Genomic DNA, 108,900 nt, shown 5'->3' with positions numbered 1-108,900 from the left:
AATAGGGGGCCCGTGGTTGGGGGCCCTGTGCGGGAGCACACCCCGCACCCCCCACCACACGCTACTGATGGTTGTTGAAAAGATAGATTAGAATATTCTCGTGCCTTTAGAATTTAGTGATAGATCCATACACATTGGTGAGAAAGGTATAATCACCCGCCGAGGTACCCTATCACAATAACATAATAACATCAGTCCTTATACCAATGAAGCCGAACAATTCTGACTAGTGTGATACAAGTAAAACAACACATTGTCGCAGTAGAAGATTTCACAAGCAACTTCGAAAATGGAGATCATGAAGATATCCACTCCATCAACACAGTAAGACATCCAAATATATGGAATGTAGAGATTTTTTTGTTAATGAAGTTGATGGAACTTTACACATAGCATTTGAAGAATACTTCTGTACCTTAGCAGAATTTAAAACGAACTACAAATCTTTGTTGTATGATAACTAGGAAAAAAGACAACCATCAGATCTTTTGATCTAGTTATTAAAAGAGGTGTTCGAAATCCTCACTTTTTTTAGTTAAAAGAAAAATGACTCACAACCTTACAATGAATAACGTTGCCATAATGCAATATGGAGGAGATAGAGTAGGCGAAGAGGTATTATATATGGCTAAGAAACTTGGTTAATTCTGAAGAATAAACAGGTAAATAACTTTATTTATTTTATTTACTTTATTGTGTTCATTTATTTTATTGTTGTTATATTAACTAATGTTTTAAATTTTTGTAGACACTTTTCACGTAAAGAAAATTGTGGAAGATCTATTTGAAGGCACCATGAGGAGGTTAAGCATTTTATAGATAGTTTTAAGTAAGTAACTATGAACTTAAAATTTAAAGTGTCAAAGTATAAGTTTTATTATAGTTTCATTGTACAATAAATTAATAATAATAATTAAATAATAAACTTTATTAAACTTTATCTCTATACAAATACAGATAGTTTATTAATTAATTATTACCAAAGTAAAATTTTAATAAAGTTTATACTTTTGTTAAGATATGTTTTTATCAATATTAATATAAATTTTTATCATGATAAAATTTTGTTTTTATTAAGATTAATTTTTTAAAAAAATTGAGATAAATCTTTAGTAAGATTAAATTTTGTTGGAATTAGGAGAATATATTTTATACTTCTATATATCTTATATATATCTATATATTATAATTCTGTAATTAGATTAGAAATATCTCTTATCTTATTTGCTTTAATTCTCTAACTATATTTATCTTGTAATTTAGTTATAAATGATTGTACATACAAGAGAAATAATATGAGAAATTATGAATTCAATTTGGTATCAGAGCAAAATCAATTGATTCATACCTCAGTTCTCACAATTCTCGTGTCGTTCCGACATTCTTCTTGTTTTTTTTTCTTCAATCCAACAATGTCTTTGGCATAGTGGATCTTCAAATCTAGTAGAAGAAAGTTACTATTTTTTCTGTGAATCTTTATAATCAATCAGTATTTTCGACTACATTCATCGATGTTGGGATATGAAGAAAAGTTTTGTAGATCGAGGTCTCTTACATCATAATTCTTCCGCTGACATGTGTATTGCGTCAAGGGTTTGTTCAAATCGACTTGGAAGATAGATGTCTAACCTTCATCTATTATTTTCTCTATTTCTCTCTCCAAATATCAAAAGAAAAGGATTTTTTTTTTCTTTTTCGTCACCAGCTATAACTTTCACTCAAGAGAATCCACAGATTCAAAGCTCGAAATTCTTGGTATTTCTATTATTCATTCTTTTGTGTATGAGTTCAGTATTGCAGTAATATTTCAAATATTTTTTCTCGTGTTTGGACTTGGAAGATAGATGTCTTGTGATTCTCATGGTAGTTTTGTTGCTCAATTAGATTATGTCGAACTTCAATCCCAAATTGATAAGTTACAATTGTGTTCGGGCATAACACATACTTCTATGCCAATGGATACTACTACGGTTGGTAACTATGTTGCTCTTCATGGTAAGTCAGACCACTATACTTGGATTTTGGATTCAGGAGCCAATAATCATATAACTGGCAAGTTATCTACTCTTACTTCAGAGGTTATTCCCGTTAATCAGACGGTTAGTATTGCTGATGGAACCGCCATGCCTATTAGTAGTCAAGGAAATGCTCGTTTATCTTCCAATATTACCTTAAATTCAGTCTATTACGTCCCAAAATTTGCTTATAACCTTTTATCTGTAAGCCGTCTTGCTAAAACACTAAATTGCGCAGTTATTTTTTTTTTACTTAACTGTTGTATTTTACAGCATCTAATTTCGAGGAAGATTTTTGGTAAAGGATATGAGCGTGATGGACTCTATTATTTTGGTGAGCCCTTGACTCCTAGGATTTCTCCAATCTAGTCTGCAAGCTTCTGTTTTACCTGGTTCGAATTCGTCTCTTTGCTCTCTAAAATCTTTAGATCTGTGGCATGCACGTTAAGGGCATGCAAACTTTCAATATCTGTGTTGTTTATTTCCTTCCCTTCATAAAGCTTGCAAAGACTTTAAGTTTAGCTGCGTAGTTTGCGAATTATCAAAACATACTCGTACCACGTATATCCCTCGCATGCTTCATGCACCTAGGGCTTTTTATCTCATCCATTCTAATGTGTGGGGTCCTTCTCCTGTGTCAGCTATTTCCAAACATCGTTACTATGTCACATTTATTGACGATTACACTCATTGCACATGGGTTTATTTGATGAAAACAAAGTCTGAAGTCTTCACCCATTTTACTAATTTTCTTTAATTGATAAAAACTCAATTTAATACAGTAGTTTGCAACATTAGATCTGATAACGGTGGGGAATACCTAACTAATGAGTTTCGCTCTGAATTTAACAAAAAAGGTATTCTTCAACAACTTACATGCCCTTACACTCCTGAGCCGAATGGTGTAGCAGAAAGAAAAAACCGTCATATTATGTCTGTAGTACGTTGCCTTCTACGTGGTATGAGTGTCCCTAAGTATTTCTGGCATCTGGCAGTCCTCACAGCAGTTTATCTTATAAATCGAACACCAAGTAGAGTATTTCCCATCTTACCTCGTGTTTTTGGATGTACGTGTTTCGTTCAGAATCGCAACCCTACCCGTACAAAACTTGATGACAAGGCTATTAAGTGTGTTTTCTTAGGATATTCCTCAATGTCTAAAGGATATAGGTGTTATGATCCCCTCACAAATCGTTTCTATCATTCTATGGATGTAACATTTCTAGAACAGATTCCCTTTTTCACCGATACTCCTTCCTTGTCAGATCCTGTTAAGGAGACTTTCGTAGAGGACAATACTTTTCTTCCACGTCCAGTTACTATCCTTGATTCAAATGAATTGTCCTCTTTTCCTTCATCTAGTCAAATGGTGCCTCTTTCTCCTATTGTTAATCCATCACAGGTTTGCTCGCGTCTTTCGCGCTCTAGCGATCCTTTGCCAGCTTCTTCCCCCCAATCAGGTAATTCTTTATCTCCTTCAGTTTCTGAACCTCCTCCACCCAGATATCCTACCCGGGAGCGACGTATGCCCTCTCGGTATCTGCTTACATGCAACACTAATCATCCTATTTCTCAGTATCTGTCCTATCAGGGTATTTTAGATCAATATCACTCTTTTCTCAGTCAGGTTGATTCAGTTTCTATTCCTCGCTCTGTCCATGAGGCTCTTAAAAATCCTAAGTGGGTGGATGTTATGCTAGCTGAAATGAATGCCCTTCAACATAATCAGACATGGGAGTTGGTTAGTTTACCTACTGGAGAGAAAACAGTGGGATGTAAGTGGGTTTTCAGTGTGAAATATTTAAGTGATGGTACCATTGACAGATATAAAGCTCGTCTTGTCGCGAAAGGATTCACTCAGGTACCAGGAAAGGACTTTAATGCTACATTTGTCCCCGTTGTTAAGCTAACCACAATCCGTTTGTTGGTATCTCTTGTTGCTTCTAATTCATGGCCCCTTTATCAACTTGATGTCAAAAACGCATTTCTTAATGGCGAAAAGTTTGTCGCCTTCGCAAATCCCTATATGATCTTAAGCAATCTCCTAGAGCATAGTTTAGTCGTTTTAGTGATGTGGTCAAATCTTTGGGATTTTCGCAGTGTCACTCAGATCACACATGTTTTATTCGTCGTTTTCAGGGTCATTGTATTATCCTCTCAGTTTATGTTGATGACATAATCATTACCGGAGATGGCCCATCTAGCATCGTTCAAGTAAAAGAAGCTCTCGGGAACTCGTTTGATATGACGGATTTGGGTCTTCTTCGGTATTTTCTTGACATCGAGGTTGCTCGATCTTCTCGGGGAATATCTTTATCTCAACGGAAGTACACCATCGATCTCCTTAAGGATACAGAAATGCTTGGGTGTAGGCCTGCATCTACGCCTATGGACCCAAACCTTAAACTAACTACAGAGTCTGGGGAATTATTACCCGATCCGTCACGGTACCAGCGATTAGTGGGTCGCCTCATTTACTTGACAAATACACGACCTGATCTCACATATGCAGTGAGTGTTGTAAGTCAATTCATGCACGCACCACGTACCGCTCATATGGATGCCGCTTACCATATTCTTCGGTACCTAAAGACTTGTCCTGGTCTTGGTTTATTTTATGCCACAGGAGCACAGTCAGGCCTCTCTAGTTTTACTGATGCTGATTATGCAGGATCAAAAGGTGATAGGAGATTAACCTCTGGTATATGTGTGTTTCGTGGTAATCATCTTTTAGCTTGGAAAAGTAAGAAGCAAGCAGTGGTGTCAAGATCTTCTGCAGAATCTGAGTATCGTGCCTGATGGGCCTAGAAAGTTTCCTAAATAGGTCTACACCCGCAAGTGCACGGGTGTCAAGTTGTAAAATTCCGGTAAGACCGGTTCGTTCCTCAGAGACTAAGTCAAATTTCAATTCTAATCTTAAAACTATTATGTCTTCAAAATAGTGGTTTGATTGGTAATATTATTTTTTTTCAAATAATAAAAAGATAAATAACAATTAAAAATTAAATAATACTAAAGTTGATATTCAGATAAAGGGAACTTATGAGAAGAGGGAATCTAGGGTTTCAGGATCCACTTTAGCAAATATGACTTCTAACTTATGCAATTCAAATCTTCTTATTATATAACTCAAGGAAGAATAACCAACCTCGGATGATTTTGACTTTTCAGAACACTTACTTTAAAACTTTCAATTTTGATACGTAAAATCACGGGTACTCTAACTATTAGATATCAAACGTAAGCATGAAACATTAAAGACCTAATGTCTAAATATGATCCATCAAACATAAGTATAACTAATGAAAGGGGTTATCGTGAAATATACGCGAAGAAATCCAAGTATTTAAGTACTTAAAAGAGATTAAGTCAGAAAATCATACAAAACTAAAGCTTAACCTTAACCCTAAATCGGGAAAGTTAGTTACTCATGATAGATGAGAGTATTATAATGATTAAAGAGAAGGAAAAGAATAACATTAAAGAAAGGAAAAGAATCGGAGAAGAAAACACCTTTTTTTTCACTTTTATTCCTTCTGCGCAGCCAAACAGACCCTTAAGGAGAATTATTTTCTCGTCTTCCCGGAAACCATTTCCTGGTGAGAAAATAATTTTCTTTCTCTGGTTTTTCTCTTTCTTTACTGTTTTCTCTTTCTTTCTCTTTCTAAGCTTCCTTTTTCTCTCTCTATAACAAACTATTAACACTCTCTTTTTCTTTATAACCGAAACAGTGAAGGAGGAAGAAGATAAAGAAATTTTAATGGAGTTTATAAAATCAATTCAATCTCTTTCTCTCTCTACAATTCAGTGGCTTTCTCTCTCTCTAACTCTTTCAATATAACCCTCTCTCTCTCACTAAGATAGGAATAAAGAAGAAGAAAAAGAAAAGAATCAAGAAACTCTTTCACTCACCTTCTCTCTCTCTTCTAGCTCTCGGTTTTCTTTCTCTCTCCCTAAAAATGTCTCTGTTTCAGCCGTGAGAGATGAGATGTTAATGGTCGTCCCAGCCGAGTGCTCCTCCTTCCTGTTTTCTTCTCTCTTTTTAAAGAGAAATTAATATCTCTTTCTCTCACTAAATCACAACCGAGTCTTCCTTCCATCTCTGTTGATTATTTCCTTCCCCATTTCGGTTTCTATCTCTCTTACTATTTTCGATTTTCTCTCTGTTTTAGAAACAAAAGAGAATATATCTTCTCTTTCACTGTTGGAGATCGAGAGGAAAATGGAAAGAAGTGACTTCCCAAAAATTGGAAATTGCCCAATCGGTTAAAGCTTGGCTGGTTGATACGGTATTTCGCGGATAGCTGAGAAGAGATGGAGCTCACGATCGGGATGAAGCCACGTGCACGGAAAGATTGTAGTATGTTATCATGTCTCGCGCTACATGAAATCAAAGTGAAGAGCAGATCCCGAATATAACCAGAGAGCCCACCAGAGTTCCCGCCAGAGTACCGAAGTTTCACATTAACGTTTAGATGCTTGCCATGTGTCACCTGTTGACTTGGAGTGTGGGTTTTGAGCCAAATTTTGACTTGCTCCTATTTTCGCATCCGGACTCCGATTCCACTTCCGCTTTCGCCGATGGACTCGTCTTGGACTCTACTTTCACATGAGCACTAATATTGACCAGAATACCCTTGTCATTAAAATGACAAAAATGCCCCTCAAGTATGTCTTTATCACAATGTTTTCGCATTGAACTCCGTAAATGAGACCTGAGAAAGAAAATCAAACAAATAATCAGAGTAACCGCTCGAACTAGACTAACTAACTCGAGTTAAGAGATTCAAATGAGACTGTTACATGTCTCATCAGTGCCATGGCTCAAGGCACATGTGAGATCATTTGGCTTCGTTCCATTTTAACTGAATTAGGCTTTTCGGAAATGGAGTCTTCTACACTATTTTGTGATAATAAGTCTGCCATCATGTTATCTTCAGACTCAGTCCTTTATGAAAGAACAAAGCATATAGAAGTAGATATTCACTTCATTCGAGAGAAAGTTTACTCAGGTGTCATCAAACCAATTTTTGTCTCGTCCTCTAATCAAACTGCTGATATGTTTACTAAACCTGTTGGTCCATCATTACTGCAGTCATCACTTGTCAAGCTCGGGCTCGTCAACATCTTCGCCCCAGCTTGAGGGGGAGTGTTGGAATTAGGAGAATATATTTTATATTTCTATATATCTTATATATATATATATATATTATAATTCTGTAATTAGATTAGAAATACTCCATCTCTTATCTTATTTGCTTTAATTCTCTAACTATATTTATCTTGTAATTTAGTTATAAATGATTGTACATACAAGAGAAATAATATGAGAAATTATGAATTCAATTAATTTATAAAACATTACAAATTGATAATTTATAAAGTTACTAGACATAACCCGTCCGGCACAGAGCTTAATCACTGAGTAGGAAGTGTTAATTCTTCACGAAACAAGAAAGGTGATACTCTCAAGTTCTCCTTCTTCAATCTGTTTATAACGATTGGTCATCTCCTTGCTTCTTTCCAATCATCTTCTGATGGCTTTATTTCCAATCGTTCTTACCGTTCTCCTCAACATCTTCAGAGAATAACTTTATTTCCTGTAAAAAAAACCAAAGATCAATAACTTAAATCATTACATATGATCCTTCAAGACTTCATCCCAAGAACAGGTCTATTGTAAGATTTAAGGTTCCTAAACTAGAATACGTTTATGACCAGTGAAAAACAGACAAGTATTTTTAATTTTTCCCTATAAATATGTGGGAAAAAAAATCTCCTCTCTTCCGACTGAAATTTAACTCCTTTTTCTTTTACCTTTATCACCGGTTTAGATAAATTTGGACCCCACTTGGTCATAAGAGGAAGGTGAAAGTTCTTATAAAAAGAGAGGTTATGGTTGTAAAGGAAGATCCAGATAATCTGAATGTTCAAAGGATAAATTATGAAGAACTTAATGAACAACTGATGCAAGCACATATCGCGTGGGCCCACGTCCACGCGTGCCCACGGCCTAGTCGGTCAGATTAGCTAGGTTTAGGAAGTTTTTATTTTATGGAAGATTCATAATGAATCTTAGTTTAGGAAGTTACATTAATTTAGTGTTTCTATTATTTAGGAAAGACCAGTTTGTGTCTATCTGGGAAAGTCTAGTAATCTATAAAAGGGAGTCCAGTCTTGTTTATTCTTCACATATTGAAGAGGAAAACCATTGAAGTTAATCAAGTTTTAGTTTATTTATCGTTTTCTTTACAGTTCTTCGTTTATTTTATTGTTCTTATTTTAATTCCGCTGCGTCCACATCAAGTGGTATCAGAGCCATCAAAATTCTGGAAATTTTTTTTCTCACAAAAAAATAAAAATAATAATAATACACTAAAATATCGATGGATACATCTCCTCTTGAATGTTGGAAAAATTTTCCACGTTTATGTTGGGATCCAATTAGAGATACAATTCAATTTTATATGGATCGGAAGGATGAAAGAAAAATTCATCAAGTTTCTAAAATTCCACTCTTCGAAGGTCAATTCCATATAAATTTCTGGATTCAACGCATGGAAGATTGGTTCAAAAATCAAGAAGTTCATGACAAAGATAAGGTTTTTTTTGGTTGAACAACATATGTCAGAAAGAATCGACGAAGATTTCAATGCAATGCAATGGAGACTCATTGACCAAGGTAAACAATTCATAGATAATTGGATTATATTGAAAAGCATCCTCAGGTATGATTTTCTTCCTCTCGATGAATATTTTTCATATACGGAAACAAAGATTGAATCAAGTAGACAGTTCTCCAATGTTACTCCGGTCACCGTAATTGATAATATTGAAGGAGAAGTTATTGACACAAACAGAAAAATTCGATCGACGACGAAGAAAGAAGAATGAGGTAGTTTTCCTTCATTAGACCTACACCCTAGTTGTGATAGGAAGCATCCATGTTTAGCCGAACTATTTGATCCATATGCGATTCGGGGAGAAGACATCCTCGTTTCGAATCATAAAATTTTTCCACACCAATTATGTCCCACATCACCTCTTTCACCATCACCTCCATCTTATTACTATCAAATACCAGAAACACCACCACCACCACCGCCGTACTATTATTATTCACAACCTCTTATACCATCTTCGGCACCTCCACCACCACAATCCACCGTCCAACAGTCGACTCCCACTATTATACCACTCGCAACCACCCTCACCAATCCACTCGGTTACTCCCACCAAGGTTCTTACGTAGAACCCCATCCAACCATCACACCCCATGCAACCCATGCACCACCTTTCATCCATTCTATCTCCAACCCTTGTCACACTACACAACCACTCACAACCACCTTCATCAACCCAACTGGTTACTACCACCACGGACCTCACGTGGAAACCCAAGCACTCCATGCAACCAAAACAACCCATACAACCCTACCACCCCATGCAACCCATGCACCTCCTTTCGGCAATCAAATACCCAACCCCATTACACCACCTCCATTACCTCGTCTCACATCATCCGACTACCCACACCACTGCTCGGTTTCGACCGATCCATACCTTGAGCCGTCCACCTTCGTTTACACGAGCCTACCACCATTCTACCACACACCGGTACCACCCTTTCAACAACCACCCTCCACCATCACACCCACCTCGTTTGAACAATTGTCGAATCCCATAATCGGCCGCCCTACCTCAACACCCCATCAATATACAACCGATCATCAACCTACTACTGAAACCCTAACACAAAACCCATGCCCAACAGTTAGAACCACACAAATCTTATCCCACTACAACCATCAACGTCCACCCGAGAGCCCACTACACCAAATCCACAAACCACATTCTACCCCACAACACCATCGACCACCCGAGAGCCCACTACACCAAACCGTTCCTTTCTCGTCTTACCCACTGCCCACGAACACTCTACCCTTCCCAACAAGGGACACCAACCACCACACCCGTCAATTAGAAACCTTCCCCTTCCCTCGAACCCAAGAAACCGAACCAACCACCAATACCCATTACCACCAATCTGAGAGTCACCTTTTGTCAAGAACTCGAGAAGCCGATGAATTTGATGATATGATGAAGGAGATTTATTTAGAAAACGATATTGTCTAGGGCTTATTACAAACTATGTTATAGAAATCCTTAGCGAACACAAAATCGACCCTAAGCTTCCATACACAGATTTGTCAAATTTGGTTCGTCCACAGTATGATGTATTTACTCGGAGCTTTCATAAGTTGACATATTATGATAGAATTATATTTTATAAACTTCATGAAGATGAACATGGGAAGGAAGATTTTGGGTGTCATATCAACACTACACGTTTCAACCTCGATAAACTAATTGAAGTTGGTTATGCTTCTACTTTGGCTCTTGACGAAGAATTTTGAAAATTAGCTACAATTACTCTTACTTCAGATTTGCTCGTATTACACATCACTTTCTTGCAAATTATTAAATGGTTACGTCTACCGTGGGAAGATGGCGAGATGATTGTTTTTAATTCCCTAAAGTTAATATTGAGAGCATCAGTGACATATGATATTGGAATTGAAGTTGGCGATTTCTGGCAAATTGGTATCCTTTAGATTCAATGCAACATTCGTTCAAAGTTGGAATTACGGATCGCCATGACAAGGTTACTCGCATACGGGTGCATCAAATTCTTTTTTTTTCGAAACGGTTCGGGACGAACCATCTGGGGAGCGGGGAGCTGATGCAGGCGCATATCGCGTGGGCCCACGTCCACGCGTGCCCACGGCCTAGTCGGTCAGATTAGCTAGGTTTAGGAAGTTTTTATTTTATGGAAGATTCATAATGAATCTTAGTTTAGGAAGTTACATTAATTTAGTGTTTCTATTATTTAGGAAAGACCAGTTTGTGTCTATCTGGGAAAGTCTAGTAATCTATAAAAGGGAGTCCAGTCTTGTTTATTCTTCACATATTGAAGAGAAAAACCATTGAAGTTAATCGAGTTTTAGTTTATTTATCGTTTTCTTTACAGTTCTTCGTTTATTTTATTGTTCTTATTTTAATTCCGCTGCGTCTACATCAACAACACCTTGAAGCTTGAGAAGAGATGATTTCTATCTTTCCCTATCTCTACATATCTTTAGCATTTTTGTTCAATAAGAACATATTTCTCATAAATTTTGTGAACAATCTCTCTATAATCTGAATGTTTAAATGATAGATTATGAAGAACTTTATGTTTCTCTAAATCAAGTATTTTCCAAGTGTTTGATTCATATGACAGCAAAAGGAAAAAAATGATCTCAAGTGACCTTTTTTCCAACATTTCTCCAAAAAAAGGGACTTTTTACCCACCTACCATCAGAGAAACTTTTTCTCATAAAGTATCTTGTCCGGGTACGACATGATGGTTCCTCTTTATATATATATATATATATATATATATATATATATATATATCTATTAAATAAAACAAAAGGAAAAATGTTGACGGGGACAAACACCTTTTATTAATAAAGGATATTGTGTGGAAGTCCTCCATTATTTATAATATGGTCCATTTCTATATCAAAGATCGAGATTGGAAACTATTTGACCCTTTTCTATTTCCAAGCCTTTAGATCTATATACCCTAGATTTAAACCAATGGTAGTTTATTAAATGGGAGGTAATCTGTTAAAATTACTAACCCTAACGTTTATTCCTCACGTCTTCTTTCTCCTCTTCCTCTCCCCAAAACTCTAACACTTACCTTCCCAATCTTTATCAGAAATTCCCATTGTTAGAAACTTACCATTTTGTTTTTTATAGTAAAGTGAAACGTGCAGAAGATTTAATGGAAGTTGGGAAGGGAGATGAATGTACATCAATAAGTGATCCAAGAACTTATGTTTGTCAACTTGCATTAAAGGGAATGCCAGAAGAGATTTATGATAGAGCACGAGATTTGATTATGGTGGACGCTCCGACTGGATATCATGAAGACGCGCCAAGGTTGTGAAAGATAGGGTTAGGAAACAAGAAGGAAGGTTAAGGACTTCAGACATGTCAGAATTTCAAGCCACAGAGAGAAGTTACGAAAACCTTTTGGCCTATAAAGCAGGCTTTAAATACTACATGGTTTTTTTCCTACGAATTGGTTCTCTTCTTCTTCTTTCACATTATGTTTTTTTGGTGTTTCTTTTGTTCCTTTTCTTTTATTCATTTATTACACTTCTATAATTGTCTTTTCTCTAATCCTTTCATGAATATCCTCATTCGGCTAATTCAAACTTCTTGAACTGATATTTCGCCCTCCACCAATATACACAATGGGGATTTCAGATTGTTATACAGGTGAAGCTATTGGAAAGAAATATGTGATTTCAAAAGCTTATGTGGTCTCACATAGTCTGTTCTGCTGATATAATCTCACATGCTCCATGGATATTATCTCTTAACCTCAACTTTGTACTGGTATTTTGTCCCACCCTCGTTGTATTTCTTGGTGTTTTGTTTGTCGATCTTTACTTCATCTTTTTGTAGATTTTACGACTGATTATGTTTGTTGTTTAACCTTACTGAAGTTGTTCAAGTGAAAGAGTTCCATTTTACATATCCATTTTACATATCTAAGCTAGAAATTCTTAGTTAATGGTTTCTTAGTTTCGTTTGATGGAGGAATGGTAAAAAATTGAGTTCTAGAAATGCTGAGTAGTCGTTCAAATTTTCCGACCACCGTCAAAGGTAAGTTCGTTTGATTTTTTAATGTTCATATAATCATATTTACGCAACTGTGTAGATTATGGTGCAGATGTATCAGATTTTCTCATGCTTTCAAAAGGTTAAGGCATAGCTCATGCTCTTTATACAAAGGTGTGGCATACTTGTGTTGGTCCTTTGGAGAATTAGGTTTGAGTTAAAATTTCTTTCATTCTTAAATCCTACCCCTTTTAGAGATGATTTTTGCAAGTCCAGTTTTGGTACGAACTTTTTTAAATGTGTTCATGTAATTCTATCTGATGTTAAATCAAATCTAATTCTCCATCGATCACGATCCAAGTTGATTTGTCACCAAATCAAGTTAGCGACGGACATGTGATATTCTATGTAAGATTGTGTGTGGGTTTTCCTCCTAGTGGGGAAACCTAGTTGGGTTTGATTTAAGAAACAAACCTGGGTCCAAGTCGAGTTTCTTTGGGTCGTACTTAGGTCGGTGGAATTAAGGTTCATGGGGGTCTATAAATACTACCTTAACCTAATTTAGAAGTGTGTGTGAAGTACCAAAGAAGAAACACAATTAGAAACTCACAAGAGAAGAAGGGAGATAGAGTTTGCCGAGAAGAGCGGTGGCCGAGTATTTTCAACAAGCACAGTCTTCGTTGTTCGGAAAATCCGACGGTGAGATCTTCTCCGATTAAGCTGAAATTTGCAGAGGTATTCCTCACTTGTTCATCTAGTGTTTGTACGGTGTGATTGGTATCTGGTGGTCGGAGTCCTAGTGAATTTAGGGTCGTTTTAGACTGCATAATTCTGAGTTGTTTTATTCTTTCTTGTGAGGGTTTCTCTGTGTTTCTTCGTGTTTGAGATTGATTCCTTTTGGAGTCTGAGTCTCGGGTGGACGTAGTCTGTAACTACTTTGCTTATTATAGTTGATTTGGTTGGACTACTAATCCCGTGGTTTTTACTTCTCATATTGAGGAGGTTTTCTACATTAAAAATCGTTGTCTTATTTACTTCCAGTTCTTCGTTTATTGCTACCACTATTCTTCTATATTATCCTCGTAACTAATACAAAAGGGAAAACTTATACTTTCGCTGCGTCGACTCGACCCGTTTTTCCCAACATGTGGTGTTATCAACTTTGAATAAAAAAGTATAAATTTGTTACATGGTAGCATTTCCTTGAATGTTCTTTTAGTGTTCTAAGTGATTAAGTTGATGTTATTGGTTATTTTGTGATGACTATCTCTCTGCCTCGATATATATTGCGTGATTTTAATATTATTGAATTTATTTGCGGTCGTTGAGCATTATAGCAGTAGTTGATGTGAAAATCTACATAATAAAAATGGAAGTATTTGGCTTGTACCAATCTGGTAATCTAAGCAGGGTAGTCTTCAGTTTTTTGTCAAGAATCGGGAAAATTCATGTTTTGATCTTTTTTTTTTTTTTTTTTTTTTTTTTTGTTAAGGTGTTCAGATAAAATTAATAAATCAGTGTATTATTACAGTACATAGCAATAATTCATGTTTTGATCTTGAACCACATGTTTGTGTCCTATTTTTGTGTGCTCGAGGTGAATTATCCTAAAATCTTGACTCCTATATATAGAAAATGCCCAATGAGTTCAAAACCAAACTACTGATGTATGGGTTAGAACTAAGAAGTATATCATGACTCTACTATCACGAGTATTCTAAAGATTTCAAGTTGGATAGGGCAAAGAAATTATAAATTTTGTAAGTCTTTTTTTGTTGAAGATTGTACTTTTAAGTTATGTTATATTAAAAGAAAATCTCATTAAGTTCAAAACCAAACTATGATATTTGAGTTCGAACTCATAAGTTTATCATGAATATTCTGAAGACTTTAAGTTGGGTAGGCCAAATAAAGTGTTACACAAAAATAATTAGTTTGTATGCTTGAAATTTGATATTAGGTAGATAGATTTCTCAAAGGAAAGACTGGACTTCTATTACCTTCCTGACAAACATCAGAATTTGATTTCACATCTGAAAATGATGATTTTCTTTCCCACGAGAGATACTTGGTTTTTCCATCCGAACGTTTTCTCACGTATCAAACAGACCCTTAAAGTAGTCTCAACTAAGACAGAGACAATTATGTCTAGATAGGGTAGCAGCTCGTGAGAGCGAGAGGAAAGAGTGAAAAAAAAAACGGAATACACGATTTTCAAATACAACAAGGAAAATCAGTTTTCTACCACGAAAAAATCAGTTTCGCGCCATTTTTGTCTAACCAAACACCTAAATCTTTAACGATAAGGGTTAGGGTGTCAGGAAATGTAACTAGGCATAAGATAAATGTTGCGTAGTCCGAAAAAGAGACAAATGTTGTTTAACCCGAAGAAGAAAAGACGAATTACGAAGATGATGTGGTCGCTCCCATTCGACAAGCAACCATGGGTGGATCTACCATGGGGCTATCCCTGGCTGCAACCAGGGATAAAATTTGTAAAAGTCTCTTAGGTTGTAGGACATCAACTAAGGCAGCGAGGGATGGAATTTATAAAAATCTCATAGGGTATAGACATCAATTGAGGGATAGCTTAGTGGTAAGGTTTTTGCCCCACACACATGAGGTTCATGCTTCAAATCCGTGTCAAACCACTATATTTTGTTATGTTTCTTCTTCTCAATACTTAGAGTGCACTCATTCATTCTCTTGGACCATATATGCGCTCATAATTTCAACTTCTTCATAATGACATGTGTCTTTCTACTTTATATATGTAACATTTTGAAGATTTTTCTTTAAATTTTGGATTTTTTTTTTGAGGTTTTCTCTTTGAATATAATTACTCATACATATTTACAGTCGTAAGATTTACTAAGATCTATCAATACTAATAAAAAGTTGTAGTAAATTCCTTAGAGAGATGTGTGGAGATCAATCTTTCAACAAAAGTTCCAGCTTTCTAAAATTATTGACTGGCCTTTGAAGAAAAACATTAAGGTACATGTTCATTGATTAACTTAGCAAACTGATTGTAAGTACATTAAAAATTGTGTCTTCTAAACAATTGTTGTATAGAACAAATTTTTCTTTTCTACTATTTGTTTTATAGAAATTTCAGGCTAGCCAGGTGTGATTTGAAATTTTGGCTCCGTCCTTGCAAGCAACCCACTCAACGGGAGTTACCATATTAGCATCGACCTTTGGTTAGCTCTTTTTTCACACTAAATAGTATTATAGACAATTCTATCAGACTGTTATGAAGTAGTTAAACTTATTGTAAAATTTAATGAAGTACGTGAAGATCATTGTAAATTAATGCAACGCCAAATGAATATTGTGTGGTTCAACTCTTTGATTCTTTTTTAGTAATAGGTACCTTCCTTGTAAAATTGACAAAGGAAAATGAATGGGGGATTCCCTCAAACATACTCCCAAGTGTACTCCCCCTCACAAGACAAGGTCATTTTGGTCTTTTCAATCTGACAAAACTATGAAAAGACCAAAATGGCCTTGTCATTGTGAGGGGGAGTACACCTGAGAGTATGCCCAGGGAGTCCCCGTATCACCATTGTTTGACAAAAAGTCCTTTACCAACTCCTCCATATGAAGTTTTATGGGCATTATAACAATTTACATAGGCGCAATTCAGCCAAGTAACCTTCTCCAAATCTTGACTTTAGTTAAAAGCAATGACATGTTTCTTTGTCCAAACTCTAAAATTTTGATGTTTTCCTTGGTTGTTTCGATATAACTACATACTTCCTATTACAAAAACAGTTTATTCTTTCATTTCCTTCTTTTAGTTGGAAGTGGACAAATTCAATAAGAAGCTTACTTCGAACAACTTAATAAGAATCTTAAAGTATAGTTATGACGTAGAAAATAGTTCAAATTCCAAAAAGTATCTCATGCTTTAATAAATTTAAGTTTTTATCCTATAACGAAAAGCAAAACTTAATAGTTATTTCTAGGGATTATCAATGCACACTTGGAAAAAAAAAAGCCAAAAAAAAAAGCAATAGAATCCAAGTTAATATCACAATTAACTGCATACTTTTGTTCTCCTTCATTGTTCTTCTTTTGAACCTAATACAATATATATTCTTCATCACTTTTGGACCAAAGTCAGTAGGAGTGAGCAGCCAAGATAATGGTTGCTTATGAAAGACAGCTAAGTCTTCAGACCAATAAAAAAAGGGGCACAAAATATAAAGAGAGATTTTTTTTTTTGTTGAACTGATATAAAGAGAGATTTGTAGCTTATTTGGAAGTTGTTGCCAATTTTAGACCATCTTATATAGGAAGTGAAATTTACTAATTCACAACATGGAGCAAAGCTGAAATCAATTGTGTACTTTAACAAATTTATCCAGTCGTAAACTTCAACGGTTACCTCAGCGAAAGTTAAATAATGGTTCAGCTAAAAGTCAATCATGGCAAAATGAAATTAGAATGATGGACAGATTAGGTTAGAAAAACATTGACCCTTACTCATATATTAATCTAACCCTAACTCTTATTTATCTAACCCTAATTATTTGTCAACTTTAAGATGTTAGAGTAGTTTAGCCTACTAGAAAGAGAGACCCTTCTAGCCCGTAGGTCGTTTTCAAGTCCAAAGAGAACTTGTTATACAATGACAGACATAGACAATGATTTTCCGTCAAATTGACATATAGTGTGGAAAAACACCACTCACACTTTAAGTTATGAGCTGTTTACCAATCATATTTCCTTAACCCTAAGATTATATATTTGGATGGGGTCGAATATTTGGTTATCAAGATACATTCACATATAGCAATCATCATCTCTCACCCACCCCATCTTTTCCTAATGAATACGACTAGACGAATTTTCCACATTCAACTCTTAATTAAGTTGTATGCGATTGATTTTTTTTTGTGAACGATAATATTTTCCTAATGAACATAGTTTGACGTGAATTATTACTTTGGATTGTGTTGAGTGAGCGCTATGTGTAGGGCGAGTGTTTAATGATGGTTCTCTTTATTGGATTGTGTTGAGTGAGCGCTATGTGTAGGGCGAGTGTTTAATGATGGTTCTCTTTATCGAAAATATCGTTTATTAAAATTAATAAAAAAATTATGCAGGTTTTGCCTTGGTATATTAATTTCAATTGTTTAATCACCATACACTTCTCAAAATTTTGGTGCCCTTTGTCAGAACAGTGTGTTGCAATTTAGTGGAACTTACTTAGTCGTACCTACTTAGTCTCTGTTGATTTAGTCTACCATTAATTTAGGATTTGAAGTAGTCTTAAAGTCTGTTATGAGTCATAGTAGTTGAGCTATTTTAGGAGAAAGTTTTGCCATAAAACTAGTATAAGTATGGGAAATCGATGGAAATTAAGTGTATCAAGTTCTGTAGTTTGTTCTTTACCTTGTTGGTTAATAAAATAAATCTTTCTCTATCTCTTGTCTTCTCTATTTGATAAGATATAGTTGCAGTAATTTGTTACATGGTACCAGAGCTAGGTTGCTTACAAGGTGTTTGATTGTTTTACTGAGTCAAGTTAGACTATCATTTGGTATTGAATTGTTATTCACAAGATGAATGGTGGAAATGGTTCCTCTCAAGCTGCAGTTGACAAGCTTGTTGGCAGTAACTACAACTATTGGAGGTTGTGTATGGAAGCATATTTACAAGGACAAGACTTGTGGGAACTTATATCTGGTGCTGATTCGGTAATCCCAGAAGATACTCCACAAAATGCAGATATACGGCGAAAATGGAAGATTAAGTGCGGGAAAGCTTTATTTGCTTTGAGAACGTCGATTAGCAAGGAATGTATTGAACATATTCGTGATGCGGATTCCCCAAAACAAGTGTGGGATACACTTGAACGATTATTCACTCAAAAGAACACGATGCGGCTGCAATTTTTGGAGAATGAACTAGCTGGAATGACTCAAGGTAACCTTTCTATTTCAGAGTACTTTTTAAAACTAAAAAATCTGTGTTATGAAATCTCAGAACTCGATAAAGAGGAACCCATTAGTGATGCACGTCTGCGTCGTTATCTGATTCGTGGTCTGCAAAAAGAGTATATGCCATTTATTTCCTCAGTACAAGGATGGGTAAATCAACCCTCGATTATTGAGCTGGAAAATTTACTCACAAATCAAGAGGCTTTGATGAATCAAATGTCTAACAAACCTCAAGCACAGCCTCAAATGGATGATATTCTCTACACAAGAGACCAAAGGAAAAACAATTATCTCTCGAAGAACAGTTCATATGATGGAAGATTAATCAGAAGTGAAGAGGAAGGCAGCAGTAGAACTTGTTATAGATGTGGAAAAGTGGGTCATTTTAAGCGTGATTGTCGGGTAAAAGTATTTTGTTCTAGATGTGGCAAACCTGGCCACATAAAGAAAAATTGTCGGACACAACTTGACCATGTGGAAGCAAATTTAGTTAATGAACCAAAAGTCGATGATGAGCCAGAATGGGAACAATGTTTTTCCATTGAAACTATTGGGGTTGACAATGTAGATTCAATTATACAACCTACCCATACAAAAGCAGATGCTGATTTTATTGATTACAAGAATGAGTGGATCTTTGATTCGGGTTGTTCACATCATACGACTGGACATGATACCTTACTCTCAGATGTTCGTCCGCATGTAGGGAAACGAGTTATTGTAACTGCTGATAATTCATTACATCCTGTAATGAAAGAAGGGAATGTAAATCTAAATGCTGATAGAAATAGTTTGAATGATGAAGGGGTTGCTCTTAAGAATGTATACCATGTTCCTGGTTTAAAGAAGAACCTTGCTTCGGTCTCTCAGATCACCGATTCAGGTAATTATGTCTTGTTTGGTCCCAATGATGTAAAGATTCTGCAAAATTGCACATTCGTTGATGCAGATGTTCTTTTTACTGGAAAAAGGAAGAACTCTTTATATGTTTTATCTGCCAATGAAGCTTATATTCGAAAGACAAGTGAGGGGACCAGTCCTTCAATTTGGCATGCTCGATTAGGCCACATTGGCTATCAGTTGCTGCAACAGATTTCCATAAAGAATCTACTTGACGGTGTTCCTCTCTTTAATGATATTAATACGAATATAATATGTGCTGGTTGTCAATACGGAAAATCCCATCGACTTCCCTTTACAAAATCGATGAATCGTGCTTCTACCTTACTTCAGTTAGTGCATTCAGATCTGAAAGGTCCTACAAAAACACCAAGTTATCGAGGTTTTCAGTATGTGATGGTCCTAGTAGATGACTTTTCTCACTTCACTTGGGTTTATTTTCTAAAACACAAAAGTGAAGCCCTTTCTCAATTTATCCAGTTTAAGATGCAAGTGGAGAAAGAATTTGGGAAGAAAATCAAGTGTTTGCGAACTGACAATGGAGGTGAATACATGTCAGCTGATTTCTTTAAATATTGTGAGTCACAAGGAATTCAACGACAAATGACATGTCCGGATACACCACAGCAAAATGGTGTGGCAGAACGAAAACTAGCCCATCTCACTGCAGTTTGTCTATCTTGGCTGCACGAGAAGAACCTTCCGAGGGAACTATGGGCAGAAGCCATTCAATGTGGATGTTATGTTATCAACAGGCTGCCCTCATGGCCAGGTAAGAAATCATCTCCATTTGAAATAGTTTATGATACTAAGCCAAATGTAACTAATCTTCGAGTGTTTGGTTCAGTATGTTATGTTCATATACATAAAAGTAATCGAACTAAACTTGATCCAAAGGCTCGAAAGTGTATTTTTGTTGGATATGATCTTCGTCGAAAGGGTTGGCGATGTATGGACCCTAATACAAAACAGTCTATTACATCTCGTGATGTGGTCTTCGACGAGGTATCAACATATTATTCTGCTGCTCAAATGGAGAGTACTACGACCAATCTTGAGTCTTTTTCCAGCAATACCAATTCTGGAGAATGGGGGAGGACGAATTCGTTATTTGAAGCACCAATTCAGCAAGAAGTCACACCCGTTCGAAGATCAGCAAGGCAGCCAAGGCAACCTTATTATTTATCTGATTACGAGGTTCAACTAAATTATTCATCTACAACATCTTGTTTTCTGATGGGGTTAATATGTGAAGATGAACCCAATTGTTATAGAGAAGCTCAGGGAATAACTGAATGGGAAGCTGCTATGAATGAAGAAATTGAAGCACTACATAAAAATGATACATGGGAATTAGTACCTAAACCAAAAGATATTAAGTTAGTAACTTGTAAGTGGGTCTATAAGTTGAAGAAGAAGGCAGATGGAACAGTTGAGAGACACAAAGCACGTCTGGTTGCACGTGGGTTCTCACAACAATATGGATTGGATTATGAAGAAACATTCAGCCCCGTTGCGAAGATGGTTACGATTCGAACTATTATCTCAATGGCAGCAAGTAAAAATTGGAATATGTGGCAGCTCGATGTAAAGAATGCATTCTTGTACGGTGAGTTGGATCGGGAAATATTTATGGAACAACCTCAGGGATTTGTCTCACATGAGCATCCTAATCATGTGTGTCGACTCAAGAAAGCATTGTATGGCCTCAAGCAAGCTCCACGGGCCTGGTATGGTAAAATTGCACAATACCTCTCTTTTTGTGGTTTTAATTCATCGAGTTCAGATCCAAGTTTATTTGTCAAGACTAAGGCCTCCATGTACACCGTTCTTCTTCTTTATGTCGATGATATGATTATTACCGGCAACAACGAAGATGAAATTTCACTTCTACGTGATGATTTATCCATCCGGTTTGAAATGAAGAACCTAGGAGAGGTTCATTCTTTTCTTGGTTTAGAAATTGCTAAAACAGATGATGGATACTTCATTTCTCAACAATCATACGCTACAAGTTTGTTAGATCGTTTTGGCATGGCAGATTCAACACCAATAACCACACCAATGGAACCCCAACTTAAGTTACATAAGATTGAAGGAAAACCACTAGAAGATGCTACAAAATATCGCCAACTTGTAGGCAGTCTGTTTTATCTAACCATTACGAGACCCGACTTAGCATATTTTGTTGGAGTTGTATCTCAATTCATGGAAAAACCTGGTGTTGGTCATCTAATAGTAGCAAAACGGATTCTTCGGTATGTGAAAAGCACACTGCAGCTTGGTCTTTTCTATAAATCAAAGGTATGTTTCTCTTTATGTGGTTACACAGATGCTGATTGGGCTGGAGATGTTATAGACCGTCGCTCAACCACAGGGTATTGTTTTAATACGGGTTCTGCAGTAGTTTCTTGGTGTAGTAAGAAGCAACAAACAGTATCTCTCTCAAGTACTGAAGCTGAATATGTAGCAGCCACCATGGCAACACAAGAATGTATCTGGCTTAAGCGTTTACTTAAAGATATCGGAGTTAATTTTGATTATCAAGTTCCTATCAGTTGTGACAATGAAAGTGCAATCAAATTAGCAGGTAACCCAGTATTTCATGCTCGCACAAAACACATAGAGATTCATCATCACTTTGTTCGAGAAAAGGTGTTAAATCAATAGATCGTATTGCAGAAAATTGATACAGATAATCAAGTTGCTGATATATTTACCAAAGCTCTTCCACGAGTTAAGTTTGAAACTTTTCGTAATGCTCTTGGTATTAGTCATCGTAAGTTTCCACTAAGGGGGAGTGTTGCAATTTAGTGGAACTTACTTAGTCGTACCTACTTAGTCTCTGTTGATTTAGTCTACCATTAATTTAGGATTTGAAGTAGTCTTAAAGTCTGTTATGAGTCATAGTAGTTGAGCTATTTTAGGAGAAAGTTTTGCCACTAATAAAACTAGTATAAGTATGGGAAATCGATGGAAATTAAGTGTATCAAGTTCTGTAGTTTGTTCTTTACCTTGTTGGTTAATAAAATAAATCTTTCTCTATCTCTTATCTTCTCTATTTGATAAGATATAGTTGCAGTAATTTGTTACACAGTGAGGAAAAGATAGAGAGAGATATAGGGGGAGGGGGGGGACACATGGAGAGGGAAGAGTAAGGAAAATGAGCGTAGAGGTAGAGAAAAACATGGTGATCGTAGTGGTGTTGAAGATGAAAAAAATAACTTTTGGGCCTTCAAAAAAATTGCTCTCTATAATTTTCAGAGCACCGCCGTAAAAAAGAAGAAGGAAAGAAATTAAGAAAAAATAAAAGATTAGAGAATGATTAATTGAGAACTTCTGGGAAGGAAATCGAAACAACATTTTGGACAATGTATGGGGTTGAATTAAGGAGTTAGTTATATATGAGGACTGGAAAATAACCCTACCTTGCATTGGCATGTAGCGTCCTCAGCTCTTCAATAAGAAGAGGAGATTTATGTTGCCCTATTTGTTTTCTAATTTTATTTGGTGGGGCAAGCATAGGAGACATAGATTGACATATCTAACTTCAATTATACATGGAAGTGTAGTTTAGGTGAAGCCATATGGACTCAATGGGCATGGCCCATTCATTATTTGGAATGAGAATTATGAATTTTGTACTTTTAAGTTATCTTATATATACTAAATGCACAACGAGTTCAAAACCAAAATATGATGTTTGGGTTAGAACTAAGAAGTATATCATGAGTATTCTAAAGATTTTAAATGGGGTAAGGCAAAGAAATTATGAATTTTGTACTTTTAAGTTATGTTATATTAAAACAAAATCACAGTAAGTTCAAAATCAAACTATGATATTTGAGTTCCAACTCATAAGTATATCATATTCTAAAGATTTTAAGTTGGGTAGGCCAAAGAAATTGTTATACTAAAAGAGTTACTTTTTATAATCAATTGAAAGGGGAAAAAAGCACATATGAAACTAATTTGTATGCTTGAAATTTTGAAAAAATTAGGCTCATTGGGCCACGTGGTAGTATTTTAAAACATCTAGAATCAAACTTGCGTAAAATTTGATATTACGTATATGATTTCTCAAGAGAAAGATTAGACATCTATTACATTATTTTGTTCATGCTTCTTTTTTGTATTGCATTAAGCGCATTCTTTATAACCCATTATTGAAGGTGTTTATTATTACTCAGTACAAATTTGAATCATATAATTCTACAACATATAATCATGTATAATTCGTACAAATTCATATTTTAAAAAGTTATTTTAAACTTAGTGATCTCTCTTTTAGGATTTCAACAGCCAAATGATTAAAATATACACAAATATAAGCTTAATCTAGTCTTATTAATTCTTATTATCTTTTGAAAAAAAATTAAATTGTAAGTCAATAATATAATATGGTTGGGCATATCCATCTATGCCGTACAATCTGTTTCTCCAAACCCAACCCTACGATTTGCTACATCAAATTCTACCCATAGATTTTGCTGATGAAAATTCCCAATTATATTACTCGAAACCCCAAGCAAATCTGACCGTCCGATGCTCAAACACCCAACCCCACCACCAATATCAGTTAAAACTCTCTCCTTTTTAACCACAATTTCAACCCCTTTATCGAACTCCAAAACTAAATCTCCTATCAACCGTCCGGTTTCAATCACATCACCGTTAAAACATAAATCCAACGCTCCTTGATAAACGAAATCTTTCTTCACCTTAGTGGGTCCCACCAATCTCAAAACTTCGTCCCTCACCTTATCGCAAGCTTCTTTCACCAGAAAAGTATACTCCGTCCCGGAATCTATCATTGTCTGACCGGCTCCACCGCGGTCTGGCCGGAAAACCGCAGGTGGAATATTCAACTTTTTCCCGCCAATTCTAATCCCTTGCATTACAACTGTATAAGCTGCCGGGTCAAAATTAGGCATTCGTTGACTTTCACCTTGACCATAAATCAAAAGATCGACTTACTTAAATCCACTTGAATTAGGGTTGTGGCCGAGATAAAACGTCCCCGTCGACTTCGCCGGATTCCGACGAAGAGGAACGCAATAAGAAAATTTCGAAATATTAGTCTGGGAAGTAAATGAAAGCCTACCAAGATTCATTCCCAAAATACCTTGAGAATCTTTAGTTTCACGTGTACAACCAAGAGTTAAAGGAGGGGTAATTTGGGAATTAGAGAAACTGATTTTTTCACTAACGAGATTACCTTCAGCTAAAGTACCATCAGCATAAAAGTAAGAGTAATGGCAGAGACGATTTTCATCACAAGAAGTTGGAATTGTGAAATCAGGGATTCTAGGTTTGCAAATTGGATGAGTACATGGGAGTAGAGAGAAAGAAGAAGATAGAGAAGGATCAAAAGAAGAAGAATAAACAGGGGTTTTTTTTGGCGGGAGTTTTTTATCACATTTAACCCATGATAATTGACTACCAGTATCAAGAACCATTTCTTGAGATTGTGGTGGAGTTCCAATTGGAAGTGAAATTATTAAAGCCATTGTATATCTAAAAGATGATTTAAATGCCAATGAGTTTATTCTGAGTTTTGGGTTTGATTTTCTGTTCTGTTTGAGAGAAGAAGAGAGAGAATTTGAAAGGAGTGGGAGAGATGAAGGGGAATGAGATTTAGAGAGAGAAAGAGGGAAAGAGAGAGAGAAATTTGAACCATTTTTGAATAAAGGGGTGAGATTTTGTGAAGGTTTAAGAGGGTTTTGAGATGATGGGTAGAACAGAGAAGAAAGAAGAAGAAAGAAAAACAGAGAGTAATCCATGATGAGAGAGAAAGGGTTTTAGAGAGAGAATCAGAGAGAGAGAGAGAGAGAGAGTTGTTGAGAGAGGAATTTTAGTTTGTACTGAAGGTGGGGAAGAAGAAGAGAGTAAGTACTACTAATTGTCTTTAAAGGTTTTGGAAAGAAATGAAATGGACGGAAAGTTAATGAACAAATAACTCCAAAGAAAGAAAACGCGTCATTCAATTGGGAGGAATTGACAGGACTGATTATATTCGGAGTAAAGTTATAAAGTCAAGCAAGATTTTTCTATTGCCAAGCAAAGTAAACTACAATAAAAACGTTTAACAGTTTCAAAATATCGTTTTTTTAAATAACGTTGATGGTACGCCGTACGCCTGACCACTCTTCCGACTGAATTTCGGCTAACGTGGTCGAGCCAGATTTAGAGAGAGAAAGTGAAAAGTTCTCTCTCTAAATCTGGATCGACCGGGATTCAACAGGGATAGTGGTCGGGCATACTATCATTTTCGTTTTTAAATGTTGTTTTATGATTGACACACATTGTTTGTAAGTATGTGTTTGTTTATGGCCACTCTCAAAAAGTCATGTTGGAGCTTTCCTCAAACAATTGTGGTTGGTGTTGGGCGATTAGGGTTGATATTTGAAGACAATAAGACATAATTATCGTTAATTACATTTATTTTGTTATAAGGATCAACTAAATATGTAGAAATAAGTTACAAAATAGTAAAGATAATTAACATACAAAATGATTTTGACGATATATTATGCTATATAAGGAGAGTTTCTATATGAATTAGCCAACAATATTATAGTTTTTTTTTAAAATAGTTGAAATAAGTTAGAAATAGTAAGAATGTTTGGAAGGTGCAATAAACTTTTTTTTTTTTTTGATAAAATGAATAGTTTAACTTATTTAGTATTTTAAATTTAGATTTTAGAGGTATGTTTTTTGTGGTGTTTAACTCTCAATCTAGAATTAAGTTTATTTAGATATTGTTTCCCGAAATCTTAATTTCATTTAGAAGTTGAATAAAAAATGAACACTTCTACAATTTCACTAACAATGATTTATAGAAATCTAAGAAATTAAGAAGTTGATTGGGGATTTAAATAATAGTTTGAAGTTAAAGTTGTGTAAACAATTGTGTAAGAAACTAAAAAATGTAAGATTCTATCACTAATTTATTTAATTAGAAGCAGAAATGTCATCTTTTGTTCATCTTTTGCTTTGTTGATTAACAAAAGACAATAATTGAGTTATGAATTTTATTTCATCTTTAGAGATGGTTTACAATAATCAACAAAGAGTGTTCACCAAACACTTTCTTGACTCGTGTAACAGATCGTGCGGTGGAGAGCCACTGTCAACTATATAATCTTGACCTAAAAGATACTCAATATGGGACCCAAAGAGTTGGTGGCCTTACAACCAGGTGGGTCCTTAATTCTCATTTAGTTAAGTTAGGCTAATTTATTTAATTTATGCATGAGAACGGCTTTTACTACAGACATGTAAATAATCTAGGGGAAAAGGAATTTTTGGTGGTTCTTTTCTTTCCTTGTTTTCAGACTTCTTTAGTCAATTTTATGGGCAGTTATAAAAACTTTCTTGTCGTTTTTTTGGCTTTTGGTATAGGAAGAGCAAGATTTAGTAAAGGAAGTACGTTAGAAATATCAATCTATCCATTTGCTCTTCTTTTACCAAATTTGTTTAAGGAGGGTGTTATAAGGATCATTTAATAAATACTGCTAAAATATAAGGACTCTGATCAAAATTAATAATAAATCTAATATTCTATTCATTTGCAGTTTCCTCTCACATAAACAACCCAACCCTAATATCGTCACTACCAGGGCCGGTCCTAACATTTTGGTGGCCCGAAGCGAGAACCGAAAAATGTGGCTCCTATACTATACGCGAATCATAATTATATGAGAAAAAATTATAAGTACTTACATATTTTTATTATATTTATATTCAAAAAAAGATATTGATAATTACATTCACTGAAATTTCGCTCTTCTTACATTTTTAGATGCAAAATCACTAATAATTGTCGAGTAGTCGAGATTTTCAGTCATTTGTCTCTCAATTGACAAGATAGCTAACCCATTTAATCTTTCTTGTGACATAGTAGATCGAATATAAGACTTGATCAACTTCAACTTTGAGAAACTTCTTTCGGCAGATGCAACGGTGACGGGTATAGTTAACAAAATCCTATATGCAATCCATGCATTAGGGTAGAAGCCTTCCATTTCTTTCAAAAAATTTAACACTTCCATTGGTTTTTTGACCTCTATTGGTACAAGACGCTTCAACACTTTCAACTCAGAGAACAAGTCAAGTCCATCTATATCATATGACTCTTTAAACTTTAGAAAAGTTTCAAGGGAAGCACATGAATCTCTCAAATCACCATCATCTATAGAGTTTAGCTTATTCAAATCAAACAAAAATCCAAATGTTTTTTTGTAATTCTGAAATTGTTCGAATCTACTTTTAAATGAAGATATGGCATGATCCAATATGTATATGAAGTAATTTATTCTAAATGATTCTTCAGCTGATAGTGATGCATCTTCATTTACATTTTCGTCGAACTGTTTTCTTCTACGAATTATACGCTTTTCTCGAAATATAGCTTCAACTCCCATCTTAATTGCAATCTCTTTAGCTTCAATCACGGCTTCTGCAAATCCCACATCTCTATAACTTTCAAGATAACGAATGAGTCCTTCCAATTTATCTAATGCAATATTAATATCTATATCTTCGATTTGAAGTGCTTTGCTAACAGAATTTACCGCAAACAAAATATTGTACCAAATAATCATACTAAGTAAGAACTCAAAATTCTCTAAGTCTTGTGTTATCATGTTTTCAGCATCATGAATCGTTTTTGAATCATCACTTGTTTCAACCAATTTTTGTAAAGCTTCTCGTATTTGTGGAGCTTGATACCGTATTGCTTAACACTTTCAACCCGACTTTCCCATCGAGTTTGTGAAAGAGATTTCAGTGTGATACCATCAAAACCATGCACATTCTCTTTTAAGATTTGCCAACGCTTTGTTGAAGATGAAAATAATACATAAATACTTTGCACCGCTCCAAAGAAAGAAATTCCTCTGGAGCACGAGTTAGCCATATCACAAAGTAAGAGATTAAGACTATGATAACCACAAGGCGTGTAGAATGCTCTTGGATTTATTTCAAGCAATCTTTTCTGTACACCTTTATGTTTACCTTTCATATTAGACCCGTTGTCATATCCTTGTCCTCTAACATTATTAATATTCAAATGAAGATTATTTAGTTCATTCTTAAGGACATTGAAAAGACCAAGTCCAGATGTATCTTCTACCTTTAAGAACCCAAGAAAAAATTCTTCCACTTTTATGGGAGTTGTTGCAACATTTACACATCTTATTACTAACGATATTTGTTCCTCATGACTTGTATCGGGAGTGCAATCAAGAATTACTGAGTAGTACTTGGCATCTTGAATTCTTTTAACAATCATGTTCTTAGTCTCGGAAGCCAACATCAATATCAATTCGTTTTGGATCTTGTGACTAAGATAATGACAATGAATTTCGCCATTTTTAATACGTTCAAGATGCAATTTTAGTACTTCATCAAACTCCGCAACCCATTCAATAATGCCCAAAAAGTTTCCATTATTTTCTTCACCAATCTTCTCACTAGTCCCACGAAAGGCTAAACTTCTTCTAGCAAGAGTTCTCACAAGACCAACTATCCTTTTCAATACTTTTTTTCCAATGTTCCTTCTCTTTGTTAAGTTGTTCTTGTATATGTTTGTCAATAGTTTCAACTCTTCGTAATCGAACATCCAATTCATGCCATTTACTCGAAGCTTCATAATGGTCTTTACTACATTCATGACTTTTAAGCCTTCCGGTAAGATTTCTCCAATCTTGAAATCCTTCAAATGCTAATTGACTAGTATTTCCACAAGAGAACAACTTACAACAAAAACAATATACTTTATTTTTCGAAATTGAATATACTAGCCATGTCCTATCATACTTATCACCATTTATAGTAGAACGAGTATAATATGCAGGAGAGAAACGTCTACCATATTCATCCAATGGAAAATCGAAACTAATAATTCTTGTCGGACCTTTTTGTACCAAAAAGTCTCTTAAATTTTGGTCAATGACATCCCAATGTCCCGGATCAAAAATATTATTAGGTCCGTGTTCCTCACTAATAAGACCTTCATTTATATTATCATTTAAGGGTTGACTTGTATTATCTCTCTCAATATCATCTACACTATCCCCATTCATATTATCATTTGTGGTACCGTGACTACCTTGTTCCGCAATTTCATCGTTTATGTCTCTATTGTGTCTAATAAATCTATCGAGAGCACCGACTTGGGATTGAACTAATTCTTCTTCTCTTCTCTTCTTTTTTCTCTTTTCAGACCCGCATAGGTGCTTTCGAACTTTGTTAGGAGGCATAACTAAATCTCCAACTATCTCTAAAAATCAATCAAAAAATTTAATCACATGATAATTGCAAACATAATAAGAACAATAGCCAATATGTGAATCGATTAGAAAAGCTAGCTAGGTTTTGGTAAAAATCTTGTAATACTAATAAGTAATGATTTAGAAATCTAAAAGACTAAAACTAAGAGATACCACACATGACAAACCCTAGAAATTTAATAATACTAAATTACTAATGATGAAGAAATCTATAATACTTATAAAATCAATAATAGACTAATAGTTATATAGATTAGTTAGATGATTAGAGAAAGATAAGTAGTCAATAAGTCAAACAACCTATTATAATATAATGATAGAGTAAAAATTTAGTTACCTAGTTATTTAATGAGTTAGTTATTTAGTTAGAACTTAGAGAGAGAGAGAGAGTAAAAATTACCTTGATTAGTTGCCTTAAATCCTTAATGTCTTGACCCTTTTTGTCTTGTTGAGTTAAAAAATTGGATTATGAGTGCTAAGTGCCAAAGTTGGAAGTGGGAATGTGGGGTTGAAATGGAAAAGGTGAAGTGGAGCTACTGTTGGCCGTTGGGAGTTGAAGGGGATGGTGGTGGGTTGTGTTAATTGAGATGGGCACTTAAAGGCTAGGGTTTATGTTTTAAAGAATGTGAGCTTTTAAAGAATGTGGGCTTGAGTTGTGTTTTAAATGGGGCCCATTAGTTGTTTTAAAAAATTTGGAGGCCCTCACATTCTATCACACATTTTATAAAATCTGGGGGGGCTTTTAAAATTTTGTATTGAAATGTGGCCCTTGTTATTGGGTGGCCCAAAGCAGGCCCTGGTCACTACTATCAACATCACCATTAGTATTAAAATCTTGCAAAGTTTATCATCACTATAGTTTTAGTTTCAAGCTTTTAGTGATGCCTCAAGATCTCATGGATTAGGAACCACCACTAATGAAGGAGGCAGCCTACATCAAGAAAGAAGAGTCCTTTGACTTAAACGAAGGCATTGACTTAAACGAGTATATCGACTTAAACGAAGATATCGACTTAAACAAAGACACATGCATATAATGAAGATAATATGTTTCGGGTAAAAAAATCATTTTCTTATCTTCCTCTATATTGAACAAACATTTTAGGGTTTTAGGTCGTTTTTATTTCGTAAAAGATTTTTGGTTGGATCGACCGAAAAAGACAACAAATTTCAATCGGGATGGCTGAAAAAGACAACAAATTTCAACCGGGATGGCTGAAAAAGACAACAAATTTCGGCCGGGTCCGCTGAAAAAAAAACAACAAATTTCGACCGAAGAGGCTGAAATTGTTATGTTTTTTCATCCGCTCTGGACGAAATTTGTTAAAACTTTCAGTTACTCTGGATGAAAATTTTCACTATCATCCATGAATTTTTATTTATGCTAAGCGAAATTTCTTTTACGAATCTTCAAAAATTACTTTAATCAGTGTTAAAACCTAAAAATCCATGGAGAAATCAAGTAATAACAAGAATTACAAACCCATCTATAGAGATGAGTGTTGTGTTAGTCATCTAGGGGTAGGTTTCCATTTTATCTCTCTCTCTCTTTGATCGAAACAAACAGATTTAGGGGTTTTTTTGTCTCTTTTGGTTGAACAAATTTTAAGGGTGTTTATCTCTCTTCTCTCCCTTTGATCGACAAACAAGTTTTTAGTCGAACATGATTTTTCTATTTTCTCTATCTTTTGGTCGAAAATAGCTTGAGGAGAGGGACCAAAGTTTAAGGTTCAGATACTTTAAAAAATAGTGTTTATCTCTCCCTATTCTAAAATGAATGCTCTCCCTGTCTAATGCACTGTCTTTGCTAAAAATTGTTCTTCCTATACCAAAGACCCATTTTTTTTTCCCTGAAATACCTTTATCAAAATAGTCATTATATTAGTGAAACAAAGTTACGTGTGTTTTTTCAAACGTTTACTTGAAAATATTATGATGTTTGGTTGTGTGAAAAACTGAATCAAACTGGTATTTACGATTTTTTTTTGTTGAACTGTAAACTTCATATTAAGAAATTAAAACGTTATTACAATACATACTAAATAAAAGGTAAGGTACATTATGCCAAGTCTTCGATCTGTTTTTTTTTCTTGCCCATTTTGCTAGCTTATCTGCTGGGGAGTTGAATTTCCTGTTCGTGTATATGAATTGCACCTTTTCCAGCCTGTTTTTGACTTCGTGAATTCTTTGTATGTGAATTTTGGATGGCCATTGTACTCCATATCTGCTATTTTTTACGATTTTTTTAAGTCAAGCATAAAATAATGCACTAAAAGCTGCCTATAGTATATTTCTTTGACAACAAATGATTCATTTGTGTGCATTATTTTTATTTCTAATTATCTCTCTCGTTTTCTATTGATCCAACATGTGAGTCCTCCGCCCTTCTTTAATTGTTTGACGCAATATTTCTACCGTATTTGGAGAGTTTAGCCTAATAACCATGTTGTATTTGTAATTCTCTTTTTGATTCTTTTCTGCTTGACTCTCCCGTTTTTGACTAGATTCTCGCATAGCCCCCTAATTTATGTTAAATATCTTCACTTTTTTTTTTCATCTCATTAGCTAAGTCTAAAAGTCAACAATTCACTTTCAAAATTACTCCTCTTTTATTTATTTTTTGTATTGTTTTACTCATTTTTTCTTATCTCCCTTCGGCATCTTCTACAACTTGTTGTTGAAAGGTGACCACATCCTCTCTCCCTCCCTCCTTTCCTCCCTCCCACACGACAAAGGATTCGCCTCTCTCTCATACAACAGAGGGGAAGCGAACCCCTTTGTCAGACTTTTTGTCTTGATCAACAACTTTTAGATCAAGACGAGTGTCTGGTAAAACCAAACAAAGTTCGTATGATTTTACTAGAGAAAGATTCAAAGGGGATCTTCCCCTTCCCTTCACCGAACGGAGATAGAATAGATATATAAAAGAGATATACAGGAGAGAGAGAGAGAGAGAGGGTGAAGATGAATCGGTGAAAAAAAAAGAATTTAAAGAAGGGTATAGTGGGACAGTGAAATTTGACTTTCTAGTCGATACGTTGTAAATCAAATTAAAAGGATGTTTATCTTCATACTTAACATAAACTAGGGAGTCCAACTGAAAAATATTCACAAATTAGGGGGCCAAACAAAAAGTACACCACGTTTTTTTTTTCTAAACGAGACACTCTACGTGTCTGTCGATTGAAGCAAATTAAATAGGAGACTTTTTCTTTAAATACTCCAGCATCTTAATGATTTTTTAGTTTCTTTCTCCTGGTCTAAAGTTTTTCAAATTTTAGAGATATACTTGTAGAAAATTAGTGATGCAGAAACCTCTTCTTCACGAGGCATCTAATTCTACTTGGTTATATTATGAAGAAAATTACAAAAAAGTGGACAGACAAAGTTGGCTAAATTAGATTCACAAGAGAGTCACGGATAAAGAGTTGTTACAGATAATACCTTTTCATCACAAGGATTACTTGCTAGTAAGTAATACATCAATTCACACTTCTTTTATGATAAATAAGCCTTTTTTACAAGTAATTAATTCTTTTTGGACTGTTTTGAGCTCTTCTTTAATTGATTCTAAAGCCACACGTCCATCTATGATGTCTACTTATATTTCTATCATTTATTAATTTCTTACTCTTCATATTCATTATTATCTTTTTATTTATATGATTTTATTAACTTATCATCATCAACAAGGAAATGATCATCTCTCACTTATAAAACAAACCCACTATGTTATATACTATCCAAATTGATTAGGTGACATAAAGTATATTTAAGAGGCTCGTCAAGTCTGCTAGGGCTCAATCTTTATCAAACAATGAGATAGACTACCAAAGTTAAGTGATATTGAGGTAGCGGTTTTTTAACATATATAATATGTTGGAACTGTTATGATGTCACTGTTACATTAAAAATAATAGTAACATAATCGTAATGTGCAGGGACGGATCCAGGATTTTCACTTAGGGGGTGCGGATTTATATACCTAAATAATTTTTTTTTTTTTGCAAACACAATAATTAATAAAATACTTATATTCATTAATTATATTGATACATCAACGATTACAAACGCAATTGACCTCTACGAGAGTTCATATTTTGAAATGTTCGCATAATCGACTCATTGTCAATTTCACTAAAAATTTCTTTTTCAATAAAGACTACTAAACTATCATTTAGCCACGCATCACTCATCTTGTTTCTTAAGCGTGTTTTAACTAGCTTCATAGCTGAAAAAGCTCTTTCAACAGAGGCAGTTGCAACCGGCAGAGTCAGTGCTAAAGTGATAAGCAAATAAACTAGATGATATGCTTTATCCCTCTTAGTTTCCACCAATGTTCTGGCAAGAGCTCCAATTCCATCTAAATTTGAGAAACCATCATTGTGCCTCATATCGTAAATGTAATTATCAAGCTGAGAACTTAGTAGCATAGTGTCAAGACTACTGAAATCTGACGGATAAAATTCAGCAAGACGCATCAACTTACTTTTGTCGAAAAGAGCAAAATCTCTAGATGGACTCAAACATGCCATACAACGGAGCAACTCCGTATTCTTCTCAGTGAAACGAGCATTTAATTCTTGAAGTTGCATATCAATAACGGTATTGAAAATCTCCACTTGATAGTGATACAAGTTTGTAATTTGTTGTGCATTCCTTCTGCTTCTCCCTTGAACTATGTACGAACCATTAAGATCAACAACTTCAATATTATGTTTTTCACAAAAAGTACAAACATTCCAGACCAACGATGACCACTCATGGTCTCGTACATATTGGATTCTAGATTTTGATGACTCAACGAAATCCATTGCAGTCACAATATCTTGGTCTTTTCTTTGTAGTACTTGTGACAATTCATTTGTTATTCCCAACAAAAGCTTCATCAAATGTAAACAAAATACGAACTCAAAAGTTTGCATCTTGAATAACAAATCTATTGCTTCCCTTTTTTGATCCGCTCCAACAGAATGTGTAGCAATAACTTCAAGGACGTCCATCACAGAACTGAACATGAAAGGTTCTAACAAAGATGCCAAACTGTTATAGTGGGAACCCCAACGAGTAGCTCCAGATCGCCTAAGACTTGTTTCTTGATTTAAACCTTGTCCAGTTATAAGGTCTCCGAGTTCATTTGCTTCTATTTTTTTTGTTTTTTGTATAATGTTAAGCATACTTTGTCGCTTGCACGATCCTCCAATAACATTAATCATTTGCCCGACTAAATGGAAAAGTAAGTTCATACTCACATGATTATTCGCTAGTGATGCCAATTTTAAACTTTTAGCGCAAGTATCTGTCACATGCTCAACCCCTAAAAACCTCTCAATAACACGCCCTTCGATGTTCACATAACGAATCACAATAGCCATTTGCTCCTTTATAGAAATATCTCGTGCTTCATCAATCAAAATAGAGAAGGGAGCATCACCGAGATCACTAATAATCCACTTAATAGTTTCATATGCACATGAATAAGCAATATCTTTTTGAATATTAGGAGCAACCAATTTCAAATTTCCAGCAGCATTATCAAATGTAACTGCATCAATTTCTGGACAATTTCGAGCAAGAAGCTTTAGTAGTTTAATGAAATTACCTGGATTTTGTGAAGTTTCAGATTCATCATTTCCGCGAAACGCCAATCCTTGTTCCAATAGATACCGAGCAACCTCTATGGTAGCGTTTAAATGGGTGCGGTATGCCACTTGAGTTTGCTCGGAATGTCTATCTAATGCCGTTGTGATATGTTGTTGTTGATTCATCAAATTTATACAACTAATCCGAGCATTATAATGTTGACTATTCATATTTCCAACATGTTTCATTAACCGGTCAGGTTTTCTCCAACTATTCCAACCTCCATTAACAAAAGTATCCCGACCAGTTTTACCTTTTTCAGAAACTTACCAATGTCGGAGTTGATTCCGGTGTTGGAGTCGGCCCCGGTGTTGGAATAGAAAATAACGTTGGAGTCGAGTCAGGAACTTCCGGTGTTGAACTTGATGAACCCGAAGAAAATTTTCTTTTAAAATACCTTTCCATAATTACTAGTTGAACTTGAATACTTGATTAGATGAATATTAAGAAGAAGTAGTAGTAGAGGAGAAGTGATTTTGGTGTGGTTTGAGATGAAGAAATGAGATATATATATAGAGGTAGAAAATTGTGTAGTTGGATAGTTGGATAGATGAATTGAAGTTTATAGAGGTTTAGGGTAGATGAATTGAATTTTATAGGATTAATGATAGATGATTTGAAGTTTATAGGATTTAGATTTTAGGATAAATGAGTTGAAGTTTGTAGGATTTATGGTTAGAGTTAAAGTTTGTAGGGATTTAGGGTAGATGAATTGAAGTTTATAGAGTTTAAGGGTAGATAAATTGAAGTTTGTAGGAGTTTAGGGTAGATGAATTGAAGTTTGTAGGGATTTATGGTAGATGAATTGAAGTTTTAGAGTTTAGGGTAGATAAATTGAAGTTTGTAGAGTGTAGGGTAGATGAATTGAAGTTTGTAGGGGTTTAAGATATTTGAATTGATTTTATATAGGTTAGTAGTTAAATTGATTATATTTTAAAAAAATAAAACTAAATTGGGGGGCAGCTAGGTTCGAACCCATGTCACACTAGTTCAAAACGCTAAGGGGCTTGCCATCTATACCATCAGGCCATTCTCCAACTCTGTTAGAACAATGCACGGCCATTTACATATACTTAAAAGCATAGGCACTTCAGAAATAAAACTTAAAATGTAGGTACTGGGTTTCAAACTCACAACCTTCACGTCAAGGGCACTTAAATCCCGTAATTTAACCATTACGCCAAAGTCTTCTTCATGTCATCTAAACATATCGTTATATACATATTCACATATACCTACATCTATATAAAAAAAATTTACTACTACTACTACTATTTTTTTTCGGGAGGATCCAGGGGGTGCGGCCGCACCCCCTCGCACCCCCATGGATCCGCCCCTGGTAATGTGTCGCAAAACGTAGTTAATAATGTGATAAGAGTTACAACAACTCCACGACAAGAAAGAAATGTATACTGTTACGACGTCTTTTCTATGGTCACCCAACTAAAAAACCCTAAAAGATAAACCATCTAGGTGGAGTAGATACAATTATATGAAAGTCGCCTTCAACATAAGTAAGTCTTTAATTTAAAAGATGGTTTATACTTTATAACATCAACATCATCCAATTTAATATAAGTTCATATATAATTGCTTAGTAGTACTCACTGCCAAATCCATTATATGTAAGCTATTTGGACCAGAAGTTTGATTTGGTCATGCATATATACTATTTATTTATGATATATAATGACCACAATTATATGCTCCTTTATGCAATACTAGGGTATATCCCGTGCCCTAGGGCACGGAGTTCAATCAAATGTTACGAAATTTATTGTTATATTTTATTGTGAGAGAGAGAATTTTATTAGTTATTACTTTTTGTATTATTTTTTTTTGTTTCTTTTCTCTTAATTAGTTATTATTTTAAATAGGTAACTTTATCTCTACGAAGGAATATATTTTTAAATAGGTTACTTTATCCCTAGGGCACGGATACTATACTTGTATCAAACAAATATTACGATATTTATTATTATATTTCATTGAGAGAGAGAGATTTTTATTAGTTATTATTATTTTTTATTATTTTTTATTTCTTTTCTCTTAAATTAATTATTATTTTCTTGAGAGAGAGAGATTTTAATTTCTTCTTTTAATCCTTGAAATTTATTTTGTTTCTTTTTTTTTTTTAAATTAGTTATTTTATTTCTAAGAAGGAAAAGATTATTGTTTTTTAAATAGGTAACTTTATCTCTACGAAGGACTATATTTTAAATTTTGAGAAGGATTCTAGACAATATACATAATTAAATAAGGATGTTTGTCCCAGTCATCGTTTTCCCTTCTGTTTTATATAATAGATTATTCCATTGAATAGAGACGATGTTGATTCTTATCTTAGACCAAATAGGTAGACTACAGTTTATTTTTATTTTTCATTTTAAAAAATATACTTAAGTGATGGAAGTTGAATAATGTTAATCGAGTTGGTCTATGAGTTTCAATTGATTAGTTGATTAATCTATCTCTTTAGTAGTATTTGAAATATAAATATACTTTCTGTTACTATCCATTTGACAAATTATTGCATAAATTAAAATTGTTTTCATTTTTAATCTATTATATTATATTATGAGGCATTAGCTTCCTTGAAGAACATATGTACATTTTCATTTTGTGATTAGACAATAAAAAAAAACACTAGTTGTATAATAAGTTGTTGTAATGAGTACTTACCAAAGACAATAAAACATCAAACGGAATTACTTATTAGTTCAAATCTAGAATATGATTGCAGGTCTTAAATGATGAGTCTTATTCAAAGTTGTCTTTTTTGGGCTATTTCGATTCATAAGTTTTGACTAGAATAATCTTGTGTCTAATTTAAATCAAACTCACAACAAGTCTGAATTAGGGAACTACTTGACTAAAATTTATGCCACTTCAAAAGTATAAAGAAGGTTTTTAGATTCGAGCCCTGGGTTAATTTTCATAAAGGGAATATTTGTTCAGATGAGAAAATACTATCAAAAAATATGAAAATAATTTATTTTTCCACCACTTTTCGGTGAAGTGGTTGGAAAATTGTTCCGAAATTGGGGGATCCGAAGTTCTATTTTTGGTGCAAGTGGAAAGATAATAGTAATGATCAACTTTCTTTCTCTGAAGGCAAAGTTTAGGGGAGCTACGAGGAGAGGGGGACCTCAAGGGCTGTGGGTGGCCAATAAAACTCCCCAAGATGTAATTGTCCTCAATACTTGAAGGGTAGTTCTAAGCAGGGGTCTTGCTCCAGTAGCACATCTAGGCCCGAATCTTTAGTGGTCCAAAGCTAATTTATAACTTGATAATGCAAATACCTTCTATCACTAATGTTACGTTTGGCACGCGAAAATAACGTGGAAAAATAATGTGATTCATGGACATCACAATCTTGGTTGTTCTCCGACTCTCAAGTTTGAGACTAAATTCTCGCATAACTCCCTAATTTATACTAAATATCTTCACTTTTTTTCAACTCATTAACTAAAAGTCAACATTTCACTCTCAAAATTACTCCTCTTTTATTTATTTTTTGTTCATTTCATCATTTATTGATATTGTCTTATTGAGGTAAAAATGATGGCCTATAGTTTGTGTGAGATGAGGATAATTTTAAGATAATAATGAACATATTTCATCGGTATGATATATTTAAGACAATTTATGTATGATTGTCTTATGCTCAATGAAGGGAAGTGTGAGGGGCAAAACTAGTTTTACAACTGATACACCATTAGAGAGACAACATAAAAAAACAATATTTTTATCGAGGCACACACATTACCTGTAGGCACTTCATCTTCTTCCTCGATCTCGTCTGCGACCAACCTTCTTTCCCAAATTTCGCTGGACAACCACCGTTAGGTTCACCACCACCACCTTCTTACCCAAATGTCTGTAACACTCTCTCTCTAACAGAAATCCTACATACTCTTTAAACATCTGATCTATCTCTCTAACACCTACATACATCACCTTTCTTCATTATAGATTTCGAGCAACCCTTCACCACTTGGTCAAAATTCTTTATCCTTCATAGCAGAATCCTTTCGAGGGTATTTGTCTTCAATAATGATATAAAAACCGAATAAAGTTTTGAAATCTAGGGTATTTTTTGTTAAAAAATTCGATAAGTCTAGGAAGCCTGTCATTTGGGTACTCCCTATGACCCGTCCGACTCAAATGGACTAAAAGACAAAGACCAAATCACTTTCTCTCTCTAAAATTTTCCTTGTCTTTTAGCCCATGTGAGTTGGACGGGTCATAGGGAGGCCCCAAATGACGGACTCCCTAGACTTATTGTAAAAGATTATGGGAATTTGTTAGGAATATTTTTAGGGTTTTGTGATTGTTTAGTATTTGTTACAATCTCTGTCAGGGTATCTGTAACAATTTGTTTTAGGGTTTTGCGACTTGTTAGAACTTATAATTTTGGTTCCTACCAGGAGCGGAGGTATGTAGGGGTGGGATTTACACCCGACTGCCCACCACCCGTTATGGGCACCCAGAGTCCGAAATGGCCCGTGGGTGCCCATGCCCGACATGGGCAAATCCCACCCCACACGGCGAAAAAGGGTGGTGGGTTCGGGTGGAAAGGCTCACCCGCAGTTCCGCCCATGTCCGAGGCCGCTAAGTTCACCGTCAGGGGCCCAAACTTATAATGGTAAATATTGTGCATTAAACAACCCATTATCAAGTCTACAAAAGTTCCCTGTCATTAGTATATGGGCCTGACTTGGAAGCACCTTCCATTAACTTGCCCCTTGCTATGTAAGTTCTAAGGGTTTGGCTATAAAGTTAAACTAGATATCATCAAAATTAATACATTAAAATTTTCGTTGATATGTAATGGCATTTACCCGACACCCGACTAACCCGAACCCGGCTTGCCGAGTCTCTGAATGGTCATGGACGGGCTTTGATTATTGCCAATGTGAAAGTTATCCGCCAATTTACCCGGCTGCCGTAATAGCCAAAGGCCTAATCTACCCGACCCGCCCGAGCCCGAGCTTAAGCTACCTATGGGTGACTATGGGCGCCCGATTCCCCCTGAATATTGTGAGGTATATGAAGTCTCCGTAATTTTGTCAAGAGAGTAGGGGTAGTTTAGGCTTTTAGCATGGTGATATTTTTTTTTTTGTTTCTGGTTTGGGACGGGAAGGAGAATGGGGAAGTTGTCCCAAATCGACAGCAAGCAAGGAGGAGCCGGGAGTTGTAGGGTATCTGAGTTCACTTTCTCTTCAGGATTTTAGGGAGGGTTTATCTAATTATCTTCAATCGAAGACAGCAAGAAACCTAACTTCTGAGCAACTAGGGGTTTTTGATTTTATCTTAAATCTTCATTTTTCAAGGATTTGGTTAGTAACTTTCTCATGTTTGATGTTTCTAAAGTCTTTCTGACTCATAGAGGTTAATGATCCTTATTCCATGTTATAGATATAATTTTGCTTCCCCTTTAATGAAACTCATAGTGTAATGGAGATGATTTAGGATTTCAGGTTGTAGTCTTGTAGACCAACTGTTTGATGAAATTCCTCTTACTTTCTTATAAGTTATAAATCATAGATAAGTATAAATTTAGTTTACTAGTTGATGTCTAAATAATTGTCCATCGACATTGTTTATTGATTCATATTTAGCTTATTTGATTGATTCATAGTTAGCTTACATAAATGTGTTATGCATCGTTAAGAATGTATTGTTATCGCTAGAAATTGCTTTTAAATAACACTTTTACATGTATTACACGCATTATAGGCAGAAACCTACTTATAGTGACTTTCGTTAAAACTTCTGACTACCGTGAGGTTAAAGCGTAGTCCTGTATAAGTTAAAACCCTAGCTGGCTCCGCCCCTGGTTCCTAGTTCCTACCACTGAAATTTACTCATTACCAGTAAGACTGAAGTTTAATATTTCTTTTTAATTGAGTGACTATAAGACTGAAATTTAGTTCCTTTTTAATAGTGTGAGACTATAAGACATGTAGTTATTAAATCAAACAGTCAGGCCTGATTTCAGTATCATCCTCGATTGTTGTAGTGTAAGTCTAAGTAGTACGACTCGGACTCGGACTCGGCTCGGCCAAGGGCCGAGTCCGAGTCATGGTCCGAGTCAGCCGAGTCACTCGGCCGAGTCAGCCGAGTCACTCTAAGCCCTTATGAAATTTTTAGTAGTATATATGTATATAAAACAGTAACATGATAATACTTAATCTAATCAAGTTCGAACTTAAAAATCAAATTACTAGTAGTGTTAGGAACAAGTAGAACTAAATAATCACTCCGGTAGACTCGTACTCTAATACTAATAACTAATAGACTTATCTTCTTAAATATTCTTCCTAATTAGATATTAACTAGGAATATTATATAAAAAAAACACCCATAGGCATACAAATCAGACTGCAATAATGAAAGAAAAATTATCTCAGCCGAGTTAGCCGAGTCAGCCGAGTCGACCAAGTCTGACCGAGTCAGCCCGAGTCACTCGGGCTAACCCTAGACTCGGGAACTCGGTGGAACTCGGCTCGGGTTACTGCCGAGTCCGAGCCGAGTCCCGAGTCACTCGGCTGACTCGGCCGAGTCGGACTGCATAGGTGTAAGTTATTGAATTTCTCCTCCTTTTGAACTCCAACCCTAATCGTTCTCTTCCTTACTTCTTCTCTCAATTGAAGGGTTCTTACTTCTTACAAATACACTCATGGAGCCTCCATCCCCTGCTCAGTTTACAGAAGAATCAAAGACTATCTTTGCCGAAGGTATATCCCTAGTTCTTTCCAGATGGGCATCTCTTCAGATGGCAATTCAAAACGAATGGGGTGGTCGAAATTCTCTTCAGAAATCTCACCAGTTAGCTTCTGATATCTTCTCTTGGTTTTTCCAAACCAAAGGTATTAAGATCACACTCTCCCTCTCAACCATTTTTTGGGTAGCTAGAATAATTAGGGGTTTTCAATTCTAGGGTTTTGTTGTAGATTATTATGCATACTTTTAGGGCAAACAAATACTCTTTATTGATCTTACAATTTAGGGTTGTGGGTGGGATTGATTGGCAGATTTTTATATTGATGATTTGGAGGATTTGCTGTTTGAAAACATGAGAGTCTTGTTTAATGTAGAGCTTGATGATGGTAGTGAAGAAGAGGTATGCATATGATTGTATGCTATTGGATTAACTTGAAATTTTAATTGCCATTTGCCAGGAATATTACTTGATAGAATCATAGAGTAGGGATTTGCAAGTACTAGCCTTTCGAGCTTTTATTCATTTGTTCCTCTTAACTCCGAGTAAATTATGATGATGCGCAGTCCAACTCGGTCGAGTAAAGCCCGAGAAGATTCCTAATCTAACTCCCGGAGCCAAGGGTTCAACGTCTTCAACGATTTACTTGCTGAACTTAGCCGAGTCTGGCTGAGGTCTCAAGCCCCACTGACTCTTTGAGCCAGTAGATAACTCTTTCTTTCTTTGAAATAAGAAGTTTTACAAACTAGGGTTTTAAGTTTTAACTAAAGAAGTTTTAGAGGGAGACCTTTGTTTGCTCAGCAGAATATATACCATATATTCTATATCTTGGGAGCTTAAGGTTAGTGTATTATATCATGGGTCATGACATAATCTTGTTAAGTGTCTAGTTATGGAAGTTATATTTTGAACTTCGATATGTCATGAATCATTTTCCCAGGAGACCTTATGGTTGGTGCAATACAGGGAGGGATGATTCGGCTCACATTCACTGTAAAGATAACTGTTTGAAGAATTTGAAAGACCTAGATATTGATTTCTTAATGATTTTCTTTTTGCTTTTTTCTTGTTGTTTCAATTAGATAGCTGCTGATTTAACGACTATGTATGAAGAATGTCTTCAACAAACTTATGAGACAGTAATAAGACTAAGGGCATCAAAGACTGGGGAAGAAGCAGTCGCTCGAAGCCGACAGGTACTTAATTATCCTCATGTGTCATATATTGTTGAAACTCTATTTTTTCCTTCGCGCAAGGTTTCGTGGTTGCGAAAATCCTCTATCATCGAACTTTAGTTGTTACTTGTTAGTTACAAAATCAAATTAGAGTCCAAAGTACGTATTCGATGAACTTGTGCTGAATAATATAAGTCAATTTTACGGATTTGGGAGGCAAGTACCGTATGTTGCAGAATGAGCGTTACGGAGAAAGAAACGTATGATTATGTCCTCGGTGACGATGATTATCGGCTGTTTGTTTTGGAATTTGAAGGTTTTTCGAAAGACTTGAGGTATTTGATTTTCTCTAAGTCAGATCTAAAATCTAACTCGAGGGCCGAATAGACTTGAGTGAGATTCTAGATGTTTGTTTCTATCTGACTCATGATGTCAGACTCGTCAGAATGTCTGATTATGGGTACATTTGAATCAGACGGTTCAGTTTGGAGTTCGGACAAATGAGAGAACAGAAAACAAATACCACCTTAGTCCATGACTATGAAAAAATAGTACTAGATCTACATGTTATGCCTAGACTCTAAGGTTCTTGCCCACTTGAGATGATTTTAATACGTGTCGATTTAATTAGAATCTGAGTTTTATATTGTTATGTGCCAGTTGGTAAATGAAGATGAAACTGACGAGAGCTCAGATGAAGATAACGATGCATCAGACATGGTAATGGATGAGCAGAAAGACGTTTCTACAAACAATGAAGCTCCGTCGGTAGAGCAAGCGCCTGTAGAAGCAGATGATGGGTGGACTGTAGTACCATCAAGAAAAAATAAGGGAAACCGACGGTGATAGATTGAAACTCGTGGTTGAAACTTTGAAGACTTTTTATCTATCTCTATGGTAACTTGAACCAGTTAGTTTGGTTTCAGCTTTACTTTCGTAAGTTACTATGAATTATAAAATTTTGAGAGTTACATGTACTACAATTTTTCAATGTTATATTTTGCTTTATTCACATGATCTTTTTCTTTTCTGTATTATGTGTTTTTTTACCTTTCAGCTTGGACCAAAGGTACTACGCCACTACTCAATTTTGTATAGTGTATTTTCAAAGCGTATTTTAACCTAGATATTTTATTAGAGTTCACATAACCTCGATTGTGAGTCCCTTGTGGTAGGGAGCTTGTGCACCCGCGCAGACCGCACCCGGGAGCTTGTGCACCCGCGCAGGCCGCACCCGTCACCACTCGGCTCTCTAGGTGGGTTAGACGAGATATCCATATAAACACAGGCAGACCCCAAACACTTCAAAAATCTGAATGCATTTATTGTCTGGAAAAGAAAAAGACACATCATGATCATGCCTACAAACGTGTCCATCTTGAACTATATAGAAACCCAAATGTCAAAATGAACCACTTAACAAAAACACTATTAAAAGATCAAAAAACAACATAATCAAACATAACAATCCTGAGTCTTGCTGAATCAACTCACCTAATCATGGATCAAAATGAGTCAAATTCAATTGTTATTCACAAAGGAGGGTGTCATTGTGGGAGAGTAAGATGGGAAGCTAAAGCCCCATCAAATATTGTTGCTACAAATTGCAATTGTTCTATTTGTTCAATGAAAGGAAACATCAATTTCACTGTTCCATCGAAAGATTTCAAATTAATTGATGGTTCTGATAGTTCCATTACTACTTACACTTTTGGTACTCAAACTGCAAAACACAATTTCTGCAAAATTTGTGGAATTGCGTCGTATTATGTGCCACGATCAGATCCAGATGGAGTGGCTTTAACAGTAAAATGTATTGATTCGGGTACTTTGAATCATGTTGAGATTAAACATGTTGATGGTAGAAATTGGGAAGAAGTCTTTGGTCGTGGTTGATAAGGAAGGATAAAGAAAGCTCTTTTGATTCTCAACGAACTTTTGAGAACCTTAGATTTTTCTGAAATTTTGATTTCGTATTAACGGAGATGATTAAACTGGGTTGTTAAAAAAAGGAAGTATTCATGAACAAGTATTTCATTAATTGAACATGATCCTTCTCTATTTCATGATTAACTTCCTATATAGTTGTATTTCAAGATTGACTCAGAGTTAGCTAATAAAGTTGTATTACAAAAGAAAATTTGAACTAATAGGAAATTGAGATATTGGAGTAAACTAAAATGGTTAATTAATTTTTGTCCAAACTTTACACGTTTCAACAGGGTAAAGATAATCCCATTGTTGATCGAGAGTGCTTTTATATGTTACTTTTGTGAGACCGTGTGAAGAGGATTAAACCTTGAAGTAATCAACTCGATGAAACTCGAGGAAGATGGATGAGATGAAGCCGAGGTATAAGCTTAGCACTTCGGTGAAACCGAGTGGGATTGTTATGCTCTCGGTATAGCCGAGAGTGATCACAGCACCTCTCGGTTATAACCGAGAGTGTGAAGTGTGGTTCTCGGTAAAGGGCGAGATATGATGATGAAGAACTCGGTTGATGTCCCGAGTGTGTGTTGTAATGGTAATTGAGATGGAAACCGAGTGATGATGATGATAACCGAGAGAGAGAGATAGGTGAAAACCTTTTGTTATTAACTTACAACTTGTATATTACATTATGTATGGATCTCTTTATATAGGAAACCTAATACATAGGAGAAGTTTTAGAAATATGAAACTCTAATTAACTCTATCTAATACAACAATCCTAATCATAATAGGAAACCTAATTAACTTAGGAATCCTTATCCTAACCGTGGACCTAATCCACTCGGTTTAGCCGAGTGGAGTAGACCTTCCAACACTCCCCCTCAAGTTAGAGCGGGAATGGAAGTAACGCCTAACTTGCCAATAATGTTCTTGAACGGTTCTGCCCCAAGTGGTTTTGTGAAGATATCCGCTAACTGATTATCTGAACTGGTGAAGCGCGTGGCAATGACGTTGTCTTTAATCTTTTCACGAACGATGTGGCAATCTATCTCAATATGTTTGGTACGTTCGTGGAAGACGGGGTTATCAGCAATGTGGAGAGCGGCCCGATTGTCACAGTAAACTGTCATCAGATCGGAGTGATCAATTCCAAAGTCAAGTAATAAATACTTGAGCCATTGTAATTCACATGTAAGTATGGCTAAAGCTCGATATTCTGCTTCTGTCGAAGATTTGGCAACTGTAGGTTGTTTCTTTGATTTCCAGGAAAGAGGGCTGGACCCAATCATTGTAAAATATCCTGTAGTTGATCTACGGGTTGAAGGACAACCAGCCCAATCCGAATCACAGTATCCTGTAATGTGGAGAGAGCTGTTTGCGGATAAGAAGACTCCTTTGTCAAGTGTACCTTTCAAGTATCGTAGTACGCGATGAGCGGTGTCTAAGTGTACTTGACTGGGTGTTTGCATGAATTGACTGAGATTATTCACTGCAAAGGTGATATCCGGTCGTGTGACCGTTAAATAAAGTAGTCGCCCGATGAGGCGACGGTAAATTGACGGATCGGCCAATGGTGTCCCGTCGGTGGGAGAGAGGCGGAGTTTTTGTTCCATAGGAAACTCCGAAGGACGTGCAGCGGTTAGTCCAGAATCTTTTAGAATATCAAGTGCATACTTCCTTTGACATAGAAAAATGCCTTGTGACGAGCGAGATACCTCAATACCAAGAAAGTATTGTAGGCGTCCCAAATCTTTTAAGGAGAATGCCTTATTAAGAAATACCTTTAACTGGGAAATAGCATGGTCATTATTTCCCGTGATAATTATGTCGTCCACATAGACGAGAACGTAGATCTGAGTGGAGTGAGAACGAAAAGTAAAAAGAGAATAGTCACTTTTGGATTGAGAAAAACCACGTTCGATAAGAACGGATGAAAATTTTGAAAATCATTGACGGGAGGCCTGTTTTAGTCCATAAAGGGATTTGTGAAGGTGGCATACTTTAGACTCCCCCTGAGAGGAAAACCCGGGTGGGAGTTTCATGTAAACTTCTTCATTCAAATCGCCTTGAAGGAAAGCGTTATTGACATCCAATTGATGGAGAGTCCAGCCTTTGATGGCGGCGATGGAAAGAAGGACACGAACAGTAACTAATTTAGCAACTGGAGCAAAAGTGTCATTGTAATCCAACCCTTCTATTTGGGTGTAACCCTTAGCTACCAGGCGTGCTTTATAGCGTTCGATGGAGCCATCGGACTTGAATTTGATTTTATACATCCATTTACAACCGATGGGTTTCTTGCCAGGTGGCAAACTGGTAATCGTCCAAGTTTTGTTTTCTTCTAAGGCCGAAATTTCTTTGGCCATGGCGTCTTTCCAATGAGAGGACTTCATTGCTTGAGTGAAAGAGGTTGGTTCGGTTGTTGTCAAGACCGAAGAGAGAAATTGTTGATGGGAAGTGGAAAACGAGTTAATAGAGAAATAATTTTCAAGTGGATACTTGATGGAACTCGTATTTGAACATATGTAGTCCGCAAGATGGGCCGGTGGCCTGCGAGACCTCTTGGGGCGGCCGGAATTCTCCTCGTCGGAACCCGAAGTGGGAATGGCGTTCGGTGAGGGAGGTGACGAGGAGGTGTCGGTAGATGATGGAGCGACTGACTCTAAAGACGCCCCTGGACAGGGAAGCCCGACAGTGGAGTCTGCAGGCACCCCCGAAGTGGTGGTCTGTTGTAGACCCGAAGCAGGTCTGGCAGGGGTGTCTGGAGGCACCCCTGCGTCTGTGTTCTGTCCAGAACTGACTGGAACAGCAGCTTCGTCCGAGCTGCTGTCCGTCGGCTGGACGGTCTGTTTCGGTACGTTTGCCGGAAAGGCAAACGTACCATTGTCTTCAATGCATAGATGAGGCGGAGGACATGAAGGTGGTGGTTCCGCCGGAAGAGAAGAGGACATTGGAAATCGAGTTTCGACGAACGTTACATCTCTTGAAATAAAGATTCGTTTAGTCGAGATGTCGTATATACGGTAGCCCTTCTGTCCACTAGGGTAACCAAGAAATATTCCGGCGGAAGAACGGGCATCCATCTTTGTTTTGACCAAAGGAATTCGGGCATAACAAAGGCAACCAAACACACGAAGGTGGGAAAGATTCGGAGGAGAACCGAGTATAATTTCATGAGGAGACTTACCTTTTAGGTTGGGTGTCGGTAATTTGTTTATCAAATAAACCGCGGTTAACACACATTCTCCCCAAAAGGACAGAGGAAGATTCGCTTGAAGGCGTAAGGAACGGGCCACTTCAAGAATGTGACGATGTTTTCGTTCAACCACCCCGTTTTGTTGTGGTGTGTAAGTACAACTACGTTGATGTACAATTCCTTTATCAATGAACCAATTTTGTAAATATGAGTTCATGAATTCGGATCCATTGTCCGATCTCAATGTTTTGATTTTGCAATTAAATTGCGTGGAGACATAATCGAAAAAATTAGTTATGAATTTGCTAACATTCGATTTGGAACTCATAAGGAAAATCCAAGTACAACGTGAATAATCGTCGACAAGGGTTAAAAAATATCTACACCCGGAGGTGGATGGGACCGGAAAGGGTCCCCATACGTCCGCATGAACTAACTCAAATATATGAGAGGAAGAAGAAGTACTAAGTGGGAAAGGTAACCTAGATTGTTTAGAAAGTGGACAAATTTCGCACGGTACTTTATTAGATAAAAATTTAAAATTCAAACATGGAAGTTTAGAATTAAAAAATTGAAAACGACTAAAAGATGGATGTCCCAAGCGGGAGTGCCATAAAGAAAAAGACTCATGACTAGAACTATCTAAACTTGAAACTGAAAGGATGGGACGCTCCGTGCGAAGGAAGTAAAGGTCATCATGAAGACTACCATGCCCAATCTCCGTCCTCGTTGTTCAGTCCTGAAAAACACACAAATTGCGGTCAAAAAGGACGGTACAACGAAGTGAATTAGATATTTGAGAAATAGATATGAGATTAAATTGAAAAGATGGAATATGAAGCACATCTTGTAAATAAAATCTATTCGAAAAATAGATGGTACCAATGTGATCAACCTTGATTCGGGAACCATCCGGTAATTGAACATATAAGTCCGGTGGTGCAAGGGAATAAGAAGAAAATCTTGAGAGACTTGAACAAATATGTTTAGCGGCTCCCGAATCAATGACCCAAGGAGGATGAAAAGAAGAAGAATACTTACCCGTTAAGTTGACTAGAGGATCTTTGTTGGTGCCGTTAGAATTAGTAGATGTGGGCTGTTGGGTTCGTTCCAAAAGAGCAAGGACGTTTTGGTATTGTTCATTGGTTAATGAAGTTGCTGTAGGCACCCCCGTACCTTGATCCAAAACCGAGTTGGCCATAGGATCTTGTCGATTGCGATTTCGATTGCGTTGACCATAATTGGGTGGATAACCATGTATCTTATAGCAAGAAGTAACATCATGACCATGAATCTTGCAATTGTCACAAAAGGGTCGAGGTCTTTTTGTACGTTGCCTCTCCGAACCGTTGTAACGGTTTTGATTATATTCATTATTACCAACGGCAAGGGCAGCGTTGTTGGAGTCGTTATGCATAGGAGTAATGAGATTTTGTTGAACCTCTTCTTGTTTAATAAGGGAATGAATACGTAGGATTGATGGGAAGGGTTCAATCAACAAAATTTGACTCCGAATAGAGGAAAATCTATCGTTAAGTCCTTGGAGAAACTCCATGGCTCTATCTTGGTTAGTTCTTTCTACCAAGGAACGACCATGACCACATGTACAAGGCTCGGAGATTAACAAGGAATTGAGTTCGTCTTGAAGAGCCTTGAGATTAGTAAAGTACGTTGAAACGTCGGAATTGTCTTGTTTAAGACAAGAAATTGCTCTTTTGAGTTGAAAAAATCTTTGGAGCATTACTTTGATGGAATCGGTCATAAAGATTATGCCATATATCGGAAGCCGTCTCATCATATAAGATGGATGATCGAAGAGGTGGGTCTACCGAATTGATAAGCCAACTAGAGACGAGATCGTTACATCGTCCCCATTGTTCTAACTCATTAGGATCGGTGGGTTTGTTGATGCTTCCATCTACGAAACCTAGTTTGCCTTTTGCTCTTATGGCTTTTGACATTCCTCGAGACCATGAGGAATAATTATCACCGGTTAGAAGTGGTGTAATAAGAATAGTAGTGGGGGAATCCGAATGGTGAACTTCAAACGGTCCACTATTGATGTTATTGTGAACTTGAGAAGTCTCCGAAGTTTCGGGAGTAGTCATGATTCAAAAAAAAAAATTTAGGCTCTTATACCATGTGAAGAGGATTAAACCTTGAAGTAATCAACTCGATGAAACTCGAGGAAGATGGATGAGATGAAGCCGAGAGGTATAAGCTTAGCACTTCGGTGAAACCGAGTGGGATTGTTATGCTCTCGGTATAGCCGAGAGTGATCACAGCACCTCTCGGTTATAACCAAGAGTGTGAAGTGTGGTTCTCGGTAAAGGGCGAGATATGATGATGAAGAACTCGGTTGATGTCCCGAGTGTGTGTTGTAATGGTAATTGAGATGGAAACCGAGTGATGATGATGATAACCGAGAGAGAGAGATAGGTGAAAACCTTTTGTTATTAACTTACAACTTGTATATTACATTATGTATGGATCTCTTTATATAGGAAACCTAATACATAGGAGAAGTTTTAGAAATATGAAACTCTAATTAACTCTATATAATACAACAATCCTAATCATAATAGGAAACCTAATTAACTTAGGAATCCTTATCCTAACCGTGGACCTAATCCACTCGGTTTAGCCGAGTGGAGTAGACCTTCCAACAGACCGTTCCATGAAGGATGGGGTGGTACTGAAACTGAGAGTAGATGCATCCAATTCAGACTGATGAAATCTATTCCTACAATCATTACTTATTTGGGTATAAAATTTCAGAATGGTTTGAAGCTGAGTATTGCCGTGGGTGGTCGTTGGAATTTGGCTAGTTTCTTAGTCATTAGCAATTGGGAAATACCAACTTCTACATTGACTGAGTCTTTATTCCCTGGAAATTTTTGGATCAAAAAATAAATGTATCACCTAAATTGACTGAGTCTTTATTCCCTGGAAATTTTTGGTTATTCCCCAAAGCCGCGACAAAAAAAAAAATGCTATTGACACACTTCTCTTTACCCTTTACCGGATTTAGTAATGTCTTAATTAAGTGAGGCCTCGATCCACTATGAGAATTATATCTAATAATAACTTCATAACCACAATTTGTTAGTATACTTAATGAAGGGGAGAACGCATGAATCAATAACACAACATCCATGTTGGTCCATCAACCTATATTATAATTATAGAACTATAATTTGGAGTTTCTTTCTTTGGAAACGAACTGTAAAATCTATTTTCATAGAATAATTAAATATGTATTGCAAAAAGTTTTACTTGCTAGAGCTGATATAGTGCAAGTGGCTGGTGGTTGTACTCTGGAAAATCCTATACGAAGTTCTCATACTACAAGCAATTACACTTGAAGAGCGAAACCAAGTGTTCTGTTACCTATATAGAAAGCTCCATAGTAGGAGTCAATATAAGAGCTTGAAGAGATTCTTCCATGTGAACGAGACGTTGCGAATTTGGAAGCCGAACCACATGTGTTTGACGTTTTTACCAGATCCTCTCTGAACAACCCCAATCACATCCTTTAAACAAGCTGCTGATAGGAAGTGAAAATATGAGAATTTAAGTTGTAATTGATAAGTTATAAAACTGGGTCGCATCAATAAAAGTGTGATGTAATGTTCACAAATAAGTTATTAACACCTTCTTTTTACGGATCAATAACACAACATTCATGTTGGTGCATCTGATAGAGAAAGATATTCTCTATATTTAGAATTAGAAGTTTCTATATTTTGAAAGATATTCCATAGTTATTTAATATTAGGAGTTTCTATATTTTAGAGTTCTAAGTAATTTAGGAGTTTCTACATTTCTAAATATTGAGTCCTAGTTGATGTCTAATTAGGAGTCCTAGGAGTTTCTATATTTCTAAAGGCCGCGGCTTTGGGGAATAAAGAAAATTCTCCGGGAAATAAAGATTTTTCTTAAAACTAGTCAAATAAGATTGACTTTTTATGTTTCTTTTTATTGCTAAGGGGCTTCTAATTTTAGAAGATGCTATAAAAAAGGCTCTTCCATCTCATCACCTTTCTCTGCCACTTCATCTTCTCGAAACCTCATCATCTTCTCCGGCGAAAGTCTGCGGCCAACGACCTTCAAACATAAAAAAAAAAAGTTAAGAATTTTTTTTTCTCTCTCTCTCTAGAACAGATCTAGAGAGAGAGAGAAGGTATGTTCTCACGAACAGACCTTCAATGGAGAAACAAGATAAATGAAGAAGTACAGGTTATGCATAACTTCATGGGAAGCAATCAAACAAGTTCTGGTTTGTACTTAGTCTTTGATGGACACATGAATGTGTTAAGGGTTTGTACTAAAACTAAATATAAATCTTGCAATAAGGGTTTGTGTCAAACTGTTCTTTCTGGAAACGAACCCAAAAACCCTAATTTGATCAATGAAGGAAAATACAAAATACCCAATAATCTCAATCTTCATAGTTAATTAGTCAATCCAGCAATATGGTATTGTATAGTTGAGTAACTATTTACTTGAATTGCAGGCTAATTTGTCCAAGTAAGAACTAATAATCAGAAACCCTAAAATTCACATGACCCAAACACTAAAAATCAGAACCATATCCATAATTAATTTTAATAATCATTTGTGATCTACTTTCATAATCACAAGTAAAGAACTGAATCGAAATAAATAAAAATAAAATAGAGAGAAGAAGGGGGGAAAGAGAGTTACATTAACAATCGCAGTAATATCCCTAAGAGGAGTTCTTGGGTACCAAGAAGGCAAGACGCCATTGTTCTTAGGGCGTCCTCTGTATCCCCGACAATTACCCAAAGGATTATCATTTTCTGAAGAAGAAGAAGAAGAAGAAGCACGTAAGATTCTACCACGACCATTACTTAATCGATTAATACCATTTCCAACTCTAATCATGGCAAGATTTCTTGAAGCAGCCATAGCCATTAACCCTAATGAAGAACCACCACCAAAACCCACAACTGAATCAGTTCTTGAAGTAGTAATAGATCCGAATAAATTCCTTCCTCCGCTTACCGGACTGAATCTAGATGTATCCACAACTGATAATCTTCATTTATCTTGTTTCTCTCTTTGATGGCCTCATCATTTACCTTTGTGGTCTGTTCGTGAGAACAAACCTTCTCTCTCTAGATCTGTTCTAGAGAGAGAGAAAAAAAAATTTAGAGAGAGAGAGGAGAGAGAAAGTTGAAGAAAAATTATATTTTATGTTTGAAGGTCGCCGGCCGGAAAATTGGCCGGCGGGCGACTTTCGCCGGAGAAGATGATGAGGTGTCGAGAAGATGAAGTGGCAGAGAGAACAGATGAGATGGAGGAGAACTTTCAAAAAAATGTATTCTGTATTCCCCATAAAAATTTATTCCCCGGAGAATTTTCAAAAAAATATGGATTCCCTTGAGAATTTATTCCCCGGAGAATTTTCTTTATTCCCCAAAGCCGCCATTTCTAAATATTGAGTCCTAGTTGATGTCTAATTAGGAATCCTAGTTGGAGTCTAAATTGCCTAGTTATAGCCTATATATATGGCTGAGTTCATAGTAGTAAGATATGAATATGGATATGAATGAATATTGAAGTTATTAATAAAGTTTTATATTAGTATTACGTTTATCTTTGGCTGGCCTAGAGAAGAACTTGAAGGTTCTTATCAGCATCAACCTATATTAAAATTATAGAACCATAACCTGGAGGTTCTTTCTTTCGAAACCAACTGTAAAATCTATTTTCATCTATTTTTCACCAAGATAAAAATGTTTCACAAGAAGTTTTCCTTGTCAGAGCTAGAGCTAATATAGTGCAAGTGGTTGGTGGTTGTAGTCTAGAAGCTCCTATACGATGGTATCATACATACAAGCGAGCTCGAAGAGATTCTTCCATGTGAACATGTCTCCTCATCATTTCCTCTCTTGGTAAGAGATATTCTTTTGGCATTCTCTCGTTCTTGAAGAAGACGTCGCGAATTTGGAAGCCGAACCAATAGCTACGACGTTTTACCACAACCTCTCCTAGCAGCCCCAGTCACATCCTATAAACAAACTGCTTTTAGAATAAGAAGACATTGACAAATTTATCATATCATAAAACAAGCCTCTGACCAACCTTTCTTTTATGTGCAGCAGTTGGGATACAAACTTTTTGTGTAGGTGTTGGTTCTATGAACCCAAGTTTGTAAATCAATTTTACATGCAAAGGAAAAGAAACTGAAGCTTTGGAAATCAGATACCCATACTCTCATCCATCAATCTCTTGAGAGGTAAGAATCTTGTAGTTAAAGGCAAGAAACAATTAAAATATGTGAGAATAGGGTCATGTAGGAGAAGGACGATTTAGTAACCAATATATAATGTCTAGGTCTGTTAGAATAATATATGTAATAGTTAGGGGTTGTTTAGTAATTTGCCTTTAAAGGCCTTTTAGTCTTTTATCATTAGTATATATTTGTTAAGTTGTAACCCTAGTTTAATTGAATGAGATTTATAGCCTCCACAATGTTTCTCCTCTTCCTTCTTCTCTATGATTATTGTTACTGATTTTCACACACCACGCATTGCCATTTATGGTGTGTTGGTTGCAAGATTCTTAAGTAAGATTCCTATCAAAAGTGAGATTTGATAGGAATCAAGACCCCTTCATCTATTTGGCTACCAAGAATCATTAGACTCTTAAATCTTAAGGATTCCTAAGTCCAGAATTTTGTATTTGAAGTCAACATTTGGTTGCCCAAGTAGTTTAAAGTGTTAACATACACTCCAAAAGTCCCCGGAGGTCCCGGGTTCGATCCCGAGAATAGGTGGAATCTTTGGGTTATTGAATTTGGGATTATGAGGGTATAAATAATGTAGTTGGGCTTTAGGCCATTGTTTAGTCGGGCTTTAGGCCTGTTCTAGTTACATTTTGACATTATCGTGCTTATCACATCTTTGATGTATCAACGCCATTGTAATGACTATCGTACATCGTAGTCAATTTCCCAAAAAAAATTGTATTTGACCAACACCCTCTAAGATTTACTAGGATTTTGGATAAATAAATTTAGATTTAAAACTTCAAATACAAAAAAAATATTTCCTTCTAAAAAATAATTATTAAAAATATTTTTTTTTTTCAAAAATCGTTTTTTTTTCCAAAAACAGTTTTTGCTGAATTTTTTTTTTCCCGAAGCCCGATTTTTCCGACAATCGTTTTGTTTCCAAAATCCTTTTCCCTAAAACTATTTTTTTCTCTAAAACCTTTTTTTTGCCGAGAAATTGTTTTTTTCCTCGAAAAACATTGTTTCTTTCTCGAAAACCGTTTTTTCCAGAAAGCTTTTTTTTGCTTCATAAAGATTGTTTTCCCCGGAAAAATTTTTCCAGTAAAAATCTTCACGAAATCTCGGTTACCGAAAAAATGGATTTCGAAAAAAAAATTATTTTTTTTCAGGAAAAAGGTTTTCGGGAAAAATTATTTTTGAAAAAGAAAAAATTTGCTTACGAGAAAAATTGGGAAAACGTTTGTCGAAAAAAAAATTTGTGAAGAAAACGGAGGGTTCTCAGATGAAACGATATTTAAAAAAACGGTTTTGAAAAAACGAGTTTCGAGAACAAGGTTTCTTCAATATTTTATCTAAAGAAGCGTTTAAAAATAATACTCAAATAATAATAAATCCTAGGATTCTTATTAACGGCCAAACAAATAAAAAAAAATATACTTGGACTTATGAATCTGTGAAATCATGAATCCGCGCGATTCATGATTCCGTCATCCAAACACACCATTAATTTTGAGTTAGATGACACAAATTTAACATGGTATGACACCTAGACCCACGCGTGATAGTTTTAAAAGCCCAACGTGCTCCATGTCACCCGAAAATATAAAAAATACATGTTCGATTCGGAAAATGCGTGTGAGAATAGTCCCACATGAGAGAAAAGTGATCTAGTGTTTAAGAATATAAAGTCTAGATCATTTCCGCTCTATCGCCAATTAATTTTGAATTGTGACCATAGAATTAACAAAATACTAAAACCTTATACTTCAAGAAAAATGAAACAAAAATCAATTGAAGAAAGAGAGGGAGAGAGAGACCTCCTTGTAGTCTCCTAAAGGGGAGGCAAAAATCGTTTTCAAGAAGAGATTGCACCGTTTGCACGTATAATCGTTTTTGTATCATAAAGAAACGTATGATTTTTACGCGCGTAAAATCATTTGAAAAATTTATTATAGTTGTTTTTGACTGGTACAATTGTTTTTGTGTTGTACAAAATTATTTGTTTAGCAAGAATAGATCAGTTTCATATTGGGCATAAACACTGTTGTAATAAGCATAATTAGTTTTGGATCGAGCAATGATAGTTTATTTGCATAAACAAGGGGTAATTTCTAGAAAGGTCAAAATAATATTGAAAATTAATAAAAAAAACACAAAACATTTGAAAATTATTATTCAGGTAAAAAACTGTGCAAATACTAAAATACCCCTTTTTGTCATTTTGTATAACTAAATTCTTTTATTTTTCTTTAAACTTTAAATCGATATAACTTTTGTTTGAGATGTGGGATGAGGGGGAGGTGAGGGTGGAGGAGGTGAGGGCGGAGGAGGGGAGGCAGATGAGGAGATGTGAGATGGAGTGGATGGGTGGTGTGAGGTGGAGAGAGGACATGAGATAGAAGATGAAGGAGAATGAGAAGGTGTGGAAGGAGAAAGGTAAGGTATGGAAAGAAGTTGAGTTGTAGAGGATGGACATGGAGAAGAATGGGCGGAGGAAGGTGGTGAATTAGCAAAGGGAAAGACAAGTTCATTAAAAAAGACATGTCTATTGATGTAGGTTTTGTGAGAGATGGGATCATTACACTTGTAGCCATGATGAAAGCTGCTATAACCTAAAACCACACACGCAATGGACTTGGGAGCTAACTTATGAGGTCTATAGGGGCCTAAGTAAGGGAAACATTGACAACCAAAGACTTTAAGGAACGAGTAATCAGGGGGCTTATGGAAGAGAGTTTGAAATGGAGAAACAGAGTCAAGGGTGGGTGTGGGTAGCCTATTGATCAAATAGATAGCTGTAGAGAAAGCCTCTACCCAAAACTCTAATGGGACAGAGGCATGAAATAAGAGAGACAATCCAACCTCTGTAACATGTCTATGTTTCCTCTCAGCAAGACCATTTTGCTGAGGGGTGTGAGGGCAACAGATTCTAAGGGTAATGCCATTGGTATCTAAAAGGGATTTAAACTCTCCCGTGATCAATTCACGAGCACCATCACATTGAAACGCTCTCAAATTTACATCTCATTGGATAAAACCAAACAAATCTAGAGAAGTCATCAACAAAAATGATGTAATATCTAAACCCATCAGATGATGTAATTGGAGATGTCCCCCACACACATCACAGTGAACAAGTTGAAGAGGTAATTCTTGAGCTCCTAATGAATGGCAATCTATGAATTCTTCCAAGTTGACAAGATGTGCACACCTTTGGCTGCAAGGAAGAGAGATCAATCTGCCTTGCAGAATGAACTTGAAGAGTAGTCCTTGTTGAGGGATGTCCTAGTCGAAAATGCCAAATGTCTGGAGAGAGACTTGATTGAAAGGAGCAGTAAAAGGCTGAAGGAGATAGGTTGATGAAGGAGGTAATGGGATAGAGGTTGTCTCTGACTTTCCCCTCAAGCAGGACCTGTCCTGTGAGAAGGGACTTTACCAAGTATCCCCAAGGAAAAAAGGTCAAGGAGCAATTATTTTCGTTAGTAAATTGAGCAATGGAAAGAAGGTTTTTCTTAAGTTGAGGTACACATAAGACATGAGATAGCTTAAAAGAGTGTGTGGGAGTTTTGAGTATGGTATTACCTTGATGAGTGATTGGGACTTGGGTACCTTTGAAGGGTTTACACCCTTATACTAATGTTAATGGTGGAAATAAGACATCTAATGTCTACATTAGTATTCCCAGGATCACATGCATAAGCCCATAATAAAACTAAGCAAAACTAGAAGATGAATACCTTATTCGCTGGTTTTTCCCTCGAACCTTTCCAATTGCTTTTGAGAAGACCAAGAGCTTCAAACGTAGCTCCTCTACTTGGGACACGAGCAATCAACTTGATCTTCCACCTTGTTGTTAGCTAGCACACCAATGATGGTTGGAAGAAGAACACCTTTCTTCTTTGACTAGATAGATAGTAATGGGAATTAGCTCACTTTCTCCTCTCTACTTGATGTGGTAGAGTAAGAAAGCTTAGAGAGAAATTTCACACCTTATTCTCTGTCCTAAGAGTGTCTATATAGAACCCTAATAAGAATCCACCTCCTTTTAGGTTTCATAAAACACCCTTTAGAATAAGATTTAGGAAAATTGTAGAAAATAGCAACTATTGATATTTTCTCAATTCCCTAAGGATATGATGTCCAAACCCAGCCAAAATTGGCAGATTTAATGTTCATAACATAAGGAAACTTCCCTCCAAAAATCAGCCCAATACGATCCCTAAAAGTGCCCGAAACCCCGTTTTTGGGCTTTTTGTACTATCTTTGCCTAATTTCTTTTTAGGCCTATGAGATATACTTATGAGACACTCCCATTATTATATCTCACTCCCACTAGTCATATACTTGATCAAATTGTCACTCTTATGTGTAACCCGTTGTAGGATCCGATCGAAGTTAGCCGCGAATTACTTCGTAATTCGACGATCGTAGTTGGTCTCTAGCTTAAACTCTACGATCCCTAAATCAATCGGACTTGATGATCTTCTACATCAATTGTCCTATCCGACAAATTGTTCGCATTGTCACCTTGGTCGAAGGACATCTCCTTCAACTCATTCAGACTCCCACTTGGACTTAGAACAAGTGCAATACTCGATTTCCGTGTCAATTCCCATCTGATACGTCATGCCATTCAGACTTTCTTGATATCCGAGTACAACTGTAAAAGACAAACGATTAACTCCTAATCCGTTTGAGCGTGGCCACGTATTTTCAGTTGCTACTCATCAAGTGGCTTTGAGACACTTTGTACCTAATGTGATTAGGATGACACAATCCATTCTTGTGCTCCCACTTAACTTCATGTCTATCCTGTCCTTTTCAGTATCCGCCTTTATAACCTCCTTTTACGGCGCGACGTTTAACGGAACCAAAGTCAGACATTCCTTACATAAGATGAGTGAAGCGCTCATGTTTTTAGGAATCTCTCCAATTGTCTTTTATGAGAAGTATTTTGACGTTTCATCACGAGTGATGTACTTCTCATATCGAGGGTTATCCAGTGTATAACCTTTCACACACCCACGTAGTCGAATTGAATACTCCTATTCTATAGCCCATGAAACTGCGCTATCTCATCGACATCCCGTGCTAGTCTTCCTTAACCGTTGTTGTCCATGCAACGACCTGGACTAGAGAGATGATAATAAATATTCCAAGTTCACCTAATAAGGTTTCATTCATCAGATCACGTATCTGACAAACCTATTCGGAATGCTTTATTATCTGTGGACTGTCGTTTAAGTACTAAACCAAACTTAGACGACTGTGAAATAATTAACTTTATTTTTGATAACGAGAGTTTGTAAATTTGAGCCTCTTCCGTAAAACTCATTTTTACCCGCTCAATTTACTTGTCAAGGTCTATTCTAAATGTACCCCATGCCTTTAAACTTGTGTATGAGTCTCATACTTTCTCTTAGGTGACAGTTTAGTTTGATTACCGATGTAATCCGTTTTAAACTTTGCTAATTATCAATTAATTTGAAGATTTCTATCTTCAACCTTGATAATTTCTAGTAACCTTTACTAGAGTAAAGGCTTTTAACTCTCATGTAGTATTTGCAACAGTTCCCGGCCTAAACACTTTTAGCCTACTTTCCTTCCATGTCTGGAAGTTTGCTACGATGACTTGTTTCAACTCTTTTACTGGATCCTTTAGCCGTCTAGGATGTTTTAAGTAGTGTTTCGGTTTTCCAATCCGAATTTGGATGTCTAAATGCTAATCATGTCCAACATGATTGACTTTATGTTTTTAAACATAAGTGTCTCTCTCATGCGTGCTTGCTCATCGGTGTCTTTTCGGATTCCGGGTTTTGCAACGCTCTTTGTCATGAGTTTTTGGGTCGAAATTCTTTTAGACTTTTCGAGTCTTAGATTTTCGGTTTTGGATCTCAAGCGTCTCAGCGTACTGAGTCTTTCTAATCCTATCATCTTTCATGATCTACGCTTATAGACCTTTAGATGCCCAAAATGGCCTTTTATCCTTGTATGGGGTTCTTTTATTGAGTCAGTACGTTTACTGTTACACAACATCTTATGTCGTACTCAATCTTTTGTATGTACTCTGCATACGGATCCGGAAGGTTTGTTGTTCCCACTGGCCTTCTTGAAGTACGTGATTCAATAATTTCTTCATTCCTCAGGGATCAAAACCATTTTGATTGCCTTTATGAATCGAAGATTCTGACTCTTGCGTGCTTTTAATCCGTCGATGGATTCTTTAAGCATGCGTATGGACATAACTGGACTGGGGAAATCCAATTCGTTTTGTCTAGTTTCGAGAAACTCGAATGTTTCCATCCTTCTCAGTTTTCTATTCTAGAAAACTAATTTAGGCCTTCCGTTGACTTAAATTATCAAGCTACATATCTTGATGAGATATGGGTTCCATGATGATTTTTAGTTTCTAGCCAAAATCTAGAGTCAGTTTTCGTCTCTGCGCATGTCTTTTATCTCTTCAGAAATAACCTTTATCTTCTGAATCTTTGAGATTTTACTTTTGACCTTTTAGGACTTTTGAACACCAATTTGGGATATTCTCAACTACTTCGGGATTTCTCCTTTAGAGACACTTTCAACTACTTAGAGAGTTCTCCTGCGGATTACATTCGCTTTTGTGCGGTAGGTTTTAAGATCCAATCTCCACCTTTTCCTTTTTCCGAGGAACCGCGGTGTTACTATCTTTTAACAGTTTTGTTGCTATTGGGCGAACTTAATCGGCCTGTACAATTTTCATGATTGTTCTTCATGACTCTTCATGATTTTTCTCATGATCGAATTAATTCGACTTGTACTTTCTCCCACTTATTCTTGTAATAATTAGTACTTTTTTCCCAGAATACTAGGTATGCTAATTATTATAAGAATACTATCATGAGCAACAAACACTTTTGTTCGCTTGATCAGTTGTCGAAAAAGCTCAAATTTCTTCTAAAGAAATTGCGTCAGACTTTAGCTAAATTTTGTAATGCTTTTACAAGCTTAGCTGTTAGACGGATTTTCGGTCTATTTGTGGGAAGCTATGTCTAGACTTAATGGATTTTGGAGGATAGGGTTTGATTCGTGTTATTTCATCTTTATCCCTTTTGGACATTCCAATTTTGGATAGATTAGAATTACACCGACGATCAACCATCTTTTTCTGACTCAAGACCTTCTTTCTTGTCAGTCAATTCATTGCTTCTTTAAGCATTTTTTGTTATTTTGGACATACCGTCCTCATCCTTTTGTGATTTGGATGAACCTGTTTATGAGAGTCATAAGTCTCTTTGCAGGTTTAACCAAGTTTAGAATCTTTTGGTATGTATTGTTAAATTAGCACTTTATAACATCTCAATATAGAAATAAACTTCTTTATTGATTCTCCATAATACTTAGTACAGAGATGATGTTAAAACTAGAAAAACACTTAATCTAGATTAGTGCCTAAAGTAGACTCCGATCCCTTTCAGCATCCTTAGCAGTCTAGGCTTCTGCTCCCTCTTGGATCTTGTCTCCTTTAGCCAAATACTCAGTTCCCAGCTGCACCTGTACATTCACAATGATAGGGCATTTTAGGTATCCAATACCATATTGGGAATTTTACAGTATTTGATAAATTAATTGTTAATACCTGAACCGGAAACTATTATTCCGTTCTTCTTGTCCTCCTAGAACTTAGGGCAGTTTCTATTCCAGTGGCCCTTGCCATCACAGTAGAAACATTTGGTGTCAGAAGGAGGACCTTTGTCTTTAGGTTTGGCAATTCGTTTGCCTTTTCCTTTTAACGCAGTTTTCTTCTTCTATTTTCCACCTTTCTTGAAACCCTTGTCCTTTTGTACCATAAGTACATCTTTCTTATTCTCCACTATTGCTACATCCTTTTCGGCCGTTAGAAGCATGATATAAAGTTCCTCCAATGTCTCGTCCCATCCATTCATATTGTAGTTCATCTTAAAATGGTTGAAACCACTATGGAGGGAATGGAGGATAGTATCGGTAGCCGTTTGTTGGCTATAAGGAAAACCCAGTTTGGCCAGCTTGCCAATGAGCCTGATCATGTAACAAACATGAGGCCTTATTGGTTTTCCTTTCTCTAGGCGCATGTCCATAAGTGTTTTAGAGGTTTCAAACCTCTCCAATCTCGACTGTTTCTGGAACATTTCTCGAAGTTGTCGAATAATGGAGCAAGCATCCATGTCTAGAACTGCTCTTGAAGAGTTGGTTCCATGGTTGCTAGCACCAAGCATGTTATTGGCTCTGCCTTCTTCCGAATACTCTTTTCATTATCTTTCTCTTCTTGAGTCGAAGTAGCATCCAATATAGGAATTGGAGTTTCTAATACATTTTGCTTGCCTTCCATCCTGAGAACTATTCCCAGGTTCCTCTCCCAGTCGAGGAAGTTGTGCTCATTCAGCTTCTCCTTATCGAGAAGTGAACGAAAGTTGAAATTCTCTTTTGTCATCTTAATTCTACATAGAGAAATGGAAAAGTTTTAAAACTCGTTATCATTTTTGAAAAACATTAGTTTTCACACATAATTCAATATAAAATCGTCCCAGATTGAATAAGTGATTCCAAAACCCCAGTTCTTCGGAGTAAAACGGACTAGGGCCATGTCCTTTGACTCCGTCGTTCCAGGTGAGTGAACTTACTTCACCGATCATACCCTTATGACTCTTGGTTGATAGATTTCATTGATGAATGACTAATCTATCCTTTTCCCTCGGTCGAGTAACCAAAACTCTTTTGCTGATCTCATTGAGTAGAACCATTTAGACATGTAGGCCTCTTCTATAGACCTACCCGCATTGTCCCAAGGTAGAGGAGGTACTCTGTGAAGGCCGACCCACCTTCCTCGAACAAGGGTGCAAAGGGTGTCTTAATCTGGATAGGTACTTTACTCAAGATTACTTTTAGAGACTTTTACGCTAGTCTGACGTTTGTTATAGTGAACTATTTAGCCTAGCTAACATCCACGACATAAAGCGTAAATAAGTAAGTAAATGCGCGCGAGAAAGTAAATCAAGCAGACATGGATCCTAGTATGGTCCCTAACCTAGAAAATCTAATCTCCTTTGGTTTTCTTCTTGTTTCGCCTTTTAGTTCGTCTTAGATCGCCATCTTTGAACCTCCATTGATTTCTCCCACTCGCCTTTGGATTCCTTCCTCGAGCTTCTTCAATGGACTAATTGACCCTAAACTCTAATTACAAGACTCTAACGATTCGCAGATCGTATAAACTTGAAATTAAAATTAATTACAAAGCATACACCCATGCGTGCTTAAAACAAGAATAAGAAATAAATCTATGGCCATACTAGTTTCCCGCATTCACATCACATGCAATCATATAATATATCAAGGCTAAGAATTATATATGCATGATAATCTGGGAGATACTTTTGTCGACATCCCATGTCACATTACGGACCTTAAGTCTAAATTCGAAGAATTCGACTAATGGTGCGTTCTTGTTTTATCTTTTATGATTTCTAAAATCAACTTTAAGAAAAACTCCGTTTTGGGCTCGAGAAACCCCGAGTCAATTTCGGAAAAAAAACTTGGTTCGATTCTTAATGATTTCATAAATCAATTTAAAGAGAAACCCGTTTTGGCCTTCCGGATGGCCCGGATTAATTTTAGAATTATTTGGTTGGAATCGGAAGAAAATTTGGCAAAAACTCCCACTTGAATGATGGTCCATTTTCATGGTCCGAAAAGCCTTGAAAAAGCCCGAGACAAGTCCTAGACATGTCCCGACCCAAGTCCTAGACATGTCCCGGCCCAAGCCCACAAAAGGGCTCGGACAAGGTCAGGACATGACACGACCCATATGGCCGACATGTCCTGGCCGAGGCCTTTAGGCCTGATCTCGTCCTGGCCGGAGCCAGGATGCTAGTCCATGCACCAGACGCGTCCCAGACGCATCTGGTGTTGGACGGACCACCACTAGGTGTCTCGGACCTAGTGTCCTCTTTGATCCTAATCAACACTTATTTGTCCAAGTCACCTCCCAATTAAGCATTGATAGAGAAAGATATTCTTTATATTTAAATTAGGAGTTTCTATATTTTAGGGTTTCTAAGTAATTTAGGAATTTCTATATTTTAAAGTTTCCAAGTAATTTAGGAGTTTCTGTATTTCTATATTTCTAAACACTGAATCTTAGTTGAAGTCTAATTAGGATTCCTAGTTAGAGTCTAATTTGTCTGTTGTAGCCTATATATATGGCTGAGTTCATAGTAGTTAATATATATGAATATCAATATTGATGTTATTAATAAAGTTTTCTATTAGTATTACGTTTATCTTTGGCTGGCCTAGGGAAGAACTTAGGTTCTTATCAATTGGTATCAGAGCAGACGCTCCTATCATTCGCTTTCGCACTATTTTTATCTTCGTTAGAGAACCTTATTTTTGGTACACATTCAAAAAAAAATGGAGAAGCAATTAGGTGAATTGGCAGAGAAGATGGCTGAGATGACGGTAAATCAATCATTATTGATTGAGAAGATTGGTCGATTGGTCGACAATAGAGAGATTGTGTCTCAAAGAGGTGATCGTCTTAAAGGTGAAAAGTTATATTTTAAACGGTTTAACGGATCAGATGTGGAAGGATGGATTTTCAAGCCGAACAATATTTTGAGTTCTATGACACTGCACAGGACCGAAAGATTCAGTTTGCACTCAATTACTTGGATGGAAAAGCATTGCAATGGTGTCGTTTGGCTAAAAGAGGTATTCGTTCATGTGAAGAATTTGTCGGAGCGGTTGTTGGTCGCTTCGGGAGAACGACGTATAAAGATGCAGGGGATGCAGTAGCAAAATTACGACAAACAACGTCCTACTATGAATATCAAGAAGAGTTTGAGCGTATTTCAAACATGGTTAAGAAACCCGGGAAAGATAAAGATAAGAGAGAGAGAGAGAGAAACAACCAAAGCAAAGGAGAAGAAAGCTAGCAGAGAGAACAAAAATAATCTTAGAGAAAGACGACATTGATGCAATCCTGGTGAATATACAAAAAGAAGAATCCAACAGGAAGGAAATTCACATTGAAGAAAATGTTCCTAGACCTTTTCCTCGATCAAACTGTTCGATGAACATCAATCCCGTGAAGGAAACAAAACTGATCACATATGAAGGATATTCCAAGCAAATAACATCTAATAAGAGTATTTGTTTTGAGAAGGGAAGTTATACAATAAGAAGTGTGTCTCTGAAGTTATCTCCAAAGTACTATGGTCCATACAAAATACTAGAAAAAATCAGTCCAATATTGTATCGTTTGGAATTACTAGAGGGAACTAAAATTCATCTTGTTTTTCATGTTGCTGTTTGAAGAAGGCACTTATCCTCAATATTGCGATTGATGATGAAATACCAATTGTCAAAGATGAGGGAGACCCGGTGTTAACTATGATCGAGAACATCCTTGAGGGCAAGGATGCTGTCAAGGGAGGAGGAATGATAGAGAAAGATATTCTCTACATTTAATATTAGGATATATTTTAGAAGATATTCTATAGTTATTTAATATTAGGAGTTTCTATATTTTAGAAGATATTCTATAGTTATCTAATATTAGGAGTTTCCATATTTTAGAGTTTCTAAGTAATTTAGGAGTTTTCATATTTCTATATTTCTAAATATTAAACCCTACTTGAAGTCTAAATTCTCTAATTGTAGCCTATATATATGGCTGAGTTCATAGTAGTTAGGGATATAAATATGAATATTGAAGTTATTAATAAAGTTTTCTATTAGTATTACGTTATCTTTGGTTGGCCTAGACAAGGACTTTAAGGTTCTTATCAGAATCTTAATTAGAGTCTAATTTGTCTGGTTGTAACCTATATATATGGCTGAGTTCATAGTAGTTAAGATATATGAATATCAATATTGATGTTATTAATGAAGTTTTCTATTAGTATTACGTTTATCTTTGGCTGGCCTAGATAAGAACTTAGGTTCTTATCAAGCATCTAGAAGTTTTTATTTTGTCTCAGTCATTGATGTGATTTGTAATATAGACTAGGCATTTTTGATTGCTTTCGTTTCATTTATTTAAGTTACCTCAGTCTTATTTTCGATGATTAGCTTATATATGGTTGCCTAGTTTCACGATTCAAGTTTGATAAATGCTGTGGACGGTAGAAAATCACACAATTAATAGATCGTCGATTGGTGGGCCACTGACAACTTGGGCTTTAGACCTCGAGATGGACGAAGTTCCGGTTGGACCTGTAGACAGACAAAAACAAGTAAAACTGTGAAGTCTTGGGGACACCGGGATGGTGTCTTGCCAAGGGCACTCCGACAATCAAGTCAGCAAACTATAAAAGATAAATATTAATCGATTGAATGCTGAGGGAGTCACCGTGTTGTATCGTCGGAGGGTGGCTAGACTCGTAGAGTGGCCGGAGCTTTGACTCTACGGGATAGTTGGTCGGATTGGTCTCCTGGAGCAGGTCGAGAGGTCGTCTCGATCGGAGATTCTGGATAAGGAAGAAGTGGGATGTAACAGGGACTTCAGAAGGACTTCGAGGGCGATGGAGCTTGAAGATGTAATATCGTCGTCTAGAGTGATCCCCTAGAAGATTACCCTTCAAGTCTTCTGGAATTCGAAGGTCGATTATCGTCGTCTAGAGCACTGATCAGAAGATACTAAATGTGCGAGAGAGAGAGAGAAGAATGTTCTGTAGTTTCCTACTCGGTATTCGTTGCCTTTCGGAGTCTGAGTCTCCTTCTATTTATAGGCGAATCAGGGCCGTGCCTGAGAATTTGGGGGCCCTGTGCCAAATTTGAATACAGAGTTTTCGTACAATAAAAAACTACAAGTAGAAGTTAATGAGAGTGCAAGATAATTTATCATCTATATGAAAACTATAGATGACTCCAAATATATTTCGAAAAAAGATTTACAAGGAAAAAATTCTTTCAATTTTTTTTATATAGAAAATCTAGTCTAAAAATCGACAAACACTTGTGAACAAAAAAGAAATTGGTGTATTATATATTAAATTAAACGTTTATAACTACATATAACACAATGAAATTTCATACTCTTATAGATTGTTTGCATTTTAATGTAATATCATATTAAATATGACTAGGGTGAAAACAATTTATTCACAAAAAAAAAGTGTTATTGAGCAGAAATTAGGAGTTTGTTAATAATCATATTACCCAAAAAAAAAATGGAACTTGGAGATGACGGGAATTGAACCCGAGCCACTAACGTGAAAATGAGAATGACCTTCCAATTGATCTAAGAGATTTAACATGTCAAGTTCATGGCTCTACCCCTACCCATGTTATATTATTCAGAACTCTAAAACAAATGGGCCCTTAATGGTGGGGGGCCCAGTGCGACCGCCCTGTCCGCACTGGGCCTTGCACGGGCCTGAGGCGAATGACAGACTCGTGGAGTGTATCAGATCCGAAATGCTTGGTGTCGAGGGTGACCCCGAACCCTAAGGGAGACTCGTTCTTGGTCGTCGATCTGTCGCCTAGAGTAACTTGATCGTACGATTACGCCGTCTCGACTGTAGACCCTTCGTAGTCAGAGATGACTTCGAGATATTTGAGGTGACGTGGGGTCTTTGACTGACCTAGTCAAGTGGCACGTGGCGAGATCTTCTGAGTTGAGGTTGAATCGACAACTTGCAGGCTCGGTTGAGGGCGACCAAGGGGTGCTTGGAGCATTATTACTTTTGAAGGGTTATTGTTCTTCTAGATGGACGTTCACATGGGCTTGAGCCTTCAGACTTCTAATGTGTCGAATTCCCATTTGGAGAGTGTCCAACCAGTAGGTGAGTGGGCTGGGCCCGAGTGACATTTATTCGGAGTAGGCTAGCTCTAGGCGACATTTAGGCGAAGTAGGCCTAGTACGATTTTTGGCCACTACAATTTGTCCCCCACTCACTAAGTTAGCGAGTGGCTCACTTGGAGAGTAGAATTTTGTATTGCCGATGAGGTGTCGGTGCTTAGCGTCGTACTGGAAGTATCTTGATACTTTGAACGTTCGTGAGGCTCCATTTGAAAGATTATTTTAGTAGTCTGGAGAATAGTGTTCGAACTTATATCGATGGCTCGAAGAGAAAAACCCAGAGTGTTGCTAAACGTCTAAAAAAAACACATTTGAACTTCCACGAGGATCTTTTCATAATTATCACGGAAAAATCCTGATTGGCTCCCTCCAAATTGTCGTGCGTGGCAGTTTAGAGGGTCCTACGAATTGCCCGCGGTAGTGTGGAGGTCCAAGCTGCCGTGAGGCAGTTTGGGAACCTCTAGACTGCCTCATGGCAGTTTGGAGGGGGTTTTCCTCCAAACTACCGTGAGGGAGTTTGGAGGGAAATCCAAACTGCTTCTCGGCAATTTGGAGAGTATCCCTCCGAGCTACCGTGAGGTGGTTCGGAGGGCACCTCTAGTTTGCGTGAGGTAATTTCCGAGGGCGTGAAACCATATGACTTTTTATCGTCAGTCCTATATATCGGCAGACCAATCTTTATCTGTATTCAACTACTTACGACTCATGTGACTATTTATTTTCAAGTGTCAAATAGTTGTGCAGGATACACATACTTTTTTTCTTCGGGGTAGTACACTTGTCGAAATTCATGTTTTTGCAGTTGATAGGATTTCGGTCATGGATTTGCCCAAAATAATCTTGGTTGACTAAGTGTCGGCTGGCTCCGTAGTTGTTACGGTGGCATTAGTTGCCTAACTATTTTGAGTTTAGCTGGATTTCAGTTACCCTAAGAGACCAAACATTGTCTAGGTGAACTAAGTGTCTGCTCGCTCCATTCGAGTTGAATGGTGGCTATAGATGTCTAACCATTATGAGTTTAGCGAGATTTAGTTACCCTAGAGAGACCAAACATAGTCAAGGTTGACTAAGTGTCTGCTCGCTCCATTCGAGTGGAATGGTGGTAATTCTAAATTTTTAGACTTCATATATGTCGATCAGACCTACCGGAGCTTGTACGTGTCACACATGTAGCCTTGAAATGATCATGTCCTCCAATTATAACCTCAAATCTTTATGGAGTTCATAACAAAGTCTAGACAGACTTAGTGTCGGCTCGATCCATTTGAGTGAAGTGGAAATACTGTTAAAGCTTTAGACTTCACAAATGTCGCCTCATGTGGGTGATTGACATACCTCTTTGTTTGGTGTGGATTGTATCTAAAAAATTTCATGCTCAGAAGGTCCCCTCTGACTATAAGGAGCAAATCGTTGAGTCGATGGCAAGCTACTCGACGAGTTGAAGGTCGCTTATGAAGGGTTCAAGGCAGAGCATAACAAATGTGATGGAGACCTCGTTGAGATGGGGAACTCTGGTAGATTGTGTGTTCGAGTCAAGGTAATGGAGAATTACGAGAAAGGGCTTCGTACATAATGTGATGTTGAAAGAGAGTTGACAATCTAGAGAGTGTGGCAAAGGGCCCATGGGGCTTTTACGTTGTTTCATATTGTAGATAGGTATTGAACGCCTTCGAGGCATGTATGACTTTGGACGCCCATGGGCTTTTAATAGAAGTGTAGTGTTAAACTTCTGAACATTTGAAAGGAACGTAAGGAAATTCATGCTTTATGTTACATAGTTTGAACATGTTGAGTAAGAAAATATTACAAGCAAGTAGTTTAGAGTTGAGGTTTGTCGTCTCGTGCCTAGTCGAAAGAATTTTGAGGGTGCACTTTTTTAAGTTGACCTTTGAAGCCCCTCTGTCGTTTACTTCGTTGGACCTGGAGATACCATTCTTGAATAAGGCCATCTGGAATCGCAGACTTTTGGCACCATAGTTGACTTTTAAGAGTCAAAAGCCTTGAGGCATCATTTTTTCACGTGAAGCTCGAGGTAGCATTCTTTCTGGAAGAGAGTGCGGTCCCAAAGTCGTTGTGTTGTTTTGATGACTTCGAGGTCTCGAGCTTTCCTTCTCTTAAGGTAACACCCGAGGTGTTTATATTCCCCAGGATGTGACTATCTCGAACCTTCCTTAGATTGGGTGGAGTCTGGGAGACGTCTCGACCCGCGTAAACTACAATGTGTAGAAAGGGTTACAAAATATTAATAGAGGAAGGGAGATAAGTGGCGTCTTGTGTATTGTGTGGCTGAAATGGGGGTGCAAGAAGGTGTATAATGTGGTAGTACTCCCTGTCAGACCACTTAGAGCTCGAGTGTGAACCACGCTGCTTCGTTGAAGTGACAATAAGCTTCTAGAAATTGTTGTGTTTTCGTCGAAGTCTTATGTTCTTCGTCTGAAGTTTGGGGTTGATTGCTCTGGTCTTCTGTGTGCCTATGCAGGAAGTTCAACTTGTATTTCGATGCATCGTTTGTCCCTGTTAGGCCAGCTGAAGTTTTAGCATGAACCTTACTGCTTCGTGGAAGCGACAGTAAACTTCTAGAAAGTTTTTGTTTTTCGTTGAAGTCTTATGTTCCTCGTCTGAAGTTTAAGGTTAATAGCTCTAGTCTCCGTTTAGCTTTGAGGAAATTCGAGCTCGCATTTTAGGCACCATTCGTCCCCCCAGCCTAAGTGTAGAACATTGTTTTTCTAGACTTAGGTTGATTATTTGCCGGCTAGCTTCGGTGGATGGGTGAAGGTTGTGTTTCTCCTGTTTGTCCACGAGCTTTGACCGAGCTGCACACACAAAAGCGAAGGTCGATGGCAACACCATCGGCCCTCCGACGCACAAATTAGTAATTTTTTATCAACAAAGAATGATAGAAATAATGGGTGAAGACATTCAATACTTCCTGTTATTAGTATGGGAGTCGAGATGAACATCGTTTAACCTTGTGTAGAGTCTAGGATAGTGCAAGATTCAGGTCTGGTTCCAGCTAGGTCGTCCTCCCAAGGGGTTAGTTGATATTTTTGCCCCAGATTGTAGGTGTAAAATGTTTCGTGCCCTTTAGCCTAAAAGTTGAATCAACTTTTCCAGACTATTGTCTCTAGAGTCGATTAAAGTTGGTGGATGATGGAGGTATTTTTCAGCCATGCTTGTCCCCAGTCGGTTTGTAGTCGCTCTGCAATTAGGGAGAAAGAGGAGACCAACAGTGGAGCTATATGGCCCTCCGGTGCTACAATTAATTAGTAGGGTTTCGAGACAATGTACGCTTTTGAGATAGAGGTTTAGAAGGTTAGAGATACACCTCTGGCGAGACGTCTGGTTGTCGGGGTGAGATGCTCTAACCTGTAAAAATTCGAGCTAAAGGGTTAGTCGGTGGCTATGCCATAGCCACCGACTCTCCGATGCTTAAGTTAGTACAATATTCAAGTTGAAATTTGAACAAAAAGTTTAGAGTTTAGAAGTGATACAACTTTAGATGTGTTGCATTCCAGCTGTTTTTTCATGTCGATTCCATCTTTGGCTTGTAGTTTATATGCACCTTGCCCTAATATTCAGTTTGTTCGATGCTCAAGTTGTATTCAAGAACTCTGGTGCGAACTGGTCCATCCGGAAGTTCGACCTGGTGGATTAAGTAGGTTCCTGCGTCTCGGGCCAGAGCTCGCCTTGAAGCAGTATAGGGCTCTAAGTGTTTGCCCCCTGATCTGCGATATGTTGGCCTCAGATGATGTTCTAGAGACTGCTCATAGTTAGGGTAATGTCTATTTCGATGGTGCTTGTCTTCTTCCCAACGGATTGCTACCCAAGCTCGAGTGAGGACATCCTCCATAGTGGTGCAGTTAAACTTCGTGAGTTCTTTATAGAGTTCGTTGTCTGAAAGTAGCCTTTTTCTAAATGCATCCATTGCCGTCTCTTGGTTGCAATTCGGGATTGATACTTTCTCTCTGTTGAACCTCCCCACATAATCTCGAAGTGGTCCACCTCTCTTCTGGCTAAAGTCGGTAAAGGTCCCCTGAGAGCTTCTCTAACTTCTTACTACTAGCGAACTGTTCGAGAACGTATCTGTCAGCTGAGCAAATGAGGCGGTGGAGTTGTTCGGCAGGTTGGTGTACCATTGGAGAGCTGGACCAATGAGGCTCGATCCGAAGTTATTGCACATGCAAGCCTCTCTAATGTCCCTGGGGATGGCTGCAGTGAACATTCTCTCCTTGTAGGATGCAATATGGTCGTCTGGATCTAAGGTGCCATCATACATTCTCATACTTGGGAATGAAAATTTCTTCGGCATCTCCACTAAGGCGATGGCGTCGACGAAAGGGAAGTCTGCATAACTCTGTGGTAAACTCTTTCTAGAGGGAGTTGGGACTCCTGGAATGCCTATGATCAGAGCCTCCATCTTTGCCAATTTTAAGCCATCGCCTGCTCCAAGGGGGTTTCTGAAAAACAAGAGTTCAGATTGTCAACAGACTAAAGGGTACACTAGTAGGTAGTAAAGTAGGAGTACTAAATGAAGATGAAAAAAGAGGGGCAGTCATCGACTGCGATTGTTGATTGGTTTGAGCTGAGCTTTGGAAAGATAATAATAACGTCGTTGCCGGAGTCGTAGTATTAGTCACTGGGTTCGAAATCGAGACGCCAATGGTGCCAGACTGGACGGTTGGTTGGCTGGAGGAGTTTCCTGCTTCAGGGGTCGCCAAGGATTGCATCGGGTTGACTGGAGTTCGAAACCTAGGTCCTGTTGGATACCCCATGGCGAGTTCAGTAACTTTTTCTTGATGTAGTTGGTTTTCTGCTCGGACCAGAGCATTCTCCTCCTCCAAGACTTTAAACTTTTGGGAGTTTTCTCGCATTTGAGCTGTGAGTTCGGGGATCTGGGTCGAGACATCGTTTGGTGAGGCTACCATTCCTTCTTCCATTGATGAGGTCGTTTGAGATGTTAGTTGAAGGGGCCCCACGGTGGGCGCCAAACTGTGGACGGTAGAAAATCAAACAATTAATAGATCGTCGATTGGTGGGCCACCGACGACTTGGGCTTTAGACCTCGAGACGGATGAAGTTCCGGTTGGACTGGTAGACAGACAAAAACAAGTAAAACCGTGAAGTCTTGGGGACACCGAATGGTGTCTAGCCAAGGGCACTCCGACGTGTAGGGAATTATACCCTTATACTAGTGTTTATAGCGGATAACGACATCTAATGTTTAACACTAGTATCCCCAAGATCATCATGCAAAACTAGTAATTAACCAATAAGAAGATAGTAGATTACCTTAATCGATATTTCCCTCGAACTAGTTGTATAGATTAAAGAAGACCAAGAGCTTCAAACGTAGCTCCTCTACTTGGGACACCGAATAGTGTATTTAATCTCCCTCCTTGAAAGTTCGCTAGCACTCCAATGGTGGTTTGATAATAAGAAGACCTTCTTCTTGCTTGACTAGAAGATAGCTTGGGAATTAGCTCACTTTCTCCTCTCTACTTGATGTGGTAGAGTAAGAAAGCTTAGAGAGAAATTCCACACCTTATTCTCTGTCATAAGAGTGTTTATATAGAACCCTAATAAGAATCCACCTCCTTTTAGGTTTCCTAAAACACCCTATAGAATAAGATTTAGGGAAATAGTCGAAAATAGCAACTAGTTGATATTTTCTCAATTACCTAAGGAGATGGCGTCCAAACCCAGCCAAAATTGGCAGATTTAATTTTCATAACATAAGGAAACGTCCCTCCAAAAATCAGCCCAATCCGAGCCCTAAAAGTGCCCGAATCGGCCTAGGCCCAAAACCCTTATTTCGGTCCTTTTTGCTATCTTTTGCCCAAATTCTATTTAGGTCTGTGAGATATGTTTATGGGACATTCCCAATGTTATATCACACTCTCACTAGTCATATCATCCGATTAAATACCCATTCTTATGTGTAACCCGATGTAGGATCCGATCGAAGTTAGCCGCGAATTACTTCGTAATTCGACGATCGTAGTTGGTTTCTAGCTACACGCTACGACCCCTAAATCAATCGGACTTGATGATCTTCTTCATCAATTGTCCTAGCCGACATATTGCTCGCATTGCCATCTTGGTCGAAGGACATCTCCTTCAGACTCCCACTTGGACTTAGAACAAGTGCAATGCCTCGATTCCCGTGTCAATTTAGTATCCCATCTGATACGTCACGTCATTCAGACTTTCTTGATATCCGAGTACAACTGTAAAATATAAACGATTAACTCCTAATTCGTTTGAGCGTGGCCACACATTTTCAGTTGCTACTCATCAAGTGGTCTTGAGATACTTTGTACCTAATGTGATTTAGGATGACACAATCCATTCTTGCGCTCCCACTTAACTTCATTTCTATCTTGTCCTTCCCAGTATCCGTCTTTATAACCTCCTTTTACGGCGCGACGTTTGACGGAACCAAAGTCGGACATTCCTTTCATAAGATGAGTGGAGCACTCATGTTTTGAGGAATCTCTCCAATTGTCTTTATGAGAACTATTGACGTTCATCACTAGTGATGTACTTCTCATTTGAGGGTTATCCAGTGTATAAACCTTTTACACACCCCCGTAGTCGAATAGAATATACTATTCCTATAGCCCATGAAACTGCGCTATCCCATCGACTCTCGTGCTAGTCTTCGTGAGTCATTGTTGTCCATGCAATGACCTGGACCAGGGATTTGATAATAAATATTCCAAGTTCACTTAATAGGGTTTCATTCATCAGATCATGTATCTGACAAACCTATTCGGAATGTTTTATCATCAATGGACTATCGTTTAAACACTAAACCAAATTTAGACGACTTGTGAAATAACTCTACTATTTCTGATAACGAGAGTTGTAAATCTGAGCCTCTTCCGTAAAGCTCTTTTTACCCACTCAGTTTTACTTGTCGAGGTTTAAAATTATACCTCATGCCTTAGACTCGTGTATGACTCTCATACTTTGTCTTAGGTGATAGTTTAGTTTGACTACGGATGTAATCCGTTTAAACTTTGCTAATTATCAATTAATTTGAAGACCTTTATCTTCAACCTTGATAATTTCTAGTAACTTTTACTAGAGTTAAGGCTTTTAATTCTTTATGTAGTATTTGCAACAGTTCCCGGCTTAAAACACTTTTAGCCTACTTTCCTTCCATGTCTGGAAGTTTGCTACGATGACATGTTCAACTTTTGTACTACTTAATCCTTTAGCCTTCTAAGATGTTTCTAAGTAGTGTTTCGGTTTTCAAATCTGAATTTGGATATTCAAATGCTAATCATATTCAATATGATTGACTTTATGTATTCGAACATAAATCTCTCTCTCATGCTTGTTTGCTACATCGGTGTCTTTTCAAACTCCGATTTAGCAACGCTCATAGTCATGAGTTTTGGGTCGAAATTCTTTTAGACTTTCCGAGTCTTAGATTTTCTGTTTCGGATCTCAAGCATCTCAGCGTACTGAGTCTCTCCAATCCTATCATCCTTTTGATCTATGCTTATAGATCTTCAGATGCCCAAAATGGCATTTCATCCTTGTGTGTGGTCCTTTTATTGAGTCAGTGTATTCACTGTTACACAACATCTTATGTCGTACTCAATCTTTTGTATGTACTCTGCATACGGACCCGGAAGGTTTGTTTCTCCCACTTACCTTCTTGAAACTCGTGATTCAAGATTTTCTTCATTCCTCAGGAATCAAACTTCTTTGATTGCCTTTTTGAATCGAAGATTCTAACTCTTGCGTGCTTTTAATCCGTCGATAGATTTCTGAAGCATGCCAATGGACACAACTTGATTGGAAGAATCTTATTCTTCTTGTCTAGTTTCTGGAAACATGAATGTTTCCATCCTTCTCAGTTTTCTACTTTGGAAAACCAATTTAGGTCTTCTGTTGACTTAAATTATCAAGCTTCATGTCTTGACGAGATATGGATTCCACGATGATTTTGGCTTCTAGCCAAAATCTAGAGTCAGTTTCCGTTTCTCCGCAGGTCTTTTATCTCTTCAGAAATAACCTTTATTTTCTGAGTCTTTAAGATTTTATTTTGACCTTTCAGGGCTTTTCAACAACAATTTGGAATTTTCTCAACTACTTTGAGATATTCCTTTAGAGACACTTTCACTCGCTTTGAGATTTCTCCTGCGAATGACATTCGCTTTTGTGCGGTGGGTTTACAAGATCATATCTTTAACCTTTCCTTTTCCGAGGAGCCGCAGTTTGTTGCTCTTGGTCGAATTTAATCGTCTTGTACAAGTTTCATGATTGTTCTTCATGACCCTTCATGATTTTTCTCATGATCGAATTAAATCGACTTGTACTTTTCTCCCACTTATTCTTGTAATAATTAGTACTTTTCTCCCAGACTTCTAGGTGTGCTAATTACTATAAGAATACTATCATGAGCAACAAACACTTTGTTCTCTTGATAGCTTGTGGAAAAAGCCCATATTTCTTCTAAAGAAATTGCGTCAGACTTTAGCTAATTTTTGTAATGCTTTTACAAGCTTAGCTGTTAGACGGACTTTGGTAAGTGTGAAAACAATCGTTTCTAGAATATGTCCCAAAATATTCGGAAGACTGGCTTAAACCCATCATTGATCGAATCATGCATAGCAGTGTTCAATTACTCCCACTGATTCCACCATCCCTCAGATGTGTTCCATGGAGTGAGTTGGGAAACGGTTTCTCAACTCCTTTGATGGTTATCAAGTGTTTGACTCAAGTTTTCACCACTCCAACCTAATCGGACGGCTTATTACTAGTCTCTATGCCTTTTGAAAAAGGGCGACTTTGTCAATTAGTCCTTAAGACCCAATTGACAATGCTGAAGTTAATGAGTTTGAATCTCTTGATATGAGCCTTTATCAATGTTAATCTTTAGTTAATTTACCACTGGTTTTAAAACATCAGATGTTTCTAGAAGAACAAAATAATCATTATTAAGTTCTAAGCTAGATCAGTGTCTAAAAGAAGACTTCAATCCCTTTCAGCATCCCTAGCATTACTGCTTCTGCTCCCTCTTGGATCTTTACTTCTTTGAGTCAAGTATGTGATTCCCTTGAGCTTTACCGAGCCGCACATCCGGTTTTAAAATACCAGATGAAGGAATTTTACGATACTTGTTTTTAACTTTGTTAACAAGGATACGGAACCGGAATTCATAATTCCATTCCTTTTGTCCTCCAGGTGCTAAAGGTAGTTTCCTTTTAAATGGTCTAACCATTATTTGGAAACATTCACAGTAATGAAAAATACTCTTGATCATGTACTCGGCAACTGCTTTTCTTTGATCAAATATTTGTCTTACTTGACTGATCCTTTGCCCTTTTGAATCTCAAGAACTCTTTCTTAGATTCCTTCCATCGAATCTTAAGAACTGTTTCTTAGATTCGATGTTCCCGTGTGTTTTGCTCAGTTGTTCATAACAACCTGAGTGACTCATCTAAGGTCTTATCTATCTTTGTTCAATCGATATTGAATTGGGTGATAGATGAATTCTGTTGTCTTCCATTAGGATGACTTTCAGATTGCCATGGAGGTCTCGTGCCTCTACATTTATGACTTCTGTAGGAACTATTTCCTTAGTTTGTCTCAATGGTCGTGCTAGCATTCATTACTCTTCCAAAGATAATGTTATATGATTGCTTGCGAATGGCTTTTGACCTTATCTAGTATGAGTCAACATTGGGATCGGGTATTCTAGACGTTTTCCTTTTGAATCTGAGAATTATTCTCGGATTTATTCTTCCATTCTAGGAAGTTGATCAGCACCTCCCTTAGGTGTGATTCAATGTTGAAACCGTTTTCATGTGTCATCTTAAAACTACATAAAAGAAATGGCAAAGTTTTAAAACTCGTTATCATTTTGAAAAACTTAGTTTTCGCACATTATTCAATAAAAATCGTCCCCGATTGAATAAGTGATTCCAAGATCTCAGTTCTTCGGAGTAAAGCGGACGAAGGCCCTACCCTTTGACTCCGTCGTTCCGGGTGAGTGAACTACTTCACTGATCATACCTTATGACTCTTGGTTGATACATTTCATTAATCAATGACTAATCTATCCTTTTACCTCGAGTATCCAAGACTCTCTTGTTGATCTCGTTGAGTAGAACCATTTAGACGTGTAGGCCTCTTCTATAGACCTACCCGCATTGTCCCAAGCTAGAGGAGGTACTCTGCGAAGGCTGACCCACCTTCCTCGAACAAAGGCGCAACGAGTGTCTTAATCTGGATAGGCGATTACTCAAGATTACGTTTTGGGGACTTTTACGCTAGTCTGGCGTTTGTTATAGTGAACTATTTAGCCTAACTAACATCCACGACATGAAGCGTAAATAAGTAAGTAAATGCGCGCAAGAAAATAAACCAAGCAGACATGGATCCTAGTATGGCCCTTAACCTAGAAGATCTAATCTCCTTTGGTTTGCTTCTTGTTTCGCCTTTTGGTTCGTCTAGATCTCCATCTTTGAACCTCCATTGATTTCTCCCACTCGCCTTTGGATTCCTTCCTTGAGTTTCTTCAATGGACTCATAGACCCTAAACTCTAATTACAAGACTTTAACGATTCGCAGATCGTATAAACTTGAAATTAAAATTAATTACAAATATGCACCCATCCGTGCTTAAACAAGAATATAGAAATAAATATGGCCATACTAGTTTCCCGCATTCACATCACATGCATTCATATAATATATTAAGGCTAAGAATTATATATGCATGATTATCTTGGGAGACACTTTGTCGACATCACATGTCACATTACGAAGCTAAGTCTAAATTCGAAGAATTCGACCAACGGTGCGTTCCAGTTTTATCTTTTATGATTTCTAAAATCAACTTCAAGAAAAACTCCATTTTTGGGTTTTGAAAGTCCGGGTCTATTTTGGAAAAATATTGGTTCGATTCGTAATGATTTCATAAATCCATATAAAGAGAAATCCGTTTTTGGCCTTCTGGATGGCCCGGATTTATTTTGGAATTATTTGATTGGAATCGGAAGAAAATTTGGCAAAAACTCCCACTCGAAAGATGGTCCCTATTCGTGGTCCGAAAAGCCTCGAAAAAGCCCGGGACAAGTCCTAGACAAGTCCCAACCCAAGCCCACAAAAGGGCTCGGACAAGGTCCGGACATAGCACGGCCCATAGGGCCGACATGTCCTGGCCGAGGCCTATCAAGGCCTGGTCTCGTCCTGGCCGGAGCCAGGACGCTAGTCCATGTACCAGACGCGTCTGGTGCTGGATCGGACAAGCACTAGGTGTCTCGGACTTAGTCCGAGACACCCAGAACCTCCCAGACGCATCTCCAAGACGCGTCTGGTCGAGAGCTCTGGACGCGTCCTAGATGCGTCCAGGAAGCTACCAGTGCAGCTTCTGGTCGCGTCCTAGATGCGTCCTAGCTGCTCTGGACGCGTCTCCAAGACGCGTCCAGATGCTTCCATCACAGCTGGTGGTCGAGTCCTAGACTCGACCTGGACGCGTCTTCAAGACGCGTCCCAGCTGCTCTAGACTCGTCTCTAAGACGCGTCCAGTATCATTCTGGTCGCAGTTGCTGGACGCGTCTCCTGGACGCGTCTCAGCAGCTGCTCTGGACGCGTCCAGTGGACGCGACCAGCAGCTTCCTGGCCGGACACTAGGGTTTCCAATACCCTAGTTTCCATTTTCGTCTTTCTTTTTTTTTTTTTTTTTTTTGCAAATCTCTATTTGCTAACTTTCAAATTTTAAACTCTTTCTAAATTTTGAAATCCTTTTAGAACACTTCCAAAATTTTTCAAAACTTTTAGAAATTTTTAAAATTTCCAAACTTTGTTTTTGGGAGTTTCTTAAAACTCAAAAACAATTCTTTTAGAATACTTCTAAATTCCAAATTTTTGTTTTTGGGAGTTTCCTAAAACTCAAAAACAACTCTTTTAATCAAACAATTTTGGATCAAAATTCTAGGTATTTGAAACTTTTTCAAGAACAATTTTGAAAACCAATTCAAAATCAATGAAATTCAATGTTTTGAAATAATTTCAATCATCAATTTTGATTTTAATTTGAAAAACTAGTTGAATCACATTCATTGTAATCAAATTATGAGTTTGAAGTACTTTTAAAATACTTTATAAACTCAATCTATCAAACTATCAAGCATATCAAATATCAATTAGTTCGATTCTTAGCAAAAACTAGTTAATTGCAAGAGGCTCTGACGTCACTGTAGGGAATTATACCCTTATACTAGTGTTTATAGCGGATAACGACATCTAATGTCTAACATTAGTATCCCCAAGATCATCATGCAAAACTAGTAATTAACCAATAAGAAGATAGTAGATTACCTTAATCGCTATTTCCCTCGAACTAGTTGTATAGATTAAAGAAGACCAAGAGCTTCAAACGTAGCTCCTTTACTTGGGACACCGAGTAGTGTATTTAATCTCCCTCCTTGAAAGCTCGCTAGCACTCCAATGGTGGTTTGATAATAAGAAGACCTTCTTCTTGCTAGACTAGAAGATAGCTTGGGAATTAGCTCACTTTCTCCTCTCTACTTGATGTGGTAGAGTAAGAAAGCTTAGAGAGAAATTCCACACCTTATTCTCTGTCCTAAGAGTGTTTATATAGAACCCTAATAAGAATCCACCTCCTTTTAGGTTTCCTAAAACACCCTTTAGAATAAGATTTAGGGAAATAGTCGAAAATACCAACTAGTTGATATTTTCTCAATTCCCTAAGGAGATTACGTCCAAACCCAGCCAAAATTGGCAGATTTAATGTTCATAACATAAGGAAACGTTCCTCCAGAAATCAGCCTAATCCGAGCCCTAAAAGTGCCTGAATCGGCCTAGGCCCAAAACTCTTATTTCGGGCCTTTTTGCTATCTTTTGCCCAAATTCTATTTAGGCCTGTGAGATATGTTTATGGGACATTCCCAATGTTATATCACACTCTCACTAGTCATATCATCCGATTAAATACCCATTCTTATGTGTAACCCGATGTAGGATCCGATCGAAGTTAGCCGCGAATTCCTTCGTAATTCGACGATCGTAGTTGGTTTTTAGCTAAACGCTACGACCCCTAAATCAATCGGACTTGATGATCTTCTTCATCAATTGTTCAATTGTCCTAGCCGACATATTGCTCGCATTTCCATCTTGGTCGAAGGACATCTCCTTCAACTCCTTCACGACGGTCAAGTCAGCAAACTATAAAAGATAAATATTAATCAATTGAATGTTGAGGGTGTCACCGTGTTGTATCGTCGGAGGGTGGCTAGACTCGTAGAGTGGCCGGCGCTTCGACTCTACGAGATAGTTGGTCGGATTGATCTCTTGGAGCAGGTCGAGAGGTCGTCTCGATCGGAGATTCTGGATAAGGGAGAAGTGGGATGTAACAGGGACTTCAGAAGGACTTCGAGGGTGATGGAACTTGAAGATGTAATATCGCCGTCTAGAGTGATCCCCTAGAAGGTTACCCTTCAAGTCTTCTGGAATTCGAAGGTCGATTATCGTCGTCTGGAGCACTGATTAGAAGATACTAAATGTGCGAGAGAGAGAGAGAGAGAGAGAAGAATGTTCTGTAGTTTCCTACTCGGTATTCGATGCCTTTCGGAGTCTGAGTCTCCTTCTATTTATAGGCGAATGACAGACTCGTGGAGTGTATCAGATCCGAAATGCTTGGTGTCGAGGGTGACCCCGAACCCTAAGGGAGACTCGTTCTTGGTCGTCGATCTGTCGCCTAGAGTAACTTGATCGTACGATTACGCCGTCTCGACTGTAGACCCTTCGTAGTCAGAGATGACTTCGAGATATTTGAGGTGACGTGGGGTCTTTGACTGACCTAGTCAAGTGGCACGTGGCGAGATCTTCTGAGTTGAGGTTGAATCGACAACTTGCAGACTCGGTTGAGGGCGGCTAAGGGGTGCTTGGAGCATTATTACTTTTGAAGGGTTATTGTTCTTCTAGATGGACGCTCACATGGGCTTGAGCCTTCAGACTTCTAATGTGTCGAATTCCCATTTGGAGAGTGTCCAACCAGTAGGTGTGTGGGCTGGGCCGGAGTGACATTTATTCGGAGTAGGCTAGCTCTAGGCGACATTTAGGCGAAGTAGGCCTAGTACGATTTTTGGCCACTACAAACGCCGGGGAGTTTTCTAAGCTACCACTCTATATCTTCAATTAGTATTTGAATTGACATACTAATAGAAGTAGTACAATGGGTTTCGATTATGTTACTCGTATTTGATTTGGAGATTTCGGTGCCTATTTTTATGTATCTCTTCTCTTGAAGTTAAAAATGAGTATGAGTTTGTTATCAGAGGTCACATTGTGAAGTGATTGTTGAAGATATATTTGATTTTTTCCAACTATTTCACATAGAGGGAAAGTCCAGTGTCTTACTTCTGCAATTTTACTACTTGAACAACAAAAAACTGTAAGATAGATATTCGGCAGGTGCTTACCACTTTACTTGCATAACGTTGACGGGGTGGTTCATTTCGAAGCATATATTGAAATATGACCGTAAGGGCCCTTAAACATGGGTTGCTGTTATTTGCTTACCACTTTACTGCCATATGATGCAAGACATTCTTTATGATATCACCATCCTCAAAAAAAAAAAAATATGATAAAATACTTCTACTGAGCATGCACTAAGAACATCGATTCTTCTAGGGATGTGCTTAGTGCATGCTCAGTAGAAGTATTTTATCATATTTTTTTTTTTGGAGGATGGTGATATCATAAAGAATGTCTTGCATCATATGGCAGAGGTACATCGTTAGGATGAAGTAAACATATAAACATCCATGGAAAGGACTTGAAACATTGACAAGCGAATGACAAAAACCCTTGGCTCAAGTGGTAAGAGGTAAGTCTTCCAACTTAGAGGTCAAGGGTTCGAGGCACAAACTTACCAATTCAAAAAAAAAACGTTGACAAGGGAACCCTAAGGCCATGATAACTAACCCTCAAAGGCCATGATAACACACCCCCCCCCCCCCCCACCCCCCCCCCCCCAACTTTCAAAGTTTGGACGGGATGCACAACCAATTTGGCGACAACCCATTTGTTGAATTATTGAAAGCAATGTATCTTAATTCATTGTGTATATATCTTGTTGAATACGACATCCTATTGTGTCATATTTTTCTATTGCATGGTAAATAACCATATTATCCATCATGTATAAGTTCTGCATAACGTGAAAGTTATAACTGTAGTGCATAACATATCTCTTTGCCAAAGGAAACCCTAGACAGAAAAGAAAGAGAAAGCATGGAGGATGAGGGTTTGTGCAATCCACCGGACCCAAAAAAGCAAAACCTAGAAAAACAAACGAAGGAGGAAGATTCTGAACACGAAACGGAGGAAAAAGATAATCGGAAGCTGTATTCTCTTGATGATCTGAAGGAAATCAGGTATCGAGGATCTGTTCGGTTTTACCTATATACTTTATTTTTTTCTTGATGCAGAGATAAATTAAATTAAGAAACCCTAAAACCTAACCTATAAATATTTGGTCTCATCTTTATACGATGATGAGGCTTGTTGTTGAACTCTCTACTACTTATTTCATCATATTGTTCTTTTTCTTCAGGGAAAAGATCCATAACTATATCAGTTACTGGAAGGCCTTTCCTTATCGAAAAAGAACGGAAGAACCTTGGGACTTCAATTATAAAGAAGAGCTAAACAAATTCTTTGAGGATTATTATTATCATAACTCACTGGCCAACAGTAAAACCCAGGACATACTAGATGAATTTAAGCTCTTCAAGGTAATTAATCTCTGAACCTGTATTACGAGGTAATCGATCCATCTGTTATTGTATTAACATGTTTTTATGGTTCTTTAGGACGTGATTACTGAATTGGACGTGGACCGTCGGGCATTCATCAAATATTTGAACGAAACATATGATCCAGAATGGAGATTTTATTTGGGAAAGTTATATAAGGTAAACCTCTATCTCTACAACTTTTAACTACATCTTTGTTTGCCCTAAATTTTACATGTATGAACAGTTGGGCTTGAACAACGTGGCTAAGAAGATAGATGAGGATTTCTCGAACGGTAAACCACCTGATAGATGTTACCTCCTTGGATTTTTTGACGAAAAATCAATTCCTACTTTTGAGAAGATGGATTTGGGAGACACTAAAGATGATACTTACGAGGTAATCGAAGTATAACAAATTATTTCTAATGATTTTCCTAATTTAATTGATTGCTAGGTTTCCCGAATTATAGTGTGGGGGTGATACAAAATAACAACATCGAATTGTTCCGGAGTTTGATGATGGGTAATGTGACGGTGTTGAGAAAATGAATGGGTAATAGGGTTTTGTATTGGAACACACAAACAAATTGTGATTGGTCGAGGGGGCCAAGAAGCTCCCCCCCAAGTTCTGTGAAGCTCCTAGTTTCTACTAACTTCGAAATCAAACTCTTGACCATGGTTTCAGCCTCCTTTGGGCTTTTTCATTTTGAAGCTCCTAGTTTCTAATAACTTCGGAACCGAACTCTTGACCCATTAATCTGATAAAAAATAGTGAAGGAAAAGTTATACCGAATGACCGTAACAAAGTACAAGTATACAAATACCATTCATCTGCATAACTATGTAGAAAACCCTCCATATACAATCCAGTTGGATAATGCCAATTGCACCTCCATTTTTGGCCCATCACGTTAGATCAAAAGACCAATAGGCAGATTAGATGACACCTTGTGACCGACCGAAAAGAGAAGTGTAACATCATTTATTGACTTTTATCATGTTTATATTTATATCTGTCATTGCCTTGTGTCATGAACATCATTTAATTGCCTTATAATCTGCTTCGATTGCCATTTCTATCGTTCCATGTACTATATTTTGTACAAATTGTTTTAAATGATTTGTTACTGATGATATGAATTTGTAACTGTAGGATTTGGCTAAAACGTTAGACAAACTGTGGATGGGGCAGCGTTGTTCTACTCATTTTTTCACTGAGGAAACTAAATTGGCAGGTATTGGGATAAATGTAATAGAGCGTATGGGTAGGATTCTGAAAAAGAGGGGAGTTCACGAAGAAACAAAACTGAGTACTCTTGGTGCTTCTACTGCTGCTGCCAATACGCATGTGGGATAAATACATTAATATTTAACTTCCTGGAACTGCTCTCTCTCTCTCTTAGAGAGAGAAAGTGGAAATGGGAAGGAATGGGATTTTGATGATCTTTTTTTGCTTTGGTGTGTCTCTTCTCCATAAATTATTTCAAATTGCTTGAGTTTATGATTGCCTTCTGTTTCTTCTTAGCCATCAATATTTCAAATGGTGTCTTGATTTCCAATCTTCATCATTAAACTTTCCATCCTCTCTTGATTTCCAAACTTCACATCACTTCCCATTCTCTCTTGATTTTCCACCATGTATGTATATAGGGTGTAGATTGGGGGGATTGATATTCAAAACAGCCATCCTAATTTAGTGGGGTTCGGATTTGTTTGGGGTAGAGAGAAAGTAATTAACCTTATGAGGTTCTCTAATGGCCAGGAACAGAGGAAAATATGAAGAAGAAAGTTATCCTTCAACTTCAATTTCATCATCATCAGATCTGGGTTGAAAGAACAAGGAATCGCTAACAAAGAAGAAGGAATTGATTCGTTGAGACTTGCTGAATTAATTATGTCTTCCGATGATGACGACGGTTTTTTCTATGAAGGTGGCGGTTTTCCGGCGATGACGACGGTTTTCCGGCGACGGTTTCCGGCGACAATGACGGTTTTCCGACGAAAGCGACGGGGGTTTAAATTAGTATTTTCTTTATTTTAGTATTGTTAATATTTTGTCGGATCTTTAGGATCCTTTTGTCAGATCTTTAGGGTCTCTTTTCTCGGATCTTTAGGATCCCAATAGTGTCTGTGTCTAGTCCAATTTCTCCCCCTTTAGGAGGCATTTGCATTTACAGGTTTGTAAATAGCATGACGCATCCGACAAAGAGAAATAATTATTATTATCCTTGTATCATTGTGATTTTATCACTATTAATGGATATGTTTCCCTTGGATTCAAAAAAAAATACGCATGTGGATTGCTAGACTTAAAGAATGAATGTTACAGACTTGGTATTTTATGTGTTGACAGACTTTTTTTCTTTTGGTTGTTGAAACATGTGTTTGACATACTTGATGTTCTTTTAATTGTCTGTTTATATGAAAATGAGGCATCTAAGGGAGACTTCTGGGTCAGTCTAAATCTTCTCTTTTCTTTCACTATTTGTTTTTTTTTTTTTTTTTTGAGAAATCGACTACGATCTATGTTAGTCGTTACAAGCAATGGATTTGGTAGAAATATGTCGTTTTTTCAGATGAGGGAAACGAAAAGTAACTTACAGAAATTTTCGTGTAGATTTTCACTCGAAATATTAGGTCGTTTGATTTGGATTTCAAAAGATTCGAAATTTCACCACGAAAGCAGACCTTCGTCCTTCGTTTCTATTTTTGTGCTTTTAATCTTCTTCCTTGAGAACCCCATGAAATTACATCTACGTACGATATTTGATATGAAACTCGAGAGAGAGGTAGTCCGCGGCTAAAAACTTTGTTCAACCATAATTTATTATGGAAGTTTTATGGGCCTTTGACACTTACAGAGGTGCCTTTATAGCTTTCTTTGTTTTTAGTTATTTTCGTTCCAACTCTTCTTATACATTTGTTATTTACATTGCAATTTACACTTCAAACCTAGTAATTCTGTTATTACTGTTGTTTTCATTTTTTGCCCCATCACAACTCTTCTCAACTAAAATAAAACAATAATAATGACAATGTTCTTTTTAGGTCTCATGATGGATAAAATATATTGGTATATGCAATTCTAATATAATTCTGTCATTTTTGTGGTTTTGTAAAACTTCCACAGCGACCGAAACGTTTGCACTTTTGGGTCTGCTTTCACCGCAGGCAAACTAATTCGTTCGCATAGCCCTATTAGAGTAAGGCTATCCAACCATTCATGCCTCCTCTTTTCTTGACGATTGTAGGGATGGAAGGACCACCTGATTCTGCATAAGGCTATTCTTGGCCAGGAGATAGAATCATTTCATCAGGCCCATTTCTGCGGGTTCCTTCGGAACTGGAGTTTCATGTTCTCATGCTACGTCAAGACGTGCGACGTGCTATCCTATTCCGTAAGGAGGATCCTCTTGTTGAATAGACTCTTTACAACGTATCGTATTACTTAAAAGCAAATACGTTATAAGTAAGGGCGAGAGGAAAGAGACAACAACTGTTTACTAGCAAGCAATGATACAAGGCATTGGTACATCATTTAGATGTGATAAGCACGATAACCGTCTAAGTTAAACTTGTAAGGAAAGAGGCCTAAATCCCAACTAACATGAAAGAGGCATAAAATCCAACATATTCCTTATATTATTTATACCTTTAATAACTCAATTTCAATAATCACGGATGACACCTCCCATGGTGGATCGAACCTATGACTTACTTGTTATTGGACAATATGTCTAACGCTTTGAACCACTTTGAAAGTGATTTGGTTTGATATAAGTGTACGAATGATTATAAAATACCATGTCGAAATTAGTGTTTTAGGTCACCCCTCGCGAAGATTTGTTGTTACCTTGCTAGTATCCGATAACATATGTATATAGGGCGAGAGGCGGCGGCCCAAGAAGTAGGGCTCGAAAAAAGGGAGGAGAAAGTTCAATTTGCACAGCTTAACGGAATGGCAGATGGCTTGTCATTTGCTTTGAAAAATGCAGTGTTTCAGCTGAGCAAGTATCTACCTTATGGGCCAGTTGAGCTGGTTGTTCCTTCCCTTCTTTGAAGGGGTGAAGAAAACAGGGGCCTCTTATCTGCCTCAACCTTGGATATGCAACTAATGAGGTGCATACAGAAAATCTCTTCAAACAATTCTACTAACTTTTATTGTGTTTCTAGTAACTTCGGAACCAAACTCTTGACCCATGGTGTTAGGGTGCTTTTGGCTTTCTCATTGTGAAGCTCCCAGTTTCTAATAACTACGGAACCGAACTCTTGACCCATGAATCTGATAAAAAATAGTTAAGGAAAAGTTATACGGAATGATCGTAACAAAGTACAAGTATAGAAATACCATTCATCTGCATAACTATACAGAAAACCCTATACATTGACCAAAAGACCAATAGGCAGATTAGATGACACCTTGTGACCCACCACACCCTAAGAGAAGTGTAACTTATCAAAAGAGGGCAAATCGAGTTGCCCGATTTCTTTTTATATCTATCATTGCCTTATATCATGCACATCATTTATTGCCTTGTATGATGTTTATATTTATATTTGTCATTGTCTTGTGTCATGGACATCATTTAATTGCCTGATAATTTGCTTCGATTGCCATTTCTATCATTCCATGTACTATACTAGTAGAATGAAAAGTAGATCCACCTGATACCCTCTACATATCGCCACTCAATGTCCTCCACATTTCATCATCCTCATTCTTTTTATCAGTCAAAAGATATCCATCATCTCTTATAAAAGATCATTAGTTGAAGAAGAAAAAGAAAGAATTTCTTATAAATGATATCCCGATTTTACTCTGAGCATCTGGGGTAGACCGCGTCAACAAAGGAATATATTTAGTATTTTATTATAGAAGTTTTCATTCAGTAAATCTTATACTTGACCAATTTTCATAATATTTGTTTTTGAGTTCCAGAAACTAAAGAAATGATTTCCTCTGATTAATGTAAAGAAATGACAACAACTACATCAAATTCTGACTTCATCCTTTCATCTGATTTCATGCCTGATTTTTATGGAGAGCACTGTTAAAATTTGAGCAGCCAAATGAAGACAATATACCATGATACAAGCAAGAGATAAGTTAGCAAACGATAAAAAACTGCATAATATTTGGAAAAGTAGAACAATATGTCAACTTATAAGCTCCCCTAAAATAGCTTCACTTTCTAGCTTGGCAGTAACTATGTCATTTGACAAAGAAGTTGCATTCTTCAACATCGAAGTAACGCACTAACCTGCACATGAGTTTGTAAAATTTCAGTATATATTTTATCCATCATGAATTTGCTACAATATCGAGAAAAGAGATAAAAAAAAAAAAAAAAAGAATAGAAGTTGAACTCATATAAGTCATACAGTTTACTTGACTGGTTTAGAGAAAATAAAATTCGAATTCTCCATAATCTTTTTTATCTCTTATAAATGTCAGGTTTTTATTTATCAGTTGTCATTCTCCACAGCCGCCCACTTCACCGTAATATGAAGATTCTACGATAATTTTCTTATTTTGGGCAAGAAATTAAACATCATAAACTCATTTTGAGTCACGAATACTATCCAGAGGTTGATAAGTTGCAGAAAATATTAGTAACTTTTCTTTCTTTGTTTTGTTAGAATTTATTCAATAAATTCTCTGCCCTACAACCATATTTATTCTTCTCTTTGTCTCAGTATCCTTCTCTTTGTATTTCTTCATTGAACCAAAAAACATATTATGGAATTTATTCAATATATTGTGTCCTCCTCCCAACATATTCATTCAATAAATTATTTTCTTCGTATGTCTTACTTCCTAGACTAAGAATTTTAATAGAGAGTATTCAATTAACAGAAAACAGTAGTGATTTGAAAATGTTTTTATCAGAATTTTGGAAGTTTTTCTTCTCCAAGTATTTCTCGCTTCTTCTCGAATTTGCTTAGAGTAGTTGCCTCCATCAAAATTACCTTAGGTAGGTCGCCTGAAGTCGTACGTATTTTTCTCTCTACATCTCCGTTTAAAATTTTCTATATTTGTGTCACCTTGTATGACCTCCATTTTTTTTATCTGATGTTCTATTTGTAGTGAGGTCTTATTTGATATTTCAGATCTTGCGTTGATTGCTCAAATATAATAGTTATTTCAAGGTTTGGGGTAATCAACGTAGTTTAGAAAATCTGCGATAATAGTCATCTCAAGGTTTGACCTAATCGACGTAGTTTAGAAAAGTGTCAAGTTCTTTGTACATAAGTCGATAGAAATATAGTTAGATGCATTTGCTGATTTTTTTTTTCAATATTTAAATTAAAAAATGAGAATGTGTGTATGTTTGAGAACAATAACTATAGCGGTTCAACTTCTAACCATGTAATAGGAAATAGCAATTCAATGTTGAGGTTATCTTTTGGTGTGACAAAGAATCCTTATGGTAAGGAAACTCCTTAGAACAGCAATATCTGACATTGCTCAAATGTCTTTACAAAATCATAAATGATTCTTCTTTTCCCGAATTTGTGATGCATTAAGTGTTTTACATGGTACAGTGCCAAAGGCACGGGTGATGCCTAGTGAACTTCTAGTTATTACCAAACCTTCTGTCAGGATTTCAACAGCCAAATGATCAAAATATACACAAAAGTACGCTTAATCTAGTCTTATTAATTTTTATTATCTTTTGAAAAAATTAAATTGTAAGTCAATAATATGATATTTCTTCATAAAAAAAAAAAAAGTCAATAATATAATATGATTGGACATATCCATCTATGCCGTACAATCTGTTTCTCCAAATCCAACCCTACGATTAGCTACATCAAATTCTACCCATAGATTTTGTTGATGAAAATTCCCAATTATATTACTCGAAACCCCAAGCAAATCCGACCGTCCGATGCTCAAACACCCAACCGCACCACCAATATCAGTTAAAACTCTCTCCTTTTTAACCACAATTTCAACCCCTTTGTCAAACTCCAAAACTATATCTCCTATCAACAGTCCGATTTCAATCACATCACCATTAAAACACAAATCCAACGCTCCTTGATAAACAAAATCTTTCTTCACCTTACTAGGTCCTACCAATCTCAAAACTTCGTCCCTCACCTTATCACAAGCTTCTTTCACCAGAAAAGTATACTCCGTCCCGGAATCAATCATTGTCTGACCGGCTCCGCCGCCGTCTGGCCGGAAAACCGCGGGTGGAATATCCAACTTTTTCCCGCCAATTCTAATCCCTTGCATTACAACAGTATAAGCTGCCGGGTCAAAATTAGGCATGCGTTGACTTTCACCTTGACCATAAATCAAAAGATCGACATACTTAAATCCAATTGAATTAGGGTTGTCACCGAGATAAAATGTCCCCGTCGACGTCGCCGGATTCTTACGAAGAGGAACACAATAAGAAAATTTCGAAATATTTATTTGAGAAGTAAATGAAAGCCTACCAAGATTCATTCCCAAAATACCCTGAGAATCTTTAGTTTCACTTGTACAACCAAGAGTTAAAGGAGGGGTAATTTGGGAATTAGAAAAACTGATTTTTTCACTAACAAGATTTCCTTCAGCTAAAGTACCATCAGCATAAAAGTAAGAGTAATGGCAGAGACGATTTTCATCACAAGAAGTTGGAATTGTGAAATCAGGGATTCTAGGTTTGCAAATTGGATGAGTACAAGGGAGTAAAGTGAAAGAAGAAGATAAAGAAGGATCAAAAGAAGAAGAATAAACAGGGGTTTTTTTTGGCGGGAGTTTTTTATCACATTTAACCCATGATAATTGACTTCCAGTATCAAGAACCATTTCTTGAGATTGTGGTGGAGTTCCAATTGGAAGTGAAATTATTAAAGCCATTGTGTATCTAAAAGATGATTTAAATGCCAATGAGTTTATTCTGAGGTTTGGGTTTGATTTTCTATTCTGTTTGAGTGAATAAGAGAGAGAATTTGATAGGAGGGGGAGAGATGAAGGGGAATGAGATTTAGAGAGAGAAAGAGGGAAAGAGAGAGAGAAATTTGAACCATTTTTTAATAAAGGGGTGAGGTTTTGTGAAGGTTTAAGAGGGTTTTGAGATGATGGGTAGAACAGAGTAGAAAGAAGAAAGAAAAACAGAGAGTAACCCATGACCATGAGAGAGAAAGTATTTTAGAGAGAAAAACAGAGTTGTTGAGAGAGGATTTTAGTTTGTAGTGAAGGTGGGGAAGAAGGAAGGAGAAGAGAGTGAGTTTAAATTGTCTTTAAAGGTTTTGGAAAGAAAATAAATGGACGGAAAGTTAACTAACAAAAAACTCCAAAGAAAGAAACCGCGTCATTTAATTGGAAAGAATTGATAGGACTCAATTATATTCGGACTAAAGTGATAAAGTCTAGCAAGATTTTTTCTATTGCCAACCAAAGTAATTGAAATAAAACGTTTTATTAGTTTCAAAATATCATTTTTCTTAAATGTCGTTTTATAATTGATAACAATTGTTTGTAAGTATGTGTTTGTTTCTAGCCACTCTTAAAAAGTTATGGTTGGAGTTTTCTCAAAAAATTGTGGTTGTCCCTCTTGCATATTTTTCTTTTGAATTGTTCAGCGTGTGCCTCGAACTCTTGACTTCTAGGCGGATGATTATACCTCTTACACTCCAAGCAATTGTAGTTGGAAAAAAAAAGACAATATTATTGTTACTATTTTAATTCCATTTTGTTATTTTTTTTTTATAAGGATCAACTAAATAATAAAGATAATTAACATATAAAATGATTTTGACAATATCTATTATATAAAACAGAAGGGAAAACGATGACTGGGACAAACATCCTTATTTAATTATGCATATTGTCTAGAAGCCCTTCTCAAAATTTAAAATATAGTCCTTCGTAGAAATATAGTTACCTATTTAAAAAATATAGTTACCTATTCAAAAAACAATAATCCTTTCCTTCTTAGAAATAAAATAACTAATTTAAGTAAATCTGTTATATAAAACAGAAGGGAAAACGATGATTGGGACAAACATCCTTTTTTAATAAAGGATATTGTCTAGAAGCCCTTCAAAATTTAAAATATAGTCCTTCGTAGAAATAAAGTTACCTATTTAAAAAACAATAATCGTTTCCTTCTTAGAAATTAAAATAACTAATTTAAGAAATAAAGAAACAAAATTTAAAAAACAATAATCGTTTCAAAATTTAAAATATAGTCCTTCGTAGAAATAAAGTTACCTATTTAAAAAACAATAATCGTTTCCTTCTATCGAGACTCAATAACTAATTTAAGAAATAAAGTAACAAAATAAATTTCAAGGGTTAAAAAAAGAAATTGAAATCTCTCTCTCTCCCAATAGAATAATAACTAATTTAAGAGAAAAGAAACAAAAAAGTAATACAAAAAAAATAATAACTAATAAAAATCTCTCTCTCTCTCTCAATAAAATATAACAATAAATTTCGTAACATTTGATTGATACAAGTGTTCGTGCCGTAGGGCACGGGATATACACTAGTATTATTTAGAAGTTGTCTAGAAATGAAGATATTATTTATAAGGAGAGTTTCTATACGAATTATGCAACAATATTGTAGTTTTCTTTTTCCTTCAAAATAGTTGAAATAAGTTAGAAATAGTAAGAATATTAGGAAGGTGCAATAAAATTTTGGGAAGATATTGCAAAATTTCAAATTAGAAAAAGTTTAACATATTGAGTATTTTATATTTAGATTTTAGAGGTATGTTTTTTCATTTTTGTGATGTTTAAATCTTAATCTAGAAATAAGTTTATTTAGATATTGTTTCCCAAAATCTTAATTTTATTTAGAAAGTTGAATAAAAATTGAACACTACAAATGTTATATAATGAGAATTTCTCTATCAAACATTCACCATTATTTCATTCAATCACAAGTCTTTAAAAAATTCACTAATAATGATGTGTAGAAATCTAAGAAATTAAGAAGTTGATTGGGGATTTTAAATAATATTTTGAAGTTAGGGTTGTATAAACAATAGTGTAAGAAACTTAAAAAGATGTAAGAAACTAAAAAATGTAAGATTCTGTCACTAATTTATTTAATTACATAGCCGAAATGTCTTCTTTTGCTTTGTTGATTACCGAAAGATAATAATTAAGTTATGAATTTTATTTCTCTTTAGAGATGGTTTACAATAAGGTCAACAAAGACCCTTCACCAAACACTTTCTTGACTCGTGTAACAGATCGTACCGTGGAGAGCCACTGTCGTCTATAATCTTGACCTAAAAGATACTCAATATGGGACCCAAAGAGTTGGTAGCCTTAGAATCACGTGGGTCCCCCTAATTTCTCATTTAGTTAAGTTAAGCTAATTTATTTATGCATGGGAAGGCCTTTTTACTAAACATATGTAAGAGCATCTCCAATTACAGAGCCAATCTTAAAATCAAAAAACTCCTCCAATGCAAAACTCTATTAAGATCTTAAGAAGACGTGGCAAGTTAAGTTTTAAGAAATCTAAAAAAAAGAGTTAATTTCTATATGGCCCCCTACTTTGTGACCAGCTTCCTTTATGGCCCCCTTTTTTTCGTAAATTCAAATATGACCCCCTTTTCTTAACACCGTCAGTCAACTTTTATGGTTAATCATTTTGTTTCCATATTTATCCTTCTTATACGAATGATTTCAAAATTCAAAATTGACCCCTTTTAAATTTGGGTCAATTTCCAAGAACTTATAGCTACTTTAGAAAAAACTAGGGGGCCAAAATAGAATACATATAAAAAAAAATTAAAAACACCTCATCTCTCCCTCTCTCTCCTCCATCTCATCGCCTCTCTCCTCCACATCATGTATCTCGCCACCTCATCATCTTCTCCGATGAAGGTCGCCGGCCGGCCAAATTTTCCGGCGACCTTCAAATATTTTTTTTTTTAATCTTTCTCTAACTAATCTCTCTCTCTCCCATCTCTCTCTCTCTCATTTCTCTCTCTCTCCCATCTCTCTCTCTCTCATTTCTCTCTCTCTCATTTCTCTCTCTCATCTCTCTATATTTCCGGCGAAGGGGAGGAGCCCCTTCGCCGGAAGACCTTGAAGGTCTGGTTTCAAGGTGAAACCAGATCTCGGTCTGGTTTGAAGTCAGATCCCGGTCTGGTTTGAAACCAGACCGAGTCTGGTTATTTACCAGACCTTCAAGGTCTGGTTATTCCGGCGAAGGGGCTCCTCCCCTTCGCCGGAAATATAGAGAGATGAGAGAGAGAAATGAGAGAGAGATGGGAGAGAGAGAGAGATAAATGAGAGAGAGAGAGATAAATGAGAGAGAGAGAGAGATAAATGAGAGAGAGAGAGATGGGAGAGAGAGAGATGGGAGAGAGAGAGAGAGAGATTAGTTAGAGAAAGATTAAAAAAAAAAAAAAAATTTGAAGGTCGCCGGAAAATTTGGCCGGCCGACGACCTTCAGCGGAGAAGATGATGAGGCGGCGAGATACATGATGTGGAGGAGAGAGGCGATGAGATGGAGGAGAGAGAGGGAGAGATGAGGTGTTTTTAATTTTTTTTTATATTATTCTATTTTGGCCCCCTAGTTTTTTCTAAAGTAGCTATAAGTTCTTGTAAATTGACCCAAATTTAAAAGGGGGTCAATTTTGAATTTTGAAATCATTCTTATAAGAAGGGTAAATATGGAAACAAAAAGATTAACCATAAAAGTTGACTGACGGTGTTAAGAAAAGGGGGCCATATTTGAATTTACGAAAAAAAAGGGGCCATAAAGGAAGCTGGTCACAAAGTAGGGGGCCAAGGAATTAACTCAAAAAAAAATTTATTTTTGAGATCTCTTTTTAGTGTCTTAAGTATCTTAGTCACCAAATTTAATTTTAGAACCAATAGAAAGTCTTTATTTCTCAACTACTTTTTCCTATTAAATGTATGTGAGACATGTGTATATATTAGAGCATCTCCAATGCAACACTCAAACTCTAAATCTTAGAGTGCCACATAGGATTTTTTCGAGTTTTTTCTCTAAAATCCATCTCCAATGCAAAACTCAACATGAATCTCTAAAGTGATGTTTAAATCTCCAATGCAACACTCTATTTGGATCTCTAAGATGACGTATCAAGGGTGGAATAGAGATATCTCAAGAGGACACTCTATTTCTAGAGTGTCCTCTTGAGATATCTCTAATTATTCAACTCATCAATATTTGATTTTCAACCAATAGAAATCAAGTCTTCTATATTTTCTAAACAACTAAATTATTTATTTACAAAAATAACTACGCCACATAAGTAAATAAGGCCTCATTTGGGTACACATATAGCTTATATTATGAGCTTTTCTATAAGCCCATAAATAAAAGCGCTTTTTAAAAATCTGTCTGAGTCGTTTGGTACGCTACATAAAAAGTGTTTTTATATCTTAAAAAGCTAGGTATGACATTTGGTAAAAAAATGTAATCTTCGTATTGTTGTTATCAAACAATATGCTTATATCATTATATTAATAAAAAATTTATAAACATTAAATACTAAAATAAAATAATAGAATTTTTTTTAATTTTCATAAACACATAAAGATCAAAATTTGAACCTAATGTAGTGGTGATAGTGGTCAATGGTGGCGGAATCATGGTAGTGATGGTGGTTGTAGAATGGAGGGGGTGTTGGTGGTTAGGGGGTAAAGTTGCAACGACGGTAGTGAAATGGGGTTGGTGGAGGTGGTATAGTGTGGTGGTGGAGAGGTCGATTTGTGGCGATGGCGGTGAAGTGGTTGTGGCAGTGGTGGAGTTGCACTGAAGGTGAAGCTACGTCGGAGGTTGTGGAGTTGCGGAGGAGATGGTGAAGCGCTCGGTGATGGTGGTAGAGTGGTGACAAAGGTGGTGGAGTAGTTGTAAAAAAAATTTGATGGTTGTAAAATAGTTGTGATGGTGGTGGAGTTGCGGCGAAAGTGGTGAAGTGGTGCTGATGGAGTTGCGCCGGAGGTGGTATGGAAGTGGTGGAATGGTGCCATAGGTGGTGGGGTGATGGTCCGAGGTGGTGGTAGAGGTGGTGGGGTGGTGGGGTGGTTGTGATGGTGGTGGATGTTTATTTATGGTGACAAAAAAAAAATTATTTTATTTTGATAGCTAGCTTTTAATAAGCAGCTATAAAAAAAAACCACAAAATTATGGCTTCTGCTTTTTAGGGAAAATGGGCTTTTCTGGCTTAAAATAAGCTACAGCTTTTTTGAACCAAACGCGTACAGTTTTCAATAAGCGCTTATAATATGCTAAAAGCTGGCTTTTAGCTTTTTTAAGCGGAACCAAACGAGGCCTAAGACAAGTTTAGAGTTGTGCATTGGAGACAAACAAAAATTAAAGATCTCTATATTCGCCAACAAGGAGTGAGAATCTCAATTAAAACTTGACACACAGGATGAATAGAGATTTTTTTTGAGTTTTGCATTGGAGATGCTCTAAGTCAATTAGATTTTTTTTTAGTTTTGCATTGGGGATGCTCTAAATAATCTAGGGGAAAAGCAATTTTTTGTGGTTCTTTTCTTTCCTTGTTTTCAGACTTCGTTCGGCTAATTTTTTCATTGTTACACATCCTTTTTTTGTTAAGGACATTGTTTTTTTTTTATGAGAATGTTACGGACATTGTTACACATTTTAGTATTTTTTTTCTTTTGCATTTTTTGTAAGGGCTTTATCAAAATAGTCATTATATTTATGATTTTTTGTAACCATATTTAGGTTGGTTTTTCGGGATATTTGCTTATAAAATTTATTACGTTTGGTTCATCTGAAAAAGCCGAATCAGACTCGTTTTATGATTTATTTAAGTTGGGCACAAACTAACGCTATGTCTTTGACGTCAAATGACTCATTTGTGTGCACTAAGTTTATTTCTAATTATCTCTCTCGGTTTCCATTGATCGAACATGTAAATTTTCCAACTTCTTTAGTTGTTTCACGTAATGTTTTTAGGGTTATTTCCCTAATGGCCCCCTACTTTGTGACCAGCTTCCTGCCTAGCCCCCTACTTTACGAGAAATACCCATATGGCCCCCTTCCGTTATAACACCGTCACTCTCTCTCCTCCATCATGTTTTCTCTCTCTGCCAAGTCATGCCACATCATCTGTTACGCCACCTCATCACCTTCTCCGGCGAGAGTCGGCCGGCCAATTTCCGGCCAGTGACTTCAAACATAAAAAAAAAAAAAAAATATTTCTCTCTTCCTCTCTCTCTCTCTCTAAAAAAATTTTTTTCTTTTTTTTTCTTTCTTCTCTCTCTCTCTAGAACTCAGTTCTAGAAAGAGAGAGAGGACCTTCAACAGACTGTTGAAGGTCCGGTCGACTTTCAACAGTCTGTTGAAGGTCCCCTCTCTCTCTCTAGAACTCAGTTCTAGAGAGAGAGAAGAAAGAAAATAAAAAAAAAAAAAAAAATTTTTAGAGAGAGAGAGGAAGAGAGAATTTTTTTTTTTTTTTTTAATGTTTGAAGTCGCCGGTCGGAAATTGGCCGGCCAGCGACTCTCGCCGGAGAAGGTGATGATGTGGCGTAACAGATGATGTGGCATGACTTGGCAGAGAGAGAAAACATGATGGAGGAGAGAGAGTGACGGTGTTATAACGGAAGGGGGCCATATGGGTATTTCTCGTAAAGTAGGGGGCTAGGCAGGAAGCTGGTCACAAAGTAGGGGGCCATTAGGGAAATAACCCATGTTTTTACGATATCCAAAGAGTTTGCCCTGACAACGATGTCATATTATATTAGATTCTCTCATTATACTAGCTGTCTGGAAATAATAATAACGATGTCGTATTATTATTTTCAGTTTGACTCTCTAGTTTGTGATCAGATTCTCGTATAGCCCCCCTAATTTATACTAAACATCTTCACTTAACCTGTTCTAACTCATTAACTAGAAGTCGACACTTCACTTTCATAATTACTCCTCTTTTATTACTTTTTGTATTTTTTTATCATTTCTTTATCTTCGCTCATAATCTTCTACAACTTGTTGATGAACGGTGACCACCTCCTCCCGACTTTTCTCTCTCTCTCTCTCTACCTCTCAATTGTTTTCTGTTCTCCCTCTCTTATACGACGAAGGGAATGAGAACCCCTTTGTCAGACTTTTTGTCTTGATCAACAACTTCTAAATCGGGATGAAAGACTGATAAAACCAAACAAAATTCCTTTGATTTCACTAGACAAATTAATATTCAAAAGAGGCCATCCCCTTCCCTTCACCGAACGGAGATAAAAGAGATATAAGAGAACGAGAGAGGAAACTAGTGATGCAGAAATCTCTTCTTCACTAGGCATCTAATTCTAGCTATTTTTTTTTTGTTGAACTACTAATTCTAGCTACTTGGTTATTATGAAGAATTAATTACAAAAGAAGTAGACAGACAAAGTTGGCTAAATTAGATTTACAATAGAGTCACGGATAAAAAGTTGTTACAGATAATACCTTTATATCACAAGGATTACTTTTTTTTTTTTTTTGATGAGAGCACAAGGATTACTTGCTAGTAAGTAATACATCAATTCATACTTTCTTTTATGATAATAAGTCTCTTTTACTAGTAATTGATTTTTTTTGGACTGTTTTGAGCTCTTCTTTAATTAATTCTAAAGCCACACGTCCATCTATTAATTTCTAACTCTTCATATTCATTATTATCTTTTACTTTAATATATTGTAATATTATTTTATTTGCTAATCTTCACCAACAACAATCTCCCACTTATAAAACAAACCCACTGTATTATAGACTATCCAAATTGATTAGGTGACATAAAGAATATTTAAGAGGTTCGTCAAGTCTGCTACCTCCAATCTAAAGGCTCAATATTTATCAGACAATGTAAACTTCCAAATCTATGTAACATTGAGGTAGCCGTTCTTTTGACATAATATGTTGGAACCGCTATAACGACACTGTTATGACGTAATGCATAGCAAAATATAGTTTAGAATGTGATAATAGTTATATCTATAACAACTCCACAACAAAAAAAAATGTATTTTCTAAGCAATGAATGAACAATATATATATATATATATACTGTTACAACGTCTGTTTTTTAAACAATTTTTCTATGGTCACCTAATTAAAAGAAAAAAAACCCAAAGATAACCCTTCTAGGTGGAGTAGATACAATTATATGAAAGTCACCTTCAACATAGATCAGTCTTTAATTTAAAAGGTGTTTTTTAACATCAACATCATCCAATTTAATATAAGTTCATAATTGCTTAGTGCTTCCTGCTGAAGCCATTATGTGTAAGCTATTTGGACTAGAAGTGTGAATTGGTCATGCATATTATTTATTTATGTTATATAATGACCACAATTATATGCTGCTTTATGCAATATTCCATTGAATATAGACAATATTGATGCTTATCTTAGACCGTGTAGGTAGACTACAGTTTGTTTTTATTTTTCATTTTTAAAGATGCACGTAAGTCATTGAAGTTGGATGCTGGCAAACGAATGGGTCTATGCCGTCATAAAAAAAACCCCTTAATTGGAGCGTTAAGAGGTTTAGTCTTCCACCTTCTAAGTTTTTTGTTTTTTGATCAAAACCATATTTTCATTCATCAACATCACAAAGTACATGGTAGAATTCTTATTTCTCTCCTCTGAAAACTTCATGAGAGTTACATATATTCAAATGTAAAGTGCCTCATGAAGGAAAAAAAAATTTGACTAGACACAAACACAAAGATCCTATAAATCGAGAATTAAAGACCCTAAAGGTCGACAAAAAGACCCTATAGATCGAGAATTAAAGACCATAAAGATCAACAAAAGGAAAATTACATCAATAATACAATATATTGAAATTACTAAGAACTTTATCTTCTTAAGCGAAGATAACTCCGTCTTTCTTTTCTTTTCATCTTCATTTAAAATCAAAAGCGAACTTGTTGTATGATTTCCCTCTTTCTTTCCTTTATGTAAGACAATTTCGATTTGATGAATTGAAGAAGAAACCCATGAAGAACGAAGAACCATCATCATACTGTTTACCTCTTTTCCTCTAGGAAAAGATGAAGAAAAAACAGAAAAAAAAACTTTATTAAACTAAAAAATAAGAACTCTCCTTCAATAGAGAAGGAGATTCCGGCCTTACCGCCGGAAAACGATGATACCCTGTGAAACTCTCTTGAAATCAATGACTTATTACTCGGATCTCATTCGAAGAAACGGTTACGAGAGAGAGGAAAGAGGAGAAAAGGAAACCTAGTCCTACTTTGTTTTCCACCTTCTAGGTTACTGGTTTGAGGCAAACAGACAATACAAAAAAAAAGTTGGTTTACGAGGTTTTAGTTAATTGACTAATCTATCTCTTTAGTAGAATTGAAATGTAAATATACTTTCTGTCACTATCCATTTGGCAAATTATTGTATAAAGAAAAATTATTTTTATTTTTAATCTATCACATTAGGATGCATTAGCTTCCTTGAGGAACTTACATTTTCACTATTTGATTACACAACAAAAACACTAGTTGTATAATATGTTGTTGTAATGAGTAATTATCAAAGACAATATAGAACATGAGACCAAATTATTTTATTAGTTCAATTCAAATATGATTATGGTCTTCAATGATGAGTCTTATTCAAAGTTGTTCTCTTTTGGGCTATTTGATTCATAAACTTTGACTATAATGATCTAATGTATGATTTAAATCAAACTCACTGAATTAATGACCACTTGACTAAAATTTATGCCACTTCAAAAGTATAATGAAGGTTTCAATTCAAGCTTTGGCGGGGTTACTTTTCATAAAGAGAATATTTGTTTTCCGGCTTGATGAGAAAATACTAGTTAGTATTGTGATTTTCTTAGATTTTCTCTTAGAACATGATGATTGTCGTTCAATCAAAATATGAAAATAATTTTTATCTCCGCTATTTTTTGGTGAAGTGGTTGGAAACTTGTTACGAAAATGAGAGATCCGGAGATCTATTTTCAATGGAAGTGGAAAGATAATAGACATGATGAACTATCTCTCTCTCAAGGCAAAGTTTAGGGGAGCCATGAGGAAGGGGGCAACCTTAAGCGAAGTGGGTGGCCAATAAAACTCCCTAAGATTTTATCGTCCTTAATACTTGAAGGGAAGTTCTAAAGCAGGGGTCTTGCTCCAGTAGCACATCTAGCCCTGAATCTTTAGTGGTCCAAAGCTATCTTATAACTTTTTTTTTTTTTTTTTTTTTTTGTTGAAAGTAAACTATCTTATAACTTGATATTGCAAATACCTTCAACCACTAGTGTTATGTTTGGCACAGCGTCCGGAAATAATGTGGTTCGTAGGCATCACAATCTTGATTGTTCTTCGACCGGAAGGAATGCAGGGCAGTATCTATTCCTCCACGGATGAGATTCTCCTTAAATGGAGTAATATCAAACCCAAAAAGACTGTGGCCTTGAGATTCTCTTTTTCCAGAATGACTTGTTTTAATATTTATTGATAAAATTATCCTTAATAAATTATAATAATGACTAGTATTAAAATCGTCCTTAATATCATGTCACGACTAAAAAAAATTAAGAACATATGATTTCATCCACCACCATCACCTTTTCACCCGAATGTTTATAACTCTCTCTCTCTCTCTAACAAAAAACCTAGACATACTGTGTAAACATCTGATCGATATCTCTAACACCTGCATACAAAACCTCTCTTCATTAATAGATTTCGAGCAACCTTTCATCTTTTGGACAAAACTCAGTGTCCTTCGTAGTAGAAACCTTTTGGGGGTAATTTCTGGTTGATTTTTGATAGTTTAATTCGTTAGGCCATAGGCCATTTAATTCGTCGGGCTTTAGGCCCAGTAGTATTTTGGGTAGTTGTCGTACTTATGACATCGTCTCGATGTACTGATGTCTTGTAACGACAAATGTAAATCGTAGTCGATTTCTCAAAAAAGAAAAGAAAAAAAGAATTGAAAGTGCCCCTCTCGCATGCATTCAATAAAATTTTGGTCCGTAATTTTGGATGGTTTAAGAAATAGTCTCTCCAAATCAACCGTCCAGATTTAATCGATTAAAAGAAGGCAAAAACCCCAGCTGCCTCACATCAATTTTCCCCTAAACCCCGCTTCTTCTTTCTTCTTTCTAACCCAAACCGACAGTTAGCAAGACTGCAAGAGCAAATCTGGGGTCAATATCGCTCCTGAGAGAGTAAAGGACCTCCATTATCCCGACAGGTAACTTCTAGTTTCTCTTAGATTATTAAAGAAGCACTTGAAATTTCAGGTATGCTTCAAAATATTTGAAAACCCTAATCTATTTTGAAATTTAGGGCATTTGTCCTCAATAATGATACAGAAACCGAATAGAGTTTTGAAATCTAGGGTATTTCTGTTATAAGATTATTTTTTGGGTATTTGATACAAGGGAGAATTACACATTTCACCATGTTTTGATAATTCAATAATCATGAATGTCTATTGAATATCCTTAAACTCTCCTTTGCCTATTGATGGATGACATGTGTAATTCTCCCTTGTTACAAATAGGGTTTTGTGATTGTTTAAATCTAGGGTATTTGTTACAATTTGTTTTAGGGTTTTATGACTTGTTACAACTTATAATTTTGGTTCCTTATACCACTGAAATCTACTCATTACCAGTTACTACAAGACTGAAATTTACTTGTTCTTTACTTCTTTTTAGTAGTGTGACTGTGTGAGACCATAAGACTTGTTAGAAATTATAATTTTGGTTCCTATTACTGAAATTTCGTCATAACCCAGTAATTATAACACTAAATTAAGTTCCTATTTAATCGTGTGAGACTATAAGACTTGTAGTTATTAAATCAAACAGTCAGGCCTGATTTCAGAATTATCCTCGATTGTTGTAGTGTAAGTTATTGAATTTCTCCTCATTTTGAACTCTAACCCTAACTGTTCTCTTCCTTATTTCTTCTCTCAATTGAAGGGTTCTCACTTCTTACATAGACACTCATGGAGCCTCCATCCCCTGCTCAGTTTACAGAAGAATCAAAGACTATCTTTGCCGAAGGTATATCCCTAGTTCTTTCCAGATGGGCATCTCTTCAGATGGCAATTCAAAACGAATGGGGTGGTCGAAATTCTCTTCAGAAATCTCACCAATTAGCTTCTGATATCTTCTCTTGGTTTTTCCAAACCAAAGGTATTAAGATCACACTCTCCCTCTCAGCGGTTTTTTTTGTATAACTAGAGCACTTAGGGTTTTTCAATCTAGGGGTTTCTTGTAATTGCTTACTTGAAGCTTATTATGCATCCTTTTACGGCAAACAAATACTCTTTATTGATCTTACAATTTCGGGTTGTGGGTGTGATTGATTGGCAGACTTTTATATCGATGATTTGGAGGATTTGCTGTTTGAAAACATGAGAATCTTGTTTAATGTAGAGCTTGATGATGGCAGTGAAGAAGAGGTATGCATATGATTGTATGCTATTGGATTAACTTACTTGAAATTTTAACTATTATTTGCCGAGAATATTACTTGATAGAATAATTGAATATGGGTTTAGGCAATTAGCAATTCAGCTTCAAAATCGATGTCAATTTCTCTTTTTTGAATCTACTATAAACTCTAACCCCTTAAGGCCTTAATGTTTGGATTGTTTTCAACTGTCAATAAATCATGTTTTACAAGTATTAGCATTTAGAGAGATTGTTTTATTCGTTGGTACCTCTTAATTTGTAAATTATGATGATGTGCAGTCCAACTCGGCAGAGTAAAGCCCGAGGAGATCCCTAATCGAACTCCCGGAGCCAGGGGTTCAACGATTTACTCGCTGAACTTGGCGGAGTCTGGCTGAGGTCTTGAGCCCTTGATAACTCCCTTCTTTGAAATAAGAAGTTTTATAAACTAGGGTTTTAATTAAAGAAGTTTTAAAGGGAGACCTTTGTTTGCTCAGCAAAATATATACCATATATATTCTCTATATTGGGAGCTTAAGATTAGAATGCATTATATCCTGGGTCATGACATAATCTTGTTAAGTGTATAGCTTTGGAAGTTATGTTTTGAACTTTGATATGTCATGAATCATTTTCCCTGGACACCTTCTGGTTGGTGCAATATAGAGAGGGATAATTCGGGTCACATTCACTGTAAAGATAACTGTTTGAAGAATTTGAAAGACCTAGATGTAGATTTTTTTAATGATTTTTCTGTTCTGTTTCAATCAGATAGCTGCTGATTTGACGACTATGTATGAAGAATGTCTTCAACAAACTTATGAGACAGTACTAAGACTAAGGGCATCAAAGACTGGGGCAGAAGCAGTCGCTCGAAGCCAGCAGGTACTTAATTATCTCCATGAGTCATATATTGGTGAAACTCTATTTTTTTTCTTCGCGCAAAGTTTTCATGGTTGCAAAAATCCAAAAATCCTCTATCATTGAACTTTAGTTGTTAGTTACAAAATCGAATTAGAGTCCAATGTATATATTCGATGAACTTGTGCTGACTAATATAAATCAATTTTACGAATTTGGGAGGCAAGTATCGTCGTATGCTGCAAAATGAACATTACAGATAAAGAATAGTATGATTATGTCCTCGGTGACGACTACTGATGGTCGGCCGTTTGTTTTGGAATTTGAAGGTTTATCGATAGATTAAGGGTTTTTTATATTCTCTAAGATCTAATATCTAACTCGAGGGCCGATAGACTCGAGTGAGATTCTAGATGTTTGTTTCTATCGGACTCATGATGCCTGACTCGTCAAAATGTCTGATTATGGGTCCATTTGAATCAGATGATTCAGTTCGGACAATGAGAAAAGAGAAAACAAATACCACCTTAATCTGTGACTCTACGAAAAGATACACTAGATTTAGATGTTATGCCTAGATTCTAAGGTCCTCGCCCACTTGAGATGATTTTACATAATGTCGATTTAATTAGAATCTGAGTCTTATATTGTTATGTGTTAGTTGGTAAGTGAAGATGAAACTGATGAGAGCTCAGATGATGGTAACGATGCATCCGACATGGTAATGGATGAGCAGAAAGAAGTTTCTATAAACAACCAAGCTCCTCCGGTAGAGCAAGCGCCTGCAGAACCGGATGATGGATGGACTGTAGTACCATCAAGAAAAAATAAGGGAAACCGACGGTGATAGATTGAAACTCGTGATTGGATTTTTGAAGACTTTTTGTCTATCTCTATGGTAACTTAAACCAGTTAGTTTTGTTCAGCTTGGTTTAGGAAATTACCGTAAATTATAAAATTTTGAGAGTTATATGTACTACAATTTAATGTTATATTCTATTTTATTCACATGATCTTTTTCTTTTCTTTATTATGTGTTTTTTTACCTTTCAGCTTGGACCAAAGGTACTACCACTACTCAATTTTGTATAGTGTATTTTGAAAGCTTAATTTAACCTAGATATTTTAGTAGAGTCAGTGCACATAGCCTTTGCTCATTAAAAAAAAGTTCACATAGCCTTGATTATGAGTCCCTTGTGGTAGGGAGCTTGGGCACTCTCGCAGACCGCACCCCCACCACTCTGCTCTCTAGGTGGGTAAGGCAAGATATCCATATAAACACAGGCAGACCCCAAACACTTGCAAAATCTGAATGCATTTGTTGTCTGGAGAAAAGCCACATCATGATCAACCCTACAAACGTGTCCATCTTGAACTACGTAGAAACCCAAATGTCATGAACCACTTCACAAAACCACTATAAAAATCAAACATCACAATCCTCACTCAATCTGAGTCTTACTGATTCAACTCACTTGATTTCCTTCTATGGATCAAAATGAGTCAAATTCAATTGTTATTCACAAAGGAGGTTGTCATTGTGGGGGAGTAAGATGGGAAGCCAAAGCCCCATCAAATATCGTTGCTACAAATTGCAATTGCTCTATTTGTTCAATGAAAGGAAACATCAATTTCACGGTTCCTTCCAAAGATTTCAAATTAATCGATGGCTCCGACCATTTCATTACCACTTACACTTTTGGTACTCTTTTTTTTTTGGTACTCAAACTGCAAAACATAATTTCTGTAAAGTTTGTGGGATTGCCTCATATTATGTGCCAAGATCAGATCCAGATGGAGTGGCTTTAACTGTTAAATGTGTTGATTTTGGTACTTTAAATCATGTTGAGATTAAACATGTTGATGGTAGAAATTGGGAAGAACTCTTTGGTCATGGTTGATAAGGATAAACAAAGCTTTCTTGATTTGAGAATCGTAGATCTTTGTGACATTTTGATTTGGTATCAAGGGAGATGATTGATCTTCTTGGGTTGTTAAAAAAATGATTAATTCATGAACAAGTATTTCATTAATTGAACATGAGTCTTTTCTATTTGATGATTAACTTCCTATATACTATATAGTTAGAATTTGAAGTTTGATTGTCAGCTAATAAAGTTGGTATTACAATAGAAAATTTGAACGGATAAGAAATGGAGATGTTGGAGTAAACTAAGAGGGTTAATTCATTTTCGAACAAATTTTACTCGACCAATTTCTTTATTCTTGGTATTGAAATAGAAAATTTGAACTAATAAGAAATGGAGATATTAGAGTAAAATAAAAGGATTAATTCATTTTCGTCCAAATTTTACTCAGATCAATTTCTTGATACACTATGAGAATTATATCAAGTAATAATAATCTTAGAATTACAATTTATTAGTACGTGTAATGAAGGCAGGGCCGTGTGGTGGGGGGTGCGGGCAGGGCGCCCGCACCGGCCCCCCACCACCAGGGGCCTATTTCCTATAATGGTTCGTAACTAAGGTGAGATATAAGTAGAATTATAAAAATAAATATCAAACACAAAGTAGCACAGTTGTTAGAGTCATTTCAGTTTCATGCTTATCACGCGGGATCGAACCTCATGGCGCGTTTTTTTCCTCAATTTTTATGAAGTTGGCTGGTTGAGGGTACAATTGCTAAGCCAATCTCCATTTCTACTTAATTACACTTATTCCTAATTGTTTTGTTATTGTGGGTGTGTTTCTTTTGAAATGTTTTTATAAAATATGAATCTAAAAGTTTCTAAGAAATTCCAACATTATATAAATATATTTGTGAGAATCATATAAAAAAGATGCCACATTCAATAAATCGTCCTTGTACAAATATATTATTTTCTTTTATTTTAGACTAGCAGATTTATAGATTTTTGTTCCGCTCCTGGTCATGTTTGATAAGTTGCAACATAAAATATGATATTATATTAAGATTGAAAGTTTTACGAAAGTTCAAATTTTCATTATGTTATTTTGTAGTTATATAATTATAATCTAAGATAGGATAAAAGATCTTTGTAGTTAAAGATGATTATGGATTCTTAGACTAAATTTCCTATGAAAATTATTTTAAAATTGAAATTTTTGCCTACGCATACTTTCGTCAAGATATATTTGGATTCACCTATACATAGTTTGCATTTATCTACTGATAAATTATCTAGCTTGAATTTTGTTTAATCTTTTGCTTATAAAAAAAAGGCGCAAGTTCAAGTTTCGCACAGGGCCCACAAATTCGCAGGCACGACCCTGAATGAAGG

At 36.5% G+C, this 108,900-nt stretch overlaps 6 protein-coding genes and 2 pseudogenes across 10 annotated transcripts; 3 read left to right on the top strand and 5 right to left on the bottom strand.

Moving 5' to 3' along the window:
• Window positions 1-23,874: 23,874 nt before the first annotated feature.
• On the bottom strand, window positions 23,875-25,490 carry LOC147563707 (aspartic proteinase PCS1-like; annotated as a pseudogene).
• A 1,767-nt stretch (window positions 25,491-27,257) lies between these two features.
• LOC147563705 (uncharacterized) lies at window positions 27,258-30,636 on the bottom strand. The gene is made up of 2 exons (XM_086639912.1): window positions 30,242-30,636; window positions 27,258-29,831 (listed from the first exon to the last, which is right to left on the bottom strand). The coding sequence occupies exon 2, from the start codon at window positions 29,220-29,222 to the stop codon at window positions 28,191-28,193; it is 1,032 nt and encodes a 343-aa protein (XP_086496038.1). The 5' UTR covers window positions 29,223-29,831; window positions 30,242-30,636; the 3' UTR covers window positions 27,258-28,190.
• LOC147563706 (uncharacterized) lies at window positions 27,319-28,152 on the bottom strand. The gene has a single exon (XM_086657824.1). The coding sequence runs from the start codon at window positions 28,150-28,152 to the stop codon at window positions 27,319-27,321; it is 834 nt and encodes a 277-aa protein (XP_086513950.1).
• A 1,954-nt stretch (window positions 30,637-32,590) lies between the features above and the next one.
• LOC147563704 (uncharacterized) lies at window positions 32,591-35,654 on the bottom strand. Its single transcript, XM_086657743.1, has 2 exons — window positions 34,581-35,654; window positions 32,591-32,734 (listed from the first exon to the last, which is right to left on the bottom strand). The coding sequence occupies exons 1-2, from the start codon at window positions 35,652-35,654 to the stop codon at window positions 32,591-32,593; spliced, it is 1,218 nt and encodes a 405-aa protein (XP_086513869.1).
• A 4,960-nt stretch (window positions 35,655-40,614) lies between these two features.
• On the top strand, window positions 40,615-86,837 carry LOC147563702 (uncharacterized). Of its 5 annotated transcripts, none has more exons than XM_086639883.1 (6): window positions 40,630-40,826; window positions 83,855-84,017; window positions 84,197-84,377; window positions 84,456-84,557; window positions 84,625-84,777; window positions 85,534-86,837. In XM_086639883.1, exons 2-6 carry the CDS (start codon window positions 83,875-83,877, stop codon window positions 85,735-85,737), a joined length of 783 nt encoding a protein of 260 aa, XP_086496009.1. In that variant the 5' UTR covers window positions 40,630-40,826; window positions 83,855-83,874; the 3' UTR covers window positions 85,738-86,837. The 5 variants fall into 5 exon arrangements, with proteins under 5 accessions (XP_086496010.1, XP_086496009.1, XP_086496004.1 ...); XM_086639878.1 differs by having other exon boundaries at window positions 83,845-84,017; XM_086639871.1 differs by having other exon boundaries at window positions 83,820-84,017.
• Window positions 44,887-45,282, top strand: LOC147563703 (uncharacterized; annotated as a pseudogene).
• A 4,184-nt stretch (window positions 86,838-91,021) lies between the features above and the next one.
• Window positions 91,022-92,619, bottom strand: LOC147563701 (aspartic proteinase PCS1-like). The gene has a single exon (XM_086639850.1). The coding sequence runs from the start codon at window positions 92,512-92,514 to the stop codon at window positions 91,147-91,149; it is 1,368 nt and encodes a 455-aa protein (XP_086495976.1). The 5' UTR covers window positions 92,515-92,619; the 3' UTR covers window positions 91,022-91,146.
• Window positions 92,620-103,400: 10,781 nt separating this feature from the next.
• Window positions 103,401-106,643, top strand: LOC147563700 (uncharacterized). Its single transcript, XM_086639899.1, has 5 exons — window positions 103,401-103,561; window positions 104,298-104,513; window positions 104,694-104,782; window positions 105,546-105,659; window positions 106,297-106,643. Exons 2-5 carry the CDS (start codon window positions 104,324-104,326, stop codon window positions 106,480-106,482), a joined length of 579 nt encoding a protein of 192 aa, XP_086496025.1. The 5' UTR covers window positions 103,401-103,561; window positions 104,298-104,323; the 3' UTR covers window positions 106,483-106,643.
• The last annotated feature ends 2,257 nt before the right edge of the window (window positions 106,644-108,900 follow it).

Source organism: Eschscholzia californica, unplaced genomic scaffold (assembly GCF_041429995.1).
Source record: "Eschscholzia californica isolate CP2 unplaced genomic scaffold, dmEscCali1.0.p SCAF_1, whole genome shotgun sequence".
Lineage (NCBI taxonomy): Eukaryota > Viridiplantae > Streptophyta > Magnoliopsida > Ranunculales > Papaveraceae > Eschscholzia > Eschscholzia californica.
Note: the sequence above shows the minus strand (reverse complement) of the source record. Positions and strands in the feature narration are given on the sequence as shown.

Coding starts and splice junctions, on each gene's coding strand:
- LOC147563704 (XM_086657743.1), bottom strand. CDS start 35,654: ATGAATAGTCAACATTATAATGCTCGGATTAGTTGTATAAATTTGATG. Junction 32,735..34,580: donor GGTCATCGTTGGTCTGGAAT/GTTTGTACTTTT, acceptor CGTTCGGTGAAG/GGAAGGGGAAGATCCCCTTT.
- LOC147563701 (XM_086639850.1), bottom strand. CDS start 92,514: ATGGTCATGGGTTACTCTCTGTTTTTCTTTCTTCTTTCTACTCTGTTC.
- LOC147563702 (XM_086639883.1), top strand. CDS start 83,875: ATGGAGGATGAGGGTTTGTGCAATCCACCGGACCCAAAAAAGCAAAAC. Junction 84,378..84,455: donor ATGAATTTAAGCTCTTCAAG/GTAATTAATCTC, acceptor ATGGTTCTTTAG/GACGTGATTACTGAATTGGA. Junction 84,558..84,624: donor ATTTGGGAAAGTTATATAAG/GTAAACCTCTAT, acceptor ATGTATGAACAG/TTGGGCTTGAACAACGTGGC.
- LOC147563700 (XM_086639899.1), top strand. CDS start 104,324: ATGGAGCCTCCATCCCCTGCTCAGTTTACAGAAGAATCAAAGACTATC. Junction 104,783..105,545: donor ATGATGGCAGTGAAGAAGAG/GTATGCATATGA, acceptor TGTTTCAATCAG/ATAGCTGCTGATTTGACGAC. Junction 105,660..106,296: donor CAGTCGCTCGAAGCCAGCAG/GTACTTAATTAT, acceptor GTTATGTGTTAG/TTGGTAAGTGAAGATGAAAC.
- LOC147563706 (XM_086657824.1), bottom strand. CDS start 28,152: ATGATTATTTGGTACAATATTTTGTTTGCGGTAAATTCTGTTAGCAAA.
- LOC147563705 (XM_086639912.1), bottom strand. CDS start 29,222: ATGAATGTAGTAAAGACCATTATGAAGCTTCGAGTAAATGGCATGAAT.